Genomic DNA, 144,179 nt, shown 5'->3' with positions numbered 1-144,179 from the left:
GCGAAAAGCACAGAAAAGTGTCGGTTCCAGCATAATCGGTGACCGAAAATTCGCGCCGTCGGAGACTGCAGCGCCTGCCACGCCCTCTGCCAGTGCCCGTGACGCCGCTGCTGTTCCAGTCCGTACAGCCTTGTATTGCTGCTGCGGCCTGGTAAGTGCAACTGTTGGCTTCCTGCTATCATCTTCCCGGTGCTAAAATGGAGCCCTCAGGGGAAACAAAATTAGTCAAGCGGAGAGGTTTAGCAAAGGCCGCTCTCGCGCGCCTAACGAGCTTTGAGAAGTCTGGAGACAGCCCCAGCATCGAAATTGGAATCAAAATTAAGTCGATTGACTGGGATTCTGACCGATTTAGAGTCGTCTCTAACATGGTAGGAAATTGAAGACGAATCAGCATATCATAGAAAGGACAGGGCAGAATTCGAGGATTCGTGGGATTTCGTTGAATCCACTATCAAGGGTTTAATGACGAGGTACACCCAGCTTTCGCAGCCTTTGGGCTCGAATCCATCAGGCAATGTCAGTTCTTTGAAACTACCTGCTATTAACTTGCCTTTAGTGGTCGTCATACAGGGATAAATTTTTGAGCCTCAATATGAATAACAATTCAGTTGATGACATTCAAGAACTTCATTACCTTAATTAGTCTTTTCGAGACGAAGCTAAAGGCCTATTGAAACATATACCTGTTACAGCAGGAAACCTATCGATAGCCTGGGGACTTATTACGCAGAGGTATAATAACGCAAAAATAATTGAAACCAGACATGCTAAGGCTTTATTGGCCTTACCTAAAGTCGGCCATGGCGCAGCGAGCGATTATAGGCAACTAATTAATCATGTGTATAGCCATTTGAAGGCCTTAGAAGCTCCCAAATCTGATATTCCACTTCATGAAGTTATTCTTTCGGAAGAGATTCTGTCTAGTATGCGACCAACGGATCGTCATGAATGGGAGGTAAAGATGTCAGAGTCAACATTCACCGCATTAAAACAACTAATAGATTTTTTTGGAAACAAAACTTCAGGCCCTTGAGTTGATCAGATTCAGGGATAACACCTCAACGAATTCGCTAGGAGCCGGCCGGTGTGGCCGTGCGGTTAAAGGCGCTTCAGTCTGGAACCGCGTGACCGCTACGGTCGCAGGTTCGAATCCTGCCTCGGGCATGGATGTGTGTGATGTCCTTAGGTTAGTTAGGTTTAATTAGTTCTAAGTTCTAGGCGACTGATGACCTCAGAAGTTGAGTCGCATAGTGCTCAGAGCCATTTGAACCAATTCGCTAGGAAGTGCCAATAACTCAAATCAAACGAGACCTTTGAGGAGGGCTCATCTTGCTAATGCTGATACTGAGGAGTCATGTAATTTTTGGAGTTAACCTCATACTATCACTAAATGCAAGGGGTTTCAATCAATAAATGTCGATGAGCGGCGGGCATATATTTTATGTGCACCCGTTCTGGTCATGTATCAGATAAATGAAAAATTTCTCCTTGTAAGACCTGTAAAGGAAGGCACAACATACTGCTTCACAGGCCTGCTGAACCAAGTTATGGGCAGAATAGTAAACCAGGAGGCCATTCCTTGGCCAATCAAGCTATGAACGGGAAAGCAAACATCCACTGCAATGTTTTGTTGGCAACAGCAGCTATCAACATTAAGGACAGCATGGGTGGACAGCAGGTTTGCAGAGTTCTGCTAGATAGTGCGAATCAGCTATTCTTTATATTTAAGGGTATGGCAGAGAAATTAAAACTGAAACGAAGTAACCATTCGTTTCCTGTGAAAGGCATAAACAATACCTTTGCAGCCTCAGTGTCTTACACATCTAATGTTGAAGTGTCGTCTAGGCTCAACTACTTTCATGTCAGAACCACTTGCGCTATCGTAGACCATGTCACCATTGACCTACCAGCGAGCAAGATAGACACAAGGTCATGGAGTGTCGCATGTAATCTTCCGCTCGCTGATCCAGAATTCAACAAGCCTGCCACAGTATATTTAATTCTTGATGTTGAGGTTTTTTGATGTTGTTTGTAAGGAAAAGCTGGTGAAACCAAGTCATCCTTCACTGGTCGAAACAAGATTTGTCTGGATTTTGTCTGGTAGGATGCCTTCAGCTGCATGCAACATGCCTCGTTCTACAGTGACTTCGTGCTTTGTTAGAGGTGACAATTTAGATACCAAACTGCAAAGGTTTTGGGAGTTAGAGGAACTGTCTACGAAAATGATGAGTAAGCAGGATAAAATATGTGAAGCTCACTTTCAGCGCCACAAGGCACGAGATGAAGAAGAGAGATTTGTGGTACGACTACCAGTGAAACCTGACTGTAAATCCTTAGGTGAATCACAACAACATGACTCTCGGAGACTGGCAAATCTTGAGAGGAGATTTAAAAGGCATCCGAATCTACAGAAGGAATATGCTGCATTCATGTATGAATATGTCAAAATGGGACACATGGAGATCTCTAATTCTCAAGGTAATATGGTCAAAGCTGTCTTCAAAAAATGCGGCTCCACTACTAAGTTGAGGGTGGTATTTTATGGCTCTGCTGTCACTTATAATGGAGTATCTGTCAATGATATCTTGATGGTTGGTCCCACTGTCCAGACAGATTTATTTTCTATTATTATAAAATTTCGCTCCTTTAATGTGGCTCTGTCAGGTGACATAGCAAAAATGTATTGCCAAGTGTCTCTCCATCCGGATGATAGGAACTTACAGAGAATTCTATGGTGGGAATCACCGTCTGAACCGATGCAAGAATATAGACTGTGTACACTCACTTATGGAAATCACCGTCTGAACCGATGCAAGAATATAGACTGTGTACACTCACTTATGGAACCGTTCCTGCTGCCTTTCTTGCTGTCAGGTGTCTTCAACAGTTGGTTTTGGAAAATCAAAACAGGTTTCCAATGGCATCGCAAGCCCTGATGTCTAGCTTTTATGTGGACGACTTCTAAGGTGGCTCAGCTATGGAAGCTGAAGGTCAGGAACTTTAAACCTAGCTGACTCAACTACTTGCTTCTGGGGGGGGGGGTTTCCACTGAGGAAATGGTGTTCCAATAGCCACAAGGTCATGGAAAAAATTCCTGTGGAGGACTGAGAAACGTCTTTGCCTTGTTATCTTACTGGTGAACAAGCTATAAAAACGTTAGGAATATTATGGCACCCTGGCTCCCACAAATTCCAGGGCCATGTGCAGCTGAAAAGTCATCGGCTCTCAAAGGTTACCAAATACAATGTCCTGTCTGCAACAGCGTCAATCTATGACCTGCTGGGGCTTCTAGATCCAGCAGAATTGTTCTTGTAGCCCTTGTGGCAACTAAGCCTTGATTGGGATGAAATTCTTCCATCCAACCTCACTGATGAATGGAATACTGTTTGTGTCCAGCTGCCTGCCCTGAATGGTATTTTGATTAACAGGAAAATCATTCCTTCCCCCCCAGTATGTTAAATTAGAAATACATGGTTTTCGTTATGCTTAACAGTCGGCATATGGTGCGTGTGTATACGTCAGATATGTTCTTCCCAATAACAGTGTGTTGGTCTCACTGGCTGCAGCCAAATCTCGGGTTGCCCCTGTAAAACAACAGTCTCTTCCACGGCGGGAATCATGTGGTGCTCTGCTTCTTGCTCGACTCATTCACAATGTGCCTTAGACATCATAGATAGTGGCGACATTCATTTGTGGACAGACTCCACAATAGTTCTCTGTTGGCTGTAACGTAGTCCTCTTCACTGGAAAAACTTTGTCGTCAACAGAGTCTCTGAAATCCAGGAACTGAGTTCAGATACCAGCTGGAGACATGTCAGATCAAAGGATAATCCTGCTGACCACTTAGCACGTGGTATTAATCCAGCTGCTTTGAGTTCACTTGTTCAGTGGTGGTCTGGCCCGTCATGGCTACCCACTTGCGACCTCGACTGCAACACCTGCACTAAGTGTAGACGTTGCGGCTGACAGAAGGTGTACACAAGTATCCTTGGTGTCAGTCATTAAACTTGATAATGAACTACTGTGTAAATATTCATCACTCAAGAGAACTTACAGAGTTTTGGCCTATGCACTGAGGTTTGCTAATAATACTAGGCTTCAGCAGTCAGACAGCACAACTGGGCCACTCACTCCACAGGACTGCCACAATGCTATCAAAGGGGCATTTGGCGCAGCTCAACATAGTGAATATGGTAATGAGATCGCTTTGTTGAACGCCAAATTAAGGGATTTGCACGCTTTTGTTGATGCCGAGGGTATTTTACGAGTGGGAGGGAGATTAATGAATGCTGGTGCACCATATGATGAGCGCCATCCTATTATTGTACCGCCTAAGCATCATTTGACAAAAGTTCTCGTAATAGATGAACATGAAAATCTGTTGCACGCTGGGTCACAACTTTTGTTGACTATGTTGCTTAGGAGGTTCTGGATCCCCAATGCCCGTAACACAGTGAAATGAGTTATCAGGAAATGTTTAAAATGCTTTAGGATTAAGTCCAAGGCAGCAGTGTTACTCATGGATCAGCTACCTGTAGCTAGAGTAAACCAGTCTCGTCTATTCTATCACTGTGGAGTAGATTATGCAGGCCCTGTTGCTGTAAAGCATGGTGGAAGACGGAGTAAAGTTACCACCAAGGATTATATTGCTTTACTCATTTGCATGGTAACCAAGGCCATCCACTTAGAATAAGTTAGTTACTTGGTAACAAGCCCATTTTTGGCTGTCGTCAGGAGATTCACTGCAAGAAGAAGGAAACCTTCTCACATGTACAGTGACAATGGCACCACATTTGTAGGTGCAGACAATGAGCTTAAATGTTTTTTCTCTAATGATGCTACTGTTGATGGTGTGGAGAATTTTTCGACCTCAGAGGGATTCAGTTGGAGGTTCACTCCACCCCGTGCCCCACACTTTGATAGACTCTGGGAGGCAGGAATCAAATGCATGAAGACACATCTCAAACGCCTCATCAGCAATGCAGTACTGACATTTGAAGAACTGACTACTGTGTTAATTCAGATAGAAGTATGCTTGAATTGAAGGTCGTTGTGTCTTCTCTCTGATGACCTAGATTCTCCTGCCGCTCTCACTCCTCGTCATTTCCTAATCGGACAGCCCATTGGTGCTCATCCTGAACCCTCTGTCCTTGAGGTTCCCGCCAACAGGTTGCGCAGATGGCAACTTGTACAGCAGTTTCATCAGTCCTTATGGAAGAGGTGATCCACAGAATACATACATGATCTGCAGCAACGCAGAAAATGGGCATCGGAAGCAGAGTAGCAACCACAGATTGGCGATCATGGGCTGGTCAAGGAGGATAACTTGCCTCCCTTGGTGTGGAGGCTGGGTGTCATTGACCAGCTGTTTCTCGGTAATAAAATGTGTGTGCGTGTGGTGATGGTAAAAACTGCTACTGGGCAGATTAACCGATCTATAGCAAAATTATGTCCCCTTCCTAAGCAGTGAATCAGTTAAGTGTTCCCTCAGATCTGTGTAGAGGTATATGATACAGGGCCACTGCCGAATTGCCATTTACTGGAACAGCTTCATAATTCATAAGATCAGCTTGAGAATCTGTGGATGTTTCTTGTGGAATAACTGCTGTCAGTACTGATTTTCATGTTTTTATGCAGAATGATATTAATACTTTATTGCTTTGTGTCCTACATGTTAGTACCCATCGAATTTCACATGTAGCGTGACAGTGGCGTATGGTGATGTGGACATCCCAAATGTTAGTGTATTCATGTTTTATGTGCATTGATGTTGTGCCTAGTTATATTTTTATTGTTTTGGTTTTGTTGTTTGTTAAAATTACGGTTAATTGTAAAATGAGAAAACTCATTTTAGAGTGGGAGTATGTTTGGACCCTGCTACTCACTCCAACTGCCATCTAGTGGCATCCTTCAAACTGGGTAGGTCAGATTGTCCAGTATAGTCTGCTCTCAGTCGGGAGACCTTGCAACCTACACGCAGAAGTGAATCTCCCAGGTCCTTTGCGCAGGTAAGACTAGCGGTTGTAACGGGCGAGCAAGTAGCTTCAAGACCCCGTAGTGGACGTGCGTGTATGTCTCCCACCTAAGCCAGGAGCCGCAGTTGACGCATTCCTTGTGCAAGTTGTAAGGTTTACTCTAATACACACTTACACCAGATAACTTGTTCCGTCCAATTATTGTGAGTGGAAATAAGCGGGGGGGGGGGGGGGGTTAGTGGGTCCTCTCGCACTATACACTCACCCTCCAATGTGCCACCACGGGAGGAAGACCATGTGCATTCACTTAGCAATGTAAGTAAATTAAAAAAAGAAAATAAAAAGAAAAATTTGATCCCCAGAGACAGTCGAACCCACGACGCCTTAATTACCGCTCTTTACACTTACCGTTGCGTCAACCGCTGCCTGAAACTACCCTAACGTATATGGCACCTGTCTCACCCTATTCACCCCAAAAAAAGCTAATTGCTTCTAAACGCTCAGCTGTCTAGAGCTCGCAGAATGTCACTTTCATTTCTGACCGAGCCTGCATATGTTGCACGAAATCCGTGATGACTAGTACACTCGCTTCCCTTCTAAGTCCTATTACACCTGAAAATAACTCCTGATTTCCAAGGGAATCCTGTCGTTGTTGCTGTCTTCCTACAGATTATTATATCTAGAAGTTAATATATTGACAAAAAAGTAACACGAAGGAAGTTTAATCTGTTAGTGACTCGTACAAGGTCTATTTCCTCGCAGTTTGCTTGCAGAGAGCAAGTCTTTTTGTATCAAGATAAAGTAATAAGTCTTAAAAAATTCACATCCCTATTACTACAAGAAACAAAACTGAGGACCTTACTCTTTTTTCTCTCGAATCTTCAGATGTGTTTCCTACCTTCGTTCCATATTCGTCAGTTTGCAGATAACGTACCGAATTCGCCATTTGGAAGATAAGGCAGAAAAAGAGCTAAACGGTGAAAATAAGAACGTTAATCAATGGCTGTTAAACAACGCAATATCAACATCACTAGAAAAGTCAAATGTTCTATTACTTTCGACGAAGAGCCTCTGCAGAACTTAGTCTTGACTGGAACTGGTCTCAAAATTTCCTGGAAGATTAGTACTTTATGCTGTACACAGACCTGCTGGCGTGTCCTTTTGAGCTGCACTAACTCAACCATCCGTACAGAAAACATTACTCACGCTCACGGGCTTACTTTGCCTAGTACCTCGCAACCATCTTCCAAATTCCACAGACGTTTTTCCATCACACCTTTCGAAACTTTCACACCTCTTGAAAGTTGTGCTGTGTGGGCAGGTCGTGATTTGTGTCGGAAGAGCTTCGTTGGTAGAGGTAGAGCATTTTCCGGCTAAAGACAAACATTCTACAATCGTGTCATGTGTGTGACAGTTTTAAACTCCTAGGAAATGTGAAATCAAGCACGCTCCGCTGCAGACTGAGATGTCATTCTGGTTCTAGGCTTAGTTACATTTGCACTGAAATAAAAAATTAGATTCCTCGGAACTCAGCTTTATATCCAATATCAATTATGTAATTGCAAGCTCTAAACCGTCACTTAAAATTTCGGGCCGGCCGATGTGGCCGAGCGGTTCTAGGGGGCTTCAGACTGGAACCTCGCGACCGCTACGGCCGCAGGTTCGAATCCTGCCTGGGGCATGGATGTGTGTGACGTACTTAGGTTAGTTGGGTTTAAGTAGTTCTAAGGAGGACTAATGACCTCAAATGTTAAGCCCCATAGTCCTCAGAGCCAGTTGAACCATTAAAATTTCGAGACTATAGTAGGGGATCACATCGCAACCTTTTGCTCTTTGTTCTGTTTACAACCGAGTGAGATGGCGTGGTTAGCATTTGAGAGGACGACGGTTCAAACCCGCGTGCGGCCGTTCTGATTTAGGTTTTCCGTGATATCCCTAAAACGCTTCTGATAAGTGCTGGGATGGTTCCTTTGAAAGGGCACGGCTGACTTCCTTCTCCTTCCTGCCATAATCCGATGCGATTGATAACCTTGCTGTTTGGTTCCCTTCTCCAAATCAACGAAACTGATTATAACAGATTACGGCCGAATTTTGGAGCGCAGTGCTAACAATACCTGTGTGGGAAAATCAGATGCATTACAACAGAGATGTACACGAATATGTATCAGCGACGGAGACTGCATTAGAGGCGGAGGAGAAGCTGTGGTTTTGGGACGGATATTGAATTCATGCCGCTGATGGCAGTTGTATGCCGTATTGGTAGTTAAACTCTGATCAGAAAAACTTTATGATTGTTGCTTTTCTGATGGGTATTACCGTTTCAGATTTTTTAGCGACCTGCTTCGGACACTGTTAACAATTGACTGTTTGTGAAGCTATACCCTGTAATATAACCCTATAGACATCTTTATCAGGAAGTATGCTTGCAAGTCTTAATCACGAGTAATATGTAAGGTATAATTTATCACTGTCAAGCGTGAAGAGTATTTCTTCAGTGGACTGAATTTCCGCTATGCGTAATAGTTACCATACTGCGTAGTGATGCACATTTTCTGTCACATGTTGTCCTGCTGTATTCGATGCGAGAATGAGCTTTAAATCGCTCTCCAGCCTGAACTTCCATAAACATTTACTTTTCTTACATGAAGCTGCAACAAGGGCCGGAAAAAGGCGAAAGGGAAGAAATCCACACAATCCCTTTCCAGATCCCACGCAGATGCGAACCGCATCGATCCTCGCAACCTCTCCCGACCGTGCCTAAATTCACTACTCCTGCAGGCACGGCACATCGACTGTTTCTGTTGCGGGAGGTCTCCGTACTGCGTATTTACGACCGCAATGTGACACCAATTGTTTTCGCACATTATTACAAGAATAAAGCATAGAACAATGCAATTTCATCATATACACTACTGACCATTAAAATTAATACACCACGAAGATGACGTGATACAGACGCGAAATTTAACCGACAGGAAGAAGATGCTGTGATATGCAAATTATTAGCTTTCCAGACCATTCACACAAGGTTAGCGCCGGTGGCGACACCTACAACGTGCTGACAAGAGGAAAGTTTCCAACCGATTTCTCGTACACAAACAGCAGTTGACCGGGGTTGCCTAGTGAAACGTTGTTGTGATTCCTCGTGTAAGGAGGAGAAATTCGTACCATCACGTTTCCGACTTTGATAAAGGTCGGATTGTAGCCTATTGCGATTGCGGTTTATCGTATCGCGACATTGCTGCTCGCGTTGGTCGAGATCCAATGACTGTTAGCAGACTATGGAATCGGTGGGTTCAGGAGGGTCATACGGAACGCCGTGCTGGATCCCAACGGCCTCGTATCACTAGCAGTCGAGATGACAGGCATCTTATCCGCATGGATGTAACGGATCGTGCAGCGACGTCTCGATGTCTGAGTCAACAGATGGGGACGTTTGCAAGACAACAACCATCTGCACGAACAGCTGGACGACATTTGCAGCAGCATGACTATCAGCTCGTAGACCATGGTTGCCGTTACCCTTGACGCTGCATCACAGACAGGAGTGCCTGCGATGGTGTACTCAACGACGTACCTGGATGCACGAATGGCAAAACGTCATTTTTTCGGATGAATCTAGGTTCTGTTTACAGCATCATGGCGGTTGCATCCGTGTTTGGCGATATCGCGGTGAACGCACATTGGACGCGTGTATTTGTCATCGCCATACTGGTGTATCACCCGGCGTGATGGTATGGGGTGCCATTGGTTACACGTCTCGGTCACCTCTTGTTCACATTGACGGCACTTTGAACAGTAGACGTTACATTTCAGATGTGTTACTACGACCCGTGGCTCTACCCTTCATTCGATCCTTGCGAAACCCTACATTTCAGCAGGATAATGCACGACCGCATGTTGTAGGTCCTCGACGGGCCTTTCTGGATACAGAAAATGTTCGACTGCTGCCCTGGCTAGCACAGTCTCCCGATCTCTGACCAACTGGAAACGTCTGGTCAATGGTGGCCGAGCAACTGGCTCGTCAGAATACGCCAGTCACTACTCTTGATGAACTGTGGTATCGTCTTGAAGCTGCAAGGGCAGCTGTATCTGTACACGCCATCCACGCTCTGTCTGACTCAATGCCCAGGCGGATCAAGGCCGTTATTACGGCCAGAGGTGGTTGTTGTGGGTACTGATTTCTCAGGATCAATGCACCCAAATTCCGTGGAAATATAATCACATGTCAGTTCTAGTATAATATATTTGTCCAATGAATCCCCGTTTATCATCTGCATTTCTTCTAGGTTTAGGAATTGTAATGGCAAATAGTGTAAATACTTTCATTCGCATGCTTTTCCGCAGTGTGTGAACTTTCGTATCAATAAACGTATGCCAGTAGGTACTGAAAACTCATTAGCTGCTGAAACGTCCCCTTAGAAAAATTAATGAATTACTGTGCTGATAAACCTCTTACATTATTTGATTTTCAGACAGCTGAGCAGAACTGAACGTACTCAGACATTTCGCTCTTTACCTATTCTGATCAACACTAAACTGACACATAATATTTTTAGCGCAAAGCAATCTGACTTTTAATAGTCCCTACAAAAGAATAGCCCTCACTAACAATAACCTGTACCTGTCATGAATCACTTACCTCACAAAAATCTTCATTACTCGAACTACTGCAATTCAGCGAGCGCCAATACTGCCAGCTAAATAAAAGTTTCTAACCACTGAAGTCACTAACTACTGATAGGCATGGTTAGCAAATGAAAGATTTTGATAGAGAACAAACAATGTATTTACCTTAATAGTGTTCAAAAGTCATTATATATATATAGCAGTTCATGACATCCAGTCTTACAAATGTACTGTCTCTGATGGACACACGTCCAGATCATCCGCTCTCAAAACCCGCCATTTCTCTCCCCACATCCACCACTGCTGGCGGCTCACCTCCAACTGCGCAACGCTACGTTCTGTTAACATCCAGCTGCCCAACACTACAACAGCCAACAACAATGAAAACCAGCCACAGACTGCACGCAGCACAGCCAGTGATTTTCATACAGAGCGCTACGTGGCGTTACTAATATAAAAACCTGAACAGCCTACTTACAGAGCCTCCATGCTCCCCACAAAAAATTTTACAAATTGTTTTGGGCAGTGGCCAATACGGATTTGAAAAAAATTTTCATAATTACGATAACAAAGAAATCAAATGCACACAATTTTTGATAAACTGTTGGTCAAAAGCAAAAATCTTTTCATAAAGACAGTCCTGATCATTTATCGCAATAGTAATTACAGTATTTTTCACAAAGTCTCATTAGTAAAAGAAAATGCACACGGAAGTAGTGGATTTCCATGCAGTCTTGAAGAAGTACTGTTGTGCTTCCAACGGAAAGATAATGCTGACTCTTGACATGCAGACAGGTAATGGGCCACAACAGAGCAAACCCACCGCAGAGTCAGTCGAAGTTGAATATTGGTAGGTAGGTCATCACAGAGTAGACCCACTGCAGTCCTGGCAGAGATTACGGTATTGGTTGGCCACCAGAGGTGCAGACCCACTGCAGTCCTTGTAGAAATAATGGTATTGGTGAGTCATCAAAGGTGTAGACCCACTGTAGTCCTTGTAGAGATAGCTAGCAGCCATCCATCCATTGCGACTGTGCAGGTGTACAATCACCATCGAAGAGTCTTGCGGAGAATATAGCAAAGTCCATAAACCACCACGTGTGCACTCACAAAGTTTTGCGAGTTGTCCTTAGAACCAGCAATGCTGTTAACCAGTCCCTTGCTGAATTATTAACACGTGCAAACACTATCAGTCCCTGCATCTCACATATTGTCCACATACTGTGATCAACAGAAACGTGTGCCTGGCTAAGCGGCTTATTATGTCTGCTAGACTTTGTCAAGCTAGATGATGTATACATTACAAGGTCAATAGAAATAATTTACAGTACAAGTTCTGGGACTATACGATTTATTCCGTTTGTCCCTGTCAGTACTTATTTCACACCTAAAGCTCTATCGACAACTCAATTCAGTGTGAATCATGTATAGCAAGCTACACGTTTGTTTTTATAGTTGTTATAACTATAATGTAAAGCAAGTTTATGTTACTGTATTACACAGCATGTTGCAGGATTACGCTATTTATTCCTGTGGTTTTATCTGTGTGTCCGTGGTAGCTAGTATTCTAGCACCATGCTAGTACGTGAATTTCGCGCTATCTGTTGATAGCGTAATACCGTGATTGTATAACGCCAACTAAGTGATTTCATTGTATGGTTTCTGTACTTATAATGATGGTTTTGTGGTGGTTATGAGTGGAATACTGAATGTTTCTTTTGCAGGTCTTCATGCTTGCGTAACTACTCCGAGATATCAAATTGCAGTCTATGTTTGTTGATGCCTTACGTTGCCTGCATTTTATGACATGTGAATCTTATTTTATTTTATTTCTTGCCATATGACTGCCTTCACTTCTTTTGGATACCTTTAAGGTTCAGTGTTTCCCCTTATATTGCAAATGTTCTTTTAAATTTTGTGTAACGTTAATTTTTAATTATTAAACAAAATAAGTGTAACGTACTCTAACTTTCGTTGTTTAGTGTTCGTCTGCAGCGCAATATTCTTGGATCGTTGGTTTGTCTTTGTGTATTATGTGACGACGACGACGTACTTTTGTTCGTAACTACTACCATATTGTCACCTTGCCCTGAGAATATATCATTCTGGTAATGTACGATTATGAGTTTGTACTAGCAGTGCCATGTGTTAGCTGTGTTGTGTACTAGTAGTATATGATTGACTTGCTCGTATACTACTGTTGTGTTCGTGAAATATCGTGCTGTGGTATGATAGAATGTAGGACACATTTGGTCAAGATTCAGTGAAATGAAGTGCAGAAGGAATGTTACATTTCACAGAATCGTCCATGTTCTAGTTGAATTTACCATCTCTTTAGATCTGATCCCATTGAGCTTGAAATGATCTATGCTTTACAGATATGATGCCGCCGACGTAGTTTGCTGAACACTATCATCGCAACAAACGATGTACAAAAGCTATCTTCGCTGTTTCAAGTTGCACTTCTGTTTCGTCACCAGCTGATCGATCAAAATTCCATGATTGACAGTCGCAAACGGGCTCCATCAGTGTAGTAAAGTGGGGGCGATGTCGGCCACAGAAACGATAGTGAGCTGGACACGAATGAAGCTCTGGCGACGGGAAAGTTTCGAAGGCTGGCGTATTGCTATCAACTGTGCCCTGAACAAAAATACTGCATATTTTTTAGCAGCGGACGTAACTTCTTTCCGAAAATGTGGAAAAGTGCAAGCTGTCCAAAGTAAACAGGAGGAAAGTAGAACGCCATTAACTTACGAGTCATAATAGCTAGGCAAAATTGTGGCAAATAATGAGATATGTAGGTATCGACGGAAGGTATTGTAATATAAGAAAACTAACAGTTATCAAGTTTGTTGACATTGTCAACATGGATATATGCGATCCGTTGTAATTTTTTTTAAATGTACGTTAAGGATTGAAAACCTATGAAATCATGACCGCAAGAGAAATAACCTTTATTTCGCTTGATTATTAGTTTCGGCTAATAATCTAGCTATCTTCAGAGCTCGGAACATTAGTAGTGTCGGGGCCATTACGGCTTCACAAATCGTTAAAACCTTCCTTAAGATAACAACATCGATAGGTGATACAATTAAAACCAGCTTTTCATCGTTTGTAGTCAGCGAACTTGAACTATTGTCATAAAACACAGGCGTTATACCGTTACAGCTTAATAACTGACACAATCACGAATTGATGCAATACTGATTGTGTCAGTTACTAACGGAATAACGCCTGTGTTTGATGACTATCGCTGGCGACGAACAACAAAAAGTTGTTTGTTATGTCACGTATTGATGTAAATTTAGGAAAGATTTTAAGAAGGTATGAAACCGTAATAGTACGAACACTAATCAGGGTTTTATGATCTGAAGATGGATAAATTGTTTGCCGAAAATAGTCATCAATGGAAATGAAGATTTCATGTACAGTTTTGACTTCAGGGGTTCTCAGACCCTAAAAAATGTTAAAAATAATAAGTAACCATTATTTAGAGTGGTGGTATGGGGTCATGTTGCCCAGGGCGGACAGCAGTGGAGTGGAAGTGCCATTGTTCAAGAGAATGTAGCTGGAGCTTGAAGGAATCGGGCGAGTTGCAAGACTCTGCTGCCCAGTTATGCCCAATTACGTTTCCTCTTTGAATATATGACATAAGTGATGTATCCGCAAGTCAAATCACACAGGAAGTGGAATTTATTTGGTGATCTGTATCTATTTTTATTTGTAACAAGTTCGCAAAGACAGCTGCCAGACAATGAACAAATGAGCCATTACTACAATTCATATTGGTAAGCTGGGTGTCTTTATTATTCCACTATTTACTGCCTGAGTGTTGTGACTTCAATGTCACTGATGACCATTCGGTTGCGCGGTGGTCTCGCGGTTCTAGGCGCGCAGTCCGGAACCGCGCGGCTACTACGGTCGCAGGTTCGAATCCTGCCTCGGGCATGGATGTGTGTGATGTCCTTAGGTTAGTTAGGTTTAACTAGTTCTAAGTTCTAGGGGACTGATGACCTAAGATGTTAAGTCCCATAGTGCTCAGAGCCAGCCACCATTCGGTTGCGACGAGGAATACACTTCTTTGTTCTGCATTTCATGAGAGACTTCCTGCAGCTTTTTTAAATACCTTCGCGGTGTGGTAACGAGACCCATGTGGGAGGTAGAGTTTTCGAAACACATAATTGTGGAGGGTACCGAGCATTCTGGTGCAAGTAAAGTTTTCTTGCTTGTTGGTAGTGGTGGGACGACAGTACAAAGTTAAGTTCGCGATAGCAACGAATTATGATCGAATAATCTGTAACTCTGTCCAACTGCTGTACCGAATGTACACGTACGAAGTTTGAGGATGCTGGGCCTCGAGAACATATATTGCTACGCTTCAGGATAGTATCCGTAGTGGACACTAAAAATTTGTCCAAGTTCTACCTTGTCAGTTCCAGAAACCGAACTACCTTTATCTGTGAACAGTGCGCCTAGGGGGAAATTCTGGGCGAGTTGCGGCAAATATGGAAGCTATCGCTGTGCGGGGAACGACCAAACAACCAGATCCGCTAGCTAAGCACAATAATGTCATAGAAGCCGAGAGATAACGTCACGCTAGTGACAAAGCGGAGTTTCCTAAGAAAGACTAAGTACAACTAAATAGTAAATATTCAGGTATGGAAAGAGCCTCTGAAAGGTCAAGTTGCGAATGCCTGGAGTCACTAGAATATATGACAGTGATGAAAAACCTGGACACAGGTCATAGCCATCTGCACCGCCTCAGAGTACACGGGTACCGAGTGTCTACTGCCTAGGCCCAGCCCTTGCGTCAGTTGCAGATATACAGTGAGAGGGGAGGGTGTTAAGGTCGGTCCCCGCACACGTAGCTGTCCTTGATCTTCTTTGGAACCAGTAGGCCAGCTGGCTGGACGCTGCTGCTGCCAGCTGCACAGCCAACTTCCGAGACAACACTGATGCGGCGCGGAGGCCGCCATCACCCTGCGTGACCCAGATGCTGATCGTCATCCGCCTTTGAGGGCGGACACTGCTGGCTCATGTCTCCTAAACGGAGGTTGAGAGTCGCCACCTCCGGGTCAGCGAGTACTTCCAGTGGACCTGGGCCCTGAGTGCGAATCCTCGAAGTCAACGAGTCCTCATTAGACATCGATACGCAGAGCTGGAAGTCGCCGGAGTCCAGTGATCGACAGCCGCCTCGTGACATAGCAGCCTCATCCGATGCTTGCTGCACTGGCGGTATGGCGAGTTGACTCCGTGCTAGCCTTCTGCTGCTGGACAGATGCTGTTCTGCCACCCCAGCTGTGACATGGAACTTTGAAATAATCCTACAGGGTGTTTCAAAAATGACCGGTATATTTGAAATGGCAATAAAACCTAAACGAGCAGCGATAGAAATACACCGTTTGTTGCAATATGCTTGGGACAACAGTACATTTTCAGGAGGACAAACTTTCGAAATTACAGTAGTTACAATTTTCAACAACAGATGGCGCTGCAAGTGATGTGAAAGATATAGAAGACAACGCAGTCTGTGGGTGCGCCATTCTGTACGTCGTCTTTCTGCTGTAAGCGTGTGCTGTTCACAACGTGAACGTGTGCTGTAGACAACATGGTTTATTCCTTAGAACAGAGGATTTTTCTGGTGTTGGAATTCCACCACCTAGAACACAGTGTTGTTGCAACAAGACGAAGTTTTCAACGGAGGTTTAATGTAACCAAAGGACCGAAAAGCGATACAATAAAGGACCTGTTTGAAAAATTTCAATGGACTGGGAACGTGACGGATGAACGTGCTGGAAAGGTAGGGCGACCGCGTACGGCAACCACAGAGGGCAACGCGCAGCTAGTGCAGCAGATGATCCAACAGCGGCCTCGGGTTTCCCTTCGCCGTGTTGCAGCTGCGGTCCAAATGACGCCAACGTCCACATATCGTCTCATGCGCCAGAGTTTACACCTCTATCCATACAAAATTCAAACGCGGCAACCCCTCAGCGCCGCTACCATTGCTGCACGAGAGGCATTCGCTAACGATATAGTGCACAGGATTGATGACGGCGATATGCATGAGCAGCATTTGGTTTACTGACGAAGCTTATTTTTACCTGGACAGCTTCGTCAATAAACAGAACTGGCGCATATGGGGAACCGAAAAGCCCCATGTTGCAGTCCCATCGTCCCTGCATCCTCAAAAAGTACTGGTCTGGGCCGCCATTTCTTCCAAAGGAATCATTGGCCCATTTTTCAGATCCGAAACGATTACTGCATCACGCTATCTGGACATTCTTCGTGAATTTGTGGCGGTACAAACTGCCTTAGACGACACTGCGAACACCTCGTGGTTTATGCAAGATGGTGCCCGGCCACATCGCACGGCCGACGTCTTTAATTTCCTGAATGAATATTTCGATGATCGTGTGATTGCTTTGGGCTATCCGAAACATACAGGCGGCGGCGTGGATTGGCCTCCCTATTCGCCAGACATGAACCCCTGTGACTTCTTTCTGTGGGGACACTTGAAAGACCAGGTGAACCGCCAGAATCCAGAAACAATTGAACAGCTGAAGCAGTACATCTCATCTGCATGTGAAGCCATTCCGCCAGACACGTTGTCAAAGGTTTCGGGTAATTTCATTCAGAGACTACGCCATATTATTGCTACGCATGGTGGATATGTGGAAAATATCGTACTATAGAGTTTCCCAGACCGCAGCGCCATCTGTTGTTGAAAATTGTAACTACTGTAATTTCGAAAGTTTGTCTGCCTGAAAATGTACTGTTGTCCCAAGCATATTGCAACAAACTGTGTATTTCTATCGCTGCTCGTTTAGTTTTTATTGCCGTTTCAAATATACCGGTCATTTTTGAAACACCCTGTATATTACTGTGTAATAAATGTGTTGACAATGATGTTTTCTTGACGGTCTCGAGCGTAACTCAGCCCTCTCCTGATAACTGTAGGAGTCTGGTACCAAACTCTTATAACCCAAAGATTTTACCATGTTTCTCTGTGATTCATACAATGATTAAAAACTTTAATACTGTTATTTTATTTGCACATTCTCAGAAATACTTGTGGGCAATGTGCTGGTATGTGTCTTACAAGTAAAAATCAGGTACGTGATACGCGGAGAAGGTGCAGTACGTGTATAGTCACTAAATCCATTCAGCCCTGTTAGACTGCTACTTCCTCATACAGGCAGTTTACATGTGTTACATTTGTTATTAGGTACTGGACTGTCACTGCTTCCTCTCATCGGTACTAAAATGGTAACAAGTCAAGTTCATGAAGAATACAAGGGGAGAGAAGGGAACAGATGTAGTGTGATTGCAAGTTGTTTTATGTTAGCTCGTACTCCACAATATTCGTTTTTCATCTGTCTTCTCAGCATAGCCTAACGAAAATCGTTACGTTAGTGTGTCTTGTACGTCGAGGGCAGCAGGTTGTTCATTGTTTAAAGTGACAGAATAAATGAAGGTCAATTTCGCACCTTAAGTTTTATATATCATAACGTGAAGGTGAATATGACACCTAACTTACTTCGGCGGTAATGATCAGATTTGCCTGAAAGTGTGTAATCCAAAAGGGATGACAATCGACAGTATTAACACACCACTCCTATATAATGCATGTCAATGAGCAGAAGGTGAAACAAGCAGCGAGAGGAAACGTTTTGTGGGGAAGAAGGTGTGGACGGAAGCAGAGGTCGCACCACGAGAGGCACCACGAAAACCTCTTAGGAGGCATCCAGCAGCAGGAGTCAGCGACCTCATAGGCGACACATACTGGAGAGCAAGTAACGAGCCACCACAAGTAGGACAGAAAGAAGGTTAAGAAAATCGCATTTCGGAATTTCAGTGGATATGAACAAAACCAGTGATGCAGTTGATCACATGAACAGTGAGTGGTAGACGTTTGATGTACGCATGTAACTTTTAGGCGTCTGGTACGGGCACAAAACGTCCGGTTGTTGGAAACGAATCAGGAAGGAGTAAAGGGCCGAGATTTTGACACAATTTAATGGTAAAGCTCTTGTAATTGGCAGAGTTTCCACAAAAAAAGAGGAACGCTCGTATTGGTCGAAAAAATCCGTGATGTAGAGAACGGATGAACCCAGGTAAGGAGACATTTCGGCTGCGAGAAAGACAAGAGCAAAATTTTCGGCGAGTCTTCTCTGAACTTGCCTCTAGTGCAGAATGGGGGAACGTAACGCTCTGTACGATGCAGAGGAGAAATTTGTGTGAACACTCCGTTCACTGCAGCTGACGTTCAGCTAGATATTAGCTGTAGCGTCACTGAGCTCCAACTGTGGAGAAACGAACCAGCCAGTTAGTTACCTGTTGTTGCGAAGACTGAGAGGGCATTTTAATATGCACACTGCTCCAGCCATGTGCATGCATATCGCCATATTCCAAGACTAGGAATGAGTACATGTTTTCTCGCATAGTGAGAAATATAGGGAGAGTCTGCTGGATAAACCAGCAAAAGCTTGCTTAGTTTTTATAGGAATTTTAGAGGATGAGAGTAGCCATACAGACAACAGCTCATCGCAGCTAAGGTAAATACCGCGAGCAGAGGCATTAACGTGTTGGTTCACCAGCTTGTGTCCACTGTAAACTCGAGCGACCTTGGATAATCTTTTGCTCAACTTGTCACTAAAACTGACCATCCTCCGTAGACTTGATTGCCTTCCTAAATAGTATCGAACTTTGAAGCAGAATCGTAGTACTGGCCAGCATCACAACATAGTTGTAAGAATAATTTTGTAATCAATCTTCTAGTTGAAATTTACCATTGTTGTGTTTAGGATTATCGCACTGTCTGAGGACGAGATGCGTTCGTGTGGCAACTGTCGTAACATTGTTACATTGTGAACTCTGTAAATTCGTGTATTTCTGTGATAAGACTAACATTAAACGAAAAATGTTTACAGCTTACACAGTAATTGTTCTGTCATCAGAACCTCACAATTGTCTCGTTACATAAATAAATATTTATGTATTGGCTACAAAAAACCTCGAAATGATGCAAATTCAGAAAATGAAAGATGGCTTGCTTATAGAAACCAAGCAACTTTTAAGTCAATACTTGTGGGTAGTCGCCAGCCCCTATGTCGGGATTATCATACTGCACACACAGGGGCATGTAAACAGACATTCTCCACGTGTACCATAAGCGAACCTAATGGCAATAAATGGAGATCCGAGGTACAGTGGGAAGTACCCGCTACTATGCACATTACACAAATGCATATAGATGGGGATGCTGTTCCCAGTAGACGATAGATGAACCAATCTGGCTGGAAGAATGCCCAATCCGTCAAAGCTGGACACGCCTTATGAAGAAAATGACCACCTAAGTAGTTATTTTATTGTCGTGTATGGTCACAATGATTAGTGGTTTAGATCCGAATACAACATCTTTTAAATAAATCTTAACCAGTTCAAAAATGTTACGTGGATTACTGTCAATGACACTGCACACGTTTCAAATCAGCAGGGTTGTTTTCATCCAAGTTTGGCCTGAAGTTCTACGCTGAACCAAATGCATTATCACTGTGAAAATAAGTGAGATACCAGCTAAAATGGAACTGCTAATGGCGAAGACTTCAGTTTTGTGGTGTGTATAAAACACATTGCTGCTGATCAAAATATACGCACACTCTCAAATCTTTAACGTTTATGCTAAATGTTTCGCGGCCATAACGTGAACTGCAAGAATTTAACAAATAGCCTCCACCAGCTGAGATGCAACTATCTCAACAAAATGAAATTAAAAATGCAGAGCTGTTTATTAATTTAGAGACGAAACAGTGTTACCAAAAATGCTCATGAAATTTACAGAAATTTTAGATATTCATCCTTGAGGTATATCTTCGCTGCAAATACTGCTGAACTATTTTGCCGTTGTCCAAAAATCTTCGTGTTATGTACGTAATAAATTGCAGGTGCAGATTTTCGACAAAATTTGCTTTACTCACAAGCAAAATGTTCGGTGACGAAAAGCAAAGTTCTACAGGCTGTTCTCTTGTTGCTTGGTAACAAACTTCCCTCCTGCTTTACGCAAACCGCTGGTAGCATTAACGTTCACAATTTACAGATTTTAAGAAATGACCGAAGGGTGTAGGAAAATTAATTCAGATATAGAAACAAAACTATAATAACGCTTTATAATAGTGTGTGGACGGGGACATGATCTTGATAATATTTCGGAAGTAATTTACAAGTTTCCAGAAAATAATATCTATTACATTTTAGTTAATTACAGTCTAAAGAAACGAAAATTATTTCTTCCATTTATATGAATTATAAATATGTTTATCAGAAAAATAGGTAGCCGAACATAAATTCGTAAGATGCAAAATACACTTTGTCCTCATCGGTGTAGCAAGTTAAGATTAATTAAATGACTTAGCAGTTGTCGGAAGAACAATATTCTTAGCGTATTCACAAACTTGTTATTGAGTGCAGAATACAATAGCGAACTCAGATTTTACGCAATTTGCCTCAACTGGACTTATTACTGTTACAGTAGCCTTGTAAACCTGTACATTAAAAATTAAGCGTAAATGTCTCAGAGGGGTTGTCAAATGATGTCCAAGAGGCTGTTTTATTACACAAACCCCCTCTGAAGAACATGTACGCACTTGCCTTCTGCAGGAGCTCTAAGGTTGGTAAATATTTATGAGACATACCACAGAGATTGACATTTTAGCAAATTATCTCCCGTGAGCTAAAGGTGATTAAGGTGTATAGACGAGTGCTGTTCTGCATGAAGTAAATCTCACCAGATGAATGCAAGACTACTGGCAGTTTGCTGACGGTAAATGGAGTATCACACTGCCAGAGCTCACTGGTCTTTGTGACTTCTTGTTGAACCCTTGGGTTTGAGGTTTCAAGACTTCAGTCGAACAGAGAGAGAGAGAGAGAGAGAGAGAGAGAGAGAGAGAGAGAGAGAGAGAGAGAGAGTAGAGCTGGTTATAGCTGGTATGTTGGAGGAGATCCTATCTGGTAAGCACGGGGAATTATAGTCACACTGGAAAGTTGGGGTACGTACGCACTAGTAAATTTTACGGGACGCCAATTAAAGAAAATGACACTCCTACAGTTTTAACCATTTATTTTTAGTGGGGCATAATTACAGTTCCAATTACATAGTTTGAAGTTGTTATATGACTAAAAACACTTATGAAGAGATCCTGCTCATGGATGAAATATTTAGTGCCAAATTATTTGTACAAAAAAAAAAAAACAACACAATCACTGCGGAATTTTTGATTATTTTCAGGAACCTGGAAAGAATTTGTTTGCTTATTGTAAACCAGTTAACAATATTGTCACAATAGAAGCTGAGTAGTGCAGCCGCCATAATGTTACGATCCTAGACTGTTGCAAGGAGAGTCGTGAGTTCAAAACTCACCTGAACTGTAAAATTTTAATTTCTATATTCTGTTCGAGTACATTCTACAAATATCCACAAATGTCAAGCATAATTGTACTGTAATGTTCTATAGCTGTTTAGATACTATGTGTGTTCTGGCCCGAGACAGTTCGCTCCGCACTCTTGTAGGTGCAAGTGCTGAATAAACCACCTTTAAATGAAGTTAGTGTTCGTAATTCATCCAATTACAGCTTCTTCTTCGTGACAATATTTTGGCAGCTATAGTCGTCTAACAATGATGTGGTGGAAAGAAGAGTCATTTGGTAACGACAAGGAGGAGGATAAGACACGTGGAGGGGGAGGGTGGCAGAAAATAGACTTTAGTTCCTGTATCAATTTAAATAATTTATAGTATTCATGTTTTCTTTGGTCAAACTTAAGAACTAACATCTACTTAATGTTTCTGAGAAGTAGTGAGTCGAGACACGGAGGCTCTGAATTACAGTGATGGCAATATAAACAGGAGTCGTGAATTCAGAATAATTTCTTTATAAGAAGTACATAAAACTTCATATGGCAACACTTTTGTATTTGAGCAGATAACTATTGTTACGGCGAACGACAATCGGAAGCGCTTGTTATTAAATTAAATGGTTTTCTATGTTTCCAGCGCTTGTATTTTGCTACGTGTTTCTGGAGGAGACATCTCATATGTTTACTATGTGACTGCTTTACTTGGAGTCTATGATATTCCACAAATTCCAACGGATTTAAATATGAAGACAAGTCTTCAGCTGTTTCATTTTTGTTGTGGACTAACCACCAAATACTTCTGGCAGTATGCTTACTACCATTGTGGTATTGAAAGATAGATGGCCATCTACATATATACCTGCACATACTCATATCACGTGATGCAGAGGGGCTTCATGTACCATAGATTCCAATTAGAATTATTTGTCGCATCTGCCCAGTTTTTTTTATTTGTTTGTTTTGTTTGGGGTTTAAGGGCGCTCAACTACTGAGGTCATTAGCGCCCAGTCACAATTGTTAGAGCACATAGAATCTAGTAAAACTCAAGGGGGGGGGGGGACACCAGAAGGTTCGTACAAAGATGCAGATAAAATAAGTGAAAGAGTTAGATGTCTTTGGACAAGCCAGTCAAAGTAATAAAATGAACACCAGCAGCTGCTCGAGCGTCATCAGCTAAAATATCCTGTAATGTAGATGGCAGAGACAGGACAACACGAGATTGACTAAAACGGTGACACGACAATAAAACATGGCGCACTGTAAAGGCATGACCACAAGGGCACTGCGGGGCTGGGTCACCGGAGAGCAGGTAGCGGTGGCTAAACCGGCTATGCCCTATCCGCAACCTGGTCAGAAGGACCTCTTCTCGCCGAGATGGTCGGGAGGAGGTTGCACAAGCAGTTGGGAACGGTTTTACTGCCCGGAGCTTGTTTCCTTGAAGTGATGACCAAGTATCCCACCACAACGACACAAGCCTCTTACAAACCCCACTAACGTCAGATGACAGGACAAAATGGGAGGCAGGCCGAGGCAGGAGGACTGCAGCCTTGCCTGCAGCATCAGCAGCCTCATTCCCAGGCACTCCTACATGGCCGGGAACCCACAGAAAGCTGACAGGAGAGCCATCATCAGCAAAAGAATGGAGGGACCTGGATCCGTTGCACCAAGGGATGGACCGGATATGGAGCTCCAAGGCTCTGAAGAGCACTGAGGTAATCAGAGCAGAGTACATACGATGAATGGCGGTGGCGGCGGGTGTACTGAACGGCCTGATGGAGAGCAAAAAGCTCGGCCGTAAAGCTGGAACATTGGTCGAGGAGCCGGTATTTAAAGGTGACGGCCCCGACGACAAAGGCACAGCCGCAATCCAGCTTTGATCGGACTATCGACCGATACAAGCGAAGCAGGACAATGCGATCCGCTCCCCAGGATGAACCACTAAGAACTCTGAGGACATTAAGGGAACGTGTACAACAGGCAGCCAAATAAGAGACGTGCGGAGACCAACAGTTTCCTGTCCAGTGTGGGCCTTAAAAACTTAGTTGTTTCCACGAATGGGAGAACAACAGGACCGAGATGTAAGGACGGCGGAAGGAACGCTTTATATCGCCAAAAGTTGATGCAAACCGTCTTCTCTTCAGAGAACCGGAAGCTATTTGCCACACTCCATGAGTATAAGCTGTCTAGACTACGCTGAAGGCAGCGCTCCAGCAGGCATGTTCTCTGGGCACTGCAGTAGATCGCGAAGTCATTGACAAAAAGAGAGCCTGAGACGTTAGGTGGAATGCAATCCATAATGGGATTGATCCATATGGCAAAAAGGGCTACGCTGAAGACGGAGCCCTGATGCACTCCGTTCTCCTGGAGGAAGACGTCGGACAATACGGAACCCACACGTACCCTAAACTTTCGATCTGTTAAAAAGGAATCAATAAAAAGGGGCAGGCGACCGCGTAGACCCCCACCTGTGCATAGTGCGGAGGATACCTCCTTTCCAACAGGTATCATAAGCCTTCTCCAAATCGAAGAACACGGCTACCGTTTGGCGCCTTCGCAAAAAGTTGTTCATGATGAATGTCTATAAGGTCACAAGGTGGTCAACAACGGAGAGGCGGCGACGAAAGCCGCATTGAACATTGGTAAGTAGCCGTCGACATTCATGAATCCAAACTAACCGAGCGTTAACCATGCGCTCCATCACCTTACAGACACAGCTTGTAAGAGAAATGGGGCGGTAACTAGAAGGAAGGTGTCTATCCTTCCCTGGTTTGGGTATCGGAAGGTCGCTGAGCCTCTTCTGCCTCTTTCCTGGGAAGGAAGGCATGGTGGTAATGGGCGGAGCTTGAAACCTCCGCGAAAAAGCGGCCGAAGGCATTGGAGACATCCACATGATCAACAAGGACCTCATTACCTGAAGTCAGGCCAGGTACCGAGGAGTGGGCCTTAATGCCCGACAGCCGGCGCAGGCCACCCCAGACGACAGAAGAGGGAGTAAAACTGTTCAAGGAGCTGGTGAAAGAGGCCCAACAAGTTTTTTTGCTGTCTTTGATGACTCTACGGCATTGCGCTCGGAGTCGTTTGTATCCAATACAATTCGCCAACGTAGGATGGCGGCGAAAGGTGCGTAAAGCACGTCGTCGAGCACGGATAGCGTCTCTACAAACCTCATTCCACCAGAGGACGGAAACGCGACGTGAAGAAGAGGTAGTACGAGGAATGGAACGTTCGGCAACATTGATGATAACAGCCGTGAGGTATTCGACCTGACTGTCACAACTGAGAAAATCGTGATCCGGAAAGGTCGCCAGGGAGGAGTAAAGTCCTCAGTCAGCTTTCAGTATGTTCCAGCTTGATGGACGTGGGGATGGGGTGTGGTGCAGGAGACGAACGACACAGGGGAAGTGGTCGCTCGAATAGGTGTCAGAAAGGACGTACCACTCCAACCGACGGGCAAGAGTGGTAAAACAGATCGAGAGGTCCAAGTGGGAGTAGGATTAGTAGAGTCCGAGAGGACATGATTGAGATGGTTGAAGACATCCGCCAAGAGTGAGCCTCTTTGACAGGATGTAGGAGAGCCCCAAAGGGGATGATGGGCATTGAAGTCGCCAAATAATAAAAACGGCGGAGGAAGCTGAACAATCAGGTGCATCATGTCAGCCCGACTAACTGGGGATGACGATGGAGTGTAGACGGTACAAACAGAAAAGGTAAAGGCAGAAAGAGTAATACGGACAGCTATTGCTTGGAGTGGGGTGGTCAATGGGATGGGACGGTAATAGAAATCGTCCCGAACGAGCAAAATGACCCCACCATGAGCTGGAATACTGTCCACAGGGGCGAGGTCAGACCGCTCCAAGGTATAGTTGGTAAAGGCAATACGGTCAGTTGGGCGCAACTTGGTTTCCTGGAGACCAAGGACGAGCGGACAGTGCAGGCGGAGGAGCAGTTTTAATTCCTCCCGATTAGATGGAATACCTCTTATGTTCCAATGTAACAAAGCCATCGCTAGTCAGAAAAAAAGGGGGAACGAAACGGGTGAAGAGCTGGGCACCTCGACGGCCGCGGAGGGCCAGGTTTCGAGGGAACAACGCTACAACCGGCAGGAGGCGGATCCTGTTCCATCGAGTCGTCGCCAGCTGCGGCCGCTTTCCCTGGTTGCGTAGGAGGGGCAGCATCATTCGCCGACGAGAGGCCAGCGGAGCGCCTGGCAGCAGAGCGTCCCGGCGAAACTGAGGACGGCCGGGAGCAGCGACTCGCGGATGGAACGTCAGACGAAACGCGCCGGGGTGGAGAGGGGGATAAAGACTTCTTGGACGCACTCTTGGAAGTCTGATGAGGCACGGGGATGGTGGGCTGGACCCGAAGAAGGTCCTCACGCGCGGGGTCCTCCTTGGAACGCCGGACCTCGAAAACCGGGGTCCGGAACGTTTCCCCGATGGACGGCTGAGAAGAGGATCGCTTCTCAGGCGGCGGACGGGGGGGGTGGAGGAGGTGGAGGAGGAGGAGGAGGAGGAGGAGGAGGAGGAGGAAGGGTGGCCCCTGGGGCAGAGAGGGCAGCGGCCGCGAGGGAGGAGGATTTGGAAGTGAGGGATTTGGGAGGCGGAGGCAGAGACCCCAGATGGAGTGAGGAGGTGGAGGGGGGACAGGATAGGGGTGAGGATACTGTGGAAGGAGTGGACATGACTGAGGCAAACGAAGTTCTCAACGTCACAGGATGGAGGCGGGCATACTTCTTCCTGGCCTCAGAATAAGAGAGACGATCCAAAGATTTTAATTCTTGAATCTTCTCCATCTGATACGCGGGGCAGTCTAAAGATCTAGGCGAGTGGATGCCAGGACAATTGACGCACCGAGGTGGTGTGGTGCATGTATGTTCCTCACGAAGAGGACGTCCACAATCGCCACAAAGGGGCTCAGCCTCACACCGTGACGACATGTGCCCAAAGCGCAAACACCGAAAGCAGCGCATAGGAGGCGGGACGTAAGGACGCACATCGCACCGGTAGCACATCGCACCGGTAGCACATCACCTTTACCTTCTCCAGGAGAACGTCCCCCTTGAAGGCGAGGATAAAGGCCCCAGTGTCGATGCGATGGTCTTTGGCGCCGCGCTGGACTCGCCGGACGAAACGCACGCTTCGGCGCTCCAGGTTGGCCCTGAGCTCCTCATCAGACTGCAGCAGGAGGTCCCGATGAACAATAACCCCCTGCGTTCTATTCAGTGCCAGATGCGGGACAATGGACACTGGGATGTCCCCTAGTCGGTCGCACGCCTGGAGCGCCGCCGACTGTGTAGTCGAGGTCGTCTTTATAAGAACGTACCCCGAACGCATTTTACTGAGAGCCTCGATTTCCCCGAAGATGTCCTCGATATGCAGGACAAAGAACATGGGCTTGGAGGTGGCGAACGTTCCCCCATCAGTCCGAGAACAGACTAAATAGCGGGGGAAGTACTTCGCCCCAAGCCGGCGAGCCTGTCCTTCCTCCCAAGGAGTGGCCAAGGGGGAAAGGGCAGGAGAACCAGAACCAGAGACCTTTCTTTTTAAAAGACTCTGCCGCAGATCGACCTGACACATGTTGACGTTTCATCTGCGAAACGTCCGCCCCGGTACCACCCACTCCGACCAGGGGCTCTCCCCGCGGGCGCCACCCAGCCTCAGCAAGGGCCACCTGGCAGAATGACCATTGCCGGGAGTCCTGATGCCCCAAGGAGACGGGTATCTACTCCTTGGCCGACGTGGGGAGGGTGCAGCTCAGGTATCGGCAGTACGATCCCTGTGTCGTCAGGGGGCTACAACCTAGAGGGTACATGACGACCCTACCACAACGGGCTGGCTACCGTGCTGGATTTCGGGTGCCATGGGAAGTCCATCATGATCGTAGGTGCAGTTGGGGACGCACTATGGGCGTAACTTGTGCAACCCATCAGGCGTTTAGGCCCAATTTGAGGAATAGTGGGTATGGTTACAACGCCGTTACAATGCTGAGTGCCAAGGTCTTAGTGCACCGAGGACCAGTGATACACCACGTAAGGCGTCCTTCCCCAAAAGGCTCGTACTTCTGTAGAATTTTGAAAAATGGAAGTCAAACCCCAAGGGGGACCATCACATGGAAGGCCGAAACGGTTGAAACTCCTTTTAGTCGCCTCTTACGACAGGCAGGAATACCTCGGGCCTATTCTTACCCCGGACCCGAAGGAGGGGGGGGGGAGGGGGAATCTGCCCAGTTGTCTACGTTTATCAATACGTCACGTAACCCAGTATTTCTTAAATGAAATGAAGTCTTACAATTCCGGTCAAACTTAAGCATCCACACAGAAGCAAGTAAGATGGGGAAAACCAACCTGTTAAAAGCGATACCGGTATTTGAGTTCTCAATAACCTACATATTTGGTTCTGTTGTGATAAGTGTATTTTCAACCAATAACCGATTGTACACCGACGACTATTAGCCTCCATATCAATGCTAAACTTTCATTTTTAAATAAACCACTTTTTCAAAACGAGATAACTTATTTAAATTTGAATTGGTTGAAAACTTTCCATTATTATAGTAAAGGGTTAAACAATGACAACGCCGACAGGAACGAGTAACAACATGGCGTAATAACTGGTTCGCCATTGATGAGGCACTGCACCTAAGCCGCTTGTCGTGGCTTTAGGCACACGTGTACGCGTAGTGTGCAAGACTTTCTCCCACCTGGCAGTTTCTCGCTGTCGTCGCCGGAAATCCGTTATCACGCAGACGAAAGTAGTCGGGAAATATCTTCACAAAGTGTCTTAGCAATGCAGTTCAATGTTTCATTTGCTTTGCTTTGCTTTATTGAAGATTTGTCTGCTATTTCTGTGGAATAAAAAGCTAATCATGGTAACAGTAGTAAATTACGAATTTAGGTCACTCACAGTATACAATATAAACGAAGTACGTTGTTTGCTGCCTATGTGTACATAAGATGCCTTTATGTGTAATTCTTGGAAATGGACAAGTTAAGGTCAATCATTGATTTCTTCCACCTCAGTTTTCACCCCGTAACGCTGACTACTCACTATGCCCAAAATGTGGTTGATCCCAATTGCAACATTATTATTGAGCAGAGTTTCAAAAAACTGGAGTCACCAATAGCAGGTGATTTTGTTGTACTGAATCACTAACCAATTACCACTTTTCGATAGAAGTAGTTAAAGATGGAGTGATTAAGTTTTCTTTTGTTTGCTTGTTTAATATTTCATTGTACGTGTCTAGAAACAGAAGGTGTCTAAATTTGTCATCTTTGTTCGTTTTGTGTGTTTATTGCAGGAAATGATAAACCTAAAATCTTATTTCCGAAGTCATTTTGGTGAGGTTTTAACAGTCTGGTTTAACCTGAGTGGAAAATAATTTATACAGCCGAAAATCGATTGTTTCAGCGATAACCGCCATCCTAGATAAACACTGACTAAACTAAGGACTTTATAGTTTGTAGTAGCTACATATGTTTGGGCTGTATCTCCATACACTAGATTCAGCAACAATACAAGGAAATGAATGTACGAAGTATTTGATATAGTTTTCCAAATAACCGCTGAACACACATTTTTATATTAAGAATAATTTGATACTGTTCGTAAAAGAGCAGAAACTTTGGTTTTATTATCCCTTATAACTAGGCATTTACAATACCGAATACAGTTTTATAAGTAAGGCAAATTTGGAGCTAATTCACGAAAGGGCAAATACAGTTTTACAACACGGAGACTGAAGTAAATTATTTCTCACTGTGTTGTAATCTCTAATTTTTCCTGTATTGTTTCGTTTGGTAACTATACCGTTTTCATATTAACATTGAACACTTGTGCCTTTAGAGTTCAAAGCGACTGATATGCAGGCGCTGAAAGGCGTACGTCGATACGGAACAACCGCTTTCGAAACCTGGGCAGCTGTGACTACCGTAAATGTGGCTTAACGTAGCAGCGCCATTGAGGGAGCAGTTCTTAGACCAACGATTCATCGATTCCCGTACCACATCCAGCGTTCAAGAAGTTTTGTGAATTTCTTCACAATTCATCGTTCTATTGACACTAACGGGAAATTGCAATCTCCTGCGTCAGGTCCAACATACACCTCGGGATCAAAGAGTAACACCTCTAGTCTATACGTAGCGCCTGCATTGCGAGCTAATGCTGCTATACACGCACAAATGGGATTAACTAATGCACCCATTCATAAGACTAGCCCCCATCCCCTCCCCCCCCCCCCCCTTGTCAGTTTGTATCATAGCTGTAAAAATCAAATGGCTCTGAGCACTATGGGACTTAACTGATGTGGTCATCAGTCCCCTAGAACCTAGGTTTAAGTAGTTCTAACTAACCTAAGGACATCACACACATCCATGCCCGAGGCAGGATTCAAACCTTCGACCGTAGCGGTCGCGTGGTTCCCGACTGTAGCGCCTAGAACCGCTCGGCCACTTCGGCCGGCTATCATAGCTGTAAAACGTACGAAAGGCAACTCTTATGAATACTACGGACTATTATGGAATACCAATTATGAGAAAGTTTAAAGCCACAAAAGTTGTGTGTTCTGAAAAAGCCAACCATGTAACATTTCGCCTTAGCCTAGTGAAGAAAGGTAATTAAACTGTTCCATTAATGCAAATGACGCAGATTTTTTTCAAATTATGTTTAATCGTATCTGCTTTATTCGGGTGGACGTCTTTCGGAATGAACATTTTAACGTCCTTGTTCACCGAACAACTTCGTTGTATTCCCACCTTATTGACTACCCACCTTGTCAGTTTTCTAAATCAACCTATCACTACAGAATTTACAACGATACTTTAATTTTTTGTATGTGTTTTATTTAGCTCTATTTCTTTGTGTGCTCGTCCGTAGCTACATACGATCCACGACCTACTAATCTTCAACACGTGTTCGTCAGGTGCATCCTTTGTTGAACATATTCGGCAATAATTCTTAGTTATTGGATGTGCTGGGAGATAACTAATTGAGACGTCGGTTGCTCGTTATTCCTGTTAGGGTAATATGTCGCTTAAAAACTGTCTATGAACAGTCCATCGTGGCTGTTTATCTTCGTCTTCTTTAAAAACCCTATTCCAAGCTTTTATAGTCACTGGTACGGAAGGCACGTGAAAATAGAGTTGAGCACTGCTTGCTTCTGGGCTGGTGTTGGTGACGGTGGTGCGAAGTGGTATCCAAATACTATTTGTGTGAGTAGTCTTTCTACACACTGTTAGACAAAGTCGTCAGATCTATATACCAACGTATCTAGGAACGGGAGATCCGCTTCACTCTCAACCTCCGAAGCAAAACTGATTTAGGGTGAATTCTGTTTGACAAGCTGTGGAACCCTTGGAGCTGTCTTCGCTGAGCGGCCATGTAACAAATGTCATGCACAAATATTGAGCGGCCATGTAACAAATGTCATGCACATATATTGTTACAGAGGTACGGTTATCTGTGTTCCACAGCTTTGATAAACCGTAGGTATGCCGTGAAGAAGGTGCTGTGCAGTATTTTAACTCTTACTACTAGTTCCTTTTGGAAACAATTTCCCAGTACAAATTTCTTATACAGTAGGTATTTCTGAATGCACGTACACACAGATCAAAACATTTTCTGAACAATTTTTATACAGAGGTAGCTTCAAATCCTTCAACAGGGCCGCATGTCGTCAACAAGCCTCTGTCATCTACACAATGCCTGGTATCTAATTTCGTAAACCACTGACTGATGTCAAAGAGTAGTCAAGTCTAGGCAGTCAGAAATGACTTACTACTGCTTGCTACGAAACTTAAGGGATTAACGTCTTCGTAACAAGTGAACTTATAATTCAGCTGAAATTGCATGTCATTTGTAGTATTAAGTCACGCTGCAATATACGGAATATATAAACCCAGTTCACCAAATTTAAAGTTAATGAAGTGTGTAATTGGTTTGGTTCAAAATTCTTAATTGGATATTACTGTTGCAGGTACAAGTTTCATTAAAGTTACAATTTAAACGGTTTGAGAGTATGTTTAAGTAACAAATCTGTTCAGTGGTACGAATTTGAACTTAGTTTTGTGGTATAATGACCACTCACGTACTTAATGGCCGATCACGGATTCGGAAAGGTTGCACACTCGTGAGACGAAACACGACCATCTGCTCAGTAGCGTAATATTCAACGTTTGTAATGAAATACAAAAGCTTGAAATTACAATGAAATAAACATCTAGCCGCTTGCAGGCGTTTATCTCTGGCACGCGTCACGCGAAACCCACATTCTCAACGTATTGTCCCGCACTACATACGTAGTGCCCCGCCCATTATACTCATTACTCGCGGCGCGTTGCCGATTCCCGTGAGAGTTCGGGCACTGTTTGTGCATTCGCACAGAAGAAAATGGTCAAGTGGCCGGTGAGCCTTAACATTATATTTACTGAGACGGTATCTGTCCTTTCGGACATGTCCGAAAGGACAGATACCATCTTAGTAAATATAAATACAAAAGCGATTTAGCTTTATACGGATTCACGAAGTCAGACGGTTTTCGTATGTATGTGGCACCAGCTGCGTACGAATATTTCACACAATCCCGTGCATTACAAGATGATGGTTTGTGACTGCAGAGCTGGAGTCAGATAGCGTCCTAGAGGTCCCATCGCGGTCGTATCAGGTTAATTTGGCAGCTACGTCAACGGTAGTTCTCTATCATACCTTAAAGGCAGTGTAGCATGACTGGCTTGGTTGCACTGACAATTGCAGTGCTGGAAGACGCCATCTTGATCAGGGAAGAGAGGAAGCCTGAAGGGTTGAAGTGGCCCGCAATAATGTTGAGATAGTCCACAGCTGTCACGGTGCTTTCAGTTACCTCCACGGGTTCCACCAAAATAGAAGTTAATGCCCCCACAACGGAGAACTGTTCCCACTGGCCGGCTTCAGTGAAGGGGTGAACGTTTCCAACAGCTGTTCCCCATATCCTGATGACCGTCGACCTGGTGTAAGACGTAAGGTGATTCATCGTATCAGACGGCACGGCTCCAATCATGACCATCCCTTGCCCACTGCTATCTTAATTGCAGGTGTCACGAGTCAACATGGAAACACGTATAGGTCGCCTACTTCGGAGCCTCAAGTTCAATCATGTGGTCTGAATGGTGCGATCCACAACACGCCTGCAAGCACCAACATTCTACATTGCTGCCAGGTCTTCTGCAAACAGCCGGCAATCCTGCTTGACAGAGCGAGAAAGGTCTGAAACTACTATCTGTGGTGAGACGCGGAAAATCAACGCCTTGTCACTTACTAATGATTTCACTGTACGGGTAGTCCGCTGTAGCAGACGAACAGGCGAACAGCTTAGTTTCTAAAATGCTCGTTCCCAGGTGCCAAGCCAAAAATCAACCTTACGTTGAAGTTGTTTGGCAGATGTCTCCCCGTTTGCGGCCCATATTGTCGTTACACTGATTCCCACTGTCCTGCATGTGAAAACATTGGCCAGTTGGCTGGATATACACCAGATCGTACTTATTTAGGTGTATCGAAGATCTTTGAGTCTCTGTCAGCGTAATTAATTTTTAGTACTTTGCTGAAGAGATGCGAATGTTCTTACCACCAAAGACAACATACTTAGTGTCTTGTTGATTTAACGAGCATGTTTTCTCCAGGACTTAAATATTCAATGTATACTGCTAATTAAAAATGAAGTTCGTTGTTACCAAATATTGTCAATTAAAAGACGTAGCGTTATTTCTATAAGTACTGTTCTTTCCGACAATCTTTATTGGCCAAGGTAACACACAAGGAAGTTAGTACTTTATTTCGACCGTTATCCGTTATGTTCCGATCAAAATACACACAGCACCATCTAAGATAATACGCCATTTCGTCAATTGCATTGACAACAGCCAATTGAACTTTCCTCTTAATCATTGTTCTGTATTTCGACCTTCAGATGACGTAGCGATTGAAAGTAGTTATCGAATTTCATTTGTGCGCTTGCCACTAGTAATGATTTTAGGGAAGTATTCAAAAATTAAGTTGTTTTCTACTCTGCTGAAGTGGTCAAACAATGAACCGGTTTTTGTGATCGTTATAGCCTTACTATTTAAACGGAAGTTCGTTTCTCTTAACTTTACAGTCTCATCGTATCACTGTCTACTACTGTCGTCGTTTACCATTTGGCAACTGCTGTCAGTTTCTTGAATGCCAAATTAATAGTTCTGAGGTTGCACCCACTGATCCTGATTTTTTGCGTTAATGCACTAAAATATTTCTTTTTATTTCATGTCAAATATGCGGGAAGATACATGTCGATTTGGAACATTTAGCTCTCTGGAACTGGTCATTAAATCTTTGCCACATTATGTAACTTAATGTTTCATATTTTTAGTTCCTAAATAGATTCGGCGGTAATTTTTAGATAGTATATTGTGTAAGGTGTTTCACCTCTTTCGTTTTAATTCCTTTAATACATCTTTCTAAGTCTGAAACACACAAGGGCCACCATAAGTCAACCGGATTTTTGTAATTTTTGTGTGTATTACAAGTGAAGCTCAGAACACATACAAAACCCACCCTAAGCGCTTCGGTGAAACTGAAAAATTCCCGAGAATCTTTAATATCTCCAATCACGCTTAATATGTTAAAGTAAGGAAGAATCGACGTAAAATCTAGGGTGGAATAATGACAATGTCAGGAAAAACGTAGATTGCTACTCACCACACAGCAGAGAGACACGAAATGTATTCTCAGTTAAGATTAAGAATAATCATGTATATAATGAACAACGAAAATTTGTTCCGGACCGTGACTAACCGGAATTTCCCGCGTATCAGTTGACTATACGAGCGCGACTCACGGCCAGACCCACACTTCCATGCGCCAACAACCTGCACTCTTCCATCCATTATGTGTATTCCCAGCCAGGGGAGACATTTTATTTGAAAGTCGCTAACCTGATGTCTGCGGATAAAAACGATATTGCAATGCTTGTTCAAAATGGCTCTGGGAACTATGGGACTTAACATCTATGGTCATCAGTCCCTTAGAACTTAGAACTACTTAAACCTAACTAACTTAAGGACAGCACACAACACCCAGTCATCACGAGGCAGAGAAAATCCCTGACCCCGCCGGGAATCGAACCCGGGAACCCGTGCGCCGGCGCGGGAAGCTAGAACGCTACCGCACGACCATGAGCTGCGGACGAAATGCCTGTGTTATTCCAAATTACGGTATTCATCCGCAGACACCCCCGCAAGCGATTTTCAAGTAAAATGCGCCCGCCGTGTTTGTAGAGAGGATGCAAGTGGCATAGCCTTGAAGCAGTCATTGAAACGAAAAATTTGGTGTTGTGCAGCATGCTCAGCAACTGAGTTGTGCAGTTGCTCCTTAGTCATAGATAGATTGTTGGTGGCCATTCATGTGGATAGACAGCTTCGTGGTTGTCATACCCACACAGAACATAGCACAGTGATAGCACCTTGGCTTTTAAATCACATGACTAGTTTGATAGCTCTCCCTGCCTTCGACAGGATAGGTGATGCTTGTGACTGGACTGGGAGTAGGTATGGGACGGTCTTGCATCTATTTCTTTTACAGGAATACAAACAATGAAGCAAGGGATTGGGATCAAGTGTTTTGTGTGGATGGAACTAAGTCCCAAGGCGAATGCTCTTCAGTGGCTGGTCAGAGGGACTTTGGGAGGTCCAGGTGACATGAGATCTGCAACTGCAGAAGGTTGGGAGGGCAATTACAGTCTGAAGGCCTCAGTTAAATACTGTTTATACTTCGGGAAGGACAGTTAATGAATACATAATCTAAGGCCATGGGTGGCTAGGCAGTATGGAATTGACTCTTTGACCTGGAATGGGTCACAGCCGTTTAAGTGGACGTATTGCCTGTGGATGCTAGGTCTGATATGGATGCAGGTACCGATGTAGCCATTTTTGAGGTGGAGGTCAGCGTCCAGGAAGGTGACTTGTTGGGTTTAGGAGGACCAGGTGAAGCAAATGGGGAGTAGTAGTTGGTGTCCTGGAGCAGCATTCCTCTCCCCTAAAGGAACAGCCCTTCATGACTCAGAACCATCAAGGACTGGAGCAACTGAATCACGCTCTCTACCACGGTTTTAAATGATAAATGACTAACGAATTACCCTTCCCACAGCGGTATTCCATTGCCTCTCGAACCTATATAATATCTTTGTCCATCCCTATGCAATCCCTGCTCTCAAACCCTTTCTCATGGCTCACATCCCTGTAATACGACTTAGGCGTGAAGCCGCCCACCACCACCACCACCACCACCACCACCACCACCACCCACTTGCAGCACTCCTCCCCTTCGAGGCATGGCTGCCTTTGAAACTAGTCACGTAATTTACAAGCTAAGATGGAAAAACAGTACTGGGTCCTCCATGGGCATCACTACTTGGAAGTTCGCTGTCCACACAGATAACCATCGACGATCTTCAGCCAAGAAAGAGCTGGCCTCACCTAGTTGCTGAGCACTCTGCACAACACTTTCATTTGAATGGCTGCTTCAAGCCAGTGCTGTTTGGATCACTCCTACCACCACCAGTTTTTTCAAACTGCACAGGTTAGAACTATCTGCAGTATGGTCCTGTAACCCTCCTGGCCTCAACCATTGTTAGTCATTTTCCTACCCCCGTCCCTGTTGCCACTCAAGCACCACACAGACCTCTATTCCATCAATGCATCCACAGTCCACTTTCCTCCTCCTCCTCAGCCCCATGCCCTGCCCTCCATTTAATCTTCCAACTATACCTAGCTACTCTACCCACTCTGCACATTGTGCACATTGTTCCTGTATACTCCTATAAGCAGAACACTACCGTCCCAACTCCTACCCTGCTATCCCCCCTCCTTGCTGCCACAGCCTCCTTCACCAGCACTGGACAAACTGCTTCTCCCACCGTGGGAACTGCTAACAGACTGGCCTTGGCAGCCAGAGTGTGGTCATGCGAGTCACACGCTTCATCTCTAGACCACCATGACCGCCTTGTAGATAATTCATCTGTAGGTTTTGATGAGAGATTTCTCTAGTATCAAAATATTTGACATACAGTATCTGTTGACTCCACTGACTTAGACAAATTATTTCCACAGCCAACAGACCATATACCTCGGCACCTCAAATTTCAACTTCACCTAATCCCACTCCTGAAAGGAAAAAAACGATCTTTAACAATAAAATTATTCTATATGGGTATCATTACGAATTATGTATGGAATCCTAAAAATGATTTAGGTGTGTTAATTGGCATATATTTGATGAGTTTTGTATTTAATTGACGTAGGTATTCCAACTGAACGTTGATGACTTAACCAGAAAAACAATGAGCAAAACAAGACTTTTTAAAGTCTCATTCCAACTCATGCCCCTCATGCAGCGAGCAAGCATTACCACTTTTTTCAAAACATTTTTATTGTATTAAATACCATGAATCACAATGTTATGATTCTTGTTAAAAAAGTTAATTTAGATTTGCTACGTTAATCAAGGAATTTAACAGTTGAATAAGCAACTTAAAGCAGCAATATCAGGCAATACTTGTATCGTCAGCGTAACTGATTTTATCTTCTTCTTGCAGAACGTTGTCACTGTGCTATGTTGGTATGTTTCTTTAATTTACATCTAATAATTAAAGGGCAGAATTTTGAAATGTGCCACAGAATTTGCCAAATAGTTGTTTCATTTAGGGTTTGTTTGTTATGGCTGTTCTTTCAAAGACTATTTGATTACGTTTCCAAAATTGGTGGTCTGAGTACTTAATTTTTGTAATTCACGCTTCATATACATGTGACACTATGTTATCTCTTCGACCTTTAACGACGTAGCTCAGTTATCGCCCCATTAACAAATTAATTTAATTTTTTTCAATATGGGAACCACCAAGCTTGCAGACTGCAGATCACTTGATCACTTAAGAAAAGCTAGCTTACCTCTGAGCTATTTTCAGTTGCCAGCACGTGTATACCTGTGTACTACTGGCTTCACAAGACTACATTTCTGACAAAGATTTGTTTGGCTAATACCGATTGCTTTCAGATTTTTATTTTTGCTGCCTCACGTAACACTGAAAATGCGTAGTATTTTTCCACACAACATGCCATTCGATATTTAGGTATACCCTTTCTATTTTGTTCCTCCCTTCACGTTTCTTTCTGTGAACTATGTTTGGTTGTTTTAGTGGTCTTATCGTTGGGAATTTATTTCCACAAAACATTTCCTTACACGCTGGAACAGTCTACACTTTACACTTTTACTGGTGCTTTGAGGCTTTTGGCCCTGGGCTACTAATAATTTATATGCAACGATGTCTGCATTTTCTTTTATAGTAGCAGCGGTAAGTTTTAAAAACTGCCTTGCCTCGTTTGTGTCAATTGATCTTTAACCCAATTGTTTGGAATCTAGTGTGGCTGGCTGCGTGTATACTTCATTACTATTATTTTCCGCAGGTAGTGTGTGACGGTTTACGACCCTCCTGGGGCTGTTATCTTCGGTAACTGAAATAGTTGCATTGTGTAGTAATGTTTCGAAATAATCTAGTAGTTAATTTTAGTCTGAGTTAATTCAGATTTTAGTTTTCCCCTGGCATTTAAGCACCAAGAGTAGCTGCACAGGGAGCTATCCCTTGATGCTGGTACAGGTACCCTCTTACGCATTGCTGTATTGTTGGATGCTAAGACTTGCGGCTGCTTGCGAACTAATGACCAGGAACCTGAAGATTACTTGCAATTGGTGCCTTGTTATATCATGATATTCTTGAAATTGTTGCAATGTTACTGATTACATGTAGAACTCACTGCTGGACACCCATTTTTCCCAGTTTCATGAGACATCTGTGGTCCACTAAGTCTAAGGTTTTATGAAAATCATAAAACTAAGTTTCATGTTAGTAACAGAGGTTACACTAATTATACCTCTGTATTCTGCTATTCTTTGAAGTATCGTTGCGCCAAGTGCAAGTAACTTATGTTTACTTTTTTTGTGGTTTTAGGGCGCACAACTTCAACGGTCATTAGTGCCCAGACTACGTTAGGAATGCACCGCGAGGCACAAGTTTAAAACAGCAACTAAAATGGAAAACACGATAAAAGATCGACAGGCATAGGATTAAAAGTAAAGTTGATAAAACGGAGAACGCGAGCAGCTGCTCCTGGGTCATCCGGTAAAATGGCATCGAGAGTACATGGCAGGCCAAGATCAAGACGCAGTGTAGTAAAATCCGGACAGGACGTTAAAATGTGGCGGACCGTCAGCAATTGCCCACATGGGCAGAACGGCGCCGGCGCAGCCGTCAGCAGATGGCAATGGCTGGACCGGCAGTGTCCAATTCGTAACCGGGGCAAAACTACCTCCTCCCGCCGAGAGGGGCGTGAGGAGGACGTCCAAGCCGTGGGAAGAGGTTTCAAGGCCCGAAGCTTGTTGTCCGTAAGTGCAGCCCAATCGGCATGCCACAGCGATAAAATGCGCCTACAAATGACCCTGCTACAATCTGATGAAGGGACACAACTAGAAGCTGTCCGAGGCTGGAGGACCGCAGCCTTGGCTGAGACATCTGCAGCTTCGTTTCCAGGGATACCGACATGGCCAGGAACGCACATAAAGCTAACCGGAGTACCGTAGTCCACCAGCTGCTGAAGAGAGCGTTGGATCCGGTGCACGAAAGGGTGAACCGGATACTGATCACCGAGGCTCTGGATGGCGCTCAGGGAATCGGAGCAGATGACATAAGCAGAATGTCGGTGGCGGCAGATATAAAGAACAGCCTGGTAGAGGGCAAAGAGCTCAGCTGTGTGAAGACCGAACAATTGGCCATGGAGCCGGTATTTGAAACTTCGTGCCCTGACAATAAAAGAACAACCGACCCCGTCATTGGTATTAGAGCCATCTGTATAAATGAAGGTTATATTAATGAACTTCGTTCGAAGTTCGACAAAACGGGAGTGGTATACCGAACCGCGGGTAACCTCCTTTGGGAGCGAGCTGAGGTCAAGGTGAACGCGAACCTGAGCCTGGAGCCAAGGTGGCGTGTGGCTCTCGCCCACTCTAAAGGTTGCAGGGAGTGAAAAATCTTGAAGGAGGCGACGAAAGCGAACTCTAGGGGGTGGCAGGGCAGAGACATACAACCCGTATTGACGATCGAGAGAGTCGTCAAAAAAGGAACGATAAGAGGGGTGGTCGGGCATTGACAGTAGCCGACAGGCATACCGACAAATCAGTATATCGCGCCGGTAGGGCAGTGGCAATTCACCGGCTTCAGCATGAAGACTCTCGACGGGACTAGTATAAAACTCTCCGATCGCAAGATGTAAACCCCGATGTTGTATGGAGTTAAGGCGGCGTAAGATTGACGGCCGTGCAGAGGAGTATACGAAGCTCCCATAATCCAGCTTTGAGCGGAAGATCGACCGATATAGACGAAGTAGGACGGTTCGATCCGCTCCCCACGACATACCACTGAGAACACGGAGGACATTTAGAGAACGGGTACAACGGGCAGCCAAATAAGACACGTGGAGACCAGCTAAGTTTCCTGTCAAATGTAAGACCTAAAAATTTTGTTGTCTCCACGAATGGGAGAGCAACGGGACCGAGTCGTAAGGACGGTGGGAGAAACTCTTTGTAGCGCCAGGAGCTAATACAGACCGTCTTCTCGGCAGAAAAACGGAAGCCATAGGCGACACTCCAGGAGTAAATATGATCAAGAGAACGCTGAAGACAGTGCTCCAGGAAACACGTACGCTGCGCGCTGCAATAGATGGTAAAATCGTCCACGAAAAGGGAGCCTGATACATCAGCTGGGAGGCAATCCAGTATTGGATTGATCGCTATGGCGAAGAGAGCGACCCTCAAAACTTAGCCCTGTGGCACCCCATTCTCCTGGCGAAAGGTGTCCGACAGGACAGAACCCACACGTACCCTGAACTGTCGATCCATTAAAAAGGAACGAATAAAAAGAGGGAGGCGACCGCGAAGGCCGCATGTATGCATGGTGCGGAGAATGCCCGCCCTCCAACAGGTGTCTTAAGCCTTCTCCAAATCAAAGAACACAGCCGCGGTCGGGCGCTTCCGCAAGAAATTATTCATAATGAAGGTCGACAAGGTAACCAGATGGTCTACAGCAGAGCGGCGCCTACGAAATCCACATTGTACATTGGTAAGCAGGCGTAGAGATTCGAGCAGCCAAACCAAACGAGAGTTAACCATTCGCTCCATCATCTTACAGACACAACTGGTAAGCGAGATGGGTCGATAACAAAGGCAAGTGCTTGTCCTTCCCCGGCTTAGGAATCGGCACAACAATAGACTCGCGCCAGCATGCGGGAACATGTCCCTCAATCCTGATGCTATTATAAGTACGAAGAAGGAAACCTTTACACGCAGGAGAAAGGTTCTTCAGCATCTGAATATGAATAAAATCAGGCCCTGGAGCGGAGGACTGTGACCGGGCAAGTGCATTTTCGAGTTCCCGCATGGTGAAAGGGGCATTATAACTTTCACGATTCGAGGAGCGGAAGTTAGGTGGCCTAGCCTCCTCTGCCTGTTTTCGGGGGAGGAAGGCAGGGTGGTAATGAGCGGAGCTCGAAACCTCTGCGAGAAAGCGGCCGAAGGCATTGGAGACATCCTCAGGGGCCACAAGGACGTCAATCGCGACCGTCAAGCCAGACACTGGTAAGTGGACCTTAGTGCCAGATAGCCGGCGCAGGCTACCCCCAGACAACAGAAGGAGTAACACTGTTGAAGGTGCTTGTAAAAGAAGCCCAGCTGGCTTTCTTGCTTTAATAATACGACGGCACTGCGCGCGTAATCGTTTTTAAGTGATACAATTCGCCACCGTAGGGTGGCGTTTAAAGGTGCGTAAAGCACGTCGACGAGCACGTAAAGCGTCTCTACATGCTGCGGTCCACCAGGGGACCGGTACGCGACGTGGAGAAGAAGTAGTGTGAGGGATGGAATATTCAGCATCAGTGAGAATGACTTCCGTGAGGTGTTCGACCTGACTATCGCAGCTTGTGAAGGTTTGATCCTGAAAGGTCGCCCTGGAAGAGAAGAGCCCCCAGTCTGCTTTGGAGATGTTCCAACTAGCTGAGCACGGAGAGGGGGTATGATGCAGGAGATGGATGACACACGGGAAGTGGTCGCTCGAATATGTATCAGAAAGGGCATACCACACAAACCGGCGTGCAAGTTAGGTAGTACATATAGAGAGGTCTAAATGGGAATAGGTGTGAGATGTGTCCTAAAGAAAAGTAGGGGCGCCAGTATTGAGGCAGACAAGATTGAGCTGGTTGAAAAGGTCTGCTAACAGGGAGCCCCTCGGGCAGGATGCTGGAGAGCCCCAAAGGGGATGGTGGGCATTAAAGTCTCCAATTAACAAAAATTGTGCAGGTAGCTGAGCAATAATTTGCTTCATGTCTGCCCTGGTAACGGCAGACGATGGAGTGTAAACGGTACAAATGGAAAATGTGAAAGTAGGGAGAGTAATTCGGACGGCAACTGCCTGCAGGCCGGTGTGCAATGTGATGGGATCGTAGTAAATATCATCCCGGACAAGCATCATAACCCCTCCATGAGCCAGAATACCTACCACAGGGGGTAGGTCAAAACACACGGAGGTGTAGTGTGCCAAGGCAATGTGATCGCATGGGCGTAGCTTCGTTTCCTGGAGGGCTACGACGAGCGGACGGTGCAAGCGGAGCAGCAACTTCAAGTCCTCTCGGTTGGAGCGAATATTCCAGTGAATAAGTGCCATCGTGAGAAGAAAAGGAAGTTTAAAGAAGTGGTCACCTCGAAGGCCGCTGAGGGCCTGGCTTCGAGCGAGTACTGCCGCCGCTATCAGTAGGCGGACAGTCATCGTCCATTGGTTCTATAGGTTCATCGGCCATCTCGTTAAGATGGCCGGGAGTAGGAGCTTCCTCCGCCGGTGGACGGCCAGATGTTCGGCTACCAGTGGTGCGGCCAGATGAAACGGATGACTGCCTGGGGCGGCAACCGCTGGGTGGCGCAGGAGAAATGCGCCGTGGCGGAGGAGGAGAACTGTGCTTCCTATGAGCCTTATTGGAAGGTCTTTCAGTGGAAGTACTGGTCGACGGCTTGGAGTTCTAGGTACGTAGGAAGTCTGCACGGGACGGTTCCTTCTTGAAAGCCCGTGCATCTGACTTCTGGGTCTTCGTCTTGGCAGAAGCTGATGAAGGTGCTTGTGTTGGAGGGGTGACGGGAGGAAGAGGAGACGTCGACCGCGCGATCTTAGCACTGGCCGAACGGACGACCGTGGTGCTGAAGGTCAGATCGCATGTCTGCGTCGCCACCTACCCTGGTAGTCCGAGGACAGGCGAGGACAGTACTGTATTTTCACGCTGCGAGCAGCCGAGGTGGACATTTTCTCTTCGACCCGAATTTCTTGGATACAGCGTTCTTCCTTTTAGATGGGACAGACGCGGGAGGACGCTTCATGGTCACCCTGACAGTTCACACAACGAGGAGACGGACAGTCACCCTCATGGGCATCCCTGCCACAAGTGACACATTTAGCCACATTGGAACAAGACTGGCGAGTGTGATTAAAACGCTGACACTGGTAGCAGCGCGTAGGTGTCGGGACATAGGGGCGAACGGAAATAACCTCGTAGCCCGCTTTGATACGCGACGGCAGCTGAACACTATCAAAGGTCAAGAAAAATGTCCGGGTTGGTACAAGGTCATTTTTGACCTTTTTCATGACCCTATGGACAGCCGTCACGCCCTGCTCAGCGAGGAAAGACTGAACCTCCTCGTCAGTCAATCCGTCGAGTGATCGAATATATACCACACCACGAGACGAATTCAAAGTGCGGTGAGCCTCCACCCTGACAGGGAACGTGTACAGGAGTGTGGCCCGAAGCAGTTTTTGTGCCTCAAAGGCGCTCTCAGTTTTTAGTAACAAGGTACCATTACGGAAGCTGGTACACGACAGATCCATGGCATCTACGCCCTTCTGGATAGCGAAAGGGTTGACAGAGGAAAAATCCTTGCCGTCCTCAGATCGAGAAACTACGAGGAACTGTGGGGCAGGAGGTAGTACTTTTGTCACTGGTGGCTGGTCAAGTTTCTGTTTATGGGCAGAAGTCGAGAGAGAAGAGAAATCCACTGCGGATGAATCCCCCATGATTGCCAGCGTCTCCGATGGCGCGCTCCTTCCTTGTGGGGACTCTCTCAGAGGGCACTCCCGCCTTAGGTGAATGTTTACACCTCAGGCCACACCTCCAGAGAAACAGACGGAGGGACCAATCTGCATGGTCAGAAGGTATCAGCTCAGGCAATCACCCCACCCTGGGCCTGGCCTTTACCAGGGGGTACGTGCGTGCCTTACTTGTCTACCCAGGGCGGGGAATTACGCGTTACCCCATCACCGGCTACGCGTGCGAACGCGTGGGTCGGCCTTCAGGCGCGCACAGGGAGGAAGGAAGAAGAGGAAAAAGAAGAGAGGGAGAGAGAGAGGACAGACTGTCTCAAACGCCGAGGCGGAGACCAGAGAAGGCAAGGAGAAGAAGGCAATGATAAGGCAAGGAGAAGAAGGCAATGATAAGGCAAGGAGAAGAAGGCAATGATAAGGCAAGGAGAAGAAAAGGGAAAGAGTAAGGAAGACAGTGAGATGGAGAAGAGCAAAGAAAGGAACCAACGAAAGGAAGGAAGAAACGAGAAGTGAAAAACCAAAATGACTGCAAATAGAGGTCGTAGAACCGTCCTTCTCCGGACGCAGGCGCTAACTACCCCCTTGAGGGGGAGGGACTCCTTTTAGTCGCCTCTTACGACAGCCAGGAATACCTCGGGCCTATTCTAATCCCCGGACCCGCAGGGGGGGGGGGGGTATGTTGACTTGTTATCTTTTTGGCCACGTCCAGAAGTGGCTGATTTAAACATATTTTACAGTCTGTATTAAGAGGGGGGATTGGAGGTTAAGTTGTTAGAGTTCTTTTCTTTATTGTACTCTGAATTCACTAGGTATTCGTTTTTCCCGCGTAACGTCAGTCCCTACCTAAGTGAACTTAAGTATATTCCAGTCCAGCTTATAAAATTCAATAGGCAAACTATCTCATCCTAAGGACTTCTTTTAAAGTTGAGTTACAGGCTGTCTCTCGTATTTTCTGTTCACGGAACTGAAAGGTTAAGAATGATATAATCCAAAGCCACAAAATGTAAATTTTTTCAGGGGAGCATTTTAAAACCTCGAATAAATGCATACATCGTATTTCAACTTTTCGGTTTTTTTTATCCCTGGGTGACAACATTGGGCTATGACCTGTCTGGTACTAACTTTACACAAGGTTTACAAAATATTTTTACATCAATAGCCAATGTCCATTACCTCTGTTTCTTTTTCATCACTTTGTTCCTTTGTTTCACTCAGACTGTTTAAGCATCCCTTCGAAACGTCTGGTATGTATGGAATTAATGACATCTTTGAGTATTTTGTCACGAGTTGGAATGGGCTTTAAGTATTTCCTTGTGAGCTGGAACGGTTTACTCTCCTGATGTGCTCGTCCTTTTTTTAATGTTATTTACAGGTCTGAATTCTTCAAATTCAGTGTACTGATACTTCACTTTTAAATGTGATGGCATTCATTCATCAAAAAGAGAAGCTGTCGCTTCAGATAATGGGAACTGAGATCCATCATGTTTGGCCCCTTTGCAATATTTATCTGCAGGGTGTCAGATCTATGAAGTCTGCTTGCTTCATTTTAACGACTGAAAATCGCTTAGTCTTGCACTGTTCTTTAATGACTGTAACCCAATCGTGAGGGGTGTACACAGTGGGGTTTCTGTTCTTAACGTGCTTCTCAATTCGGAATCTGTCACAGGGTAGTTGTGTGTGTCCAACTTGTGTAAACCAATGTTCATTGGCCTTGAATTTTCCTGAACGCAACAGTGATCTCTAGTGCAACAATTGTCCAGTTTTTACCTTTGGCTCTGTAATTATCACTAATAATGTGAAGAATGTTTGCTGAGACTGTTTCTAAGAATTTTATCAGACAGCTTCCTATCTCATCAGATCCATGCTTTGCTTCATCTTCAATCACCACGAACATATGTCCCTTTTCATATCCTCAATCATGACTAACAGAAGTGTAAGTCGATAACTTCCTCTTATAGAGTGCAGGCCCAGCTGTAAGCCTTTGTTGAAAGGTTTGTTGTAGATCAAAGGCTATTTTAAGGTATTCCTCAGGATTTTCCGTAGCTAATTTGGAAAACTGTGTAATGATATTTTGTCCAGCAGATGCTTTGGCATGATTTAGGTCCCTTTCAGTTTTTAATCTTTTAATAATATCTTCAGAGTGGGTCAACTGTGCATTTTTTATTTGCATTTCAAAGTCGTCACATACATGACGTGTCTGACTGCAGCAATTTAAAACCAATATTAAAATCTTGGTTAAATATATTTCTAAATGTCGAAACTTTTACTTGTGGTGTATTATTTTCTTCACAATATTTCAAATAATGTTCTTGATATAATGAAGAAATAAACATGTCATAGTTTAAGTGCACTTTATTGGGGTTCTATGAGTGGCTGTATGACTGGCATACTTAAGTATATTATTTATGAATAAACTATCTGAACTGCTTCTTGTGATGTTTTCCTTGATGGGTTTCCTTTTTTTCCTGGAAACAAAAAGAAAAAGTGATTTTAAAGGTAAATGCACAGGTGAGAAATTTAGTGAACGCGTGTCTGAATATGATATGTAAAGAAAAACACTGGATAAATAAGCACAACAGAACAAAATTATGGTTTTTTCTTGGAAGCAACATTAAATTAATCATTAAATACCTCTTTTGTGTTTTGGAGAATTGGCGTGTCCATCACACAGGTAAATTCTTAAGATGTCTTTGATTGTTCTGAAGCCCATGCACACTTAAAAATGCTTCTCTGCATACCAAAATATTACAGCCATTAACCTTAACCTGGTATGAAAAAGTGACCATTCGCTGTGAAATTGTGCTTTTCCTTTTCTTTGGGTACCTTGAAAAATGAGCTATATTAGTCAGCGTAGTATTTTGTCTATAAAAATTACATGATATAAAAATAAATTTCAAATTATCATTAATGATAGTTACCTCCTTTGCACTTGTTGCATCTTATTATTGCTCAGAAGGTAATTATTTTGGCAATTGAAAACGCCCATATCCCAAAAAGAATTCAATATATGCTCTACACGTTCATGAATTTTGCTCTAACACTTGTTTTTACATTTACATCCAGGACTAAGAATTTTATCACCAACAATTTGTCCTGATTTATCAGATATGTACTCTCTGCCATAATTTCTACGACTTTTACATTTTTCTCTTTTTCAATTGCTCATATTTCTGCTATTTTTTCCGCCTTTAGGTTCTTTAGCATGTGAAATTTTAGGAGACCTTTCACATTCATTCATCAGCATCCTAAGCCAAATAAGGTATTCAAAATGAGAAAGACCAAAGCCACTTTAACACATATACCAAACGTTAATATATTATAGGAACAGGCTTATAATATTTAAATTATTACCAATAAGGCATTAATAGGAGAAGTAATATTTGTTCATGATTCACATGTACATATTTTAATTAGGGAGTATACAACTGTTATAATTATGCAATAATATTTCATTGTGATACAGACCTAAGCCTCGATGTTTTAAGTGTAAAAAAATAATTTAGACTTACCATGTCATTTTCAGATTAAAATTCATCAGAGGGACAATAACTGCTGCCACTGGACGAAAAGGCGTCTTCAGAACTAGCCTTTTCTATATCTGAATCATCTTTTTCGCTTATGCATGGAAGTAACCTCTCCTTTGAAAGCGCCATTGTACTGTGGCTTTGGGTTGTTTCAGACGCGAAAAAGACTGATTCCTTACAGTATGAGAACAACAAGTTCTAACTCCTCTGCCATCTAGTGAGGGAAAATTAAAATATTTACACAGTACGTTCCTCTGTTGAGTAGACGTTGAACTAACACAAAAAACTTATTTTGAGAAAAGTGTGGCTTTGGGCTGTATCATGCTCGCCCCTCTTCAATTTAACAAGGTCATGCTCTTGTGAAAGGTGTGAGACTTAAGGAATTGAAACGACCCTTCAAGTAACCTACCTGCAGTTTAGAGACACACAACAGAAGCATGTGCCATCTGAGACAAGCAATATTTAAAAAGGTACTAGTACCTTGAGAGTCAGGAAACAAAGACTCCTTTTCTAAGAAAATTTGTACGTACACAGCATTAACACAAATAGTTGCTCACTGAAAAAATATTTGAAACCAGACTCTCTAGAATAATAGATGAAATAACAGAAAAGAGGAACCTTTTCAATCCTTTACCTCTCACTATCTCCCACCCAACCTCCTCTTCCAAATTTCATTTCACTTCTTGCTCCTAATCTTCTGCTCTAACATACTCCATCACACTAACACACATTTATGTCCGCTCATCATGGTTTCTCCATCCCCCACCCATGAAAGAGAGACTAACTATTCCTTCCCTACTCTCACGTAGTATATAAACACACAGGAACATAAATAGAATTACAATAATGTAACGAAAAGTATAGGTCAAAGTAACTACTGGCAGTCATGTCAGTAACACTAGAAAACACAAACCACAACACATTTAGGAGTCTAAAAAACATACAGAAAACAATGGTGTGCGGAAAAGAGTGCTGTGAAAAACTGTAGCATAGTGCTACGGAACTAGGAAGACCTCAACTGTTGGTATATGAAGTAGAAAAACATCGTTGTGCTAGGAGTCTGCATTTCCCGATGTAAGCGAGGAATTAAGCGAAAATCACCGTAATTGCAGATTAACATAGTGTCGCAGAAGAAGCTGAGTAGCACAGTCACCATGGTGTAGTGGTTATGATACTACACTGTTGCATGGAAGGTCGTGAGCTCAAAACACTTTAACTCTTAAGTTTTTGTTTCTATATTCGATTCGAGTACATTTTAGAAGTATCTGCAAATGTCAAGAGTCATCGTATTGCAACGTTCTGTAACTGTAGGTACCCTGTGTAGGTACCCTGTGTAGGTACCCTGTGTAGGTACCCTGTGTAGGTACCCTGTGTAGGTACCCTGTGTAGGTACCCTGTGTAGGTACCCTGTGTAGGTACCCTGTGTAGGTACCCTGTGTAGGTACCCTGTGTAGGTACCCTGTGTAGGTACCCTGTGTAGGTACCCTGTGTAGGTACCCTGTGTAGGTACCCTGTGTAGGTACCCTGTGTAGGTACCCTGTGTAGGTACCCTGTGTAGGTACCCTGTGTAGGTACCCTGTGTAGGTACCCTGTGTAGGTACCCTGTGTAGGTACCCTGTGTAGGTACCCTGTGTAGGTACCCTGTGTAGGTACCCTGTGTAGGTACCCTGTGTAGGTACCCTGTGTAGGTACCCTGTGTAGGTACCCTGTGTAGGTACCCTGTGTAGGTACCCTGTGTAGGTACCCTGTGTAGGTACCCTGTGTAGGTACCCTGTGTAGGTACCCTGTGTAGGTACCCTGTGTAGGTACCCTGTGTAGGTACCCTGTGTAGGTACCCTGTGTAGGTACCCTGTGTAGGTACCCTGTGTAGGTACCCTGTGTAGGTACCCTGTGTAGGTACCCTGTGTAGGTACCCTGTGTAGGTACCCTGTGTAGGTACCCTGTGTAGGTACCCTGTGTAGGTACCCTGTGTAGGTACCCTGTGTATGTACCCTGTGTATGTACCCTGTGTATGTACCCTGTGTGTTCTGGCCGGAGGCAGTTCGCTCCACGCTCTTGTGTGTGCTAGTGCTGAATAAACCTTCGTTAAGTGAAGTTGCTGTTCGTCATTCATCAAATTACACATTCTTCTACGTGACATTCTGGTGGAGGCTCTGGTTATTGGAACTTGTGATAGCGCACATTATCGACGACACAGTGGTTCCCATCAGGCCACGGCAGAGCCGCCGTTTACGTGGTGGGAAACCGGAGTTCGAGCCGTATTCTACAGACCGCAGTCTATCGGAGACAGAAGAAAAGGACGTTACAATGACAGCAACTGTGTGCCACCACGTGAGTCCTTCCGGGTTCTCTGCTGACGATGGCCAAGAACCAAACAATTGGCTGAAGGTGTATGAGCGTATAGCCAAATTTAACAAATGTGATGACATCGTGCGTTTGGCTAAAGTAATTTTCTACTCGGAAGGCACTGTCAAGCAATGGTATGAGAACGAGAAGTTCACAAGCTGTGAAGTATTCCAAGCGGAACTGAGCAAGTTATTTCGGCGACACACAACGACAGAAGTGCAAGGCTGAAGAAAGTGCAGAGCACAGCGTCGAGGAGGAACTACTGCATCCTACATTCAAGACTTTTTCAAGACGTTTTGGAGCTGTGTAGAATAGTGGATCCTAGAATGGAGGGGGAAGGAAAGGTTTCACATCTCATGAAGGGCGTTGCTCAGCACATGTATCAAACGCCTCTCCTGAAGGAGGTTTCGACAGCAGACGACTTTATAAAATGGTACGAGTACATCTAGACAAGGCATAAAAAAAGAATTACATGCAAGAAGTTTGAACGGCTTCCAAAAGTCGTATCAATGTCTGTGATGGAGGAAGAAACTGATATCGCAAGTGTTCATCAGATAGTGAGAGAAGTTCAGAAGGCACTTGGAATGCACGGCGAACAGAAACCCGAGACGCTTCAAGAGGTCGTAAGTGACGAAGTGGAACAGACATTGAACCCAATCTCTCGTCCTTCATTTCCCTTTAACAAGGTCAAAAGCCGGGACCCAGGCGAAGTTACGTTCCTACAGTGCCACATGAGGAAACTGTTTGGGCACCAAGGAAGATTGACATCTGGAGGACCCAGGAAAAACAACCAGTGCGTTCCCACTGCGGACGACCGGGACATGTGGTGCACTATTGTCGAGAAAGGCGGCAGATATTTGATGACGCCTGAGCCAGAAGACAGCAGACCAATCTCAGCAGACGCCAACTCCGGGACGACGAAGATGAACAAGAAGATGTGGCCGCAGGACAACTTAGGTCACCATCGCCGCAAGCTAGCCGATGGAGAGGAAGCTCCACAACATGGCCATCAAGATTTCCATCGCCGTTTAGAAGCTCCAGCCGATCACATAGGCACTGCAATCTGGAAACTATACGTTGCGACCTTCTTTGAAGGTGAGGCTGCCGAAGAGCAAAATCTCTCCGCCGTCTAGCACTACAAAAATGATAGGAAACTACGTCGGTATCCTCATGGATGGCCGACCAGCGCAAGCTCTTATGGAATTTGGAGCATCATATTCGGTGATTTCGGACGAGTACCGTCGCCAATTGCAGAAAACCGGATTCGTCGATAGCATAACATTACAGAAAGATGTACATGCGCGCACATGTGCGTACATGTGATGGAGGAAGACAGGAAGATGCGCATCCGAGTGTGTGGAGGCTGTGTGTGCTGGATGAAGTTATCATTCCTGCAATCAGCGCTGGAAAGGTAACTCATGCGTCATGCCACGCATCAACCCATGGATCCTTTAGAGGAATGTAAGAAAAGCGTACCACTGAAGAATAACTTTGTCATTCCAGCCTCTGTCGTCTCGTTTAAGAACGGATTCAGTGAATTGTGGATGGTTAATTGTCGCCGAGAACCGCATTTCCTTCCAAGACGGATGTGCGTAGCAAACGTTGAGCCGTTAATTGCCAAACAGCTATGCGTTATAGAAACCTTCCACGCCAAGTCTGTGGGCGAAATTAGCGCTACCACCACGAGAAAAGTTGTTCTAGCTCGACTATCACCAGATCTCACTAAGGAACAGCAAAAGAAGGTACTTGCCATTTTTCAAGAGTTCTCTAAATGCTTCAATACACAGGTGAAGAGCAAATCAGATCGACGGTGAAGCACCGGATTAGCACTGGAGACAATCAACCAGTAAGTCAGAGAGCATACCGTGTGTCAGGAACGGAACGTCAAATAATTCGCGACGAGGTAGAGAAAATAGTGATGAATGACATCATTCAGCCTTCGAAGAGCCCATGGTTGTCGCCAGTGGTTCTCGTCAGGAAGAAGAATGGCAGCTGGCGCTTTAGTGTTGATTACAGGAAGCTCAATAATGTCACTGAAAAGGACGATTACCCTCTTCCACGAATTACCGACACAATAGATTGTCTGAAGCGGGCGAAGTTTCTCAACCATGGACATGTACTCTTATTACTGGCAAATCGAAATAGATGAGGCTGATCGTGTGAAAACTGCATTCATCACCCCTGAGGGCTTGTATGAGTTTAAGGTAATGCCGTTTGGTTTGTGTAATGCACCTTCAATTTTTGAACGGATGATGGATAATCTACGTCACCTGAAGAGGACGATGTGTGTTATTTACATGACAGTGTTCTCAGACATTTTATGAACACACAGAAAGACTGAGGACCATTGTTAAGTGTCTCCAACAAGGCAGATAAACTTAATTCAATAAAGTCTCTCTTTGGAGAGAGAGAAACCAAAATACTTTGACACCTTGTGTCAAACGAAGGTGTGCGGCCAGACCCAGGAAAGGTGAAATCTATAACGGAATTTCCTATTCCTAAAAGCATTAGATATGTAAGTAGCTTCCTCTGATTATGTTCTTATTACCATCATTTTATCAAAGACATTTGTAACAAAGCCAGGCCACTCCAAGAGTTGTTAAAAGCCGATGCTAAATTTATCTGGGGTGGTGCTCAACAAGATTCTTTCTATGTGCTGCGAAAAGCTTTGACGACTGACCCTGTACTTGGTCTGTATGATGAGACACCCCCTACATGCCAGTGAATATGGGATTGGTGCTGTTCTGGTGCAAATTTTGGATGGACACTTACGAAAGCCGACAGGAACTGCTGAAATATACAAACAATGTCTTGCTTTGATCTGGGTCATGTGCGAATTTCGACTATCTCTATGGACGCCCATTCACAGTTGTTACAGACCATCATTCATTTTGTTGTATCCTTAAGAACTGTCAACCAACAGGACAACACGCCAGATGGGCACTACGTTTTCAAGAATATGACATTACCATAGTGTACAAAAGTGGAAGAAAACAAGATGCCGACTATCTCAAGAAACCCTATGCAAGACCAATACTTTGATGGAGATAGTGACGGCCTCGCTTCACTCAATGGTATATCTGCTGCTTATAGTAAGGACGCCTACATATCTATAATTACGCTAGCCTTGAATCGCTCAGAGAATGTGAAAGGAGAATTTAAGGTAGTTAATGGATTACTTTGCAAGAATAACTTTGAGCTACATCTACATCCATACTCCGCAAGCCACCTGACGGTGTGGCGGAGGGTACTCTGAGTACCTCTATCGGTTCACCCTTCTATTCCACTCTCGTATTGTTCGTGGAAAGAAGGATTGTCGGTATGCTTCTGTGTGGGCTCTAATCTCTGATTTTATTCTCATGGTATCTTCGCGAGATATACGTAGGACGGAGCATTATACTGCTTAACTCTTCGGTGAAGGCATGTTCTCGAAACTTCAACAAAAGCCCGTACCGAGCTACTGAGCGTCTCTCCTGCAGAGTCTTCCACTGGAGTTTATCCATCATCTCCGTAACGCTTTCGCGATTGCTATATGATCCTGTAACGAAGCGCGCTGCTCTCCGTTGGATCTTCTCTATCTCTTCTATCAACCCCATCTGGTACGGATCCCACACTGCTGAGCAGTATTCAAGCTGTGTGCTAACAAGCCTACTGCAACCTACTTCCTTTGTTTTCGGATTGCGTTTCCTTAGGATTCTTCCAATGAATCTCAGTTTGGCATCTGCTTTACCGACGATCAACTTTATATGATCATTCCATTTTAAGTCACTCCTAATGCCTACTCCCAGGTAATTTATGGAATTAACTGCTTCCAGTTGCTGACCTGCTACACTGCAGCTAAATGATAAAGTATATTTCTTTCTATGTATTCGCAGCACATTATACTCGTCTACGTTGAGATTCAATAGCCATTCCCTTCGTTGCAGATCCTCCTGCATTTCAGTAAAATTTTCCATTGTTACAACCTCTCGATATACCACAGCTGCGTTCTGTTATCTAGGAACTCTTCAATCCGATCACACAATTTGTCTGATAGTCCATATGCTCTTACATTGTTCATTGAACGACTGTGGGCAACTGTATCGAACGCCTTGTGGAAGTCAACGAACACGGCATCTACCTGTGAACCCGTGTCAATGGCCCTCTGAGTCTCGTGGACGAATAGCGCGAGCTGGGTTTCACACGACCGTCTTTTTCGAAACCCATGCTGATTCCTACAGAGGAGATTTCTAGTCTCCAGAAAAGTCATTATACTCTAACTTAATACGTGTTCCAAAATTCTACAACTGATCGACGTTAGAGATATAGGTCTCTAGTTCTGCACATCTGTTCGACGTCCCTTCTTGAAAACTGGGATGTCCTGTGCCCTTTTCCAATCCTTTGGAACGCTACTCTCTTCTACAGACCTGCGGTACACCGCTGCAAGAAGCGGGGAGGGAGGGGGGGGGGGGGAGGCGGGCAAGTTCCTTCGCGTACTCTGTAAAATCGCACTGGTACCGAATCAGGTCCAGCGGCCTTTCCTCTTTTGAGAGATTTTAATTGTTTCTCTATCCATCTGTCGTCTATTTCGGTATCTACCATTTTGTCATCTGTGCGACAATCTAGAGAAGGAACTATAGTGCAGTCTTCCTCTGTGAAACAGCTTTGGAAAAAGACATTTAGTATTTCGGCCTTTAGTCTGTAATCCTCTGTTTCAGTACCATTTTGGTCACAGAGTGTCTGGACATTTTGTTTTGATCCACCTACCGCTTTGACATAAGACCAAAATTTCTTGTGATTTTCTGCTAAGTCAGTACATAGAACTTTACTTTCGAATTCATTGAACGCCTCTTGCATAGCCCTCCTCACATTACATTTCGCTTCGCGAAATTTGTTTGTATGCAAGGTTTTGGCTATGTTTATGCTTGCTGTGAAGTTCCCTTTGCTTCCGCAGCAGTTTTATAACTCGGGTGTTGTACCACGGTGGCTATTTTCCATCTCTTACGATCTTGCTTGGCACATACTCATCTAACGCATATTGTGCGATGGTTTTGAACTTTGTCCACTGATCCGTAACACTATCTGTACTTGAGACAAAACTTGTGTTGAGCCGTCAGGTACTCTGTAATCTGCTTGTTGTCACTTGCTAAACAGAAAAATCTTCCTACCTTTTTTAATATTACTATTTACGGCTGAAATCATCAATGCAGTAACCGCTTTATGATCGCTGATTCCCTGTTCTGCGTTTACTGTTTTAAAAAGTTTGGGTCTGTTTGTCACCAGAAAGTCTAATATGTTATCGCCACGAGTCGGTTCTCTGTTTAACTGCTGATGGTAGTTTTCAGGTAAAGCACTTAAAAAAATTTCACTGGATTCTTTGTCCCTGCCAGCCGTTATGAACGTTTAAGTCTCCCAGTCTATATCCGGCAAATTAAAATCTCTACCCGGAACTATAACATGGTGGAGAAATCTATTCAAAATGTTTTCCAAATTATCCTTCAGGTGCTCAGCCACAACAGCTGCTGAGCCAGGCGGCCTATAGAGACATCCAATTACCATGTCTGAGCCTGCTTTAACCGTGACCTTCACCCAAATTATTTCACATTTCGGATCTCCGTCAATTTCCTTCGATACTATTGCACTTATCGCTATAAACACGCCTCCCCCTTCACTGTCCAGCCTGTCTCTGCGGTATACATTCCAACCTGAGTTTAGGATTTCATTACTGTTTAAGTCTGGTTTCAGCCAACTTTCTGTCCCTAGTACTATATGGGCATTGTGACCGTTTATTAATGAGAGCAGTTCTGAGACCTTTATATAGACGCTCCTGCAGTTTACTATTAGCACATTAATATTGTTATTCCCCGTTGCATTTTGCGTACTCTTACCTTGCCTCGTCTCAGGAGGCGTCTTGTCGTGCCTAGGGAGGGAATTCTCTAACCTAAAAAACCCACACGTGCACTCCACACGTACTCTGCTACCCTTGTGGAGCGATGTGGCCACCGGTGACTCCTGAACAAATGCGCTTAAATGTTCTAACACGTTGTCCAGGGTCGTTAATTATGGATCGAGGGAAAGTTTTTCAATCGAATATTGTGACAGAGATAAACCGCCGGTGCAACATTACTCATCACATGACGACTGCCTACCATTCGCAAACTAACGGACTAACTGAACGATGTTTACTCTGAAATTATTGGTATATCTGAACACTTCAAATAAGGAGATAATTCAGAGGCTTCCTTTACCAGGATACAGCTTGGCTGAGCGCTTTTCTCGGGGCTCTTTGCGGTGTGGGGGAGTAGCCATGTATGTGAAAAACGGCATGGCATGAGTCAATTTATGTTTCGAAGTACTGCAATGAAAAGGTGTTTGAATGTTGTGCAGGTGTGGTTAAATTTGGTAGAGCTAAACTTCTGTTATTTATAGATCCCCAGACTCCGATTTCACTACATTTTTGCTGAAGTTAGTGGTGATCCTTGGGTCACTTTATAGGAAATACAAGAAGTTATGTGGTGACTTAAATATAAATTATGTAAGGAAAAGGATGCTGGTAGACTATCTTAATTCATATAATCTTATGCAAACCGTATTCTTCCCAAGGAGAGTGCAAGGGAACAGTAGAACAACCATAGACAACATTTTTGTTCAATCCTCACTACTAGAAGGGCATTCTGTTAACAAAAAGGTGAATGGCCTTTCAGATGCACAAATTTTAACTAAAAGATTTTTGTGCTGCGACACATGTTAAATATAGTGAACTGTTTAGGAAAGCTGATCCAGTTGCTGTAGAGACCTTTGTAAACCTTATCAAGGAACAAGATGGGCAAGATGTTTATAGTGCTGATACAGTAGACGATAAATATAATGCTTTCCTAAAGACTTTTCTCGTGCTCTTTGAAAGTTGTTTTCCGTTACAACCTTCAAAACAGGGTACTAGCACAAACAGGAAGCCTGGGTGGCTGACTAGAGGGATAAGAATATCTTTTAGAACGAAGTGGCAATTACATCAAAACGTTAGAAACAGTGAAAATCTAAATGCAGCAACCCATTACAAACAGTATTGCAAGGTGCTTCAAAATGTTTTTACGAAGGCAGAAAGCGTGTGGAATGAAGATAGAATAGCTAAGCGTAAGGATTAAAAAAAACCATATGGTCAGTCGTAAAGGAAGTGGCTTGTCTGCAGGGACAGGTCGAGGAAATAGAATCAGTGTGTAGTGGGAACGTCCGTGTTACTGATAAGTGTTTAATAATCACTTTCTGAATATAGCAGAGTAACTAAATGGAAACCTAGTCTAAACGGGGAATCATATAGCGCTCTTGGAAAAAGTGTTCCGAGACTGTTACCTGAAATGCTCCTCCATGATACTGACAAGAGGGTGATTGAATTAATAATTAAATCACTGAAGACCAAGAACTCTCATGGATATGACGGGGTATCTAGCAAAATACTGAAGTATTGTTCTATGTATGTTAGGCCAGTACTTAGTCATATCTGTAACTTTTCCTTTACGATTGGTCGGTTTCCTGACCGATTGAAGTACTCGGTAGTGAAGCCACTTTATAAAAAGGGAGACAGGGATAGTGTTAACAATTTTAGACCTCTTTCTATGCCATGAGTGTGTGCTAAAGTTATCGAGAAGGTTGTGTATACAAGGTTACTGGAGCATTTTAATTCATATAATTTGCTGTCAAATGTAGTTTGGTTTTAGAAATGGTTTAACAATTGAAAATGCTGTATTCTCTTTTCTATGTGAGGTTTTGGACGGATTAAATAAAAGGTTGCGAACGCTAGGTATTTTGAATTCTGGCTACGGATTTTCTTTGATTTAACGAAGGCTTTTGACTGTGTTGACCACAAAATATTACTGCAGAAGTTGGACCATTATGGACTAAGGGGAGTAGATTTCAACTGGTTCGCCTCTTACTTTAAGAAGGTATTTCTCCGCAATATTGAGAGTAGTCTTGATGTTCAGTCTCAATGTGGCACTTAAGTGGGGCGTTCCAAGGGTCGGTGCTGGGGGGCCACTGCTGTTTCTTATTGATATAAATGATACGCCTTCTAGTATTACAGGTGATTAAATATTTCTGTTTGCTGATGACACCAGCTTGGTAGTGTAATATTGAAATAAATGTAGTTCATGAAGTAAGTTCGTGGCTTATGGAAAATAATTTGATGCTAAATCTCAGTAAGACTCGGTTTTTACATTTTTTAACTCACAATTCAACAGGAACCGATATTTTTATCAGATAGAATGGGCATATTATAAGCGAGACGGCACAGTTCAAGTTCCTAGGCGTTCGGATAGATCGTAAGCTGTTGTGGAAATCCCATGTTCAGGATCTTGTTCAGAACCTAAATGCTGCTTTATTTGCCAGTATCTGAAATAAGTGACAGTTGAACACGAAAAGTAGTCTACTTCGCATATTTTCATAAGCTTATATCGTATGGTATTTTTTGTGGTAATTATTCTGATTCAAAAAGGGTGTTTTCGGCTCAAAAACGGAGTGTTCGAGCTATATGTGGTGTAAGTTCGAGAATCTCTTGTCGACCCCTATTCAATAGTCTGGGAATTCTGACACTGCCCTTACAGTACGTATTTTCTTTAATGTCGTTTGTTGTTAGCAATATTAGCTTACTGCCAGGAGTTAGTAGCTTTCACTCAGTTAATACTATGCAGAAATCAAATCCATGTGGAATGCACATCCTTGACTCTTGTGCAGAAAAGAGTATTATTCTGCTGCACCCCTTTTTAATAAGCTACCACAAGAACTTAAAAATCTTAGCAGTTTCCACATGGCTCACTCCTATTCTGTCGAGGAGCTCCTGGAAGAGCTGAAAAATTAAGCAAATTCCAGTGTTTCATTGTTGATTTTCTTTATTTAAACTTACGAATTGTCGCCTGTATGTGTTTCTTATATTTCATTTTATATGTTTCTACTATCGTGTTTTAATTTCGTGTATTGACTCGTTCCATGACCATGGAGGCTTCTTAATTTCGTCCCACGGAACAATAAATAAATAAAAAATAAATAAACGCCTTAAGACCTTGGACGACATACTATGTTCGTGAATGTTGAGCAGAGGAACTGGGATGAGATGCTACCTTTCGTGACGTTTGCCTACAACACCGCCAAACAAGACACCACAAGATTTATGCTATTTTCCTGGTGTATGAGCATGAGGAGACTACGACGATGGACACTGATTCCGTTACATCCTGATGACGTGGACGACGACTCCATCTGCCAGGTGTTAACCAGAGCTTAGAAAGCTTGGCCGTTAGCTCTACTCCGCACGTTGCATGCTACAGGCTCAAGAAAACGATCGCCGAAGGTATGACGCGAGGCACCGCCCTGTTGTCTGCCAGCCTGGTGACCTCGTCTGGATCTTCACTCCTGTTTGGAAGACTGGTCTCTCTGAGAAGCTCCTCAGGCGCTACTTTGGACCTTATAAGGTCGTAAGACAGTTGTCTGATGTTAGTTATGAAGTTGAAGTTTTCGACCCCGACACAAGACGAAATATCAGAGATACGGTCCACGTCCTTCGAATGAAGCCCTACATGGAGCCTGCAGCCCAGGGTAAATTCGAAGCTCCAGTGACAGGCAACAAGCGGAAAGGTGACTAAGAGCGTAGCGACAAAGGAAGTTCTAGTAAGATCGCCGCCAGGGCGAAGATTCGTCAGCGGTAGTCTGAGTATTCAGGAGCGATGGCTCGTTTCCGGACTAGGACGACGGAACACCGAGATGCTGTTCTCTGAAGGAGGGAGCAATGTCGCATAAGAAGCTGAGTAGCACAGTCACCGTGGTGTAGTGGTTATGATATTAGACTGCTGCATGGAGGATCGTGAGTTCAAATCTCACCTTAACTGTAAAATTTCAATTTCTATATTCGATTCGAGTACATTCTGGAAGTACCCACAAATATCGATAATCATTGTACTGGAACGTTCTGTAGCTGTATATATACCGTATGTGCTCTGCCCGGATGCAGTTCTCTCCGCGCTCTTGTATGTGCAAGTACTGAGTAAATCTTCGTGAAGTGAAGTTAGTGTTCGTCATTCATCTAATTGCACCTTCTACGTGTTGACAAACTGCCTTGGATCATAAAGCAAATCAAAATGTAACTAAATTACGGACACTGATGTTTTACCCCAATAAAATGAAACGAGTCAGCTGGGGAAGTACCCGTTTTTGTATTTGCGACGATAGAACAAATACACCACTAAGACATATCCTGAAATCTTTAAACTGGACATCACGACTTCCTGCAATAAGGCTGCCTCAGTTATGAATGAAATATTCCTTCAGAACAGCAGCTTTTAGTGCTAAAATTATTCTGTTATGTTTCAGTTTTTGTCTTACAGGCTTACCATAACATGGTAAGTATTTAACTCCTTGATTAAGTAGGTAACTTAATATATGGAAAATTAAATGGAATTATAAAGTTATAGATGGTTCTGTCTTTGACTTTTTGCAAAATATTTATCCAAATGAACATTTTCAAATTGCTCTATTTCTCATTTCGTTGTTTATTTCATCGGAGTCGGGAAAGGTCTTAGATCGCGTCACTTGTGTATTTTGGATTTCTCTCTTCACAATTTAAATTTTTTGCCTGTGTGTTGTCGTCCTGATGCTTGTATTTACCATGATTACGAGGAGTCTTTGGGCTAGGTTGCGATCTGATCCAGCTTCACCGTGTGTGCCTTTTAAGTGTCCTTGTTTGGTTAAGTTTCCATAGGGGTCACAGGAGTAGTCCTTGCTGCTCATTTTCTATTGCAATTACCATCGGGACATCTGCTGTTGATTAGTGTATTTAGCCACTATTTCTCCTTTTCAAAGGAGATCTACCTTATTGTAGTAGTCATTTCAGAAACTATTTCCTCGAGAATTTGAGAGTTGCACCGAAGCCGACTTAGGTGAGATATTTATATTCTCCAGCTCTTTTAGAAAAAAACCCAAAAACTCGTTGCCGTGTGGTCACCCTTGTCTTTATGTGGCACGTGTGACGGCACGTCACATACATATTGACTTTTTAGCGATTGTAAATCGTTTACGTATTTTATGAATTAGTGTAAAAGACATAGTTAATGTTCTTGAAACAACAGACATGCAGCGATAGCATCTTCATTCAACGTCTATGAAAATAAAAATGGATCAAAAGAGACGCGATTTTACGGCCGAGGAGGAAGGACGTATTTTGTGTTAAACACACTGTTTCGTTTCGCCATACGGAAGGTAGCCATTGAGCGGCTGCACATTTTATGTAAGTTATTCGTATTTCTGCGTAAATAAAATAATTACTACAAAATGAATTTCTTTGTAATAGTTGTCACCTGAAATGCTCGCAGTGGCTAACTATTTTTAATAAGCATTATTTCAGTAATTTGCGCTGAGAGAAGCTGATCTTCCTATGCAGCCTCTGGTCGGCCATTACGCGCCGAAGTATTAATTTATTTTTCAGTGGTAACAGTAAATGTTAATGAGAGAGATTTCGTTATAAGAACCTTTTTAAATTGCAACAGATAATTTACGTTAAAGTTCATGTTTTTAAACTATACAGATTCCAATACTACAGTAAGTTTTATCTTGGCCGCTCCACGGCAACAATCTAAATTCTCTCAATCCTTGCTTTGCAATCTATAAATAGAAATTAAGATTACATTCAGTTAACGGCAACTATATTTTAGTCATCACGTTCAAACCCTAAAGTTGGTACATGAATGATACCATTCAAGAACCCGTTTCATATTTACTTATGCACGTAAGTAAAAGTGATAAGAGAAGACAATATCCCTGAGAGAATCATGCTGATAAATTAAAAATAAAAATATATAAAATACATACGTAGTTTCTTTTGTATGTAACGAACAACTAATGACAACGACGTCACAAGGGACGACACACACATTACCTGTATTTCATTCGTCCGTTATATGCGTCAGACGGCGTTCAACTTAGTAGTATCGTCAATATCTCACATTACTTCCGTCACGCTATTTCTTTTCTTTCCGACGCTGTTTCGAAATCTTCGTTATAGCTACATAACCTGGAAAGTGGCAATATTTCCGCACGGTTATTAGTTGTAATTTCTGCGGGTGTGGAAAGGTTCGAAAGTTTTAGTTCCTTGCACCTTTCTTGTATTACTCGTTGTAGAACGTAGGGGAGGAAGTGTACGATAGTAACACGTTATCCAACTCCTGCCTTGAAGTCCAAAATGTGTCTCCTGAACGTTTGGAAACCAACCCCACTTTGGCATACTCTCAGCATTATGTATGTCGTTTCCAAAAACAAACATAAAAATTATGTTGACTACCAGTTTATGAATTATTCCCCTTTATTGTAAGCTTTTTGTTCTAGCCATTTCAGGATGGATAGTGGTAGGAGTGATTGCATTACTGGAAAGAAGAACGTGACACTTTACCTCTGCTATTCTCTTTTTTACATAGAAAATGAGGCATTGAGTTATGAATTATCTTTGAGTTCTCTCGTATGTTTGCTATGGTTTATGTGAAGTTTTTACTTGTTATTCACGTACGTAACTGCATAATTTTGGTATTCTGGCGGCTTCTCTAGCACGAATTTGTTTAGTTTACTTATCTGTTGTCTTCATTCACATCCGGAGCTGACATGGAGGGTAGGGGAGGGGACGCCCTATTCGTAATTTTACATAAAAACTGGCAAATAGATGTAACTAGTAATTCTGTAGGACAGCGTACATTTCTGAACGTACACCTTCAGCAGTGCCTTCTCGCTGGCAATCAGGTTATCCAGAAGTACCTTCGCGGCTATTAAAGTAAACCACTCGTGCGGAGTAGTACTCGATCGTGCTTTCTCCCTTTGGAGAGTAACGTACATAATTCTAAGAAACGTACTACACGTAGGGAAGAGTAAGATAACTGATTGGAGTCTAGATGTCAGTTATCAAAAGACCACCGATCGCCGGTCGTGATGGCCGAGCGGTTCTAGGCGCTACAGTCTGGAACTGCGCGACCACTACGGTCGCAGGTTCGAATCCTCCCTCGGGCATGGATGTGTGTGCTGTCCGTAGGTTAGTTAGGTTTAAGTAGTTCTAAGTTCTAATGGACTTATGACCTCAGTAGTCAAGTCCCATAGAGCTCAGAGCCATTTGAACCACCGATCTTCCAAGGAAGTGGTGTTGTCCCGATGCTACAGCTGTTGCGTTCGGCGAGGTTTCTGAGTTGAAACATATGATTATCGAACAGAGCACGTTCGGAAGTCCCCGCTAATAGGTAAGCAGCTGGACTGGAGGCAGTTTGGCTCCAACACGAGAGGTTTACACACTGACGGGTGAGAATGTTTTTACAAAAAGTTACCCTAGTCGTTCTGTAAGCTTTGTTTAACTTTGGTAAATTACTACTTGATTTCTCCAACTTTGTTCGAGCCCATTCTTCTGTTTTATAAAGCGTATTCTTTTCAGCGCGCATCACAAAATTCGTGAGAAAGCTGTTTTGTTGAATTAGTTCCTTTATCTGATGTGACCGTACGCAGGTGCTCTGATCCACATGAATACTGAATAGAACTGTGTTCACATCACCAAGCTGGCCATTCTAGGTGGGGAGGGGGGGGGGAAGGATAGGATACGGAAGAAAGCCATGAATCCTTACGCTTCTGTAAGGTAACTCATCAATAATGGCCCGTTATTATTATTGCTACACATTACGAACTTATAGTAGTTCTCGTCGGGTACTTTTAAAGTTTGTCTAACATTTTGTGGCGTGATTCATTGCATCGACATTTTCGTCTTTCACATCGTCTACTGACCTGTAATAGCAATGAACAACACATAGTCCGGAATAAAATTGCGTACTCTGTATGCAAAATTTATTTATCTACGTACGCTATAAATGGAGTTTCCTCGGTAGGTGCCTCAATAGAATAGGAAGCACCATGTCTTTCCAATGTGCAGTTAAAGTGCCGGACGGTACGCACAGCCTCCGATTTGTTTAAGGGTCACTTTTTTCGTACGACCACAGTCAGTCTTGAGAAATGTAATCTGTAATGACCAGTGTCTTCTGCAACTGTCACTCCGCACAGGCCCTTGCACCATTGGTATACATCCTCAATGTAGTCCTGTCTCTCATCATGTGGCATGCGGTGTACGAAGGGGTCAACGGCGGTGAAGTATTCTGAAAAGAGAAGAAAAATCAGGCCTTTATTAGGGGAACTTACAAAGTAGCATATGCTTTTTGCATAGTATTTATGTGTGGCTTTTTGGCAGTACTGTGATAAAGGCCGGGACCTTTCTAGTAGGGATCAGTGTTTGCTGTGGTTATCCAGTGTACTTTGGTAACACACTGCCACAAAAAGCGCGTGGTTCTGCGCCAGACACGGGAAAGAAGCATAACGGGTTAGCAAGACTGCAGCGTGTGCTCTTGTGCTCCTACTGTATGCAGATGTACAAGTATCCATTACGATACATTAACTCTACAGAGGAAAACCTTGCTGGCTGACGAGAAACTAAATATTAAATAATGGAGAATTAGGGAGTATTATTTGCTGAACTATCTCACTGAGTGCCACGTCGAAAGTAGTTACGGAGCGTTTCCTGGATACGATCAATCATCACTGCCGGACAGTCTCTCTGATCAGGGCTCTGGAGGGAATGCAACAGACTAGTTTGCTAACCCGGCTGATTTTCCCCACTTCGAACAGACAATCTTACGTAGTGCTGCTCACTGTGAATTACTGAATTTCAGGGAATACGCAATGCTTCACTGAAGGAAAGTCTTAGCCAAAATTATGCCAGGTGGCCGGCTCGTCCTTTCCCATTGGCAGCTGCGTGTAAATACGATTGCGTGCTGGCAAATAATACCACCGCTTGTTGTATGTGAAAATCTTAAAGCTTTTCAATAGAACAACAGTCAGCAATATTCTACATATTCTTGGTGTCTACATATATACGAGAGGGGGATCCAAAAGAAAGCGGACTCCGAGGGCGCTGCCACTCGTAGACGTCATGCAGGGTTCTCACGCTAGATTGTGTTAGTAGAGACCTTCATTAAACAGCTGTGCAGACGGCATCAATGTAGAGCTGAACGTGCAAGTGTGGCATTGTGTGACTGTTGGTGGGTTACCTCTGCGAAGTCGCTATGTCAACTTTAAAAGAACAAAGAGTGTGTGTGAAATTGTTTCCTGCTTAAAAAACTGCAACGGAGGCACACCAAATGATTCAGGAAAATATCCAGGAGGACGCTATGATCCGCACACAGGTTTTCAAGTGGTTTGGGCCCTTTAAACGTGGTGAGATGTGTGTCTAAGACCAAGCTCGTTCTGGACGCCCTTCAACATCGCGAAATGAGGAGAACATTGAAAAGGTCCGCCAAAAGATCAACGAGGATCGTCGCCAAACGATCGACCAAATTTCAGCAGAGAGGGGAATCAGTTGCAGCTCGTGCCAGCGGATTTTGAGTGAGGATATGCACATGAGACGTGTTGCTGCTAAATTTGTTCCGCGCCTTCTCACACAGGAGCAAAAAACCATCCCGCATGAATGTGTGTCAGGACTTGACAACAGAGATTGCACGTGATTCAAACTTCTTGAACGAAGTCATTACAGGGGATGAGGGTAGGCGTTACGTGTATGACCCAGAAACCAAACAAGCGTCAAGCCAGTGGAGGACTCCCAACTCTCCCAGACGAAAAACAGCAAGGCAAGTGAGGTCAAATGTGGAGACAATGATCATTGTCTTTTTGATGTTCGTGGAATTGTGCATCGGGAATTCGTACCCCCCTGGCCAGACTGTTAACCAGCACTTTTACTTGGATGTTTTAAGGCGTCTGCGAGAGGATATGAGGAGGAAACGCCGGGGACTTTGGCAATCAAATGACTGGTATCTGTATCACGACAACGCTCCAGCACACACGGCCTTACGAGTGACCCATTATTTTGCATCTCAGGTGGTCTGTCGTTCCCACGCTCCCTATTTGCCGAACCTAGCCCCGCGCGACTTTTTCCTATTTCCACGAATGAAAAAAACGCTAAAAAGGGAGCGTTATGACGTTGTGGAGGCGGTAAAAAGTTTCGCAAAGGGCACTGGACAGTATCAAACTTGAAGAGTTTGAAACATGCTTCCAACAGTGGGTAAAGAGACTTAACAAGTGCATCGCATGTAATGTAGAGTATTTTGAAGGTGACTTAAGTAATTTTGTAAAAAGGTTTGTCCATTTTTTGTATGAGAACAATCCGGTTTTCTTTTGGGTCCCCCTTCCTATTTCAACATTCATCCTGCCGACGAACATTTCTCTCAAGGAGACATCAGTTTTCTGACACTGTCACTATTGACTGACTGACTGACTGACGAAGCCACAACCTTGCCTCCGCTAGAAGCACTTCAGCACTATCAAAGTGATGTCCAGGAAGGTGTTCTTTAATCTCTGTAAACAGATGAAATTCGAATGGAGACACGTTAGGACTGTATGGAGGATGTTAGATGTCAGTGATCCAGAGGTGTCCAACTATTTTAGATTTCTCAGCGCTCGTGCAAGAAGAATGGAGTGTTCCAAGTACGCCCTGCATCTTCGAATTCGGAACTATTACACCACGTTGGCGCTCTCAAAGCGACGCATTTGCGTTGCACTCTGCCATGTTATACGCTACAATTCGGAGTCTTCTAGCGGCAGGAGACTGCAAATATGTTGATATGAGGAAAACTGTAGAATATTAAGGTCTTTCACCACACCCTCGTACTATGGGGACCTGCTTGTGTTTAGTCCCAGTCTTCCGCACATACTTAGCTAAGGGACTTAACGTAACTACAAAATTAGTTTTCATGTTAAGTGTTACTTTCTTGACACTTGTGTGCAGAGCCAGTGAAGAAAGCACACCAATCTGTGCTGGTTAGAGTGAAGAATAATTAGGAAAATGTGTAATCTTGACTTCTTGCCGTGTAAACCTTCGAGCTTCCGACGATTTCCACCATCGTTTTCGTCTGGAGGAATCTACTGTCGAAACTGTTACTGTGATGGCCTTACATGGCCCTAAGACTGCTTAGGATTGGTTTCTGGTTACGTCATGCTGTTACAGAGGCTGCTCGCATGACTACTTCAGCCGTAGCGTAAACATCGCGACTGATATCACTCACTTCAATTGCTGCATCGAGAGTTCGCTTCCATAGAGCACTACGATCATATCCGCCGTCACGGTTTAAGGTTCTCTCACATTTTATCTCTAGTCTCTGCAGTTAGAGTGCGCCGGTGTGTGGGAGCCTGGGACGAAATCTTTGTTTCGTCAAAAAGTATCTTACGTCTGCTTGTGAGGCTCTGCTCAGCAACTACAGGTTTCTACAATAAACTGTTAATATGCCGTTAGTATTCTACACATTGATCGGAAGCGGCGCGGGTGGACCGACCGATTTAATTGATTTCGCATCCACGTGGGATGATTTAAATCCCATGAATCCCGAGGCCGAGGCTGTCAACAGGGCGTAGCATCTGCTTGATATTGTTAGCAGATCAGAAAATGGAACTGATACCTTATCTTTCCAAGACTAGGTTTATTTTACTTAATGTGGCGCCCTCATAGAAGCGAAGGAATGCAATCTGTGGCTGATCACGCCAGTGTTCGAACTTTTTTCCGCTTGCCTATCTAAGAACGTGACCCATAGCCTCTCTCTTCGAAAACATACTTCAGATAATTGACTTATGAATCGACGTTTGCTCATAAAACGCAGATACTACGCCATGTTAACTTCCCATATGGGTGCGGAAGCAATTACGTCGGTCAGCCCATCCACAGTTTCCGACAGCTGTGCAGAACACAAACGGCATATTAAAAATTGTGAATTTCAAAATCTGCAGTTGCCGAGCGCTGCCTCACGAACAACCGTAAAATACATTTTGACGAAAGTTCCATCGCAAGCTCCCACATACTGGAACACACGCTAAATAGGCTGTAGAAATAAAACTGTGAGAAAACCTTCAGACGTGACGGCAGGTATAATCTTAGCGGTGCATGGAAGCGAGCACCCTGCGGACACGATCTGCGACAGAATGACAACTATCGACCAATCAGAAGCCGTCTTTGGGCTATGTAATGGCATCGGATTATCTTTTTACTTTATAGTGTCCGGAATCCAGGTCACAACCTTCCAGGCCAGTTTAGGCCATAAATCTTCGGGGTTGCACCAGAAAGGGCAATTTGGGCAGGCGAGCATATGCTTCATATCCTGCACAGCGCCACAGTCACACTTAACTGTGGTTCCAAGACCCCATCTAATCATATTTGTCTTCACTGGAGCCACCCCTGTCCTTATTCGGTTCAGTGTCCCCTACGCCTTCTAAGTTTTTGTTGAAACCGCTGGGCACTTCATGTGCAGGTGCGTAATCAGCTGGTGGTTGTTCTGTTATCGTGGCTAAGAACGTTTCACGAGATTTCAACTGCCCGGGTTTACAATCACTGCCAAAAAGTGATGCCGATCGTCAATAGTTTGTCTGAAACTCTTGAATTCATTTGATGCTCTGCAGGAGTTGGGATTTGCAAACCCGGCAGCTCTATATAGTTTTGGTAAACTGGATGGTTTAAAAGAGGGGCCAAGGGAGCAAACTGCTAGATGATCAGTACCATGTTCCGAATGAAACAATGATATAAGGGTAAGACTAAAACAAGACTGACAACACAAAATGGAGAGAAAGGAAAAACCACAAGAATGACGGAAGGCAACAACATTCTTAAACAACAGAGGAGCAGAAAACCACAGAACGCAAGGAACAGGTAGAAGAGATTAAAACAAAACAGATTACCATGGGTGGCCAACCATAAGAATAAAAGGGAGAAGCCAGCAACTCTGCAACACATTTAAACCTCCACCCTAAAAGTACTTGGGTGGAGGACACAGAGGGACTAAGGGTATGCGATAAAACTTAGACCAAATGGTAAAAGCCACTCTCACGAACAACCGACACTGAGGCGGGTCTTCACGGCGCTAGAGAACCACTGACCCCTTGCGAGAGGCCCGCATGGAAGACTGCCACACATTCGCAGTCTCCTTACTAGGAAGCCGTTTGTTGTTCGTACTGAGACTATGCCATTTCGTCTCCCAAAGCCGAAAAACCTGGCGGCGTAAAAATGAACTCAGGGCAGTTATTGGAATGCCGATCTCCATAAGCGGTTTCCGTGTAGCCTGTCAGCAAGTTCGTTGCCTGGGATTCCGACGTGTCGTGGTGTCCACATAAACACCACTGAACGACCGGACCGTTCCAGGGTACGGATCGACTCCTGGATGGTAGCTACCAAACGAAGACGAAGGTAGCACTGGTCGATAGCTTGTAGGCTGTTCAAGGAGAGACGACTCTATAGGGCATGAACGGATGTGCTCAAGACCATGAGATATAGCCACCAGCTCTGCCGTGGAAACACTGCAGGCATCTGGCAAGGACTGCCATTCATTTTGTCCTCCATGGACATTCCCAAAGACGAAGTTACCATCAGCCATCGAGCCGACACTGTAAGCCACTTCATGGCCTCGGTACTTTTCAGTAATCTAGAGGAAGTGACAGCGGAGAGCCGCGGGGTTAACCGAGTCCTTTGTGTTATGTGAATGGTCCAGGAGAAGCCGCGGCGTAGGTGTTCACCATGGAATTGTACGCGGAAGGACGTACAGTATAGGTGGTAAAGGCAAGGATTCCAGATAGAGGAAATCGGGTCGCGGACTGCAGTTGTAAGCCCTGACCTGGGCCGCCGATGCGGGATATAAACCACTATGGGTGGGAAAAGGAGACGGTAATTCGGATGCGCAGTAGACCTACGAACGTGTGCAACCTAACTGGCGAGCAGTTACGCACGCCTAATCTGCAATGGAGGGACTGAAGCCTCCGCAAGGAATCTGATCACAGGAATACTTCTAAAAGATCCAGTCGGTAGTCTAATTCCACAGTGGTGCAATGGGTAGACCAAATGCAACCCTGCGAGCGCCGCCAAACCGTAAACCAGACTCCCATAGGCAAGGCGGGTTTGAACAAGGGCTGTGTAGAGCTGTATCAGCGTAGAGCGATAAGCACCCCAGTTGGTGTTGCTCAGGCAGCGGAGGGCACCGAGGTGCTACCAGCAATTTCGCTTAAGCTGACGAAGATAAAGTCAATTGGGCGTCGAAAACCAGTCCTAAAAATCAATATGTCTCCACTACAGTGAAGTAAAGTTCTGATTATGGATGAATAGTACGACGCCGACAGAAGTGCACAACGCATGACTGATGCCGAGAACTGGAGGCCGTGGGCTAGAGCCGATGACAGCTTTCTGTTGGCGCCACTGGACAACAGCAGTACTGATGGAGCAGTACGAAATGCCAAAGTCGTCTGCATACAGAAAATTTGAGACGGACGGCCCCATAGCTGCTGCTAGACCGTTAACGGCCACTAAAAATAGACACACTGAATACAGAACTCTGCGGGACCCCACATTCTCCTTAATATGGAGGAAAGATGGGAGCACCAACTTTGACACGGGAAGTATGAAGCGACAGGAAATTCTGAATAAAAATCGGCTGGGGGCCTCCGACCCCACTTATATAATGTGGCAAGCATAAGAAGTAGCCAGGTAGTCTCATACGATTTTAGCATATAAAAAGACTGCTACAACTTGTTGGCGGCTGGCAAAGCCTGTTCGGATGCATACTCGAGGGACAAGATTATCCATGGTAGAGCGCCCCAGGTGGAAACCGCCCTGGAACGGAGCCAGTAGGCCACATGACTGCAGGACCCAACCCAACCACCGACACACCATACGGTCCAGCAACTTACGAAGAACGATGATGGGCCGATACTATCCACGTAAGTGTGTTTTTGCCGTGTTTGAGCACTGGTATGATGGTGCTCTCCCGCCAATGCGATGGAAAGACGCCATTGCATCAGATCCAGTTGACGATCACGAGGTAATGTCTCTTGTAGTCGGACAAGAGAGGTTTGATCCTCTCACTGTGGATCCGATCTGGACCGGGAGCTGTGTCAGTACAATGTGTAATGGCACAGAGGAGCTCACACTCCGTAAATGCGGCTTTATAGGGTTTACTGTGGCGTGCAGTGAACGGGAGGACATCCCCTTTCAACCATCATTTGAGAGTACGTAAGGCTCGGGGAAGAGGGGGGGGGGGGGCGGGTAATTCTCCGATGCATAGGCGCGAGCATAGTGCTGCTTTTGTGGGGCCTTGCTCCTGAAGTAAGTGCTTTGGGAGGAACAGAGGGAGATTTCCCCCTACCTACAAGTGGGCAGATGTACTCTGGTGTCCCTGAGAACCCACTGTTCGTGGCACAGAGTGAGCAACGATTGGCATTTGGGACGGTGATGGTGACAGTTGCAGCATATGTCAAGGTCAACCTAATGGGGGTGTGATCTTTAGAATTTACGCTTAGCCTCTAAGACATCCGGTCCACGGTCTTCTACTCCATTATTTTCTTCTCCTTTTGGAGTACTGGGCAGTCTGGGTGCAGTGGACGTCCGCAGTTTCGACATGTGGCGCTGGAAGTGCAGCAGGAAGACATGTGCCCTAACTCCCAGCACTTAAAGTACTGCATAGGGGGAGGGACGTATGGTTTAACGTCACAGCAGTGAACCATCACCTTGACTTTTCAGGCAATGCATCACCTTGACTTTTCAGGCAATGCATCACCCTCAAAGGCCAAGATGAAGGCACCGATAGCAACCCAGTTTTCTTTGGTCCCCTGTAAACGCACTGGATGAAATTAACACCCCGCCATTCTAAATTGGCGCGGACTGTACGGAGGTGGTCACGACGGAAAATAATCCCCTGGACCATGTTGAGGTTTTTATAGGGAGTGACTGAAACAAGTATCACCCAGCTTGTCACAGGCGAATAGCACTCGGGATTGGGCTGGGGATGCTGTCTGAAATGAGGATGCCGTTTTGCAGCTTTAACAGTGCTGTCACTTCTCTAATCTTATCCTACAGGTATTCAACGAAAAATTCTTGCTTCGTAGGTAGAAAGGAGTCCCCATTAGTTCTTCTACAGACTAAAAACCTAGGCGAATATGGCTGTCTCCGTTCTGTGGTCCTACATTCCTCTCACGGTGTAGCGAGGGAGGGAAACGATTTAGAGTCATACCTGTCAGCGTAGTATTCGATGTCGCCCTTCTGAGAGACTGCTGGTGCCGTACGGTCACCAGCAAGACATGACAGTCCGCTTCATTGCCAGTCATCCGCACAGATGCCATACACACTGATCAGGGGGCTCTCCCCACCGGCGCCACCCAGCCACAGCATAGGCCAACTGGCGTGATGGCCTTTGCCAAGAGTCCTGATGCCCCCAGAGGACGGCGTCTACTCCTCTGCATACATGCGGACTTTATAGTTCAGCCATCAGCGGCGTGATCCCTTAGTTGTCCAGAGGCTACCACCAAATGGGTACATGACGGCCCCACCACAACTGACTGGATAACGTGCTGGGTATTGGGCCCAGAGAAATCCAATATTGTCAATGGGGCGAAGGAGGAAAGGAGACAATGGACGATGATATACCCCAGAAAGTGTTCTTGCCCAAATAGTTGAATCTCAGGTGGAGATGCAAAGCCATGACAAGAGGTTCAGTAGATGGAACGTAAGGGCACTGTTGGTAACTTTAGCAGAACCTAAGGCTTCCTTTCCCCTATGGCCCCCACTTCTGTACAATTTTTAATGTTGCAGGTCATACCATGGAATGGTAACTGAACTCTTAGGGCCCAAAAGTGAGAGACTCTTCTTACGACAGGCATGAATACCTCAGGCGTATTCTAACCTCCGGACCTGCAGGGGGTAGTTTTGGTAGGGAAGTAGGTTTCATGCATCCGTTGTCAGGAGCAACTCACTGTCGTAATTGCCAATCTGGTCGATTAATCAGATTAGCCATGTTGACATCGAGTTGCTTCTGACGAAGACTGGTAAAAGTAAAGCTCGAGGTTTTACCCTGAGTAGACGCTCCAAGAAGTCCGGGAATATTTTATCCTACAGTGCCATCGTGGAAGACTTCGGTCTCAATTTCTGGAATAGCTGTCGCCTATCATTCGCTGTCGTTGTAGTGAAACATTGAAAATAGTTGGTTTGAAGGTTGGTAGTATTTGAACTCGCCAGATGGTTTTCACCTTACTTCACACTTTTTGAAGTAAGTAAACCACAACCACAGAGATCACGGATGTGACTGTAAGGAAGATTTCATACCCTTAACTCTTTATATTAGGGTCTACGAGAGGATGTGCCATCAGTTTAGGTAACATGTAATGAAATGATGTTACGGCATTTTTGATTGAGGGATGACTTCTGGAATTAATTCGGCCAGTAATCCTTTCTACTTTATGTCTCTTCGGTCACTAACTTTGATGTGAAATGACAACGTAACACCCAGCTCCCTAACGGAAAATATCTCCTACCTGGCTGAAATCGAACCCGGGACCCTAAGAATTTGGAGGCAGCTGTGCTAACTACTAGAGCACGAGATGCGGACAATAATAATAATAAACAGTAACACTTATCTAAAGTTATGAATTTTGGCTGAATTGGCTTCTAAAAAGAGATGACTTGACACCACCATCGCACATTACTGTCACTGGAATGACGGGCAACTAATGGTTCTGGGCAAACTTTTGTTCAGCAATCTCAGCACAACGGAACACCAGCTGAATCTTCCGTTTTACTGAGGAAGTTACCATTTTTTAATGGATGCGGCCATTCAGGCTTGGTGCGTAGCACTTCTTTGGAAACTACTTTATCGTTAAATTTGTTGTGATGCGTTAGGAGCAACAAAAATCAGGTAAGCTTAAATACAAATACTTAATGACCAACATATCATGAACGAAAGTACACATTGCGTGTACGTACTTATGCGCTTGGAAGAAAAAGAACTAAGCAATACAAGAAGGAAGTACTCACGTGCAATTGCCGTTAAGCGTATTTTCAAAAGACGTTACGTCGGGACGTCGCATGCCAGACTGAGGGCACCGGACTCGAGAACGTATTACTTCATCCTGGCGCCAGATGGCATTGATCACGAAACATCTAAACTTATCAGGACGTATAGTTTACAATATACGAAATGGTTCAAATGGGTTTAAGCACTATGGGACTCAACATCTGAGGTCATCAGTCCCCTAGAACTTAGAGCTACTTAAACCTAACTAACCTAAGGGCATCATACACATCCATGGCCGAGGCAGGATTCGAACCTGCGACCGTAGCAGCAGCGCGGTTCCGGACTGAAACGCTTAGAACCACTCGGCCACAATATACAAAACATCGTAAAAATTCCTTACCATATTGCATGTGTTTCTTACAGTAAACGTCATATCGTCAAAATGTAACGTAATGAACAAAACATGTCATGAAACGAACACAAAGAAACGTAGAGCACACTTTACACGTCTTAATATTCCATCGACATACAGCAAAGTGAAGGCCGCCATTATGAAGGGAAACAACATGAAGGTTTTATTCATTTTTCAAACAAAGCACGCAGCTGTCTATCCACTGAGCCCATGGGTGTGCCTTGTCAAAACCAATTATGAATAAATTTTCTAACCCTGTTAGAATGGATTGTGGAGAGAGAGGAAGAGGGTGACGAGTTGGGGGCAGTGAGTGACACTAAGGTCAGCAAAGGTGCAGGCGAGGTAGAATGAAGACAGGGAATGAGGGACAGGGGTGAGGGACAGGGGTGAGGTGGAAGTGCTTAGTAGAACTGACAATAGGCAGAGGATGTTGGGGAAGAGGGGGTAGAGAAACCAGAAACTGGAAGCGAGAGTAGCACAGAACGAACGGGGAAATGCTACACCAATGATACATTTTCATCGAGTTGTGTGTTTAACATTGTTATTCTCATACCTGTTAACATATTCGTAAGGTCTCAACTTAATAGTCCTTTTTGAAGTGTTATTCATAATTTAAAGATGTGTTGTGTCACAACTAATTGACAGGTTGCATGTGATTTACAAAAAACAGTTATATACTCTGACAAGTGCTATGATATTTTAATACATTGTCACTGTATGCTTTAGATGAAATTACGTCCCTGGGAATTTTCTTTCTAGAAAAACCAAATGGTCAACATGTTTTAACATTTGAAGTATTAAGTTTATTACATAAAATTCGGTTTAAGTTTACCATTGGAACAATCCTCCGTTCCTTCTTAGGTCCCATCCGTTCCTTCATGCTACCGCTCCTTCCTGTTCCTCGTTCTTCCAACCCCTCTCCCTACCATCGTTCCTTGCTTATTTTCTTACCTACTTTTCACTCCTGCCCCACCCCAACAATATCCTGCTTCCACCAAATCTGTCCCTACCTTACCGTTAGGGTCCCCCTCTCCACTATCTAGTCCCATTCCGCCCCAATATGGCCAGAAAATGTCATTTATGATGAAGTGTTTGTTTTGACCTGGCCCATCTGTCGTATCAGTAGGTTGACAGCTGCTTGCGTTGTTTGAATAATAATTTAAAAACGCATATTACTGTCTTCGTTGATAATGATGGCCTTTACATCGCTGTATCTAGACAGAATTTTTGGAGTCTGTGCCTAGCATGCTCTACACTTATTGTTTAGTCCCATGGTAGGTATTATATATGCTATTTTATATTTGTTCGTTGAAGACTTGAGCTAAATGTAAAAGCAAATGTAATGTGTCAAGGGACATTCACGACGTTGTGTACATAGTTAACGCTATGTCGCGCGTCTAGCTCTGAGATCAACGCGATCTAGCGCCAAGCTGAAGGAATACGGTTCCCAAGGCTGCTGACTGGTCTGGCATGTGACGTCTCAGAGTCAAGTCTTTTGAAAATACTCTTTACTACACTTTTACAGCAGTGTTGATTTTTCTTTTATTGCTGACTTTTGTGAGTTTTTGGAAACATGTTTTAAGTACTTACACTATACGTGTGCTTTCGTTCCTGATGATACAGTAGCCTCGTATTTGTATTTAAGCTTCTGTAATTTTGTCTTGTGGTAATTTTGGCCCCACTTTTCCAATGATTTCTCGACATGTACTTTCGCATGAGAGGGTATTTTGTTAATTGCGTGCAATGATTACGTTCAAGGCTTGATGCAATCCTTTACTTCCTACCTATAAAATAATATCTGTCGTCTTAACTACAAGAAACATCTTCGATGGTCTTTCGTATTCTACACTTCGTTTTACCCTGTAACATAAGGGTCGTGGTAGAGTGCTCAAAGAGCTTGAATTCCCACGTAGGATCATGGATTTTTACACGTTCCAGTCCCTCCACGTCCACTCAGCCTGCTATGAAGATAGTACCGGGTCTAAAAGGCGGCCAGGGTGATGGGGCTACTGATCTCTTGGGGGCGCGATGAACGAAAAGCCATACTCTAGTTGCAGTCAGTCCCGAAGCCTATCCAGGCCTCTAAGGAATATGAAGAGGTCCTCTCTCCACACTGGAGCCGAACGTTATTCTTAAGTTCGAATTAACTGGTGATTTAGGAACTGCTCTTGGGAGAGGCCAATGGCCAATTGCGCCGGGAATTGTTGAAGTTAGTGTTTCCATTTCTGAGAATGCTGCATACAATTTGCGATCCTCTAGCAGTGTAAGAGCTGTCATGATGGCTGGACATTCAATGTTCCGCCATTCGAAAAGCGTTGCTAACAATTTTGAAACCGTCAGCACAGCGTCGTTTCGTTAGCTACCCTTCAGTGATTTTAACAGCAACATTTAATTTATTCAAATCTTCTATCAATAAAGTTACCCAGAAATTACTGACGGTTAACTGCCAGTGGCCAATGGTTTACATCAATGAGGAAATTTGAAAATTTGTGCCAGACTTATTCAAAACTCTGGGTCTCTTGCTCACTAGGCAGATCCGGCCAGTGATCTTCCCAACTGCACATATTACCCTAACCCCCTCCCCATCAGATCCAAATTGTGAACTTATCCACACACTACTGACGTAGTGCTCCTGTCCATCATTACTCGTGGAGCTCGTGACTTCGAGCGTGTGGATCATTGGCCAGCCTGTCTTTCTTAGGCATGTGTCTTTCAGACATGTGTCTTTCAGACATCTGAAAGAACTGGCACCTCATGCGTATTAATTGTCTTCCGCCTCCTGAGTGTCGTCCATATACAATAAACTGCTGGAGGACTTTATATACGTGTATTTCTAATATTTTAATATTTTATTTCCTTTAGCTAGGACACTTTCAGATTGAAATTTAGCGACTGTGTGGGATGGTTCGTTTGTGTTCTCATCTAGCTTTACTGTGCACGCATGTGAACCTTGCTGACCAACTGTTCACGTAAGAACTCTTTCCTCTATTTGGAGGAATTTAGTTTTATTTGCTAAGAACGATTTCCAATTGAAATCTCTATTATGTGATGCCTTAAACTGATTAAGGTGTTTACCGAGAATTTAGAACATAGCAATATCATCAAATAAAATTAATCACTTGGGAACTCGGGAAAATGTAACAAGTCTGCAGTGAAGTACGCCAAAAGGTGATAAATGGTGGAATGTGTAACCACTCTTTGGACCTTTTTGGCTTTTAGGTTCTGATAAGTTGTATGTTCACCTGACAATTTTATCAATGCCCCTTTTGATACTAATTTCAGCAGTCTAAAGAAAGTGGGCAACTCTAAAGGGTGTACTCAACATCGTCAGTGCAAAAGGGAAGCTGCTAACATGAAACAGTTAAATTTACTCTCAACCCACCATAGAGGCATTACATATTGAGACTGGTTGGAGGTCACATGGCGTTTTATCGCAGCGACGACCAACTTTAATGTAAGGACAAGCAGAAAGTACTAAGTTTAATTGTATTTAATCTCACATACCTTTCAGATCCTCTAGAGAGTAGAAAACAGAGAATGCGTGGTTCTCTGGCACCCATGTCAACAATTCAAATCCCATAAAGTTCATTTGTGCAACGTCAGTCAGCCAATTTGTTGCCGGCGCCTGGTAAGAAGGTAGGTAGTCATTCACATCCTGAGGAAATAGAGAATTATTACTGAGCTGCTACATTTATTTTATGAATATACTTACGCAATAATAATTTTTCTGTATGTTTTGCCAATGTTGGCATGTCATATACGTCACAATACTGAAAAAGCGGTTACTTGGAAAGAAGACAATTGTGGGAGGAAATACATAGGGCACATTCGAGTGGAGATTCCGACAGACGGTAGTGAGGCATTACAATCGTCGTCGATCCCATCTTTGGACGATTGTCAGGACGGAGACATCCTGAGTTTGCATAGAGGGCAGGGTACGCGGGATGGTCAGGGAATTAGCGAATGCGGAAAATAGTAATTGCGTAAGAAACCAAGAGCAGCCTCTGTCGTATTCACAGAAGAGTAAACCCTACTTCTGCGAAGACCGAACGGAATTAGCGCGAAAGGCACCAATAGCCAGGAACACCCCACAATGGTGAACAGGGTCAAGTATTTGCAGCGTAGAAAGAGCCCCTGAGCCATAAACCTGACTACCGTAATCCAGCCTGGACAAGACCAGAGCGTAGTAAAGATGGAGACAGGTATAGTCTGCACCCTACAATGTATGGGACAGGAGGCAGAGATCACTATTTTTCCGCATCAGCTTTTGATCAAAAACAAGGCTAAAGAAACGTAACTGCTATAAAATCGAGAAGCTGGTCACCTAAAGAGAGATCTTGATCGGAGTGCACTGTGAGTCGACGACAAAAATGCACACCCTGCATCTTGGTGGGTGAAAACTGGAAGCCAAGAGGGATGGCCCACGCGGAGCCCCCTCAGATGGGGCCTTTAGCCGGCGGTCAGCAGATGCTACAGAGTTGGAGCGGCACGAGGTGCAAAAATCTGTCTACGCACAACGTTGGGGTAACCACTGGCCTAACAGGTTACAAGCCCATTGATGGCTATGAGGAAGAGAGTGACCCTTTACCCAGAACCCAGTGGGATACCATTCTCCGAGGGGCACTGAGTGAAGTGCCAACTCTAAGAGAGGTAGCGAGACAAAAACTCGCTGATAAAAATCGGAAGGGATCCACGGAAGACGCAGACCCAGTCATGTGATCGCGCCAAGCCGTGTCATGCCTTGTGTGTCTACGAAAACCACAACAAGGTGCTGGCAGTTAGTAAAACCCAGTCGGATTGCCGTTTCCAGTGTAAGTAACGCGTCAGTTGGCTTTTTTTTGTTTTGGTTTTAGGGCGCAAAACTGCTACGGTCATTAGCGTCCGGTCCGTGACTTAGGAAACAATAGAAACCGAAAATGGAAAACAGCAGAAATAGGAACGAAACTCAAAAAATTGGAGAAACTAAAAGCAGAAAGAAGGCTTAAAAATCCACTACAGAAAGGGGTTGGTGGTCCCAAAAAAAGCTTCAAATGACTGACGTCATTTCACTGTCACTAATAAACTCGAGAACGCGATCGGCCGAGCGCGTGTCATCTGCTAAAATTTACGATATATCAGGCGACAGCTGGAGACGGGCGCGTATCGGAGTAAAATAAGGGCACTCAATCAAAAGGTGTCTTACCGTCCACAGCTGAGAGCAGTGGGGACAGAGTGGGGGAGGATCGCCGCTTAAAAGATGTTGATGGCTAAAAAGACAGTGCCCTATCCGGAGTCTAGTTAAAATTACCTCCTCCCGACGACGCGTTCGGGAGGAGGTGGTCCAAGCACAAGGAAGAGCTTTCACGTCCCGCAATTTATTATGGGGAAGTGTCGACCAATGCGCGTACCATGAAAGAACAACTCGACATAAAACGCTCCGTAGATCGGCGAAGGGAATCGATTGAATAGCTAGCCGAAGAAGAGACACTGCAGCCTTGGCTGCAAAATCGGCCGCCTCATTTCCACAGATACAAACGTGTCCCAGGAGCCAGAGGAACGCCACCGAGACGCCCCCCAGGTGGAGCAAGTGCAGACAGTCCTGAATCCGGTGGACCAGAGGGTGCACAGGGTAAAGAGCTTGGAGACTGAGGAGAGAGCTGAGAGAATCTGAGCAGATTACGTACTGCATCCGCTGATGGCGGCGGATGTAGTGGACAGCCTGGAGAACAGCGTAAAGCTCCGCAGTATAAACCGAACACTGGTCGGGAAGCCGAAAGCGATTTGGGGTGTTGCCAACAATATAGGCACTCCCTACACCTAACGATGTTTTCGAGCCGTCGGTGTAAATAAATGTGGCGTCCGTCATTTGGGCACAGAGCAGCAAATGCCCGACGATAAACAAGTGAAGGGGTACCATCTTTGGGAAATCGACAAAGGTCACGGAGCAGGCAGATCCGGGGACGGAGCCGAGGCGGTGCTGTACCCCGTCAAGAAGGTTTTAGGTAAGCGGAAGGAAAGAGAATGGAGCAGTTGACGGAAGCGGACTGCCGATGGTAGTACGGAGGAGGGGCGGCCTGCATACCCTACATCGAAGGAGGCGTCGAAAAAAAATGGCATGGGCTGGATTAGCAGGCATGGAAGACAGATGGCTAGCATAACGACTCAAGGACTGCTCGCCGATTGGACAGCGGAGGTTCAGCAGTCTCAGCATAAAGGCTTTCCACAGGGCTGGTGTAAAAAGCTCCAGACACTAAACGTAATCCACGGTGGTGGATAGTCGAGACGCCGAAGAATAGACGGCCGAGCAGAGGTGTAGACTATGCTTCAATAGTCTAATTTAGAGCGCACTAAGGCGCGATAGAGGCGGAGAAGGACCACTCGGCCCGCTCCCCAGGAGGTACCATTCAGGACACGGAGGGTGTTGAGGGATCGCAGACAGCGAGCCGAAAGATAGGAAACGTGGGAGGACCAGCACAGTTTTCTGTCAAACTTAAGACCCAAGAATTTAGTGACGTCTGAAAACGGAAGGTTGACAGGTCCTAGATATAAGGAGGGTGGAAGAAACTCCTTACGTCGCCAGAAATTAACACAAACTGTCTTACTGGGAGAAAAACGGAAGCCGGTTTCGATGCTCCAATAGTGGAGGCGATCGAGACATCCTTTAAGACGTCGTTCTAGAAGGCTGGTCCGTTGAGAGCTGTAGTAGATCGCAAAATCGTCCACAAAGAGGGAGCCCGAGACATCAGGAAGGAGACAATCCATAATTGGATTTATAGCGATGGCAAACAGTACAACACTCAGCACGGAGCCCTGGGGTACCCAGTTTTCTTAGGGAGAAAGTATGGGAGAGATTAGTGTTCATCGGCACCCTAAATGTGCGCTCTGCCATAAATTCGCGAAGAAAAAGGGGCAGCCGACCTCGAAAGCCCCAAGAGAACAGTGTACGGAGGATGCCTGTCCTCCAACAGGTATCGTATGCTCTCTCCAGATCAAAAAATATTGCTACCGTTTGGCGTTCCCGGAGAAAATTGTTCATGATGTAATTGGAGAGCAACAAGATGGTCAACTGCAGAACGATGCTTTCGGAATCCGCATTGGGCAGGCGTTAAAAGACTGCGGGATTCCAGCCACCAAGCTAAGCGGTAATTCACCATACGCTCCAAAACCTTACAGACACTACTCGTGAGAGAAATGGGGCGATAGCTAGAAGGGAGATGTTTGTCCTTTCCAGGTTTCGGAAGAGGAACGACGATAGCTTCCCGCCATCGTCTGGGAAAGGTACTGTCGGTCCAAATTCGATAATAAATGCGAAGGAGGTAACGCAGACTGGGTTGATAAATGCAGCAACATTTGGATGTGGATACCATCCGGTCCTGGGGCGGAGGAGCGAGAAGAAGAGAGTGCATGTTGGAGTTCCCGCATGGAGAAAACAGTATTATAGCTTTCGCGATTTTGAGAGAAGAAAGCAAGAGGTTGCACTTCCGCTGCACGTTTCTTCGGGAGAAACGCTGGTGGGTAATTTGAAGAGCTCGCGTTATCCCGTCACCGGCTACGCACAAAAATGCGTGGGTCGGCCTTCAGACACGCACAGGGAGGAAGAAAGAGAGGGAAAGGAAAGAAGAGGGGTCTCAAACGCCGCAGCGGAGAAAAGGGTAAGGAGAAGAGGGAAGGAAAAGAGAAGGACAAAGGAAGGATGAAGACATACAAACAAGGAAGGCAAAGAATGCAGTACATTTACGAGCGTCCGTCTTTGGACGTAGGCACAAACCATACTCCCAGAGGGGGAGAAAGAGAAGGAAAGAGCCAGAGGTGGGGTGGGGGGGGCGAAGATGGGGGATGGGGAAGATGGGGGATGGGGAAGGATGCAGAAAGGGAAGGTATGCAGCCCGGAAAGGAAGGAAGGCCACATTAGCTCGGGGTCCCGTGCTCGCTACACACATATCCACAAAAGAGTTGTGGACCCCCTGGGGGGGGCGTCAGTTGGCGATCGTCGTTCCTGGAAGCCACACTAATATGGGGACGGAAGCCCCCAAGATTCGAGTACCCAACAATCTGATGATAACCATTGTCTTGAGAAGTTTATGAAGTACATTTATCAGACTAATCGGGTGCTAGCTGTCGAGAGACGTTGGGTTTTTCCAGGGCTTGTTGTTGTGGTGTTCAGTCCTGAGACTGGTTTGATGCAGCTCTCCATGCTACTTATCCTGTGCAATCTTCATCTCCCAGTACCTACTGCAACCTACATCATTTTGTATCTGCTTGGTGTATTGATCTCTTCGTCTCCCTCTATGATTTTTTTCCCTCCACACTGCCCTCCAATGCTATCCCTTGATGCCTCAGAACATGTCCTACCAATCGATCTCTTCTTCTAGTCAAGTTGTGCCACACACTTTTCTTCTACCCAATCCTATTCAATACTTCCTCATTAGTTATGTGATCTACCCATCTAATCTTCAGCTTTCTTCTGTAGCATTTCTTCTGTAGCACCACATTTCCAAAGCTTCTATTCTCTTGTCCAAACTTTTTATCGTCCATGTTCCACTTCCATACATGGCTACACTCCATACAAGTACTTTCAGAAATGACTTCCTGACTCTTAAATCTATACTAGATGTTAACACATTTCTCTTCTTCTGAAACGATTTCCTTGCCATTGCCAGTCTACATTTTATATCCTCTCTACTTCGACCATCATCAGTTATTTTACTCCCTAAATAGCAAAACTCCTTTACTACTTTAAGTGTCTCATTTCCTAATCTAATTCCCTCAGCATCACCCGACTTAATTCTAGTACATTCCATTACCCTCGTTTTGCTTTTGTTGATGTTCATCTTATATCCTCCTTTCAAGACGCTATCCACTCCGTTCAACTGCTCTTCCAGGTCCTTTACTGTCTGACAGAATTACGTCATCGGCGAACCTCAAAGTTTTTATTTCTTCTCCATGGATTTTAATACCTACTCCGAGTTTCTTTTTTTTCCTTCACTGCTTGCTCAATATACAGATTGAGTAACATCGGGGAGAGGTTACAACCCTGTCTCACTCCCTTCCCAACCACTGCTTCCCTTTCATGCCTCTCAACTCTTGTAACTGCCATTTGGTTTCTGTACAAATTGCGAATAGCCTTTCGTTCCCTGTATTTTACCCCTGCCACGTTCAGAAGCTGAAAGAGAGAATTCCAGTCAACATTGTCAAAAACTCTCTAAGTCTACAAATGATAGGGCTTAAGGTTGGAATAATTGTACTGTCCTGTCATTGAGACAGGGAAGCACCCAAAGTCAAACGCAGTTGAAGACCCTGAGTAGATGTTGCCTCTGGATAAGGCCCCCATGTTTAATCATGTGGTTGTGGATGGAATCCAGGGCTAGGGCTGTGTCACAAAGAGGTAAGACCCTGCAAGAATTCCCTTTCGGTGAAGGGTTCATTACAGAGTTCAACATGGTGCTGGTTGAAACAGAGGGGAGTCCATTCAGCTTGGCATTTCTGCTGTAGAAAGGTAGCAGGATAGGAAAAGTACGCTGGTCGTGACGTGTTGTACAAGAACCTACTGATCAGAGCACAGAGCTCCTTTGAGGTTAAGACCCTGGACAGTTTACTGTCGCTGGCAGCCCAGAAGGTTCCAAAGCGTGGACCAAGCCTATGATGAGGCATACGCCCCCAGGGAAGAGATGTAGCGCACCCAGCGTTCCATTTTACTCTGCTTAATAAGATAGTGAGTCTTAGGACCGAGACGCTTAAAAGTGACAAAGTTGGTCTGTGAAGGGTGGTGTTTAAACGACTGCAGTGCTCGTCGGCGGTCCTCGACAACGACTGCTATATCCTTGGTCCACTACAGCACCAGTCAAAGGGGGGGGGGGGGGCAGGACATGGATAAAGGGAAAGCAATGGCAGCAGCAAGAAGAATAGTGGCAGAAACGTCTTGCCCGACTGCATCAATGCTGTCCGAAAGGGAGGTGTAAGTGCACAGCAGACACACATGAAGGCCAATTGGCCCTTCAGAATGCCCAACATAGAAACATAGAGGCCTGTCTGCCTGGCGGCAGCAGGGTGACAACAGATTCACTGGAGAGTGGTCACTGTGCGAAGAGCAACATGGGATGATCAATGCAGGGAAGCCATGAGTGCAGGGGAAGAGGTCGCAAGGTGGATAGCAGGAAAGCTGCTATGAGTGGTACTGAAGCAGGTGAGAAAACATTGAGGAGAGGGAAATCGAAGTCTAAGTAGTTGGAATGAGGAAACCCCCTACTCATTGAAGTGACACTTCCCCCACAGTGGGTGGTGGGTACTGAAGTCCTGAAGGAGGAGGATGGTGGTGGTAGGAGTGGTTTTGAAGTTGACTATTCAGCATAAGGAAGTGGCCTACCTGGTGGGAGGTAGACATTGCAAATGGTGTTTCTTGGGGTCGTTCGTATTATTACACTATTGATTTCAGGTTGGTATAAATGGGAATCCAGTCAAAAATGACAGTGTGAACCGATGTGCAGACTACTCCATATCCCATCTCGGGGCCCGCAAGGATCTGACAGAATGCCTGATAACCACAAAACGCTGGAGAGTTATCACTGAAGTGCATTTCTTGGAAACATAACAGAATAAGGAGAAAGTTCTTTTACTTCCAGTAGGTGATGGTAGTATCAGTTTTAATTTCAGTGGATTATGTGCCGAGAGTCCACGCTACCCATTAAGAAGCTGAGGTGTGATCACATCATCTGGTCAGAAGTAGTCACGAGGATAGGGTGACATCCATAAGAACCGTCTTAGAGTGACGTGGTGGTGAAGCCCCATGGGATGCTGGGGAAACTGACTTGGGCTGCTGCTGCTGCTTCTCCCTCAGGTGAGTGTGTGTGTTTTTATTTAAGGAGGTGGTGGCAGCTTTTTCCAGATCGGATAGAGAACAAGTGGCATTGAGGCCCTCTTAGTGTGGGTACCTCGTCCAACCTAAGAATGCAGGCGTTCTGTCTAGAGAATGCAGGGGATCGGTATTCTCAGACGGAGCCCCATCTGTAGCAGGAGAGTCAGAAGAGGAATTCTTCTTCATCAGAAGAGTTCCTTGAGGGGAAGGGGTAGGAGCCGCTGGTGGGAGGAAAAGGAAATGCGGGGGAAGGGGAGAGCAGACTGGGAGAGGTGAGGGGGGGCCCTTGAAGGGAAAGTATGTAACAGAGGTGAATGTAGAATACATCGACATTTAGGGAAGTGAATCTTTTCACAAGCCTCCTTTTAAGAGTGACTTACACTCTTGGATCTTATTTCTTTTAAGCTGGGCGATCTGGTGAGTGTGGAGAATGGCCATCATGACAATTTACACGATGGTGGCGTAATACAGAAGTGTCCACTCGCCACCCACACAGAGGGTTCATGAGGTGGGGGGGACAGCTTCATGTCACACTGATACGTAACCTTGACCTTCTCTGGGAGAGTGTGTGTGTGTGTGTGTGTGTGTGTGTGTGTGTGTGTGTGTGTGTGTGTGTGTCTCTCTCTCTCTCTCTCTCTCTCTCTCTCTCTCTCTCTCTCTCTCTCTCTCTCTCTCATTTTATCTTCCCATTCTATCTCTAGCCAGTATTGGTGTTTTATTTAGGACCTTTCTTAACACGCCTAACAAAATAAATGCTGCATTGCTCCAGATTAGCCCAGTGTTCGTAAGTTGGTGATATGACGTATATGAAAAGTCACTCCCTGGGTGATATTCCGAGACTGTTTAAGGGAACAGACACGACGACGTCACCAAGACGATCGCAACCATGAAGGGCTGCAGATTTGGTGGCAGAAGAACCTCTGATCAACGGGGAGCCACACTGCATCTTACTGGGAAACTGCTTCGCCGAACTTTTCCTTGATATTCTAAAAAAAAAAACTGCGTATGCACGTGCATGTGTCCCTGTTCATTCTAATACAGACCAGAGAGCAGGCGAAGTGTTTCATCCCAGGACAGCGAGCCTGGCCATCCTGCAAGAGTAGCCAATGAAGGGAAGGCTGCAAGGTCATATGAAGCAGCTTTCAAGGATCCAGCAACACTAAGACACAGCCATTTGGCAACGGGCACAGTTTTGCAGCTTGATACACTTCATGTGCAAGCATCCATCCTAATACCACCCACTCTGATCAGGGGCTCTCCCCATGGGCGTCACCCAGCCACAGCAATGACCAACTGGCACAGTGGCCATTTCCAAGCATTCCGATGCTCCAGGATGACAAGCAACCACTGCTTGGCATAAATGGGGAAGCAAGAAGCTCAAATATCAGTAGATCAACCAGATGGATACGTAACAGCCCCACGACACGGACTGGCTACACGTGCTGGTGATGTAGCTTGGTGCAGGGAGACTACAGCGAGGAAAGAAGAGCAAGAAGAGGGGGGGGGTGAATCCAACGTGCGGAAGATAAGTAGTTCTCCCCAGATGGCTCAGTGGCTCACATTACAATAATGGGGACAAAAAAAATGAAGCAACAGGCAATAAAACAGAACAGCAAGAAATGCACAGAGAGAAGTCGACAGCTAGGTGGACAAAGAGAATCGTGAGAGGGGAAGGAGGGGATAACAAGGAAGGATCGAGTATGAGGGAGCAGCACAGTGAAGGAAATTCAGCACAGAAAGGAGTGAAGAGCTGCAATAGCTCAGGGCCCCATGTGCTCCACGAGCAAACTGACAAAAGAACTGCTCTTCCTTGGAGGGAGAGGTGGTCATTATCGAGTCATCAGTGACTCGTTCGATGGGGTCCGCCATGAATTGCTCTCCTGTGCCAACCTTTCCATCTGAGAGTAGTAATTTTAACTGTAGTCTTCAATTATTTCCTGGATGTATTCAAATCTCCATTCTCCTCTACAGTTTCCTGTGGTACCATGGAAGTTTCCCTTATCTCATGTCCTATCATTCTTTCCCCTCTTGTTCTTGTTTTCCACGTATTCCTTTACTCTCGTTCTGCAGACAATCTCAATCCTTACCTTATCAGTGTGGTTTACAACATTTATCTGTAGCACCACATCTGAAATAAATGCTCATCTGCTCCAGTTCCAAACGCAAATCAAGTATCTCTTTCTCAAATGCTTATGTTTCATACTAGCGGTCTTCTCTGGTCACGAATTCCCTTTTCGACAATGTTGGTCTGCTTTTGACGTCCTCATTGCTCTGTCCATCATTGGTTATCTTGCTGCCTAAGTAGCCCAGTTCCGTGATTTCATATACATTATCACCACCAATCCTGAAGTTTCTCGCTATTCTCATTTTTCCTACTTCATTACTTTTGTCTTCTATTTACTCTAAATCCATATTCTGTACTCTCACTGTTTATTCCATTCAGCACATCCTGTAATTCTTCCACCTTCACAGAGAAAAGTAAAGCCTTCAGCAAATCTGGCCATCGATATACTTTCAGCCTGTATTTTAATCTCATTCCTTAACACTACTTTTATTTCCCCCTTATTGCTTCTTCGATGTGCAGACTGAACACTAGGGGTCAAAGTCTACAGTCCAGTTGTACACCCCTTTTAACCCAAGCACTTCGTTCTTCGTCTTCCAGTCTTATTTTCCGCCCCCCCCCCCCATTCCAGTCCATGTTCTGTATTACCCACTTTTTCTTTATAGCTTACCCCTATTATTGTCAGGATTTCGAACATTTCGGATCAGATGTTTTCTAACGCTTATTCCAGATCTAAAAATGCTATCAACATGTTTATTTTTCTTCAGTTTCGCTTCAATTAACTGCATCGTCGCGACTTCCTCTCTGGTGCCTCAATCCTTTCCCGTTTTTCTGCATATTATTGCCAGAACTTTGCTACATGAGATGTTACGCTGGTTGTGTGCTTATTCTCCCGCTTGTCGGTTTTGCTATTTTCTGTATTGTGTGGATGTTTTCCCGATGTCTAAGAGTATCTGCAGTCTCATACATTCTACGCACCATCCTGATTGGTCCCGTTTCCTTTCCGCAATTATTGAAGTATGTCTCCTACCCTATTTTAATTCGTCCAATCTCTGAAAAACTCATTTTAATACAAGCTCGCTGGTCACGTGATTTGGAAGCCCTTCCTCTCTAAGAGGCCATCGATATAACCTTTCGATCTATCCGCTTCTCTGCCTTTGCTAGTGTAATTCCCTTGGCACTATATTACTTCCCCATCCTTTTAATTCTTATGTGCTGAGCAGATCTTTCCGACGATGTATTCTTTTCCGAATTCTTCACATTTTTCATGCAGCCGTTACGCCCTACCTTCCTTGCAATTCCTATTTGTTTCATTCGTGGATGATTTCTGTTTTTCTGAATTTTTCTTCAGCCAATCAACTGTAGTATTTTTTCTGTTACCTGCAATTTCTTCGTAATTACCTTCTTCCTACGTATGTCGTTATTTCCAACTTTTAAGACTGCCCTGTTTTAGAGATGTGCAGTCCTCTAACTTAACTGATTACTGAGGTATTCATTTTTGCAGTATCTATGTTCTCAGTGAACTTCAAGCCCCTTTCCACCTCTTTTTACTTCTTGTTCTTTGCTCATAGATTTTCCCTGATCTGTGTGGATATCCAATTTCTCTTCATCATTTGTGATCTGGGTCTGTATCTGCTCATGGGTATGCAGTATATACGTGGTTTCTGGTGTGTGCGCCTGACCATGAAGTGATCTGACATTTTCCTTTATTTCTCAATTTTTGTAAACATACAATTTCCTGTAATGTTTCTTTAGCATACTATTCGCTATTAGTTGCTGAAATTTATTACATAACCCAATCTTTCTCCTCTCCCATTGTCCTACCAAGCTCATATCCTCCCATAAATCTTTGTTGTGCCCCTTTACCTACAGGCTCTTTCCACTCCTAGTGAATTACATGTTGATTGGTGTTCAGGTACTGCATCTCTCTCTCTCTCTCTCTCTCTCTCTCTGCGCGCGACATGTACACCTGAACTATAGATCTCAGCGCTGCTTTGCTGTCGATTCTGAGGGAAACAACCATACCGCTGAACTGTTCAACCTTCCTTCGTGTTCATAAAGAATTGTAAAGTTACCGATTTTCTGCTGCTGTTGTATTACCATACATTCGTCTGACCAGAAATCATGAAACCCCACTACGTCTAGGCTGAGCACTAACATTGCAGTTTTCACAGTTTTTAACTTCCCTATGACATTCAAACTTCTGTCAGTCCGCGGCACGATTCTCATAACGTTTCTCTTCCGTTGGCGATTCCATCTTTCTCGTAGTTCCTCTCCTGCCGGAGGTGTGAATGAGACAAATCCGGAATGTTTTGACAAAGCAGTAATCTTGACTTTCCTGATTACAGATCATTTGTCCAGTGGACACACATTTTGCCTTAAATGCAGTGGTTTTCATTATCTTCTGAATTCTCATACCGTTAATCATTGCTGCTGCTTCCACCTTTTAGTGGTAGTTTCCCACCCCAACAGCGAGTGTGTGCCCTGAACCTCTGACCGCTTCTCCGAGCTTTTCGACAAAGCAGTTGGTAGAACGAGGGTTACGTCTTACGAGCACCATTGCTAATTATTTTTGTTCAGAATTCAAGCAGTGGCGAATCCAGTACTCAAGACGACGTTTTGAATCAACGTCGCTACCAGTTTTTCCCTTGGACTTACCTTCTCAGCTAGCTTAGATCAATTTTCAAAAATAAAAAATTAAATCTACCCTTACTTGGCACAGCCACTCTTGTCCACTGCCGATAGCGTTTTTTATGTCCATTACCGTATAACGTATCTACAACAAACTCATGCCTCATTGCCAATGCCTCAATGAATGCAGCGTTCCTGAATAAATCGCGTTTCATTGTCATTGCTTGCAATTCAGGTCATTCTGTCTTCGATGAGACTCAGCACTCCGTAATTAGCTGGGAGTTTACGAAAACGCTGCGTAAAGTTGCAAAGAGCGTACGGCATCTCGGCGTGCGTGTTTTGCACGTACCACCAGTAATGAAGTTCCACTTTCTCCCCTTCGCCGAAGATTTACTCGATTGTAATTCCCTTGAACATGGAAGCCCATGATGTTTGGCGAGAGGAAAGTAACAGTCAACCGGGCAGAGGGGGCCGTGGCTCAGCTGTATCAGGTGGAAGACGCATGATGTGCCAGAACTTGCTTTGGCACTTGGACCAGCTGCAACATGAGGGTTATTTGTGACAGTGGCCAAACGACGGACAACGGCAGGTACGTGAAGCAATTTTAATCAGGAATCAACATGTGGGACAGGCCAAAATGTAGACGCCGTCAATCCGATAGCGTTGATCCGGTGTCTCTAAGCGTATTTTTTGTTTGTTTGTGACTATACCACGTCGCGCTGGCGGTGGTTGGTAGAAAGCAGTGGCTTATCGTCTCTCACACTCACGGCGAATTGACAATTGAGTAATTTGTTTCTACCACTTTACGCGGAATTGTCCACTGAAGGACGGAGTGAAAATCTTTCGCTTTCGGTTTGCGCGTTGTGGGGAAATCCGAGGCCACATTCTGTATTCCAGAGAGAGTGGTGACGCGAATCGCGCCACCGGCACCAGCGGGACGTCCAGTAGACGACATATGAGGGAGGCGTGTCGACTGTTCCATAGGTTTCACATAATGATCATATAAAGGGCTTAACCAGTCCCTGCCCTCCACTGCCTAAGGAGAGGATGAGAATGCAATAACGCACTTCAAATGTGCGTCCTATGGCTAGGAAATAACCGAAGGCCACAGTGTGCGTAATAATGCGAGTCTGCGACCTATGGCCACTAACAGGGGGAGGACCTGTGCCAAGTGAGTTTTTAAGCCACGTAAAGGTTCAGGTATTCCTCATGTTGCAGCTAGTCCAAGTGCCAAAGCAAGTTCTGGCACATCATGCGCACAATCTTCTGTAACTGCCGATCGTTTGCCGCGTCCGTTCCGTGCACATCCTTCGTAAAAGTGACTTCGAAATAGCTCACTTCTGTAACTGGCGGAAGGTGGCGACAGCGCCCGGCCCGAGACGGCACCTGGTATCCTGCGCCGCCGACTTGATATTCGGAAGACTGCCCGGAACCAGTCCATATTGCTCGATCCAGTTTAGTACGCTCGGGACCTCATCGGCGGAAGGAACCAGCAGGTCATCGGCGTACGCCTTATTGGGTAGGTGGAGTCTCGCAGGGTGATTGAGAGCCGTCGAAAATGAATCGAGCCAGATTGCATAGCAGTAGGTAGAAAGGGGGCATTCTTGTCGTAGTGATCTCTCGAGTATCTTACCGACCGTCCATCCACGTGGATCTGGGAGCTGGCTGCTGCCATATGGCGCCGCAGGGTTCCTGTGAGCCTGGGAGGAAATCCCATACGGTCCATCGCCTCTACTACGAAGTTATGGTGCACCCTTTCAAAGGCCCGATCGAAATTTATGGGGACTATCGCCGCTCGTAGGCGGCATGCCGAGACGATCACTTCAAGCGCCTGCAGTCTGCGGTGGCCATGTGGATGTTGTCTCTCCCTGTGAAGTCTTTGGGGCGAGAATCATTCGCTAAGTCGTCTTAAAGCGGCCTGCTGAAAGCCTGACCACGATCTTTTAGCCGGCGCTCAACATTTTAAGTAGCCCATACTAACCGATTGCCCTCCTGCTGGCTTGTGTACTGAAGTCTTACGAAGGAACGCGGTATGGTGCAGTCCATGGAACATGATTCCTCTGAACATTTTAATCCAGTGGGGCATCATGTCACCTTGCGTCCGGCACAACTCTGCTTGTAATCCACCGGGCCCGTAGACTAGTTGACCACACCTATATCCATGCCATAGTTCACCACCTCAGACGAGACCTCTCTTAATGCAGTCACCGCTGCCCTGTCAATAGTGCATGTCACCTGTTTTAAACGCTTCCGCAGTAGCCTAGTCGTCTACAGCTCTTTCCTGGTAAACCTGACTAAAATTATCATGTCTTTCAATATAGTTGTTTGGGCCGTACAGGAGCGATTTCCTTGAGTCGTATGCAAGTGACAGAGTGTGCGTCTCGACTAGTATCTTCCACAATGTGAAGCATGGTGTAGACCCCTGTTCTGTCTTATCATCGGGTGCTATCGCCTTCTAAGCGGCGCTTCGTCAACGATGTGATCTTTTGATTCAGTGTTTTCGTTGTCTGTCCGGTTGTGGGGTAAGGTGTCGAGGTTCCTCAGAGCCTCATGGAAGTAGTCCAGGGTCTGCCGGTACCACACAGCCTTCCTTGCCGAATTGCTTAAGTGTCTTGCGGACTGCCGGTTTGGTGCAGCGGAGGCACCACGCCAAATTCGATTGGTATTAGGAGCGATGTTCAGTTGGCCCATGCTGCGGAGACTTGTCGACCGCAGTCCAGGTCCTGGAGGTGTGTCATTCATCTTCCGAAGGCTGTTACTATGCCAGACTTGAGTGTGGAGATCCATCGTGCAGACGCAGCCACTACGAACAGGAAAGGCGAGAGGCCTCGTTCGGCAGCCACCACTACCTGAGTAAGGCTGTTTTGGCACATGGATCCCGCTGGTTCGCCGAATGACTTAACACCCAAAATGCATGGCACCTGCTACCGATATAACCTGTTCTTGAACTCTACGTAAATATGCTTTCTTTTATTAAGTAAGGCCAATACTTCACTGTATGTGTTCATTTAGGTAGAAGTCTGTTGAGGTTTCATTGTATTTGTGTTTCACTGTGAAACTTGTAAGATCTGGGGAAAAGCCAAAGGAATTCTTATTTGCATCGACTAAACAGTAGCAGTGCTTGTGCGTCGTAAAATCTTTGGGGTAGGGGGTTATTGCGCAGAGCGCGCGGAGAGAGCGAGAGACGGGTTCCAGCGCTTGTGTGCGGAGGCGTGGTGTTAACGCTCTCTCAGTGAAGCGTACCATTTTTCAGAGGCATCATGTACGCGCGCGGGCCAGATGTCTAGAGTAGGAGTACGGACAATGGACGGGCGGAAGAGGCTGTATTAATTACGATTGCCCGTTCCTATAACTATCCGTGTTTCCACACTATGCTACCTTCAACAGCAGCAGCAGTTCCAGCAACAGTTTCGTCGTCGGCTCCGAGTTTCGTCGTATGCACAGCACTGAAGTAGGACTGTTCATTGGTAGAAAGTATCAACGGCTAACCCAGCAACACAACTGGATGTGACTTGATTGATAAGATTTGTTTAAATACTAATCAGTTACACTCAGGGCCATTGTGTCCTTATTGCCCCCAGACATTGTTACCAAGCAGGATCCTTGTTCCTTTTTTCCTAATATGTTTACTGAGTGTCTTAAATTGACTAGTTACATCCAGTTTATGAATGAATAATTCCTCTTTTAAGAATTTTAGCCTCAGTCTACTTTCAATTAACTGTTATACAACAGAGACTTCAGTATATGACTAAAGTAAAGCAATTTCATTTTCTTAGGTTTGAGACTCAATCACTGGAAAAATCCAAGTCTAAAAAATGCACAAATTAAGAGTGCGTAAGTTTTATTTATTTTACATATAGCTAGGAGGACATGGCTGTTTGGTTTGGTACGTATTCTAGTATTTAATTCTGTTCGAGACAATATGAAATGCAACTTGCAAAATAAGTAACGGCGAAGTATAAAGTGCTTGTTTTTTCTAAATTTCTTTGATGACATGCTGAGGTCACTGAAAGTCATTTTTCACTTAAAGAAGTTCAGTACTACGTACAGTTTAATTGCATATTTTCTGATCATTCCTGGATTGCCTTTTTCAAATTTAATGTCAAACACAAAGTAAGAGTTATTTCTCGGTTTTGTTTATCATTACATACTCAAAATTAGTGTAAAAAACGTGGCAACCTTTAGTTGCCACGTCAGTGTTTAATAATACATGTTTTTCTTCCCAATCTTTTACAGGATTTCGGAAGTAAATTGCCCTAGTGGGCTGGCGGCCTTTAATTACTTTTCGTTCATTAGTGTAAGTTTTGGACTCACGATCAGTGGTACCCCTATCTGTCCAGTGTTCGTTAGTGAATGCACAAAGTAACTTTCATTTTCCAGATTATAGCCCTGTTCGGTTGATTTATTTTTAGTAGACTTTCTATCAGAAGGGTCGGTTGTACACTTTCCTCTAACTCTTCGGTATCACTTCTTCAGGAAGGATAGCCTTATACAATTCGAAAAATCCATTAGGCATACACGCGATCCACGGTCATATTTTATATCGCAAGCAGGATAGGCTCATTAGTAAGAGGGAGGTTTCAGTAACATTGTGTGTCCGTAACTATCGCCGTCTATCTTTCCCCACGTGTCGCAGAAATGCTGATCGTGAACCACCATACCCAGTTCCGGACAAGGCGCATAGTGCTGAATTTGGTCCTTGGGAGGAAGGACACTTAAAATCGCCATTGAGGACAGTGTTCAGACTGTCCTAGAAGTGGGTAATGTCAGCGGTGTAGAACCTTGCTCGGTCTCATCGTTTGGTGGTGTCTTACGGTGCACGAACGTTAATGACTTGTGTATCAAGTGCCGTGACCGCTAATCCTCGTGCGGATCGGAGGTAAGATATCTGTGGCTTCGATGCCGTCACGCACTAAAATCGCCTTGCCAGTGAGCGCGCGTGTGCGTGTGTGTGTGTGTGTGTGTGTGTGTGTGTGTGTGTGTGTGTGTGTGTGTGTGTGTGTGTGTGTGAGAGAGAGAGAGAGAGAGAGAGAGAGAGAGAGAGAGAGAGAGAGAGAGAGAGAGAGAGTTTGACCAACAGGTGTCAAGAACGCTGCCTAGCCATAGTTTGGTCGTTCGAACTTCATGCAGGAATGCAGAGTTGACTCCTGGTGCTCTTTTCTTTATTTTTAATCTTGGCAGGAGACCTAATCATATTGATATTCATCGTGGCTACCCGGTATGCCTGTCGGTGCGGTGGCTGGTCAGGGCTATATACGGTGAGCGTATGGACACTGGACGTTTCTGCACTGATCAGACCCCAGTGGAATCTTTGTCTCTTCCTTTAAACAGCGCTCGACATCTAATGCTTCTTTTACTAGCAAAGTAGTTCCTAAAAGCGAATATCAATGTTTATTTTCGGTACTGATTCGCAATGATTTTGTCGCGCTACAGCGCCACGTTAGTGTCGGCCGAAGAAAGTAAACAAGTGCAAGAGCACTGCAGACGGAAACACGCAGCACGTCCACGCTGCTTATCCGTTAAAGCCGTACTACCCCTAGACAATGACTACGCGACATTAAAATTGTGCAAGCTTTCGGCTTTTATCAAAGGCATACTATGCGGTGCGTTTACGTAATCGCTGATCAGAGTAAGGAAGAGGGTAGTACATCAACATACAGACAGACAGACAGACAGACAGACAGACAGACAGACAGACAGACAGACAGACAGACAGACAGCTAGTCAGAAGTGAATCTCTGGATGCAATTGATCACTAAGCGTGCTGCTGACAGACCAGTCGTCTATCTTCGCGCAGAGGGCAGTGTGGCGACTCTGCGACTGGGGACGAGGCGGCCAGTGGTGTGACGGGAGCCGCAGCAGTTGGTCACAGGGCCCTGGACATACAGTGTGCATGGATCTGTTTGTTGGTTGAAAGAGGGGGGGGGGGAGGGACCAAACTGCTAGGTCATCGGTCCCTTGTCCCGAATAAAACAATGCCACGGGGCTTAGAATAAGAAAAGCGAGTATGACAACAGAAAACAAAGGAAAAACCACAAGAACGACGGAAGGGCAACAAGACACTTAAATCAACAAAAGAGGAGCAGAAAACCACACAAACGCAAGAAACAGGTATAAGAGATTAAAACGAAAAATCAGATGGCCATAGGTGGCTGACCATAAGAATATAAGGCAGAAGCCAGCCACACTGCAACACATTTAAACCACCCTAAAAGCACTAGGGTGGAGGACACTGAGGGACGAAGGATATGCGACGAAACTTAGACCAAATAATAAAATTCATCCTCACTAAAAACACGTAAAACTAAATCAGCCGATGAGGTGGTGTCAGATAAAATTAGCGGTAACGGGTCCGGTAGCCAAATATTTCATCGCAGAGCAGTTGAAGGGGAAGTTTACCAGAATATGGGCCACTGTCAACTGGGCGCCGCATCGACACTGAGGCGGGTCTTCACTGCGCAGGAGGTAGCCGTGGGTCGCCCAAGAGTGGTCAATGCGGAGCCGGTAGATACCACTGACACCCTGCGAGAGGCCCGCATGGAGGACTGCCACACATTCGTAGTCTCCTTAATGGGACGCAGTTTGTTGTTCGCAGTGAGACTATGCTATTCCGTCTCCCGAAGCCGAAAAACCTGGCGGCGTAAAAATGAACGTAGTTCAGTTATTGGAATGCCGATCTCCATAAGCGATTTTCGTGTAGCCTGTTTGGCCAGCCTGTCCGCAAGTTCGTTGCCTGGGATTCCGACGTGTCCTGGGGTCCATTCAAACACCACTGAACGACCGGACCGTTCCAGGGTACGGATGGACTCCTGGATGGTCGCTACCAAACGAAGACGAAGGTAGCACTGGTCGATAGCTTTTAGGCTGCTCAAGGAGAAACGACTCTATAGGGCATGAACGGATGTGCTCAAGACCACGAGATATAGCCACTGGCTCTGCAGTGAAAACACTGCAGCCATCTGGCAAGAACTGCCGTTCATAATGTCCTCCAAGTACATAGCCGAAGACGACGTAACCATCAACCATGGAGCCGTCCGTGTGAATCACTTCATGGCCTCGATACACGTCAATCTAGAGGAAGTGACAGCGGAGAGCCGCGGTGTTAACTGAGTCCTTTGGGCCATGTGATTGGTCCAGGCGAAGCCATGGAGGGGTACGTGAATGGACCTCAAGTATAGTTAGTAAAGGCAAGGACGAGCTCGGAAATAAGAGATTTGACACGAACTGCAGTTGTAAGCCTTGGCATGGGCAGCCGATGCGGGAGATAAACCACTGTGAGTGGGAAAAGGAGACAGTAATTCGGATACGCTGGATAACTAAGAACGTGTGCAATTTAACTGGCCGAAAGTTGTGCATGCCTAACCTGCGAATGGAGGGACTCCACCAGGATGCTGGTCATCGGACTCGTCATAAAAGCTGTCACTAGGCGTACGCCACAGTGGTGCACTGGGTCGATTAAACTCAGTGCTGAAGGCGCCGCCGAACCATAAATCAGAATCCACTCAGACGGCGGGAGTGAACGAGGGTTCTGTAGAGCTGCACCAGCGTAGGGTGATCTACACCCAAATTGGTGTTGCTCAGGCAGCGGAGGGCAGACATGATGTTCAGCACTTCCGCTTAAGCTGACGAAGGTGAGGAATTCAAGTGAATCAGGAGTCTAATACCAGTCCTAAAAATCGGTACGTCTCCACTACAGTGAGAGGATCGTCAGTAAGGTAAAGTTATGGTTCCGGATGAACGGTACGACGCCGACAGAGGTGCATAACAAGACTTTGCGGCCGAAAAATGGAGGCCTTGGGCTGCAGTCTATGACTGCGCCTTGTTAAGACACTGTAGGCGCCGCTCAGCAACACCAGTATTGGTGGAGCAGTACTAAATGCAGAGGTCGTCTGCATACAGAGAAGGTGAGACCGACGGCCCTGCAACTGCTGCTAGACATTTAATGGCCACTAAAAACAGTGATACGCTCAATACGAAGCCCTGCGGGACCCCATTCTCCTGGGTATGGTGGGAACTATGGGAGGCATCAACTTCGACGCGAGAAGTAAGAAGCGACACGAAAGTTTAGATAAAAAGCGGGAGCGGGCCTCCAAGACACCACTTGTATAATGTGGCAAGGATATGTCGCCAGGTCGACTCATACGCTTTTCGCAAATCAAAAAACATGGAAACAAGGTGTTGGCGGCTGAAAAAGGCTGTTCGGATAGCATACTCGAGGGACAAGACTATCAGTGGTAGAGCGACCCAGGTGGAAACCGCCCTGGCACGGAGCCAATAGGCCACCTGCTGACACCATATGTTCCAGCAGCTTACAAAGAATGTTGGTGAGGCTGATAGGCCAATAACTATCAACATCAAGCGGGTTTTTGCCGTGTTTGAGCGCTGGTATGAATGCTCTCCCCCACCAGTGCGATGGAAAGACGCCATCGCACCAGATACGGTTGAAGATCACGAGGTGCTGTCACTTTTAGTCGGACAAGAGACGTTTGATTGTAACGTGCAACGGCACTGAGGAGCTCCCACTCTGTAAATGGGGCGTTATAGGATTTACTGTGGCCTGTAGTGAACCAGAGGACTTTCCCTTCCATCCGCCATTAGAGAGTGCGAAAGGTTGGGAGTAATTCTTCGACGCAGTGGTGCGAGCATAGTGCTCATGGAAGTGCTCGGCAGTCGTGTTTGCATTGGTAGATAATACCCTATTTATGTTAACAATGGAACACCTATTAGGTTCTGGTACCCAAAACTCTTGTGATAGTTGCCCAGACCTTGGAAGGTGACAATGCACCCAATGGTCGAGATTTATCTCTCCAAACACTCCTTTTTCTGTGTTTTGTAAGCTAGCGAAAACTGGACACTGAGCCGTTTAAAGGCTATGACGTGCTCCATGGAAGGGTGCCGTTTATGCCGCTCTAGAGCTGGCCGACGCCTTTTAATTGCCTCAGCGACTTCCAGCCATCACCAAGGGAAGGTCTTTTGCTGGGGGTACTCTAAAGAACGAGGGATCGCGTTTTCCGCCGCCGAAACGGTCGTCGTAGCTACCTGCTCAGCCACCATATCAATGTGGCCATGTGGGTATGATGCAACAGTGACAGCAGAGGTGAAAGCGTCCCAATCTACATTGTTTGAAGCCCATCTGGGCAGGCGTCCAAGTGCCTTGCGTCGGGGCAGTGACGGGAAATGGTCACTGACACACAGCTCGTTATGTGCTCTCCAGTGGTTAGATGGGATAAGGCCAGGACTGCAAACCGAGAGGTCAGTGGCCGAATATGTGCCATGTGCCACAATGTAGTGTGTGCAGGGTCCTGTATTGAAGACGCAGAGGTCGAGTTGTGACAAATTTTCTCCATCTTTGCCTTGACCAGTAACCACAGTCCTACACCACAAAGGGTTATGAGTTAATATCTCCTAAAGTAGGAAAGGTTTAGGGAGTTTATCAATAAGCGCAGCCAATGTGTTCAAGGGTACTGCACGATCTGGAGGAAGATCTTGGTTGCAGACAGTTATTTCCTCTATCGTATTGTCTGACAGCCACAGATTCAAGGGGGTTTGAGTGGGGCACAAGTTAACTGCACACCGAGTTCAGGACAAACTCCACCTGAATCTGTAATAGTCACTACAGTCCTAATTGATCACTATAGCCACAGAGGGCAGAGGTTCGCATTTACAGGAGCCAGGTTCCCTGAAGGGCAATGCAGAAAGCAGGTGTAAAGCTTAAGAATTGCCATTGATCAGCCAGGTCGTGCAAAATATGGCAATTCCGCTGGAGTATGACATAGTGAGGTTGGGAGGCATGAAGCGCCCAAGGAGGCAGGTTATGCCTTAGAGTTACCTGCTGCCACCGACTTAGTATTTTAGCCGTTTCTAAGGTGGGTGAGTCATCAGTGAGATACAGGTCAGCAAGGTACGCTAAAATCTCCACCCCATCCTCAGATGCAGAATCGCTAAGGAGTGGTGGTGTGGGGCCACCAGCGGATCCTGTTTCTTAGCAGACTTCATAGTTTGCCTGCTCTCTCGCTTCTTATTGGTGGCTTGCTGGGGATATTCCTCTGAAGCAGCTTTAGGCATGGTGAAGACCATGAAGCTCTTCTTCCAGCATCTTTCAGCTCTTTGAGCCACCGGCAAGTGTGCTGTGGCATTAGTGGAGACCTCGTCAGTGAGGGGTCCCAAGGGACCCCTTGCGTCTAGGAGCCAGAAGAGGCTGTTGCTTCTCCAGCATGGGGGGAGTGGGCGAATGTCCCATGCATTTGGGGAGGTGGGGGCCTTTCTCCCTAAGTAGGTGCTTTAGGAGGAAAAGAGGAAGGTTTTTTCACCTACCCCCAAAGGGCAGATGTCCTTGAGGACCCACTGTTCGTGGCACAGCGCAAGAAAAGATTGGCACTTGGGACAGTAGTGGCGACATAGCTGCAGCGTATGTCAACATGAACCAAATGGGGTGTAATCTTCCTAATTTACGCTTAGCCTCTTCAAGTCATCCCTTCCAGGGTCTTTTACTCCTTTAATTTTCCTGTCCTTTTAGAGTAATGGGCAGTCTGGGTGCAGTGGACGTCCGCAGTCTCGACATGTGGCGCTGTAAGTGCAGCAGGAAGACATGTGCCCTAACTTCCAGCACTTAAAGCACCGCACAGGGGGAGGGACATATGGTTTAACGTCACAGCACTGAACCATCACCTTGACTTTTCAGGCAGTGCATCACCCTCAAAGGCCAAGAAGAATGCACTGGTAGCAACCCAGTTGTCTTTGGGTACCCTGTAAACGCGCTGGATGAAATTAACACCCCACCATTCTAAATTGGCGCGGAACTCGTCTGACTGCAAGAGGAGCTCACGATGGAAAATAATCCCTGGACTATGTTGAGGCTTTTATGGGCAGTAACGCGCGGGAATGCACTGGGGATCCTGTCTGAATCAAGACAGAGCCGTTTTGCATCTTTGACAGCCCTGTCATTTCTCCAATCTTATCCTCAAGGTGTTCAACGAAAAGTTGATGCTTCATAGGTAGAAAGGAGATTCCATCAGTTTTGCTTTAGACTACAAACCGAGGCGAACATAGCTCTATGTTCTGTTGCCCTACGTTCCTCCCATGGTGTACCGAGGGAGGGGAAACAATTTAGGGTCATACCTGTAGGCATTGTATTGTATCTTGCCCTTCTTAGAGACTGCTGGTGCCGTACGGGAGCCAGCAGGAGATGACTTAGTCCGCTTCATTGCGGGTCATCCGCCCTGATGCCACCCACTCCGATCAGGGGCTCTCCCCACAGGCGCCACCCAGCCACAACCTAGGCCAACTGACGTGATGGCCGTTGCCAGGAGTCTTCAAGCCCCAGGAAGACAGCAATGTACTCCTTGGCATACACAGGGAGACTTATCAAAACAAGATATGTTTGTCTCACAGGGGATTCCGCGATCGTTCATTAAGTAAAATATGGCGTTTCAGTCTTCGATCGCTATTCTTTATTTTCAATTACCGGTTTCGGGCCAGCTGCCCATCTTCAGATCTGTTAGACAATGTTAAGAATGTAATTAATAAGAGAGATACAGTTAGTGATAAAAATATCTTAGTTTACAAAAAGAAATTTTGGAACGTATTAAATGCCAACATACCATATGTTGTAGTTACAGAGTAACTTGTCCGTACAGAACACACAGTTCAGTGTCATAAGTAAAGGAAATTTCAGTCTGTTAAAACATTATATCGCAGTATTTAAGAGTAACCTGATTGGTAAAAGTAAAAAGTGCCCTCTACCTATAACAATTGTGCATCTTATTATTTCGCCGTATATATTAATGGCGAATATTCTTTTTAATAAAACAATTTTTTAAAGTAATAACATATGAATAATCATTTTGAGTGGACCATGAAACGAAAAATTTTTACATTAATTTAAAGTTTCTTTATAAAGAAAAATAAAATTTATAATTAAAATGTAGATATTCTTCCAAAAATGTGCGTTTGCTCTTCCTTGTTTTTGATTGGTGGTGGAGTGGATTTCCCTACGTCAGAACGTATACAACGCCACGCCGAGTCGTCTTGCGCCGCGCCCAATTCACCTCGCCGCCAGTACGCTGAGGGCCGTTCCGCTGTAGCTGTTTCTTACTGGGGCGTGCTGTTGCATTCAAGAGTAAGCCTAAAAGAGGTCTTTAAAAATCTCATAATAATTCCTGTGCATAAAATCACTTTGCTCATTGCCTACTACTTAATGAGCAAAGTGATTTTATGCACAGGAATTATGAGATCTTTGAAGACCTGTTTTAGGCTTACTCTTGAATGCAACAGCACGCCCCAGTAAGAAACAGCTACAGCGGAACGGCCCTCAGCGTACTGGCGGCGAGGTGAATTGGGCGCGGCGCAAGACGACTCGGCGTGGCGTTGTATACGTTCTGACGTAGGGAAATCCACTCCACCACCAATCAAAAACAAGGAAGAGCAAACGCACATTTTTCGAAGAATATCTACATTTTAATTATAAATTTTATTTTTCTTTATAAAGAAATTTTAAATTAATGTAAAAATTTTTCGTTTCATGGTCCACTCAAAATGATTATTCATATGTTATTACTTTAAAAAATTGTTTTATTAAAAAGAATATTCGCCATTAATATATACGGCGAAATAATAACAGATGCACAATTGTTATAGGTAGAGGGCACTTTTTACTTTTACCAATCAGGTTACTCTTAAATACTGCGATATAATGTTTTAACAGACTGAAATTTCCTTTACTTATGACAGTGAACTGTGTGTTCTGTACGGACAAGTTACTCTAACTACAACATATGGTATGTTGGCATTTAATACGTTCCAAAATTTCTTTTTGTAAACTAAGATATTTTTATCACTAACTGTATCTCTCTTATTAATTACATTCTTAACATTGTCTAACAGATCAGAAGATGGGCAGCTGGCCCGAAACCGGTAATTGAAAATAAAGAATAGCGATCGAAGACTGAAACGCCATATTATACACAGGGAGTTTACAGCTCAGGCATCAGCTGTGCGAGCCCTGTGCTGTCAGGGCGCTCCACCGAATGCGTATAGAACAGCCCCACCACAACTGACTGGATACTGCTGGAGAGTGGGCGCAGCGAAACCCAATTCGGTCATGGGGGCGAAATAGGACAGGAGACAACGGAAGATTACATACCCTGGATAGTGTCCTCACCCAACTAGTTTAACTGCAGGTAGAAATGCAAAGCTATGACAAGAGATTCAGGATATCTAATATACGGGCACTATGGTTAAGTCGTGCACCACGTAAAGAGTCTTTCCCACATGGCCCGCATTTCTGTAGAATTTTGAAAGTGGTAGGTCACACCATAGAATGGGACCCGAACTCAGAGCCGAAGAGTGGGACACTCCTTTGAGTTCCCCATTACGACAGGCAGAAATACCTTCGGCCTATTCTAACGCCAATATCCGCAGCGGACGGGGAGGGGGTATGGATTTGTAATGGATCCTTCATCGATGATTAATATCGGAGCTAGTGGTAGACTACAGTGCGTAAGCCAACTATGTTTAGTTTGGTGATCTTCGGAAGGTGGTGTGAACATTTACGGCATAGGTTTCGACATTCCACACTATTAGGATGTGTGTATGTTTAGGAAATTATTTAGTTGTATTAAGGACAGACGTACGTGCAAGTGTAATCTGTACGGCAGAGTATTTCTGCATTTTGCTAATAATGATTTAAGTGTTAGAGGAGCTGGTTCGTAATTCCGTAATTTCTGTCTTTCATGTTAATACACCTCGTTAAGTTGAAGACCAGAGAGAGAGAGAGAGAGAGAGAGAGAGAGAGAGAGAGAGAGAGAGAGAGAGAGAGAGAGAGACACCTTTTCAACAATGGACGATTCAAAATTTTGGGGACCATCTAAGAGGGGGTGCCGGAAAGCAACATCTCCGAGTTTATGTGAAACGTATCTAAGCTTTTTAAGGAATTAACTTTAGTAACGTTGTATATATTTATTCTTGATGTCTACACATTCATTTCTTAAGATTCATAGTGGAGACAGACATTTCTCCCAACGTGAAACCCGTTTTTGATACAGTCACTGTACAATGTTCGACTTTGCTGACGGAGCCACTAACTTACCTCTGCTTGTGCCGCTTAATTATCGAAGTGAAGTCCTCTAATGTCTTCTTTACGTTCTGGAAACATGAAAATAAGATAGGGTCACGTCGGGCCTGTATGGAGGATGACGACTACCCAAGGTGTCTGTCTTGAGGATGTCGCAGCGCTGTTGCTTGGTTTGGCATTAGCACGCTGAAGTAGAGGGTGCTAAGTGTGTGGACCGTGTCTTCTGTGTTGTTGTATGCTGTTTCTCACTCACCGACATCGTTACGTTTCACTTTAAAATTTGGAGGCCTCTAGCGGAAAAGGGCTTCAAATAGGTAGACGTTACGAATGAAGATTTGGAATGTTACTAACATTGAAGAAGCTGTTAAGTTTTCACATAAATGCGGGGACATTACTTCACAACACGACCTCATATTTTCAACCCGTCAGCACCAATTTACGCGACTTTCTTCATCACTACAGTCTTCTCCCCTCCACCCCCTCCCTCCTTGTTACTGCTAAAACAGAACCGTATGCCTTGTAATTCTGCAGTTTCATTTATTCCTTGAAATTAATCCGGTGGCTGTAGCTATTCACTTGAAGTGCTGGTCTGGAGCAGGTGACAGGATTTATGATCAGTTTGCGAAGATTTCACTAAGGTAGATACCATGGTTATAGTGGGTGGGCCAGGTAATGGTATTGACAGAGATCCTGGATACAGTATAGAGTGTGACCTGGCAAAGATTGCATCAGCATCGAAGCATACAGGTGTTGAGTGCCTTGACCGACCTTATTTGAACTCTTCTGTCAGTGTTAATTTGGAGTTGGAATGGCTACTTATGTCACGTGCAGTGACACACATTGGTGTGGTTCCTGTTGATTCTCTCAATAGGTGGGATTATACTAGGCATGGCCTTCACCTCAACAGGAAAGTTAAGGGTAAACTGGCTGGGAAAATAGCAGAAAAGTTGAAGGGGGGAGGCACTGTCAGGAGTGGAAAATACCGGTTGTTATAGAGTTGAGAAAAGGCCCTGTTTCAGGGTAGGGAGGAGAGAAAGAAACCTAATTTTAAGAGAGGTTGGGACTGAGTTTGAGAAAGAAACCAAGGAACATAATTCTAGCTTACTACTTCAGCATTAACAGCTATTGGTTAAGAATTTTCAACAATAAGCAGATATTTTAACTCTACCCAATTTTAACTCCATGTGAAATGTCAGCTATTTTTATTGCATCAAAATATACAATGACTAATAAATAAAATCTATGAATTACCTGCATAGATGAATTAGAGTCCTCAAACCCAGCTGAAAAATCTGCCTCTTCACGTAATGTGAAGACTGACTTAGAACTTGTGTTACTGGGTTTAGGTTAGCATTTCACTTTTGTAGAGCAGAAATGGAGGAAGGCGGAGTTGCCACATGCATCAGGAACTCTCATAAATTTAAGAACCTAGACATTCATAACTTTTTCCTACAACAGCATATGGAAGCATGTGCAACATAAGTAGAGTTTCACAAAAAATCATAATATTAAGTGTATATCTAGCACCTGCAGGTAATTAATCTGTTCATAAAGCACCTTGAAACTGTACTTGCCCATTGAACAAGCAAAAACAAAGAAATAGTGATTGCTGGCGGTTTCAATGTAGATTTCCTTAAAGGCTGTCCCAGTAAGAACTTATCTGGGCTAGTAAGACTATCATTAAACTTAATTCCACTGTAAAGTTCCACACTAGGGTAGCCAATTGCTCACAAAGAGCCATTGCTAACATCTTTATAGGAACGTCCGAAGAACAATATTTTATTACAAAATAGTCAATGGCCTCTCAGACCATGAAACGCAGTTCCTTCTGTTAAATGTTAATACTGAACAGTATTTAAAATCTGTAAAATATGAGCTCAAGAGGGTAATAAATAAGCCAAAAATTTCTTATTTTAGGACACTATTCAGAAACATTCACTCGACTGATGCTTACAGTGCTCACGAAATCAATGTAAAATATAACACTTTTGATGATAAAGTGCTTACCTTATTCGAGCACTGTTTTCCCTAAAAACTAACCAAGGTTAGAGCAAAGTCTACCAAGAGGTCATAGATTACCCAAGGAATAGTGGTAAAACAAAAAGAAAACTATCTGTTAATTGGAAACCGTTCATTACGTTACAAGAAATACTGCAGAATATTAAAGACTGTAATACGAACAAGGCAATTATATTACAAGGAGAAGATAGTCGTATCAGATAGCAAAATGAAGAGAATATGGGATATAGTGAAGGAGGAGACCAGTAGAATCAGACATGAAGAGGGACAAATAGCATTAAGAGTAAAAGATACATTGGTGACATGTGTATAGTGTTGTTGAACTTTTAACAAACATTTTATAACTGTTACTGAAAAGATGGGGTTGTCAGGTTATGTAGATGCTGCTGTGGCATACTGAGACCAGACATTTCAAGTAACTTCCATAATGCGAATTTGACCCTCACTACAACAGCAGAAATAATGTCCAGCAGAAAATCTTTATAATCAGAAACACATAGTCGATGATGAAATATCAACAATGTTAAAGAATGTGATTCTGAGTTAAGGAACACATTAAGTTATCTGTGGAACCAGTCGTTTATCAGTGGAATATTTCCTGAATGGTTGAAATATTCTGAATTTAAGCCACTGTTTATGAAGGGAGAAAGAAATATCATCAAATTTCCATCCAATTTCACTTTTGCCAGCATTCTCAAAAATTTTGGGAAGTAATTTACAATCGGCTTTATAAACATCTTATGTCAAATAACATACTGTCACATTCGTAGTTCGGATTTCTGAAGGATTATGATACTGAGTAGGCTATCTACACTTACAATGGAAATGTGCTAAATTCATTAGACAAAACACTGCAAGCAGCTGGTGTATTTTGTGATCTGTCAAAGGCATTTGACTGTGTGAATCACAATATCCTTTTACGTAAATTAGGATATTATGGTTAACAGGAAATGCTGCAAAATGGCTCAAATCTTTATCTCTGGCAGGAAAATAGGGTGTTATTAGGAAAGTGACATGTATTACGCTATCAGGCATCATCGAATTGGGAACTAACTACATGTGGGGTCCCACAAGGTTCCATTTTAGGGCCCTTACTTTCTTGTGTATCAATGACCTTTCATCACTAACATTACCAGATGCTAAGTTTGTTTTGTTTGCGATGATACAAACATTGAAATAAATAGCAAATCAATTGTAGTCTGAGGAATACCGGCTAGTAAATCATTTATTGATATTAATCACTGGTTCTAGCCAATTCTTTGTCATTAAACTTTGAAAGAACACTACATCCAGTGTGAAGGGTGTCCCATGAGTATATGCTTAACATACAATGACAAGGAGATGGAAGAAGTGGATCATGTTAAGTTACTGAGGTTACAGCTTGATGAATCAACTGGGTGGAGCACACCACAGAACTGCTGAAGCGTCTTAACAAATCTCTATTTGCAATACGAATTTTGTCAGACATAGGGGATATAAATCAAAAAAGTGGGCGTATTATGCTTATTTCCATTCCATGATGTCATATGGGAATATTTTTTGGGGTAATTTATCAAGCCAAGCTAAAGTTTTCCGGACACAAAATCGTGCAGTATGAGTTTTATGTGGTGTGAACTCAAGAACATCCTGCAGAAGCATGTTTAGGGAACCAGGGACGCTAACTACTGCTTCCCAATATATTTATTTCTTAGTGAAATTTGTCTTTAAAAATTTAACACTTTCATACCAACAGCTCAATTCATGTAATCAATACTAGAAATAAGAATAATCTTCACAAGGATTTTAAGTCACTTAGTCTTGTGCAAAAAGGTGTGCATTATTCCAGAGCACATATTTTCAATAACTTGTCAGCAGCCATAAAAAGCTTAACAACCAATGAAATTCAGTTTAAGAGAAGCCGAAAGGATTTATTGGTGGCCAACTCCTACTCCATTGATGAATTTCTCAGTAGAACCAACTGATTATATACTGGGTGATCAAAAAGTCAGTATGAATTTGAAAACTTAATAAACCACGGAACAATGTAGATAGATGGGTAAAAATAGACGCACATGCTTTAATGACATGGGGTTTTATTAGAACAAAAAAAAATTATTGCTAGAAGCGTGAAAGATATCTTGCGCGCATCATTTGGTGATGACCGTGTGCTCAGCCGCCACTTTCGTCATGCTTGGCCTCCCAGATCTCCAGACCTCAGACAGTGCGATTATTGGCTTTGGGGTTACCTGAAGACGCAAGTGTATCGTGATCGACCGACATCTCTAGGGATGCTGAAAGACAACACCCGACGCCAATGCCTCACCACAACTCCAGACATGCTTTACAGTGCTGTTCACAACATTATTCCTGGACTACAGCTATTGTTGAGGAATGATGGACATATTGAGCATTTCCTCTAAAGATCATCTTTGCTTTGTCTTACTTTGTTATGCTAATTATTGCTAGTCTGATCAGATGAAGAGGCATCTGTTGGACATTTTGTGAACTTTTGTATATTTTTTTGTTCTAATAAAACCCCATGTCATTCCAAGCATGTGTGTCAATTTGTACATCTCTATCTACATTATTCCGTGATTTATTCAGTTTTCAAATTTATACTGACTATCAACCGGTATGTATAGCTTCTGCATCATTTCAGTGCAGTAATGTGTTCATTATAAGTAAGTATTGTAGTTGTATCATGTTTAATACCTTACAAATAGAAAAGTTATTTGTAGTTCAGTACATTAGTACTTGTAAATGATTCTGTCATAATGTTCATTAAAAAAATGAACATCATTGTACTTGGGACCTGTGGAAGGTACATCAGCTTATTTGTTGCAGTTGTAAATATTTGTCATATCATAGAGGATCACCTCACTACCGATTAATAGGAATGAAAATAAACTTGATCTAATAAAAGAAGGCAGTACCACTGTTTTGGTTGCTGTTAAGTTCTTACCTCCATGTAGCGGCAGTATCTTCCAAGTCCTGCCAACCATTTGTAAGTTTTATATAGAGGAGAAGACGGGATTATCATCAACACCGCTTCTCCACCAGGTGCCAGCAGCTCGCGAACTGCTCTTAAAGGAACGCTGGAAAGAAAGATACTTACAATAACCAACTGTCTTTCAAAACAGATAGCAAGAAGTTTAATAATGCTTTTGACATAACTGCTAGAGATTCTGAGAACTCTTACAAGGTAAATACTCTCCACTATGTTGTGTCATAGAAAGTGTGCTTCCAGTTAGCCTATGTTCATTACAAATATTTCTTTCTTTTAGTATTTCTAGGTTCTTCACAGCTGTGAAGTGATCGTGGGATCTATCTCGTGTTTTGAGCCAGCAACTGTCACCTTGCCTGTGTCACCAATTGGCTCGCTCTTTGGGAAGATTTTGAAGAATGCATGTCAAACCCTACAGGTGACCATCACAAAGGCCGAAACGTGTGAAATTTGTTTTAGTCACCACTCACGACAGGCAGGAATACCTCGGGCCTATTCTTACACTCAGACTTGCAGGGGGGATAAAGACAGACCTATTGCTTTCGCATCGTAAGTGTTATTCGAAGCCCAGTGAAACTATTCACAAACTGAAGTGGCAGTAGCTATTGTGTATGGTGTCACCAAATTTCACCACTACTTCTATGGCAGAAAATTTACTTAGTTACGGATCACAAGCCTTTGTAGTCTGATCCGAGGAAACCGGTTCCTGTATGAACTGCCCAAAAATTGCAAAGATGGGCTTTGTTGTTTCAATAGCAGTAAGATATTTTGTATCGTTCGACTGCTCAACATGGTAACACGGACGCACTTTCACGCCTTCCGATTGGCCCTGACAGAAATTTTCGCTAAATTTCGTCAAATCAATGGTCAGGATTCTGAATTGCTTCAGTCTCTTCCGATGAACTATAGGAAAATTGTACAGGCCACGGAAGATGATCCTGCTATGAATATTTTGCTGAATTATGTTTACACGTCTTGGCCTCACTCCTTGAATAGCACGAAGAATTCTGTAGTGCACCGAGACTTTGCACATCGGCATAGCTTCGCTGTAGAGAAAGGCGTGGATTTTGTTCACAATGACAACGGACAGTCATGTATTGATCTCTAGTTTTGGAAGAAGTGTTGCAATTACTTCACCAAGGACACTGGGGATTGTCCGTACAAAACAGTTATCGCGTCGAGACTGTACATGACAGGACATGGACGCCCCAATAGAAGAGATGACTCACAATGTCTCTTATGTGTGGAAACTCTGTCCGGTCCGACACGAAAGTTCTATGCTTGGTCGAAGTCGCAATCAATATGGCAACGTGTGCGCACTGACTTTACGGGAACTTTTTGGAACACTCGCTGGTTCACCGTGGTTGTCTTGGTTTGCTGTGCCAATGAACTCTGCAACGTTACGTAGTACAATTCAGGTGTATTCTTTGACTTTTTTCCTAGGAGGTTTACCGGAAGTAGTAGTGTCAGACGACGGATCTGTTCACGTTACATGAATTTCAAACGTTCTGTGAATGCAGTGGCATACTGCATCTAATTATTGCACCGAAGGCGAGGAGGAAAGTTTTGACGGAAGATTCAAGCAGCAGGCGGCCAAACTTCGCTCCAAACACTCAGCAGGTATAAAATTTTGCAATGTTTCTCGCCTCTTATCGTTCGCACCCACAAGATTGACCATCGCCGGCGGAATTTCTTCACGGCCGCCGCCATCGCTCACTGCCTCATCAGCATCCGGCACCGCAGAAGGCCGCAAGTGCGACTTCGCGCCGCGTGATACTGTCTTTTACATGGTTTTTAGCGGTAGCAGACGGTGGGAGCGAGGCGAAATCGTCCATCGACTAGGCGCTTGCACGTATCTTGCTTCAGGTCCGGATGGTTTGCAGCGCCGCCATCATAATCAGCTTCGCTTCTGTCACGTACACTATGATCTTTCAGTCTCTCTTCCCCCAGGTTCACGGGTCCAGAGGACAGCGCGGCCGCAGCAGCCGCCGGAGGGTGTCATCGCGACATCGCGGGACGACCCAGTGGGGACAGAACCTTCGCCGCCTCCGCCTCCTCTCGTCCTACCTATGGAGCTGGGACCCCCACAAAACGCAGCAGTCGCTGGCAGCAGGAGGTGGAGGCGTTCCCTTCTGGTCGTTTTCCGGGGTAAGTTTCCACCAGAGCGCAAGCCAGATGGAAGGGTACGGCCGGAAGGTGATCGTCCATGAAGTCACAGCTTCCGGCCCATCAGAGCGTCCACTCTCCCGCATCCCCCGCCGTTGCCGCACGCCGTACATGGCGACGGTCCGTCGCTTTGGGGCAGAGGAATGTTCTGACGTAACCACAAATTCCGGAACGATGATAAACGAAAGATTAGAGAAGGCAGTGAAGAAACCGCGGCCAATTGTGCGCGGAATCTGATCGCGCCGCGCCAGGAGGCCCGCCCCACCCCTACAACAGATGAGCTGCGTATAAACGCAGCTCCTGCGATCCTAGGTCGCACATAATCGGCCTAACTCTGCAACGTGATTAGTGCTACGCCGTCAGATCCGTATGGAGTGGTTCCTTTGACACTGTGGGTAGCAAGAACTGTTCTGTTTTCATATCGCCTCTCACTAGCAACATTTGCTGTAAAGAAAGATATTGTCAGTTTGCTTTCTGGAAAGCAAACTACTAATGTTTGAAATTATTGTATAGCGTTCCGAGAACGCTGCATCATGTAGGCACTATTAGTGATGAATGGGAAACACCACACATGGATTGCAAGAGCTACTCAGATAAAGAGGTTGGCACAGGAATGTAATTCGTGGCGGGCCGCCTCAAACCAGTCGGAAGACTGATGACTAAATTAGGTCATCGTTAGTGAGTCAAGTGGAATCAGAGTTAGATTCCAAATACCCGAGTATAACCGTCTGTGGGTGGTGCGAAATAGAATAATGTAACACTCACTTTTAGGTAAAGCTAGCAGCAGATATTTGTTTCCCCAGGAGGAAGAATCAGTGTACAACACAAAATAATCGTGGAATTCACTACAGAATGCAGCTGTCAGTGGTTCCATACCAAACGGGCGTAGGACATACTACAGGTACAAGAGGAAGGGCAACAAGAATGATCACTACTGTGTGACGGCTACCGCAGTCTTACTGGTGTGCCTCCTTGAGACACGAACCATCATACGAAAGCCTATTTTGGAAGTTTCATGAAGCAGTTTTAAGTGTAGAATCGGTAATACTCCAGTCCTCTACGAATCACACCGATACCGACACGAAGGACAGCTATTTAACGCTCTTACCCAGTCTCATACGGCACGAAGCCTGTGAAATAGGCTTTGGAATGGAGTTGAGTGGTTTGCAGATTATGCCTGGACAGGTAAAAGGAGTTTCTGTGCCAGTTCCGAATTCTAACCTGAATTAGTGCGTTTCTCAGACAGTGCGCCACGATTTGCAGGCACAGGGCACGGCTGGCTGGCTGGCTGGCTGTAATAGTGTCACCAACAGCTTGCTTCCTTTCATATACTCTGAACCGAGTCTGCGTCGGTCCGTGAGGCCCGGAATCTAGTCCAATAGTTTCGGAAGTTTTTTCTAGTTTTACATACGTCAATTTTAACTTGGTAATTGTAATAAGCCCAGAAACACTAGCCAGAGTATCATTACATTTTAGATATACTAATTCTGACGCGAAGGAAAGCCAATTAAAGTTATTTCCTCTTCTCCCTGTGGACAGTGACCAGTGGCATATTGCATCTTTTGTCAAACTTTCCTCCTGCTTATAACGGAAGCTTATTTCATACCAAGCGATGGACATTTTGATGGCATTGCAAGGAGGTGGAAACGAAGTGCCTGAAGAATAGGTAGGATGTGGGTAATTTAAGTACTGTTTCATGGAGAAACTTTCTAATAGGCTTTAGCAGCTACATGTAAGCTGATAAGATTCGGTCTAATTTCCCTACATATGTTCTCTGCCGAATCGGTGAGGAAAGATATTTCAAAATCTGACGGGAAGAGGAGAGAGAGAGAGAGAGAGAGAGAGAGAGAGAATGGACTGACATCTCAACACGTCGGTAATGACTGGTGGTCCTGAAGGGACCTGCAAACTTTAGGGAAAGACTAGACTGCAACAAATTGACAACGTTTGATCCAAGTTATAGTCTTGAGAGCAATTCGTGGCGGGATGCATCAAACGAAGCTGATGACGACCAACCTTCCTCATATTCTAGGTAAGAATCCCTATTCCAACATCATGACATTTCTCTTGGTTTCCCTAAATTACTTCAGGCAAACACCTACTATAAAGCCACGGAGGACCACCCATTCTTGTCGATTTACACCTACAGGGGAAGTGGTCTACCGAAGAGAAACTATTTCTAACATGTTATCCCTGTACCAGTCATGCAGTTAGTGCACCTAATTTTGTATTTTGCGACCGACCCTGCACTGAAGACCACTTTCTTTATTCATTTCCTTATTGAAAATTTACGTGTATACAATAAGAACCGTTTTAATTTCTGAGACTGGCGACATTGTGTAGTTTAAACTGACACCGAAACCTCAACTTATGACAGTGATCTGTGCAATGTCAATTTACTATGGAGAATTGGTTCGAATGCTTACCTGTCTGATGACAGCGACTTCACGTGGTTGAAGGAGAATATCTGCCAGAACGGTTGCAGCCTCCACAGCGTCGTTTCTTTCACTTGCGGCCCTGCGATGTTCGCCTGTGTGTAGAACATGCCGGGACTGAGGCGGTGAAGCAGGGCGTAGTGCACCATGTCGAGGTCTGGGTCCGCACCGACTACTTGTACCGTCTCTGGGAACCGCGGCGCCAGCACCTGCAACGTTGTGGGTACATGTTTCAGCACCTGGCAGAAACTTCTGTGATAGCCGAATGGCTCAGAACAGGGCTATTTGTAATTACCTGATTCTATTACATTAACTTTTTTCCATATTTGAACCTTGTCTGAAAGGATTTTCTCCTGCTAGTGTCATTTTCTAGGTGAAGTAGTGAAAGGCAGCCACGAAGTACATGGGTGTTTTTTTTTTTTTGTGGTTTTCGGGCGCACAACTTCAATGGTCATTAGCGCCCTGACTACTCTAAGAATGCACCGCGAGGCACAAGTTGACAACAACAACTAAAAGGGAAAACACAATAAAAGACAGACTGACATGCATAGGATTAAAAAACATCATCAAATGTCCTTAGCGAGGTTTGTCAAATTGATAAAACAAAGAACACGAGCAGCTGCTCGTGGGTCATCCGCTAAAATGGCATCTAAAGTAGTAGGCAGGTTAAGATCGAGGCGCAGTGTTTTAAGATCGGGACAGGACATTAAAATGTGACTAACCGTCAGCAAGTGCCCACATGGGCAGAACGGCGCCGGCGCAGCCGTCAGCAGATGGCGATGGCTGAACCGGCAGTGTCCAATTCTTAACCTTGCTAAAACGACCTCCTCCCGCCGAGAAGGGCGTGAGGAGGACGTCCAAGCCACGGGAAGAGGTTTTAAGGCCCGAAGCTTGTTGTCGGTAAGTGCAGCCCAATCGGCATGCCACAGCGACACAACGCGCCGACAAATGACCCTGCTAAAATCGGATGAAGGGACACAACAAGAAGCTGTCCGAGGCTGGAGGACCGCAGCCTTGGCCGCGGCATCTGCAGCTTCGTTCCCAGGGATACCGACATGGCCAGGAACCCACATAAAGCTAACCGGCGTACCGACGTCCACCAGCTGCTGAAGAGAGCGTTGGATCCGGTGTACGAAAGGGTGAACCGGGTACGGATCACTGAGGCTCTGGATGGCGCTCAGGGAATCTGAGCAGATGACATAAGCAGAATGTCGGTGGCGGCAGATGTACAGAACAGCCTGGTAGAGGGCAAAGAGCTCAGCTGTGTGAAGACCGAACAATTGGCCATGGAGCCGGTATTTGAAACTTCGTGCCCCGACAATAAAGGAACACCCGACCCCGTCATTGGTCTTAGAGCCATCTGTATAAATGAAAGTCATGTTGTTGAACTTCGAACGAAGTTCCAAAAAACGGGAGTGGTAGACCGAACCGGGGGTGACCTCTTTTGGGAGCGAGCTGAGGTCGAGGTGAACGCGGACCTGAGCCTGGAGCCAAGGTGGCGTGCGGCTCTCGCCCACTCGAAAGGTTGCAGGGAGTGAAAAATGAAGGTGTTGAAGGAGGCGACGAAAGCGAACTCCAGGGGGTAGCAAGGCAGAGACATACAACCCGTATTGAAGGTCAAGAGAGTCGTCAAAAAAGGAACGATAAGAAGGATGGTCGGGCATTGACAGTAGCCGACAGGCATACCGACAAAGCAGTATATCGCGCCGGTAGGTGAGTGGCAATTCGCCAGCGTCAGCATGAAGACGCTCTACGGGACTGGTATAAAATGCTCCGATCGCAAGTCGTAAACCCCGATGTTGTATGGAGTTGAGGCGGCGTAAGATGGATGGCCGTGCAGAGGAGTATACGAAGCTCCCATAATCCAGCTTGGAGCGGACGATCGACCGATATAGACGAAGTAGGACGGTTCGATCCGCTCCCCACGACATACCACTGAGAACACGGAGGACATTTAAAGAACGGGTACAACGGGCGGCCAAATATGACACATGTGGAGACCAGCTAAGTTTACTGTCAAAGGTAAGGCCTAAAAATTTGATTGTCTCCACGAGTGGGAGAGCAACGGGACCGAGTCGTAAGGACGGTGGGAGAAACTCTTTGTAGCGCCAGAAGTTAATACAGACCGTCTTCTCGGCAGAAAAACGGAAGCCATTGGCGACACTCCAGGAGTAAAGACGGTCAAGAGAACGCTGAAGACAGCGCTCCAAGACACGTGGACACTGCGCGCTGCAATAGATGGTAAAATCGTCCACGAAAAGGGAGCCTGATACATCAGCTGGGAGGCAATCCATTATTGGATTGATCGCGATGGCGAAGAGAGCGACGCTCAAAACTGAGCCCTGTGGCACCCCATTCTCCTGGCGAAAGGTGTCGGACAGGACAGAACCCACACGTACCCGAAACTGGCGATCCATTAAAAGGAACGAATAAAAAGAGGGAGGCGACCGCGAAAGCCCCACGTATGCATGGTGCGGAGAATGCCCGCCCTCCAACAGGTGTCGTAAGCCTTCTCCAAATCAAAGAACACAGCCGCGGTCGGGCGCTTCCGCAAGAAGTTATTCATGATGAAGGTCGACAAGGTAACCAGATGGTCGACAGCAGAGCGGCGCCTTCGAAATCCACATTGTACATTGGTAAGTAGGCGTCGAGACTCGAGCAGCCAAACCAATCGAGAGTTAACCATTCGCTCCATCACTTTACAGACACAGCTGGTAAGCGAGATAGGTCGATAACTGGAAGGCAAGTGCTTGTCCTTCCCCGGCTTAGGAATCGGGACAACAATAGACTCGCGCCAGCATGCGGGAACATGTCCCTCAATCCAGATGCGATTGTATGTACGAAGAAGAAAACCTTTGCCCGCAGGAGAAAGGTTGTTCAGCATCTGAATAGAATCAGGCCCTGGAGCGGAGGACCGTGATCGGCCAAGTGCGGTTTCGAGTTCCCGCATGGTGAATGGGGCATTATAACTTTCACAATTCGAGGAGCGGAAGTCACGTGGCCTAGCCTCCTCGGCCTGTTTGCGGGGGAGGAAGGCAGGGTGGTAATGAGCGGAGCTCGAAACCTCGGCGAAAAAGCGGCCGAAGGCATTGGAGACAGCCTCAGGGGCCACAAGGACTTCATTCGCGACCTTCAAGCCAGAAATTGGGGAGTGGACCTTAGTGCCAGATAGCCGGCGCAGGCTACCCCAGACAACAGAAGAAGGAGTAGAACTGTTGAAGGTGCTGGTGAAAGCAGCCCAGCTGGCTTTCTTGCTTTCTTTAATAATACGACGACACTGAGCACGTAATCGTTTATAATTAATACAATTCGCCACTGTAGGGTGGCGTTGAAAGGTGCGTAAAGCACGTCGACGAGCACGTATAGCGTCCCTACATGCTGCGGTCCACCAGGGGACCGGTACGCGACGTGGAGAAGAGGTAGGGTGAGGGATGGAATATTCAGCAGCAGCGAGAATGACTTCCGTGAGGTGAGCGACCTGACGATCGCAGCTTGTGAAGGTTTGATCCTGAAAGGTCGCCCTGGAAGAGAAGAGCCCCCAGTCTGCCTTGGAGAGGGTCCAACGAGAGGAGCACGGAGAGGGAGTATGCTGCAGGAGATGGATAATACACGGGAAGTGGTCGCTCGAATATGTATCAGCAAGGGCATACCACTCAACCGGCGTGCAAGTTGGGGAGTACATATAGAGAGGTCTAAATGGGAATAGGTATGAGATGTGTCCGAAAGAAAAGTAGGGGCGCCAGTATTGAGGCAGACAAGATTGAGCTGGTTGAAAAGGTCTGCTAACAAGGAGCCCCTCGGGCAGGATGCTGGAGAGCCCCAAAGAGGATGGTGGGCATTGAAGTCTCCAGTTAACAAAAATGGTGGAGGTAGCTGAGCAACAAGTTGCGTCATGTCTGCCCTGGTAACGGTAGATGACGATGGAGCGTAAACGGTACAAAAGGAAAACGTAAAAGTGGGGAGAGTAATGCGGATGGCAACTGCCTGCAGGCCGGTGTGCAACGTGATGGGATCGTAGTAAATATCATCCCGGACCAGCAACATAACCCCTCCATGAGCTGGGATACCTACCACAGGGGGTAGGTCAAAACGCACAGAGGTGTAGTGTGCCAAGGAAATTTGATCGCATGGGCGTAGCTTCGTTTCCTGGAGGGCTACGACGAGCGGACGATGCGAGCGGAGCAGCAACTTCAAGTCCTCTCGGTTGGAGCGAACGCTGCGAATATTCCAGTTAATAAGTGCCATCGTAAGAAAAGGAAGATGAGAGAAGGGGTCACCTCGAAGGCCGCTTAGGGCCTGGCTTCGAGCGAGCACTGCCGCCGCTAGCAGGAGGCAGACAGTCATCGTCCATGGGGTCTATAGGGTCATCGGCCATCTCAGGAGGGTGGCCGGGAGGGGGAGCTTCCTCCGCGGGTGAACGGCCAGATGTTCGGCTACCAGCGGTGCGGCCAGGCGAAACGGATGACGGCCTGGGGCGGCAACCGCTGGGTGGCGCAGGAGAAGAAAGGCGCCGCGGCGGAGAAGGAGAACTGTGCTTCCTATGCGCCTTTTTAGAAGGACGTTTGGTGGAAGTACCGGTCGAAGGCTGGGAGGTCGAGGAACGGAGGAAGTCTGCACGGGATGGTTCCTTCTTGAAGGCCCGTGCATCTGACTTCGGGGTCTTCGACTGAGCAGAAGCTGAGGAAGTGGCTGGTGTCTGTGGGGTGATGGGAGGAAGAGGAGACGTCGACCGCGCGATCTTAGCACTGGCCGAACGGACGACCGTGGTGCTGAAGGTCAGATCGCATGTCTGGGTTGCTACCTCCCGGGTAGTCCGAGGAGAGGCGAGGACAGTGCTGTATTTCCCCGCTGGGAGCAGCGTGGGCTTCCTACTAGCCAATAGCTTGCGAGCAGCCGAGGTGGACACTTTCTCTTTGACTCGAATTTCCTGGATACAGCGTTCTTCCTTATAGACAGGACAGTCGCGGGAGGATGCGGCATGGTCACCCTGACAGTTCACACAACGAGGAGACGGAGGTGGACAGTCACCCTCATGGGCATCCCTGCCACAAGTGACACATTTAGCCGCATTGGAACAAGACTGTCGAGTGTGATTGAAACGCTGACACTGGTAGCAGCGCGTAGGTGTCGGGACATAGGGGCGAACTGAAATGACCTCGTAGCCCGCCTTGATGCGCGATGGCAGCTTAACACTATCGAAGGTTAAGAAAAGTGTCCGGGTCGGTACAAGGTCATTGTTGACCTTTTTCATGACCCTATGGACAGCCGTCACGCCCTGCTCAGCGAGGAAAGATTGAATCTCCTCGTCAGTCAAGCCGTCGAGGGATCTAGTATAGACCACACCACGAGACGAATTCAAAGTTCGGTGAGCCTCCACCCGGACAGGGAATGTGTAAAGGAGTGTGGCCCGAAGCAGTTTTTGTGCCTGAAAGGCGCTCTCAGTTTCGAGTAATAGGGTACCGTTACGCAATCTGGTACAAGATTTGACAGATCCAGCTATGGCATCGACGCCCTTCTGGATAACGAAAGGGTTGACAGAGGAAAAATCCTTTCCTTCCTCAGATCGAGAAACGACGAGGAACTGTGGGGCAGGCGGTAGTATTTTTGTCACTGTTGGCTGGTCACGTTTCCGTTTGTGGGTCGAAGTCGAAAGCGATGGAGTAGAATCCATTGCGGAGGAATCCCCCATGATTGCCAGCGTCTCCGATGGCGCGCTCCTTCCTTGTGGGGACCCTCTCAGAGGGCACTCCCGCCTTAGGTGAATGTTTACACCTCAGGTCACACCTCCCGAGAAACAGACGGAGGGACCAATCGGCATGGTCAGAAGGTATCAGCTCAGGCAATCACCCCTCCCCGGGCCTGGCCTTTACCAGGGGGTACGCGCGTGCCTTACATGTCTACCCAGGGCGGGGACTTACGCGTTACCCCGTCACCGGCTACGCGTGCGAACGCGTGGGTCGGCCTTCAGACACGCACAGGGAGGAAGGAAGAAGAGGAAAAAGAAGAGAGAGGGAGAAAGAGGACAGACTGTCTCAAACGCCGAGGCGGAGACCAGAGAAGGCAAGGAGAAGAAGGCAATGAGAAAGCAAGGAGAAGGAGGCAAGGAGAAGGCAAGGAGAAGAAGGCAATGAGAAAGCTAGGAGAAGGAGGCAAGGAGAAGGCAAGGAGAAGAAGGCAATGAGAAGGCAAGGAGAAAAAGGCAATGAGAAGGCAAGGAGAAAAAGGCAATGAGAAGGCAAGGAGAAGTCAAGGGAAAGAGTAAGGAAGACAGTGAAGTGGAGAAGAGCAAAGAAAGGAACCAACAAAAGGAATGAAGAAACGAGAAGTGAAAAACCAAAAAGACCACGATTATAGGTCGGGAAACCGTCCGTCTCCGGACGCAGGCGCTAACTACCCCCGTGAGGGGGATGGTCTCCTTTTAGTCGCCTCTTACGACAGGCAGGAATACCTCGGGCCTATTCTAATCCCCGGACCCGCAGGGGGGGTACATGGGTGTGACAGTTCCTTGCTTAAATGTTTTTGTGCTGGGTACATCACGACGTGGGACGCAGCGAAACGGTATACGTTCAGAAGTGTGTTCTCAACTGTGTGTGGTTTTGTTGAGCTTTTAGGAACTTTTGCTTTGTAAGCCAAACCGAAACTAGGTGCAAATAAAACATGGCGGAGACTGGTTCTACACGTAGAGGACTGTAACTATATTCACGTTTCTAGTGATGTTTTCCCAATGGCTGAACAGTGGCTAATATAGTGGCTGTCACTAAATTAGGTTCCTCAAGGTCACACCCCCCTGCCTGCAGTCCACACCCGCTAAGCGCTGTTATGGGCTGGCCTCAGCTTTGTAGCCACACTGATTAGTGTATTAGGTCGCCCCCAGCTGAATGTTCCATGTTTCCGTCCGATACCGTATGTTCACGTGTGGTTGAGTCTTCTGTGGTGCAGTGTATTGACGTGCGTGTGATAGTGAACCAAATGCGGAAGCAAGGGCTCGTGTTGAGGGTGAAAACACATTCGAAGATAGTCAAACTGTGTGGAATTACTGAACTTTTTTGCTTACCTGCTTAAGAGCGAAGAAATCAGCAATAGTTTTGTTTAAGTTCATAAAATGACAAAACTTTACATTTCTAAATCTACTATTTTACAGATTAACAACGCAGTTGCGTCGGCAGAATCTATCTGCGCAGATGTTTACTTTAGGTACCACGACCGATAGGAATATCAGATCGCTAGATAAATACAGGGCGATGTCTGCAAGAAGTAATTACTTCGTATGATGATAGTACCTGTTCTCGAAAGAACAGGTACTATTAATGACCGTGCAGCTTCTCTAGAATAAATGATAATTGAAACCCTCAGCTGCCGACAGATGGTGTTGATATACCTCGATGGGAACAGCTGAAAATGTGTGCCCCAACCGGGACTCTAACCCGGGATCTCCTGTTTACATGGCAGAGGCTCTATTTATCTGAGCCACCGAGGACACAAATGAATAGCGCGACTGCAGGGACTTATCCCTTGCACGCTTCCCGCGAGACCCATATTCCCAACTGTCCACTATCTATTAGGAACATTACATATGTATATTGTGGACAGTTGGGAATGTGGGTCTCGCCGAAAGCGTGCAATAGGTAAGTCCCTGCAGTCGCGCTATTCATCTGTGTCCTCGGTGGCTCAGATGGATAGAGCGTCTACCATGTAAGCAGGGAATCCCGGGTTAGAGTCCCGGTTGGGGCACACATTTTCAGCTGTTCCCATCGAGGTATATCAACACCATCTGTCGGCAGCTGAGGGTTTCAATTAATTATCAGTAATTACTTCGGCTCAGACGTCCGTACTTAGTGTTCTCCGTTCACTTTGTTTTTGTTCGGAAAGTAACGATAGGCAAAACTTTTTAATGGAATGCAGACACACTTATGTCTGTGTACCACGCCCTTGTTACTTGCTGAGGACAAGTCTACCGTCATACATAGATAAAACTTGGGTTTAACGAAAACCTTCCGCATATACATTTTGTTCCCCTTCAAACGAATTAGTGGTCTGAAAGGACTTAGTTATAGCCTATTTCAGTAGTGTACATCGGCAATACGGGCGATGGGTGCTGTGGAAAAGAACTGTAAAAAAATTCAGGAGGTAGGGAATATTCTCGGCCGTATTAAGGAGAACTGCAGTAACTAAAATCCTGGGAGCAGCCTACAACTACTAGAACGCTACCATTCATTGAGTGTCTCGCAAATAAAATCTGTAGACAGGTGACCAGATTCAATAACGTTCCCAAAAGTTAATTTTATAGCTTTCTCAACAACTTTCTCACTAGAAAGTTCTCTCAGTTGCAATAGAACTCAAATCCATCAACGACGACAGTTTTTGTTACACAGGCAGAACAGTTTTATATCTCTTACAATATGTTTTTCCTTATCAATAGTTTTATGTTTTCACAATAGAATATGCATCACATAAGTCTATGAACTTCCACAATTTTCTTTTATTTAAAAATGTGTCGGGAGCTCTGTTTTATCAACAGGTTGAGGTAAATTTTTCTTGAAAGTTTTAACGTTTGTTTTCGTAGCAGCAGATAAAAGTTAAGTACTGCATAATATTCAGAAGTAGAAGTAGAGATCTAATTTTTTCGGAATTTTTACAAACATTTAAAATTATCAATGGCAATGTTGTAAGATAGTGAGGTGGCTTTGACGAGCGTGTTTTCTTGACAGCCACTGTAGTCCCTATGAAGTCATCTGAACGAATGGAGAAGTTTTTGGAGTAAAACAAAAATCAAGAGCTGCGACGCCGTCACAAGAAATTAAGAACATTGCAAACAATATCGGTAAAAGGGTATATAGAACAAGCACAGGGAATGAAGGTGCGGCGTAGCAAATACGGAGCCAAAGTTTCTCACAATAAGATTTCTCGGTGGACTCCAGCTGAGTATGGTATAAAAAGAGGCTTTTATTCAATTACGGGCGACAAGAACCAGTAACACGGAAGTCGAATATTGGTAGGTAAGAGCTGGGTTTTGTATCTGGATAAGGAGCTGGGTAGGGATCCTCTGATAGAATCCAATTGTAACAGGTGGTCGCTTTTGATTATGCACCTTTGAGGTCCTCATTGGAAAGTGAAAGAAAATTCATAAACACCAGGAGTTTGGACTGGGTCGTCAAACTGATCCGCATGGAACCCTTTTCTTCTACCTGGTTTCCAGTACTTATAGGATATTTTGTGCCTAATAGGTTAACTTCATTTCGAAAAATGTCTTAATACTGGATCCAGGAAAATATTCTATTGTGCTTATGCACTGTTCACTGTTTAATTCCCAGTCTGTAAAAGGGTGTTACGGGTATCTTGATAGTCTCAAACGAGTAAGCTTCCAAATAAGTGTTTCGTAGATAATACCTTTGTAGGGTATCATTGGGTCTGTGATCTGGCATCGATGAAATTATTGATTGTCACTGTCACGGACTGCCGTGGACACGCCGTTTTATCAGATGCGCGGCTAGGACTACATAGCAGTATTTTAGAGAAGGTTCCACGCCATGGTGGTGCTAAAATGCGTTTGAGGTTCTGTACTTTTCGTACGTTAAAACCCCTGCCCTATTAGTTGACCCTAGTATTTGCATTCTCGCTCTCCCACATATAGCTGTGGCCTTTTGAATCAGCCTGTGGCCATAAGAGGGTTAACTGATGCACTGGAATCTCCGGCTAGGATGTATTTCTGACGGGGGGTGGTTGGGTGGAGGTGATGGGGGAGAATGGGGCGGCAGCGTCAAGGAGACTTAAGAAGCAAGTCGTTACCCAGGCAGACAGTGTAATTCTAATGGATAGAGCCTTAAGTGTTTTGTCTCTTACCAGCTGCTCGCTTAAAATGAACGATTTTACTGGTGTGCAAACGCCTTCTAAAATCCCATCACCTTTAGTTTATTATTAAAAACGTGGTTTTCTGACTGTAGGCAGGTGATCTTCCAGTATAGCACACTGCTTAAGTGCAGCCAGCTGGCGGTAGCATCTGGCAAAATTCCATTGTATCCAGGTTAAAATACGGAGTTTTGGGACAGTGAAAGTGAGGAGCAGTGAAGTCACTGTCCCTATCACGCCTTAAGACGCGTGATATCTATGTATGAAGGTAGTTACTACAGGGTAAGATACCACATAGGACGGTTAGATGTAAGAGCTTTCTAGTGTACATCTTTGCCTTTTCTCTTTTGTAGATAATTTAAATTCCCGTGGAGCCTGTCCAATTGGTATTTTGGCAGTATTAGTTTTCCAGGTACTGAGAATGCGTACGTAGTCATTCTACGGAATACCATCAGCATTTATGAAAAGGAAACAAGAAACGCAAAAGCGGGCACATGACTGACTCATCGAAAGGTTTACAGAAGATTTAAAAGGAGCAGTCATATTACTACCCAAGCATTTGCGAGGTCAGCATAAATACTTAACACTTGAGTGAAGATTTAAAGTGGATGGAGTCGGAGGATGGAGAAGGAAATGCAGCTACTCGGAGTCTCATTCTCGCCACACGTAAGCACGACGTATCGGTGTATTCTTTTAATTAAGTAGACGGTGACGATAGGACCTTATTTTGAACAATTTGTTTTGTTTTAGGGCGCAAAGAAAAAATCAAAAGAACTAATGTCAATCTTAGAACACCGGCAAGTAAGTAGTTAAAACGACGTAAGGAAAGAGCTACAGCGATAAATCTATTCTGGAGTAGTGCCCTTGGGAAGAAAATGAAGTACATGATGAACACGGGACGCTGCACGAAGCCAAGATGGAGGGTTCACAACCATCGGGAACGTAACAGTTAGCACAAAGTGAAGCTGCCAGAGCAATAGCCGTCGTCTTCGACGAAAACGGACCCAGAGATGCCTGATAGTGTCCATAAGAATGTTAATGACTCTAGCAAAGAGGGAGACGCTCAAAACGGAGCCTTGAAGCACTCCGTTCTCCTAAATAAAAGTGTGTGACAGCGCCGAACACACGTGTAAATCGAAAACTGCCGGAAAAATTCCTGAAGGAAATGGTGCAGGTGGCATCAGGAACCCCGAGTGCATGTAATATGGAGGATACCAGTCCTCCAGCAGGCGTCTTACCCTTTTTCTAAATAAACCATGAGCAGTCTCTTATTTTCAAGGAAAAAGGTTCATGACGTGTGTCGAAAATGTGACTAAATGGTCAACTACGGAACGACGTGCACGAAATCCACATTGCATAGTAGTCAGCAGATTGCGGGACTCCAGTCACAAGCCAGCCATGAATCATACTTTTCATCACCTTGCGAACACAGCTGTTGCGAGAAATGGGGAGCTAGCTAGAAGGAAAGTATTTGTCTTTACCAGGCGTAGGTGTGAGTATGAATGTGGTTTCACACCAGCGTCTTGGAAAAGTGCGATCTACGCAAATGTGATTGTACATATGAAAGAATGTGATTGACCAAAAGAGAAAGGTTCTGCAACGTCTGAATATGAACCTTGTCCGGCACTAGGGCGGAATATCGGGACGAGGTGACAGCACCTGTGAAGCTCCCTTACTGTAAAGGCGGCACTGTAGCATTCAGGATTCTGAGAAGAGAAGGGCATCACCAGAACCGCCCCAATTCGTTTCCAGTGAGGCAGGCAGGGTGACAGTCGAAACTCGACATCTTCGCAAAGTAGCGGCGCAGGCTGACGGAGGTTGCAACACCATGGAAGAGGGAGTGAAAATGTTAAAAGAAGTAGTAAATAAAATCCAGGTAGTTATATTGCTACACATGAAGCTGTTTATAATGAATAAAATTCGCCATCGTATGATCAGAAATGAGGGGAGCATGTTTCCCATGCTAATCACAAAGCTGTACGCTTCAGTCCACATGGGGACCGGAACGCAGCTAGGTAAAGTAGTGCAAGATATGAAACATTCTGCGGCAGTAAGGTCGCAAGGGAATAGTGCATAGCCTGCTGCAGATTGTTGCACATGTGAGCACAAACGATGCCAGTCTTCGGGGTTCCGAGGAAATCCTTTTTTCCTTTCCACGGCTGGCTGAATTGGCGACGGCGGCCTCCATCTCTCGAGGAGGGGAAGCCAAGCTGACGATCTGCAGCATCGTACCTCAGGGTGGGCCGGGCTCCTCTGGTTTGGAGTCGAGTGGAGAATCTAAACGAGAGGCTACGTCGACTGTGACGAAAATGGTTGTAGATTCCTAGACCTACGCTATGAGGTGGAATGCTTTAGCATGCCCCTCGATAGATCAGGCGTGCGCTACACAAAGGAAGCATCTACATTGGTAGCACAGTACGTGTGGCGCCCACATGTTTTTTTAGATTAGGTTCCGACCATGGGAAACAAACCGTTGGCCTGAAAAATTACCAGTTCATGACACTGATGGTGTGCCAACTGTAAAAATTGTTAGTTCACCTAAACATATCACTCCAAAGGATTTAAAATGCTGAATGTCATGTTAGTAAATTGTTGAAGTGTCTGAAGCAAGCTCCCCTAGTTACTCTCCGAAATAAACAATAATGCCAATATTGTATTAGGTACCGAAAGACGGTTGAAACAAGGCGTTAATAGCAGTGAAATTTTGAACTCTGTACAATGTTTAAGAAGGATAGGACTGATATGGGAGGTGGTGTGTTCTTTGCAGTTAAAAGCAGTTTAAAGGCAGTTGAGATCGATACTGGGTCGTACTGCGAAATGGTCTGGATAAAGCTCTCAGACAAGGAGCGATCACTGTATTAGGTTGCTTTTATAGACCACCAGCATCCGCAACAAACGTCGCAGAGCGTTTCAGGGAAAGTCTTCAGTACACAGGAAATATATATCCAAATTATCTATTAGTTGGAGACTAATCTGGCGTCCATTGACTGGGAAAATTACACGATCATCACAGGGAAGAAGCAACGACTCTTATGAAGTCGTTCTAGGAGCGATCAGTTTACAACCTTGAGCATTTGGTTATAGAACCAACTTCAGATGGGAACATTTTAGATATCTTGGGCAACAAACAGACGATCTTTTTGAGGAAGTTGATCTAGAAGAAGCTATTAGTGATCATAATGTCGTTGTGGCTTCTATGTCAGTGTAAGTTGCAAAAAATCCAAAGAAACAGTGTAGAGTTTTCTTGTTTCTGAAAGCAATTAATGTGTCAATGAATATCTTCATCGTCAGCTCCAGCCATTCACTGCGACACACAAAGATATTGAGCCTCTTTGGTGTGAATTTAAAGGTACTGTCCACCACGTGTTAGAGAAGTATGTGCCTAGCAAAAATATAGGGGAGGGAAAGGATCCACCTAGGTTCAACTAACATATTAGGAAGTTGCTGAGAAAGCATATAATTTAGCACAGTCGTTTTCCAAGTAGTCACTGCCCCACGAACAGAATTTATGCGAAATGGTAGCAGCTGTCAAAAGGTCAATGACAGATTTTAACGAATTTGAAAGCAATATTTTTATCAGTAGATTCTAAAAATAAAAGTTTGGTCGTACGTAAAATCTATGAACGCTACAAAGAATTCAGTATCTTCTCTTTCTGTCGGTACGGGTAATGTGATGGCTGACAGTGTTTAGTGTATCAGGTGTTGTAAAACACCTAAGATCCTTAGACGCCAGGAAGCCATCTAGCCGAGACGATATTACGGTATGATTTTATGACTTCTATGCTACCGATATAGCACTATTCTTATCTTCTATGAGGTATCATTGTAACAGTGTAAGTTCCAAGGGACTGGAAAACGGCGCAGGTCATAGCAATCTATAAAAAAGGGTAGAAAATCTGATGCACATAATTACCGACCAATTTCACTGACCTCTATTTGTTGTGGAATCATGGAACATACTTCACACAATGACCTTTGAAGGCTCTCAGAAGCTCATCTGCAGAAACCAGCGTGGTTTTAGGAAACCGCGGTCATGCGTGGCCCTCTTTGTGCATGATATACTCCAGATTGCGGTTGATTGGTAGAATCCTGAAGCCATGCAGTCCAACAAAGGAAATTGCTTGCAATGCTTTAGTTCGTCCAGTCTTCGAGTACTGATCGTCTGTATGTGACCTTTAACAGTTGGGTCTGATTGAAGATATTGAGAAGGTCCTAAGAAGAGCGGCAAGTTTCCTGACTGGTACATTTAGCCACCGTGAGGGAGTTACAAATCCCATAGAAAGTTTGATGTGGTACACTTCCAGATAGACGACGCGCTAAAAGGAAGGGGTGCTCACTAAATTCCAAAATCCAATCTCCGCTGAGGATATAGAGCATGTATTATTACCACCAACCTGCTAATCGCGCAGTGGTATCTTTACTCTTCTTAGCATAATGTGAAATTTGTAGTCGTTCTTAAATGTTTTTGGCACGTGTATGTATGTTTTGAAGATTAGTGCAAAGGTTCTTTTACCACTATCCACGTAGACCGTAACAGCAACCACTTCCAATGTAGTTTGAAGAGGAATCCATGTGCTAGCAACATCTGAAAACGCCACCGGATGCCCGCAGATGGCCAACCAGATTTCGACAGAAAACACGAGCCCCACGAAGGGTCAGTGAGTGATCATCAGTAAAATGAGATTCCTGTAGGAGCACACAGGCTGCCGAGTAAGGCGACATAATGGAGTTCAACTCCGGAAGGTGACGGTAATATCGAGTACAATTCCATTGGGTAACCACAGAACGATGATTCAAATGGGAGTTGAACAGGTTAAAGCCAGTCATGACGCTAGGTCACCACCCGTCACCGACAAGGAGTGGGCGACATCCATGAACGACATGTCGCAATCTGGTTGTGAAGCCAGGGATGGGACATCTGGTGACATCAGAGGACTCTTGTCCAGGGGCTTATGTTTCTTCTTTTCTGTTTTGAGATGAATGAGGGCTTTGTGGCATGAAGGAGGCAGCTGCAGCAAGATTGGCAACAGAAAGATCAGGCAACCTGGGGGGGCAACAAACCGTGGTTCTCGTGGTCGTCGTGTGGCAGACCTTTTGCTCAGGAAGGGGGCAGGAAGGGGGCAGGAAGGGGGCAGGAAGGGGGCAGGAAGGGGGCAGGAAGGGGGCAGGAAGGGGGCAGGAAGGGGGCAGGAAGGGGGCAGGAAGGGGGCAGGAAGGGGGCAGGAAGGGGGCAGGAAGGGGGCAGGAAGGGGGCAGGAAGGGGGCAGGAAGGGGGCAGGAAGGGGGCAGGAAGGGGGCAGGAAGGGGGCAGGAAGGGGGCAGGAAGGGGGCAGGAAGGGGGCAGGAAGGGGGCAGGAAGGGGGCAGGAAGGGGGCAGGAAGGGGGCAGGAAGGGGGCAGGAAGGGGGCAGGAAGGGGGCAGGAAGGGGGCAGGAAGGGGGCAGGAAGGGGGCAGGAAGGGGGCAGGAAGGGGGCAGGAAGGGGGCAGGAAGGGGGCAGGAAGGGGGCAGGAAGGGGGCAGGAAGGGGGCAGGAAGGGGGCAGGAAGGGGGCAGGAAGGGGGCAGGAAGGGGGCAGGAAGGGGGCAGGAAGGGGGCAGGAAGGGGGCAGGAAGGGGGCAGGAAGGGGGCAGGAAGGGGGCAGGAAGGGGGCAGGAAGGGGGCAGGAAGGGGGCAGGAAGGGGGCAGGAAGGGGGCAGGAAGGGGGCAGGAAGGGGAGGTGTAACTAAAGGATAACTGGACATCATGGACACAGGGTGAAGACGTGCATACTTCTTACGAGCCTCAGTGTATGTTTGATGATCAAGGAAGTTTTACTCCTGTATCTTCTTTTCCCTCATATATACTGAGCAATCTGGTGAATGTGGAGAATGATTGCCGAGACAATTAACACACAGGAGGGGAACACAGGAACTCCCCTCATGAAGTGGACGTCCAGTCACCAGAGAGCGGCCTGTGAACAGCAGGAAGACGTGTCCAAAAAGGCATGCACTTAGAACACCTCATAGGGGGTGGGATGTACAGCTTCACATCACATCAATAAACCGTAATTTTTGCTTTCTTATGGAGGGTATCCCGTTCGAAGGCCAGGATAAAACCACCAGTATCAAGGCGATCGTCCTTCGGACCCTTCTGAAAAAGGCGAACGAATTTAACACTCCGCCGTCCGAGATTGTTCTGAGGTTGCTATTCAGTTTCAAGGAAGAGGTCCCTGTGAAAAATACACCTTGAATCATATCTAGAGACTGGTGGGGGTTATGGACACAGGAATTGTGCCAAGATGGTTTGAAGCACGAAGGGCCGCAGACTGGGTAGCTGAAGCAGTTTTGATCAACAACGAACGTGACCTCATCTTGCTCAGGGAGTCCACTTCGCCAAACTTGTCTTCAGTGTGTTCTACAAATAATAAAGGTTTGGTATTGGTGAAAGTATCCCCATCAGTCCTGATGCAAACCAGATAGCGGGGAAAGGTTTCACGCATAGCTAACGAGCCTGATCCTTCTCCCAAGGGTAGCCATGGAAGGGAAGGCTGAAGGGACAGAAGAAGCAACACTAAAATACTGAATTCCATGCCGAGAGACGGCCGCAGAAGTACGGCCAGAGCTCTGAACCTGTACACTTTTCATTTGCATAGCATCCACCCTGATACCACCCACTCCGATCAGGGGCTCTCCTCGCAGGTGCCACCCAGCCACAGCAATGGCCGTCTGGTTCGGCGGCCATTGCCAGGAGTTCCGATGCTGTAGGACGACAAGCAACTCCTAGGATTACATGAGGTGGTCAAAGCTGTGGTACCAAGTGTGATCACTGTGCGTTGAGGAGGCTCAACCAAAAGGGTACATAGCGACCCCACCATATGGGTGGACTTCCATGCTGGGTATGCACCCTATCATCAGACAACAATGTGAAAGAAAAGGTGGAATGAACTAGGGACACACACATGAGACCTAGGTAAGGTGCTCTTCCCCAAATGGCTGACACTACGGAATAGAAATATAGTAATGGAAGTCTAACACCAGTGGGAGAACAGGGGATTAAAAAAGGATGTGATTACGCAACAAAACTAAATGGCAAAACCAACATAACCAGGGAGACAGCAGGGCCTACACAAGGAAGAACACCAAGCGAGGGAGAGGAGAGGGGAAAGGGGAAGGAGCATGGAGTGGAAAGGAGGGTAAGGGCAAGGAAATGCAGCCTGGAAAGAAGGAAGGCTGCAATAGCTCGGTGCCCCGTACTCGCCACGAACGTACTCAAGAAAGAGCCCCTGGGAGGTGCGCTGTTTGAGGGTGCCAAAGTATCTGTGATAGTTCTTCGACGCAGAGGCTGTAAAATAGTTCTCAGCAATCTCGTTTGCGTCGGTAGAGAGCGCGCAAGTGATTTTATGCTGGGGACACCTGTTGGGGTCTGGTACCCAGAAAGACTTCTGATCTTCATCCAGACTTGAGAAGAAAATGTATGGCACCCTATGGTTGAGAAGTACCTCTCATCACTCCTGTTTCCGTCGTTTTGTAAGCAGGGAAACACAGGTAGAGCCATATGAAAGTTATTAGGTGCTCTAGGGAAAGGTGCCACTTATATCGCTGTAGAGCTCACCGACGCTCTTTAATTGCCGCAGCGACTTCCGGGGACGATCAAGGAACTTTCTTTCGCCAGGGGGCACCCTAGAGAACGAAGGATCGCGTTTCCCACTGCAGAAATTATCGTTGTATGACCCACTCATTACAACATCGATGGCACCAGGTGGGGGAGAGCCAATCGTGACAGCAGAGGTGAAGGTTACCCATTCTGCGTTGTTTAAAGCCCATCTGGATAGGCATTCATGGGCATGACGCCAGGGGAGCGACAGGAAGATGGATAAGTGGTCACTGCCACGGGTCGTTACACGCTCTACAGTGGGTAGATCTGAGAAGTCCTGGGATGCAAACTGGTAAATCAATGGCCAAGTAACTACTGTGAGCTACACTCAAATGCGTGGCGGCCCCAGTATTTAAGAGGCAGAGGTTGTATTGGGACAGTAAATTTTCGACATCACTGCCATGGCTAGTAAGCGTGATGCTACCCCCACAAGGGGTTATAGGCATTAATATCTGCCAAAACTAGCGAAGGTTTAGGGAGTTGATGCATCAGTGATGCCAACTTGTTCAGGCATACTGCACCATCAGGAGGGAGATACAAATAGCAGTTATTTCGTCTGTCGTCCTTAACCTGACATCCACAGCTTCCAGAGAGGTTTTTAAGAGCCAAAGGTTCACTACATACCGAGCTCAGAAAGGACAAACTCCACCTGACACTATAATGGTCGCTACAGTTCTAGTATCAGCTATAGCAGCAAAGGGCAGGGTTCTGCATGGCTGGGAACCAGGTTTCCTGTGGGGCAATGCAGAAAGCAGGTGTAAAGTTTAACAGTTGCCATAGCTCAGCCAGGTGGTGGAAGAAACCGCCGCAATTTCACTGGTGGATGGTGTGATCTTAAGACTGGGAAGGCATGCAAGACCATGAGGCAGTGTACACCTCATGGTCACCTGCAGCCAACAACTTATTTCCTGAAGAAGCTACATTGTGTGAGTGGTGAAATCTAGGTCCTCAGCAGACACCATAATCTTCATCTCATCCTCAGATGCAGAGCTTGTAGGCAGCAGTGGTGCAGGTGGCATCTAAATTCCTTTGGTCTTGGGGTCTTCTTTCTTGCTTTCTCTAGGTATTCCTTGGGATTCTCTGGATGGGGGCTTCACAGATTCAGTCTCCAGGACTGAGGATGATCGTGAAGCCCTGCAACCAGCTGATTCTGGGCACTTCATCCACTGTCTGGTATCATCTTTCCCACTAGCAGAAACCTGGGAAGGGAGTGATGTAAGGGACCCCTTCCTAGCGAGAGGAGCTGACGAAGACTTACGCTCCTCTGCGAAGTGGGGACTGATGTTCCTGATGGTTGGGGTGACAGTGCTCTTAAGGTAGGTGGTGCAGGAGCAACAGGCAGGGGCAGGTGTAGTCTTCCAGCTGAGAGCCAAGTGGAATTCGCAGAACAGATGGGGCTACAACTGTGTGTGTGTGTGTGTGTGTGTGTGTGTGTGTGTGTGTGTGTGTGTGTGTGTGTGTGTGTGTAGTGGTGGCAGGAAAGGTCAGTCACAGGAAGGAGGCACTCAAATTTCCTCTTGACCTCAGTGTAGGTCTGTCAGTCCAATGTTTTGTATTCCACTATTTTCCTCTGACTAAAATCCTGCAGTCTGGTGAGGAAGGAGAATGATGCTCTACACAGGTTAAAATGATGTGAGGTGGAGTATATTTAGTATTGGGATGGGATGGACGTCCAAAATCTGAACATGTAATGCTGGAAGTACACCAGGGAGACATGGCCTAACTTCCAGCAGTAGAAGCACCACATTGTGAGAGCGATATATAGCTTGACATCACTGTGGTAGACAGTTACCTTGACCTTTGGTAATGAGTCAGCCTCAAAGGCCAAGGTTAAGGCAAAAGTGGCAACCAGATTATCCCAGACCCCAATGAACACGCCAGACGTAATGAACTCTTAGTCACTGAGATGGCGCTCAACTCTTCGTCGGACTGCGAAAAAAGTTACCTGTGAAATAGGATACCCTGGACCGTATTTAAGCTCTTTGAGGCATGATTGTAATGGAAACATCCCCAGCTTTTGGCAAGCAGGATGGCCATTGCCGGGAGTCTATGCCCAGGGGGATGGCATCTACCTCTCGACATACATGGGGAATTAGGGCGCAGGCATCAGCAGAGCTATCCCCGTGTGGTCAGGGGGGGGGGCCTACAACCAACAGGATGCATGATGGACGCACCACAATGGACTGACTAGCGTGCTGGATGTCAGACGCAAACGAGCTAAGAAGTCAATTATCATCGGCAGCACAGAAAGCGATACTGCACAGGTGGAGGAAAACGCGCAGAGGAGGGTGACCTCGCCCAACAGCTGGAGAATGAGTGGAAATGCAGATCCACGTTGACAAAGGATGCGAGAGGTCTCAGCGCATGATGGACACTATGCACCACATGAGGTGCCCTTCCCCAATTGGCTCACTCTTCGGGAAAATTTTGAAAAATGGGGGTCAAACTATATGGGACCATCACAAAGGCCGAAAGGTATGAGGCTCCTTTTAGTAGCCTCTTACCTTGGGCCTATTCTAACCCCCAGACCCACAGCAGTTGAGCCTTAGCAATTTCGTAGTTTGAACAAACTTAAGGGCAAAGGCCCAAAATTTAGAGATGGTGGGAGAAACCATCTGTGCCGCCAGTAATTCATATAGACTGTTTTGTCAGCGGAAAAGCGAAAGCCATTGTCCATGCCAAGGAGCAAACACGATCAACAGAACGCTGAAGACGCCCTTCAGTGAGACACATGGACAATTGCAGTAGATGGCAAAACCGTCTACAAAGAGACGAGGCCATTGTGTTAATGGCGATAGCAAAGACAATGACGCTCAGGACAGAACCCTGAGACACCATTTTCCTGGATAAAGGTGTCCAACAAGGCAGAGACCATACGCACCATGAAAACTCTGTCTTGTAAAAATGCCCAAAGAAAACAGGGCGGGCGCCCACAGAATCCCACATTTAATGAGTATGAAGGATACCAGTTCTCCAGCAGGTGTCTTAGACCTTCCCCAAATCGAAAAACACTGCCAAAGTCTGGGATTTCCACAGAACCATTCATGACATGGGTGGACCAATTAACTAGATTGTCAACTGCAGAACGCCGCACACGAAATCTACACTTTTAGGAGATGGGATGGTAGCTAGAAGGAAGGGTTTTGTCCTTACTGGGTATAGGTATGGGTATGACGGTGGCCTCACGCCAGCATCCAGGAAATGTACAACTGCATCTGAGCAGAGGGCACAAGTTAAGCAGAAAGTGTTTGCCCACATAAATGTGCTGCAACATTGAATGTCTGGGGTGGAGGACTGGGATGAACTGGGAGCATGGTCTAGCTCCGTAGTAAAGGCAGCATTGTAGCACTTACGATGTACAGAAAAGTAGGGAATCTGCCCAAGCCGCCTCCGCCAGTTTCCGATGGAGGAAGGCAGGGTGATAGTGGGAAGAGCTCCGAACTTCAGCAAAATGGTGGCCCAAAGTGGAGACAGCAATAGGGTCCACTATGAATAGTGAGTGACTGTCAGGCCGTTAATTGGAGAAGGGTTCCAGAGAGCCGTCTCTGACCCCACATGACGGAGGAAGGTGTGTAACTGTTAAAAGAGGTAGTCAATGAAATCGACCTAGCTCTTGTTACCCCGAAGAACGCAACGACACTGTGCACGCAAATGTTCATAATTAATGCAGTTTGCCAGCGTAGGATGGCGATTGAAACCGCGGAGAGCACATCTACGTGTGCTAACTGCGTCGCAGCACGCCTCCGTCCACCAAGGGGCTAGGACACGATGTTTTAGAGAGGAAGTGTTGGGGATGGAACGTTCTGCAGCTGTAAGCATAAAGTTTGTGAGATATTCGACCTCGTCATCCAAACTAGGGAAATCTCATTCTTTGAAGGTTGCCAGGGAGGAGTAAAGACGCCCATCCTCAAGCTGACATTTAGGTGTGCATGCGGATGGCTAAGGGATCAGCAAACTGATAGCTACCAGGAAATGGTCGCAAGAGAAAGTGTCAGAACAGACCACTCAACACGATGGGCAAGCTGCACAGTCCAGAGGGATGGGTCCATATGGAAATGGGTGTGTGAGGAGTTGGGAAGAAAAGTGGGTGCTCCAGTGTTAAGACAGAGGAGGGTAAGTTGGCTAAGAAGGTCAGTCAGGAGGTCACCTCTTTAACAGGTCCTGGGAAAACTTCAAAGCGGATAATATACATTAAAGTCACCGAGTAGCAAAAAAAAAATGGGGCGGCAGCTGCCCAGTAAGTTGAAGGAAATCTGTCCTCGTGACAGCGAATGATGGAGTGACTTAACCTAGTACAGAGGGTAAAAGTCAGGTGGAGAAGGAAAATAACTGCAAAAACTTGAAGATTGGTAGTCAGGGAGGTGGGATGACTATGAATCTCATCCCGTATGAACAGCATGACGCCCCCACGAGATTGAATACCGACCTCAGGGATAAGGTCAAAACGGATCAGTAAGAAATGAGAATGCTCGAAGCAGTCTTGAGGGCTTGGTTTTGTTTATGCAAGACAGAGCATAAGTGGACACAGCGACACTAAAAGCAGCCATAAATCCTCTGTGTGACCGAAGGCCGCAAACGTACAATTGGAGGAGAGTCTTGAGAAAGAGGCGTAAGGGTGTCACCTCGGCGGCTGCTGAGTGACAGTTGCGTAAGGGGCGCTACTACAGAGCACAGAAGCAGGAGGAACCTGCTCCGTGAGGTCCACAGAATCATCACCTTGCCAGTGCGGTCGGTCGGTCTAGTCCCACGTCGAAACACGGTTGTTGGTGCGCACCGGCGACACGGAGTCTGACTAGGCTAAACTGTCACATGCTAACACCATCTATATTGATCTTCAAGGTGGCAAAGGAGAAGACCGTTTGCCTTTAGTAGAGTACTTCGAGCCTTTCCGATTACATGAAGGCTGGTGTTTGGCTGGAGGGATGGAGGAAGTCTTCATGGGAGTACTCCTGTCCTTTCCGGCCCACCGGTTGTAGAGCTGGTGGTTTCACCTCTTGAGGCGAGAGTTTGATTGTAGCGTAGCTGGAATGAGGGATGGCCATGCTATATTGACAATGGGAGATTTCACGACATCAGAGCTTAATTGGAGGTCGCATGTCTGTCTGGCCATGTCCTTCATTGAACGAGGCTTAACAGAACTATAGGTACCATACGGGAGACTGCAGTGTTTACGACTAGCCAGTACCTTTTCTTTTACCAATATCTCTCGTCAAGATACACTGGACACTCCAGAGAGGAGGCGGCATGGCGCCATTGCAGTTGATACAGCAGGGAGGAGGTGGACAATCGCTGTCATGCATATACCTACTACAGGTGACATTTCTCTGGGTGTCGACAGTATGTTCTAGTCTGGTTGAAACGATGAAACTGGTAGCAGGACATCAGGTTCGGAACGTATGGCCAGACGGTAATTATTTCATAGCCTGCCCTGAGCTTAGAAGCACCACTCTCTAAAGGTAAAAGAGTATGGGTGGACACTAAGGACGAATCTACCTTTCATTACACGATGAATGGCAATGACACTTTGAGCAGGGAGGTAAGACTATATTTTTGCCTCTGTTCGATCGTCGAGCAGCCTGGTGTAAATTACACCACAGGAAGAATTCAAAGATCTATGGGCCTCGACACGAACAGGGTAACCATGGAGAAGCGAAGCAGCAATCAGTTTTTATGCCCGAGAATCAAAGGTAGTCTCCAAAAACAAAGTGCCATGTCGTAAATGAGAGCAGGATTTCACAGGTCCAGGAATTGCATATACACCTTTCTGAATAATAAACGGATTTACCATGGCAAAGGACTTACCGTATTCAGTACTTGAGACCACGAGGAACCATAGTGCAGTGGGAAGGATCTTTGCGTCTTCAGCCTCATTGCATCTACCTTTTGTAGACGTTGATGGAGAAGATGATTGACCAATTACGAAGAACCAACTGGGGGCCCCCTCAGGAGGCGGCACCGCCACATTAGGTGATTGTTCACACCTCAGGTCATACCTCCTGAACACCTGATGGAGGGACCAATCGGCAATTTGTGAAGGTTACAGCTCAGGCAATCACCTGTCCCTGGGTCTGCCCAGTACCAGGGGGTACATACGAACCGTACCTGTCGACCTGGGGCTGGGAATTATGCGTTACCCAGTCACCTGTTACGCGTCAGACGCTTGGGTCGGCCTTCAGGAGCACACAGACAGGAAGAAAGAAGGATCCTGTAACGCCGAAGTGGAGGAACGAGAAGGGAAGTGAGCAAAGGAAGGGAAAGGGAGCCAAAAACAAAGGTGAGACTGTTCACACATCAGCGACAGAATGGAGAACATTCCCAAAAATTCCTCCTACATGTTCCCAATGGGAAGGGGTGGGGGAGAATATCAAGAGGATAGACATGCAGCAAGGAAGGAAAAAATGCTCTGAAGGCTGGGGCGCAGTGGTAGCCAAGCACAAACCCACCGAAGAGTGACGAGCCCCAGGGTGGTGAGGGGAAGGGAGATGGAGCCGAGGTTGGTTAGTTGATCGTTGCTAGCGTTACTAAAAATATGAAAGGCACACAGGCTACAGAGATAGAAGACCATTAACGTACAAAAGGTAACAAAACAAGGAACCAATGATCCGCACTTAATGCGAATAAACCCATCGCCTCTGGCGGCGTGCACAGCACTACATTTTATTGCAATTTTTCTGCATCTGCAGCAATCACTTTACCATGGGTACTCTAATTCTCTTTGGCGTGCACTGTAGCCCTAAGCCTGCCATACTGTGTGCATACTCACTCCTTTTGTGATGTCACCGCTCCTACTGCCGAGATGCAGAACACGCTGCGGGCGGCCGTCGTCGCGTGCAGGGAAGGTCAGCCACGGCCATACTTTGTCCAGCATCTCTGAGACCGCTTGGCGCAGCTGTATGTTGACCTTGGTGCAGTATTCTGGGTTTAATGCCTCCATGGTAGCGAGCGCCGGCTCCCGATACTAGAGTCCTGAACAGAATAGTGAGAGATATTTAAAGAACAAAAGAGTATGCGTTTACAATGTTTATCTGTATACAGCATGTACAAGGAACACCAAGGCTTGTAATAATGGTTATGTTTGGCTACACTGAGGAGTAATTACTTTGTATTCTAAGTCACCTATTTGCAACGTACTGCAACGTACTGCAACGTACTGCAACGTACTGCAACGTACTGCAACGTACTGCAACGTACTGCAACGTACTGCAACGTACTGCAACGTACTGCAACGTACTGCAACGTACTGCAACGTACTGCAACGTACTGCAACGTACTGCAACGTACTGCAACGTACTGCAACGTACTGCAACGTACTGCAACGTACTGCAACGTACTGCAACGTACTGCAACGTACTGCAACGTACTGCAACGTACTGCAACGTACTGCAACGTACTGCAACGTACTGCAACGTACTGCAACGTACTGCAACGTACTGCAACGTACTGCAACGTACTGCAACGTACTGCAACGTACTGCAACGTACTGCAACGTACTGCAACGTACTGCAACGTACTGCAACGTACTGCAACGTACTGCAACGTACTGCAACGTACTGCAACGTACTGCAACGTACTGCAACGTACTGCAACGTACTGCAACGTACTGCAACGTACTGCAACGTACTGCAACGTACTGCAACGTACTGCAACGTACTGCAACGTACTGCAACGTACTGCAACGTACTGCAACGTACTGCAACGTACTGCAACGTACTGCAACGTACTGCAACGTACTGCAACGTACTGCAACGTACTGCAACGTACTGCAACGTACTGCAACGTACTGCAACGTATTTGGAGCATGTTTGCTCCTTGAACTAAATTAACATAGTAATTTTCGTGTATTGTTAGCTGCCGGAGCGGTTGTTGAACTTTGAAGGATTGGAGGGGGCTGTGGTTGGCAAGAAATTTATGACCACCGGTCTCTCCTGGTGTGGAGCTGTTTTCCGTTGTTTATTATGATCGGCATGGAAGACTATGTCGAGAAGACTTAAGATTTTGTGTCTGAACCTTTTGTTTGAGTCATTGGTTCACTGGCCAAACTATTTTGTTACACTATTTCACTACTTTGGCCTTAGCACACGCTCGTAGTACAGCAACAATAACAAATAATGTTTAAATAAATCACTAAAATCCACCAGCTGCAAAACCATAATGCCCTGGCAGTGAAATGTGGTAAGCGTTCCACAATAGTTGCGTGTGAAGATGTTGAATACTCTAACTCTTCAATTCATTGCTAACTACGCTCATCGAGTCCACGTTAACCTCACACCAAAATTCCAGCTTTAAACGAAAATGCTACAACAAAAGCTACATTTTCACTAAGTATTAAGTGCCGTGCGTCACTGTAATGAATCTCTCGGCCCCTGAATTCAGCACAGGCAAATATCTAATAACTTTTACTATCATTTAACGTAAGCGAACAAGTGTGAAAACTGAATTTATGAGCGAACTATTGTTTGCAATTAGTGTAAGAGGTCAGAGTTGATAACATTCCATTTGTGTGTGTTACTCTTGTTTAACGAAAGTGGTGATCAAATCGAACTGTGTTTGCGCTCTTCTTAAAAACGTGGAGGAATCTCTATACAATTTCTAGGATGTGCATGATAATGACTTACTACGTTACATCAAATTGTGCGTGCCAGGTTACAGTGGTTTCAAGGAAAGCAGTGGATTGTTGCTCCGACCAGTCGGGATCTGAAGCGGAAATGGTTATGGAAGGAACCCTGGAAATTTGAGACTCCAAGAGAATTTTATCAAGTTCATCTACCGTCTGTGTCTTAACGCGTCCATAGACAATTGTTCCGACTTAATCTGGATGGTAATTGGCTGAAAGTTACTTATTGCTCTGTGTGAAGTTGCATTCTTTCACGTGTGCATTATTTTGCTATGGCCGTAGTGAATGTTTACGTCACAGCAAGCAGGAATGGGATATTGGGCGTAAGAGAACATGTATGGCATGAAAATTGCTTTTTGACAATAGCTGGTATAAGCAACTTTTGTCATTCCTGGTCTCTGTATAAAAATCTTACTCTTTTAGAGCTAACTATCCCTCCAGAAGCATGTTACACTGCAATTCATACCACCTGAAACCCTTGAACAAAATTCAGCTTCCATTTTTTTTCGTGCCCCTTCAACTGCGCCTTAAAGGATAGCCAATTTCTCAGTAAGCTCCGCGACAGACAGCTCCGTAGTCCGTAGCATGCCACCTCATTCCATCAATTATCATCCATTCATAGCAATAAGATTCTATACGAATTCTTTGCGACTGGATGCCTAGTTCAACGTTCTCCACGGTTTTAAACTCTGAAGCAGTTCACTTTCGATCTTTATGCAGCGAACCTCTTGCCACTATCGTGCGCTGTTTTTCGTTCTGTGCTCAGGGCACAAATTATTTGTTTTGAACATTTCTTGAAATGTCGACGATACCCGTTTTGTGAAGCGTAATACGTACATCCCATAGCACTTTCCGAACATTTTCTGTCACCCACCCGATTCACTATTGTATGGTGGGACATATGCAGCTACACTCCTGGAAATGGAAAAAAGAACACATTGACACCGGTGTGTCAGACCCACCATACTTGCTCCGGACACTGCGAGAGGGCTGTACAAGCAATGATCACACGCACGGCACAGCGGACACCAGGAACCGCGGTGTTGGCCGTCGAATGGCGCTAGCTGCGCAGCATTTGTGCACCGCCGCCGTCAGTGTCAGCCAGTTTGCCGTGGCATACGGAGCTCCATCGCAGTCTTTAACACTGGTAGCATGCCGCGACAGCGTGGACGTGAACCGTATGTGCAGTTGACGGACTTTGAGCGAGGGCGTATAGTGGGCATGCGGGAGGCCGGGTGGACGTACCGCCGAATTGCTCAACACGTGGGGCGTGAGGTCTCCACAGTACATCGATGTTGTCGCCAGTGGTCGGCGGAAGGTGCACGTGCCCGTCGACCTGGGACCGGACCGCAGCGACGCACGGATGCACGCCAAGACCGTAGGATCCTACGCAGTGCCGTAGGGGACCGCACCGCCACTTCCCAGCAAATTAGGGACACTGTTGCTCCTGGGGTATCGGCGAGGACCATTCGCAACCGTCTCCATGAAGCTGGGCTACGGTCCCGCACACCGTTAGGCCGTCTTCCGCTCACGCCCCAACATCGTGCAGCCCGCCTCCAGTGGTGTCGCGACAGGCGTGAATGGAGGGACGAATGGAGACGTGTCGTCTTCAGCGATGAGAGTCGCTTCTGCCTTGGTGCCAATGATGGTCGTATGCGTGTTTGGCGCCGTGCAGGTGAGCGCCACAATCGGGACTGCGTACGACCGAGGCACACAGGGCCAACACCCGGCATCATGGTGTGGGGAGCGATCTCCTACACTGGCCGTACACCACTGGTGATCGTCGAGGGGACACTGAATAGTGCACGGTACATCCAAACCGTCATCGAACCCATCGTTCTACCATTCCTAGACCGGCAAGGGAACTTGCTGTTCCAACAGGACAATGCACGTCCGCATGTATCCCGTGCCACCCAACGTGCTCTAGAAGGTGTAAGTCAACTACCCTGGCCAGCAAGATCTCCGGATCTGTCCCCCATTGAGCATGTTTGGGACTGGGTGAAGCGTCGTCTCACGCGGTCTGCACGTCCAGCACGAATGCTGGTCCAACTGAGGCGCCAGGTGGAAATGGCATGGCAAGCCGTTCCACAGGACTACATCCAGCATCTCTACGATCGTCTCCATGGGAGAATAGCAGCCTGCATTGCTGCGAAAGGTGGATATACACTGTACTAGTGCCGACATTGTGCATGCTCTGTTGCCTGTGTCTATGTGCCTGTGGTTCTGTCAGTGTGATCATGTGATGTATCTGACCCCAGGAATGTGTCAATAAAGTTTCCCCTTCCTGGGACAATGAATTCACGGTGTTCTTATTTCAATTTCCAGGAGTGTATTTTTCCTGCAATCAAAGTAACACTTTCAAATGAGGCATACTAAAGACAATCTGTGACCTCGCACTCAAGGCGTTTCTTGATAGATCCGACAGGAGCCTGACGTAACTGGTGGTTTCAGTCGCGAACGTCATTGATTTCTGGCGGTGAAAGACTGCTCCAGTACGCTAATCGTCTAGGGGACTATCTTTTCGTAGTTCTAAAGGTGTTCCAGTTCTGAACTGTTATTTTTCGCCTGGCATTATCGAATTAAGACTAGAAAGAGCATGAATTTCTACTCAAAATTAATTCGGGGTGGCGAATATTTCGTGATTGACTATCACGGAATCTACATCGATACTCTTCAAATCACATTCCAGTGCCTGGCAGAGGGATCATCGAACCACCTTCACAGTTCTCCATTATTCCTAACTCGTATAACAAGCGGAAAGAACGAACACCTATATTTTTCCGTATGAGCTCTGACTTCCCTTATTTTACTGTGGTGATAGTTACTCCGTATGTAGGTCGGTGTCATTCTCGCATTCGGAGGAGACAGTTCGTGATTGCAATTTCGTGAGGAGATTCAGTCGCAGCGAAAAGCTCCTTCCTTTTAGCGATTTCCAGCTCAAATCCTGTATCATTCCTGTGACACTTTCTCCCATATTTCACAAAAAATGTGCTGCCTTTCTTTGAACTTTTTCGATGTACTCGGTCAGTCTTACCTGTAAAGGATCCCTCACCGCGCAGCCGTATTCTAAAAGAGAACGGACAAGCGTAGTGTTGGCAGTCTCCTTAGTAAGTCTGTTACATTTCCTGCGTGTCCTGCCAATAAAACGCTGTCTTTGGTTAGCTTTCCCAACATCATTTTAAGTGCGTTCTTTCAAATTTAAGTTGTTCGTAATTGTAATACCTAGATATCTAGTTGAATTTACGGCTTTTATATTAGACTGCTTTATCGTGTAACCGAAGTTTAACGAGTTTCGTTTAGCACTTACGTGGATTACCTCACTATTTTCGTTATTTAGGGTCAACTGCCACTTTTCGCACCATTCCAATATTTTTTCTAAATCGTTTTGCAGCTTGTGTTGATCTTATGGCTTTATTAGTCGATAAACGACAGCGTCATCTGCAAAAAACCTAAGACGGCTGCTCAGATTGTCTCCAAAATCGTTTATATAGATAAGGAACAGCAAAGGGCCTATAACACTACCTTGGATAACTCCAGGAATCACTTCACTTTTACTCTATGACTTTCCGTCAGTTACTACTGTGACCTCTGACAGAAAATCACAAATCCAGTCACATAACCGACGATATTCCATAAGCAAACAATTTCACTACGAGTCTCTTGTGTTGTACAGTGTCAAAAGCCTTCCGGAAATCCAGGAGTACGGAATCGATCTGAAATCCCTTGTCAATAGCACTCACCACTTCGTGTGAATAAAGGGCTTTTTGTGTTTCTCAGGAACGATGTTTTCTAAACCCATGCTGACTGTGTGTCAATAGACAGTTTTCTTCGATGTAATTGATAATATTTGAACACAATGTATGTTCCAAAATCCTGCTGCATATCGACGTTAACGATATGGGGCTGTAATTTAGTGGATTACTCCTACCACCTTTCTTGAATATTGGTGTGACCTGTGCAACTTTCCACTCTGATTACGCATCTTTCGACGAGCGAACGGTTGTATATTATTAATTATGGAGATAATGCAGCAGCATACTCCGAAAGGAACCTAGTTGGTACACAGTCTAGACCGGAAGACTTGTTTTTATTAAGTGATTTAAGTTGCTTCACTACTCCTTTATTTCTAATTTACTCATGTTGGCAGCTGTTATCGATTCGAAATTTAGAATATTTACTTCGTCTTTTGTGAAGGCATTTCGGAAGGCTGTATTTAGTAAGTCTGCTTTGGCAACACTGTCTTCGATATTATCTCCATTGCTATCACGCAGAGAAGGCATTGACGATTTCTTGGCGCTAATGTAGTTCACATACCACCATAAACTCTTCGGATTTTCTGCCAGGTTTCGAGACAGTTTCGTTGTGGAAACAGCTACAGGCATCTCGCATTGATGTCCGCTCTAAATTTCGAGCTTCTGTAAAGATAACCAATCTTCCGGATTTGGCGTCTGTTTAAATTTGGCATGTTTAGTTGTTTCTGGAAGTTTTCTAACCCGTTTTGTGTACCAAGGACGATCAGATCCGTGTCGTTCGTTAATTTGTTATACATCTATCAATTGCTGCCGATACTGTTTCTTTGA

The 144,179-nt window shown here is 45.4% G+C and overlaps 1 protein-coding gene across 1 annotated transcript; it reads right to left on the bottom strand.

Annotated features, from left to right (window-relative positions):
- Positions 1-64,019: 64,019 nt before the first annotated feature.
- LOC126235305 (juvenile hormone acid O-methyltransferase-like) lies at positions 64,020-137,919 on the bottom strand. Its single transcript, XM_049944029.1, has 5 exons — positions 137,749-137,919; positions 113,499-113,716; positions 108,865-108,997; positions 77,814-77,964; positions 64,020-64,195 (listed from the first exon to the last, which is right to left on the bottom strand). Exons 1-5 carry the CDS (start codon positions 137,917-137,919, stop codon positions 64,020-64,022), a joined length of 849 nt encoding a protein of 282 aa, XP_049799986.1.
- Positions 137,920-144,179: the final 6,260 nt, after the last annotated feature.

Source organism: Schistocerca nitens, chromosome 2, assembly GCF_023898315.1.
Source record: "Schistocerca nitens isolate TAMUIC-IGC-003100 chromosome 2, iqSchNite1.1, whole genome shotgun sequence".
NCBI classification, from domain to species: domain Eukaryota; kingdom Metazoa; phylum Arthropoda; class Insecta; order Orthoptera; family Acrididae; genus Schistocerca; species Schistocerca nitens.
Note: the sequence above shows the minus strand (reverse complement) of the source record. Positions and strands in the feature narration are given on the sequence as shown.

What these genes read in the sequence shown, in the direction of transcription:
- LOC126235305 (XM_049944029.1), bottom strand. Translation starts at nt 137,919, where the DNA reads ATGGAGGCATTAAACCCAGAATACTGCACCAAGGTCAACATACAGCTG. An exon ending in GATACTGCCGCTACATGGAG is followed by an intron (nt 77,965 to 108,864) that starts GTAAGAACTTAA and finishes CTATTTCCTCAG; the next exon opens with GATGTGAATGACTACCTACC. An exon ending in CTCTCTAGAGGATCTGAAAG is followed by an intron (nt 64,196 to 77,813) that starts GTATGTGAGATT and finishes TTCTCTTTTCAG; the next exon opens with AATACTTCACCGCCGTTGAC.